Raw genomic sequence first — 123,159 nt, 5'->3', positions numbered from 1 at the left:
ATCATGGATGTGGAGCCTACTTATAGTGAGATCTTCTCTCAAACCAAAGTCAGCGCAGTACATTAAAACAGCGTGAAGAGTGAATCCTCCCAACTGAGAAATCAAAGGGGAAGGTTGGTGCTGGGCTATGGTTTAGTGGTAGTGTACCTGTATGGGCAAGGCCCTGTGTTCTATCCCCATCTGAAAGATTGTATGTGTGAATACATGTGTGTGTATGCATGTAGAGGACAGAGGTTGATGTCTGGTGCCTTTTTTGATTCCTCTCCCCATTTATTTATTTATTTATTTAATTTATTTATTTTTGTGGAGCTGAGGATTGAACCCAGGGCCTTGCGCTTGCTGGGCAATCACTCTACCACTGAGCTAAATCCCCAACCCCTCCCCCCTATTTTTTGAGACAGTTTCTTGCTAAAGCTGGAGCTCATTGATTCATCTAGGCTTTTTGGCTGGTGAGCTCAAGAGATCCACCTGTACACACACACACACACACACACACACACACACACACACACACACCCCTCAAGAGATCCACCTGTACGTACACACACACACACACACACACACACACACACACACACACACACACACACCCCGTGGCTAGGATCACAAATGTGTACTGTCATGCCCAGCTTTTACATGAGTGTTGTGGATCCTCATACTTGTGTAGCAGGCATTTCCCTAGGCCCTGTAAATCTTCATATTCTTACTATTTATTTATTTTGGGGGTGGGCGTTTCGAGATAGGGTTTCTCTGTGCAACTTTGCACCTTTTCTGGAATTCGCTTTGGAGACCAGGCTGGCCTGGAACTCACAGAGATCCGCCTGCCTCTGCATCCCGAGTGCTGGGATTAAACGCGTGCACCACCACCGCCTGGCCTTTATTTCTTTTGTAATTGAAAGGTTTTGATAGAGACTGAGGAAATCTAGATAGTGCCCTGCTGTGCAGTGTGCATGGAGGATGTGTCCCTTCAGAGCCTTGGGGTGCTCCAAGGTACAGGTCTTCCTGTGCTATCTATGTAAATGAAAAGGGGTTAAGTGTGTGAGGCCCTGAGCTCAGGTCTGGGAAGACACAGGGCTGATGTCCAGCCTCAGGCAGCACCTTCCACAGTGGTCACACGTATCTTCTCTTTGGCATTAGGTACAGAAAAGCCCTGTGTTCCGGAGGGACGGCGCAGACATCCACTCCGACCTCTTCATTTCAATAGCTCAAGCTATTCTTGGGGGTACAGCCAAAGCCCAGGGTTTATATGAGACAATCAATGTGACGGTAAGAGGTCATAAGGACAGCTGTCTTTGCACCCTGGTACCTTGTCGATCTTTTTCTTTTTCTGTCTCCTCCTTCCTCCCTCCCTTCCTCCCTTCCTTTTCTTGCGACTGATGCTTTTTATGTGTCCTCAGCTGACCTTGAACTTGTTATCCAGTTGCCTCAGCCTTCCATGTGCTATGATTACATGCATGTGCCACCATGCCCAGTTAATTTTTTCTAAAATGGGAAAGAAATACCTGAGTGTCCAGCCTGTCAGGGATTCTGAGAGTAGAAGAGACATTGGAGCCTGTGACACTAAGAGCTTCAGGCTGTTCCTTGAGTCGTGATCACAACTCCAGGCCTTTCTCTTTACTGTTGGCAACGGCTCTTGGTCTCCTCTTCCACTGGTCAGGGTCCCAGGAATTGAGGGCCTGGGTTACACACTGCGGTAGGTGCTCTTAGTTCGTGGTCTGTCTTGGGGAGCAGGTGTCTTAGGGGCTGTGTCTTAATCTGTTGAGCACCAACTGATTTGCTTATTTTCATGTGCACTGGTGTTTTGCCTGCATGTATGTGTGTGTGAGGATGTCAGAACCCCTGGAACTGGAGTTAGACAGTTGTGAGCTGCCATGTGGGTGCTGGGAATTGAACTTGGGTCCTTTGGAAAAGCATCCAGTGTTCTTAACCACTGAGCCATCTCTCCAGCCCCCAGACCATCTCTAGTTTTAATTGTAGCTATAGTGGACAGCCCCCTGTACCCACCCTTATACCACTGTATTTACCTCAGGGCCTTCTCCAGCCTCTGGGTTTGGAGACTTTGGGCCTGTCTTGGGCCTTGGCAGTGGTCACTGGGCAGACACTCGCCTGGAGACAGTCTGCTTCGCCAGGGTCCTTGCTGTCCAGCCCCTGGGAGTACTGGAGCAAGCTTAATCTCACACCTGCTTTCACGTTTGTGCTCCTAAGTCTTTGCTTCACTCCTCACATCTGTTTCATGGACTCAGCTCTCTCACAGCTGTGTGGCTAGCTCATTCTGCACACCGGTGCAAATCCTTTTTTTGAAGACGTTTTCCTCTGTGTAGTTTTTTATTTTTGGACAGTGGGAACCAGGGAACATCAGCGTATTCCTTTCTCAATAGATCCCTTCTGGGATTCAGACAGACCAGAGGATTCGCTTGTCTGGAAAAGGCATTCCCCGGATTAATAGCTATGGCTATGGCGACCACTACATTCATATCAAGATCAGAGTTCCAAAGTAAGTGTTCACTGAGACTATGGCCAAGACCGCCAGACCCCGTCCACACAGATGCAGCGAACAGGTTCCCTTTGAGCCATTTACATATCAGGCCCAGCATGTAGCAGTTCAGCTGCCCTTTGAGCTCTTGGCTTGGGCAGGTTTTTTTTCTTCCTTGAGTCAGTTTTGTTCAGCCTGTGTTTCCCGTCTGAGCAATGGCCATAGCAGGCTGGCTTCATTGAGTTGTGGAAGTATAAAAGGGAATGAGAACATAGATGCTAAACTACTGATGTGTTCTGGGCAGAATGCTGTGGCACCCAGCATGGGTGTGCCCTACTCCTCTGCCTGCTGCTCACAGGCACCCATAGAGCATGGATACCCCATCCCCACCCTGTAAGTATCTAGTATAACAGTAATGACGATTGAAACTACTCAGAGTTTTAGAGAGAAGCTCTGACATGTGACCCTTGGTCCCTCATCACTAGCTTGATGTGTACCCTGCCTGGCTCAGAAACTTAGCTGCATTGTGTCCTTTCAAGAGCTGCCTGGAGCAAGTGCTTGGCCACTAACTGTTCTTTCTTGGTCCACAGGAGACTAACCAGTAGGCAGCAGAACCTGATCCTGAGCTATGCCGAGGATGAGACTGATGTGGAGGGGACAGTGAATGGTGTCACCCACACAAGCACTGGTAAGGGGTCTGGGAGTAATGTGGTGACATAAGGGACCTCTGAGTCTCTGAAGGATTGACAGATAGTTTGGAACCTTGAGTTTTCATAGGTCCCCACAGGGTCATGGGAAGAGGTGTCCTGTGGGAGTGTGACCATATCCCGTGGAAGTGCCCCTCTTTCACGGCATGCATGTGCTTAGCCAGCACAGGATCGCCCCTGCCCAGCAGCTCTGAGACTGCCCAGCAGCTCTGTCTCAGAGCTGCTGTTCTGAGTTCTAGGCTTGGTTCTGCCATTTGCCTTGTGACTTTGGGCACTTCCCTCCAAGAGTTCTTTGTAACAGCTTAAGAAGGAGATCAATGGGACAGATCTGTGCCTTCCTGACCTCGAACATTTTTACCAGGATTCCAAAGTAAACAATGGTAACAACAATGTAAAAATCCTGTCAGGACAAAGGATAGCTTTGATTGAATGAACAAATTTGTTACCCAAACGTATCAAATGTTATGCTCTGTGAACACAAGTGGTGTGATGTCTAGGCTGGAACTTTGCTGTGGCCCCATTAGCTGTATTTCAGGTGAGACCTCTGTTGACTCGGACAGGTCAGGACGTGCTGTGCCCAGGCTGCACTGGTTTCTACCTCATTGCATCATTTTGTTTTTCTGGGAACCTGGTTGGAGTTCTCGATCTGGAATGGCCTTAGATTGGGGCATGGTAATTCACAGTGGGTGTGCAGAGCCGGGCAGCTTTTCCAGCAGAGTAGAGGAAGGATGAGTCCTTAGAAGTAGATGTCAGTGGAGGTGGAGCTCCCACGGCCTTCCTGTCTATAGCCAACCAAATACCAAATGCATTTATTTTAATGGTTGGATACATAATACATATACTTTGCCAGGCAGTGGTGGCGCATGCCTTTAATCCCAGCCCTCGGGAGGCAGAGCCAGGCGGATCTCTGTGAGTCCGAATCCAGCCTGGTCTACAGAGCGAGAACCAGGACAGGCACCAAAACTACACAGAGAAACCCTGTCTTGAAAAAAACAAACAAAGCAAATATATATATATTACCCTTTGTTCTTATTCATGTTTATTTGTTTGAGATGGTCTTGGCCGTTAACTTGAGATCCTATTGCTTAGCCTTCTGAGAGCTGGGATTAAGGCTTATGCCACCATACCAGCTCATTTGTTTTATCTTTAAACTAAGTAGAAAGTGGGACAGTTGTTCCATAGAACTCTCATTGTGTACCTGTAACTTCTTCCTCACATACCCCCAAGATTTCATAATGTGTGAGATTTGTTCTGCACACAACGGTTTTCTTCTTCTGCCCACCAGGGAGCTAATGTTCTACAGGGCTGGGCTCAGGCTGGGCATTAGCATTTTCCCCATGATCAAGTATTGAGACTATTTTTCTTATATTAATCTGTTGTCATTTTTTTCAAAATTGTATCCCACTGGGAATTTGACTCCCAGCTATGGCTTTGTAAATATGACAAAGTGCTTGCTTGCCTAGCATGCCTGAGGCCTCCTTGGCTTTGATCTTCAGGATCACATGAGCTAGGTGTGGGAGCACAGGCCTGTAACCCCAGCATTTGGGAGGTGCAAGCAGAAGGACCAACGTTCCTGAGTGTCCTTGGCTACATCGAGAGTTAGACACTAGCTTGAGACACATAAAACCACCCCACACTAACAAAACAATAGGAAGAGGCTCCAGATTATGCAGTGGGTAAACGTCCTCGCCTCCATGTAGCATGAATCTTAGAAGGGTCTTATTAATAAAAGCAAATCCGGAGCCAGGTACTGGGTGAACGCTGGAAGATCAGAGAAGCAGAACAAGCCATAGCTACCTCACCTCTCCAGTTCCTCAGCTGATCCTGTTTCCTCAGACCTGAATGGGTCTCAGCTGAACTGCTGCTCAAAAGCCTAAAAAAGCTTAACCAGGCTAGTTCCTGGTCTTCATGCCTTATATACCTTTCTGCTTTCTGCCATCGTTCCCTGGGATTAAAGGCGTGAGTCACCATGCTTGGCTGTATCCTTGAACACACAGAGATCCAGGTAGATTTCTGCCTCTGGAATGCTAGGATTAAAGGCATGAGTGCCACCATTTTCTAGCCTCTGTATCTAGTGGCTGTTCTGTTCTCTGACCCCAGATAAGTTTATTAGGGTGCACAATATTTTGGGGAACACAATACCACCACACTTCCAAGCCTGATGACCTGAGCTTAACCCTGGAATCCACTTAGTGGAAGGAGAAGACCAATCCCACCATGTTGTCCTGACCTCCACATGTACACTGTTGAGCTGGGCATTATTCCACATACCTGCAATCCCTACACTCAGGAGGCAGAGGCCAGAGAATCACCATAAATGTAATGCCAGCCTGGTTTATATAGTGAGTTCCAAGCAATCCCGGGTTACATAGTGAGACTGTGACTCAACACCCCACACCAGAACAGAGGAACATAACAACGCAGTACTGGCTTTGAGTGCTGTTACCTGGGTTTGAATAAGCTGCTCCTGAGGCTATGAAGAAAGTCACTCTTAGAATCCACTTGGAGAAGTACTGCAGTGCGGATAATCCAATAGTCAACTTTTTCTAGAACTAAAATCTCTCTTATTTCTGACATTTAGCAAAATTGTAGGGTTTGTTTGTTGTTTGCTTTTGATTTGGGCTTTTATTTGGCTGGTTGTTTTCAGTTTGGTTTTGTCTATAAGATGGCCTTGCTATGTTGCTGAGACTGGTGTGGAATTGAAGACCCTCTGCCTGAGGCTCATGAGTGGTGGGCACTGGAGTTGTCCTAGAGCGGTTTGCATCCCCGAGCTTCCCTCCTGCCGTATTTCCAGCTGGTGGCATGACGGAGCACTGAGTGCTGCTGTTCTTTAACCTGGAACAGATTGCCTTGGGGCAGTGACCTTCCTGCTTAATCTGAAGCATAGGGGGTCTGTCCCAGGTTTATGTAAAGCACGTTTAGAGCCAGGTGTGTGACACAAACCTATAATCCCAGCTCTCAGGAGGGAGGCTAAGGCAGGAGAATTGGGCATTCAAGGACACCTTGCCTTGAAGTAGCAACAGCAGCCTTGGAAACCAAGGGCTCACATTTGTGTCCCGGTACCTAGGACACACATCCTGCCTCCTCCATCCCAGCTAGTCCTCAGAAATCAGGCTCTGAGAGAAAATGCTGTATTTGTGCAGCACTCAGAACTGGTCACCAGCATGTGATTCAGAATTTCAAAGTCTTTGTGCTGGGAGTTCCTGGGGAGAGTAGGGGTGAATATGATCAAGATACATTATTTTCATGCATGAAATAATAAATTAAGCCTGTGCAGTACTTGGGAGGCAGAGGTAGGAGAATCTTTGAGGCCAAACTTGTCTATAGAGCCAAGGCTACACAAGAAACCCTGTCTCAAAAAACAAAAGAAGAGGAGCAGAAATGGGGGAGACATGGCCCCCCAAATAATCACACTGCAGAAAAGTCCACACGATGGCCACATAATGGCAGCTGTACCCTGGAGTTCCCCTTCCAGAGAACACACACTGCGGGGTGGGATTACATACGGCTAGCAGGGAGTGCAGGGGGTGAAGGAGGGTCCCCAATCTGGCCTTCAAGATTATCAGAAGGATGTTATCAATTTTGAGAGTTCCTTGCATGTAGTCCTAGCCACTAGGACGACAGTGGTTGTTATGTTAGAGGGCAGTGTTACCTCACTCTACCCTTGTTCCCAGATCTGTGCCTCTGAGCTTTGGATACCTCCTCTGATGAGCCTCCATTGACTCAGACCTGATAGCTCTTGGAAGCTGAGACTATTTATTTTATTTTTATTTTCTTGAAATAAGGCTTTACTATATAGCCTTGGCCAGCCTGGAACTCACTGTATCAGCAAGGCTAGCCTCAAATCCAAAGAGATCTGCCTGTCTGCCTCTCAGATGTGGGGATTAAAAGTTATACCATGCTGGGCGGTGGTGGCACACGCCTTTAATCCCAGCACTCGAGAGGCAGAGCCAGGCAGATCTCTGTGAGTTCAGGCCAGCATGGGCTACCAAGTGAGTTCCAGGAAAGGCACAAAGCTACACAAAGAAACCCTGTCTCCAAAACAAAACAAAACAAAACAAAAAAGTTATACCACCACACCAGCCTCTTTTAATTGGTTGTATTCTGTATAAGGGATATATATCAGCAACATTAAAAACATGCTCTGTAAGACTGTTAAGATGGCTCAGCAGGTAAGCCTGCTTGTTCCTAACCCTGACAACCAGAGTTTGTTCCCTGGAGCCCACTTGGTGGAAGGACAGAACTGACCCCCACAAGCTGTCCTCTGACCTCCACGTGTACTGGTCCATGCACCTGTATATGTACTTCCACACACAAAGTAAATGTAAATATTACCAGGCATGGTGGCCTATGCCTGGAGTAATGGAACAGAAGGACCAATAGTTGAAAGCCAGTCTGGGCTAGAGTGAGTCCAAGGTCAGCTTGAGCTATGAGACCTTGTCACAAATAAAGGAAAGCCAAAACAAACAAAATGGTGTTATAGGTGTATAATTTAACTCACAGCAAAGGTTTTTCATCTTTCAAGGTTGGCAAGTTTCTTGTGACGAGGTAGGTAGTAACCTCAGTCTTGGCTCTAAACACCACCCATGCAGCTGTGCATTATCTGCAGCAGTCCGGGTTAGATGCCAGAGTAAAATACACCTCACTGGTATTGTGAGAGACAAGTTGAAGTGTACAGCAGAGGATCCGGTGTAAGAGTGGCTCCCTTGGGTTTGGGGATTTAGCTCAGTGGTAGAGTGCTTGCCTAGCAAGCGCAAGGCCCTGGGTTTGATCCTCAGCTCCACACACACACACACACACACACACACAAAAAAAAAAAAAAAAAAAAAAAAGAGTGGCCCCTCATTGGTTGTCTTGGGCATGTTAATGTGTACAATAGGCAGCAGAAATATGCAGTGGGTTCAGAAACTGGATATTTTCTTGAGGTTTATTGATTATCTTGTAGCCAGTAGTTAAGTGGTTAAGAGTCTGGCTGGGTTTGAGCTTAGTTCCACTTCCTGCTGGCTGGCTTTGGGATTCTAGGTGGACCTGACAATATTGCTTCTGTGTACATGCAGCTGTGATATGTACACATTAAGTATGCTAAGATGATGAACCACTGTGTATAAACTGTGTGGCTTAGCCTCAAGACGTCTGGCATTTAGCGTTGCCTTTCTTGTTAGTGTTCAGGTTACAGACAGTCTCTCTTCCTCTTTTTTCTCATTTCCCTTTTGTGGGTCTCTAACTCCAAGGAGAGTTGTGATGTCCTGAGGCTCTGAGTGTCCCATTTGCTTTACTCTAACACCTGAGAGTGTCCCTGTGTTCCTGGAGTGGCCCTTGGCTGCCATTTGAGTGACAGCCCCTGGGCAGCTAGGCATGGGCAGGTGGGCTGGTGCTTGCTACATGGCGGTGTGTGATCTTGACCTTGGTTCTTTCTGCTGTTTGTGCCCAGGTGGCAGAGCCATGGATAGCTGCGCAGGAAGCAAGGATAGGCGAGAGGCTGGGGAGGACAATGAGGGGTTCCTTTCCAGACTTAAGAAAATGTTTACTTCCTGATACCCTGCTGAGGTAGGAAAACCTGTGAGCTTTCCTCCCTGTTTCCCTCTGTGAACTAATCTCTCTTCTGGTCACTTTAACCAACACTGGACCCACCCTACCGCACCCCAGAAGTTGGGAGAGGTGCCAACCAAAGGTGTAGTATATGTGGCATCCTCTCTTTCCTTGGAGCAGAGCATGTAGTACTTAGCCTTTTCATTCGAATTTGATTTAGATTCCTTCCTAGATGGGTTGAATTTGGGGCTAACTTACAGCCCACCTTATGTCATTTTCCAGGGGCTCTGTCCCTCAGTGGTGGGACCAGCTTGCCCACAGTTCAGAAGGCAAATTGTGGCGGAGCCAAGCCTAGAACTCAGATGTCCTCCACCTCCCACCTGCTTTTTAGCAGCCTGTTGTACCGAGGCAGCACGGTGCTGTGCAAGTCTGGGGCTGCTGAGGAGTAGTGCTTCTTTTCTGTCCCTAGAGACACACTGTTGTTTATGGTCACCCCAGGTCCTGGGGCTCGTGACCCTCGAAGCACAAGCCATTCTCCTGGGGTTAACAGAGCCTCTCCCACAGGGCTGTGTTCTTCTGAGAGGTGGAGTCTAACTGTTTGTCTCCTTGCCTCAGGAAAACGATCAGCTGGAAACTAGATGAGAAGCAGCAACCCCTCTCCATGGCCAGGGCGTCTGACACAGGAGGACCCCAGAACAGCAGCACAGAGTCCTGCCTACACAGCCCTCTGAACCACCCAGCAACAGCAAAACCCTGTGAGGACACCTCTCCGTAGAAGGTCATGGTGACAGCCCCTAGGTAGTGATGTGTGGCCTTCAGGCTGGTGAGATATCCTGTCCACTGGTAGGTGACATGCTTCTGGTTTAGGCAGGGCACAATACTTGGACTCTTCTTGCAGCACTAAAAATAATCTGGAATCGCATGTAATAGAGAGCTTAAAAAAATTAAAGGCCGTGCTTACAGCTTAAAATGAAGCCTTAAGCTGCACAGCATTGTGAAGTGATTAATTCCCTCTCAACAAACCTCGTGGAGGTTCTGAAATATGTCCTTCCCAACAGGGGCGGCACACCCCACAGTGCCATCCTCCCTCACAGGCTCTGCAGAGGATCTGCCACTCCCCTTAGAGTTGGTTTGCTTTTGTTTTATTGAAGGTACCAGGCAGCTGGAGAGTGGGTGCTAGGGCCCTGGGAGGCACAGTTGTGCAACCCAGTCCCTCTATCCACTTCACCTCAGATGGCAGCTTGCCTGACGCTGATTAGATTGTTCTAGTTTGGTGTGGGGGCCATTTCCTGCCCTGTTGGACCAAAGTTACCATGGTCATGTGGGACAGCCTTAAGCCTCTGGAGATCCCACCTTTGCCAGCCAGGGCTTGGTTCTCCCCTCTTCCACTGCTGACATTTGATTTCCAGTGTATTTAAATTACTCAATGGTAAGAATCATTGTCTTTTCCTGTGTAAATGTTGAGGGGAAGCACACCATGCAGAGCAGCGTCACTTCTAGCCTCTGCTGGTAGCATGTTGCAGTTCCGTGTATTCCAAAGTCTTGGAGCTAGTGTAAGACAGGCTAATAAAGAACACTTTCTCTGTAGTTTCTTTCTTTTCCTTTATAATTTACAAAAGTAAAGCATTTCTTAGTGTCTGATTTAAGAATGTAAAGTGATTCTGTATCAATGTAAATAAGATGATCTACTACAAAAGATATTTAAAACCAAAACTGTGGTCATTTCTTCTTTGAGAGCTCAAACTAGCCTCTACAGGTGCCCAGCAGAGGCGGGAGCAGAAGTCAGCCAGCAGCGCCTGCTAGTTCAGAGTCCTCTTGATGCCAGCAAGCAGGGCCTAGTGCCCTGACAGTAGCTCCCTACTCCCTTTCCAGAACAGGCCTGCCATGAGACAGTTCCTCTGTGAGCAAACTCTTGAACCTGGTAGATTACCAAGCCTGGCTGAGAAATGTGCATGTGCTCACTGTGTCCTTCGATGATTTTTCTATTTTTCAGTTTTTGTTTTGCTGTGTAGTCCAAGCAGGAACTTGATACAGAGTTTCTCTGTAGTTTTGGAGCCTCTCCTGGAACTTGCTTTGTAGACCAGGCTGGCCTCGAACTCACAGAGCTCTACCTGCCTCTGCCGAGTGCTGGGATTACAGGCATGCGCCACTACCACCTGGCTTTTCATAGTTTATTTACTTATTTATTTTGGGAACTCTTTTTTTTTTAAAGGTGGTACCTGTTATTGAACCCAGGACCTCAGGCATACTAGGCAAGTGTTCTACTGAGCTATTCCCTTAGCTGCATTTCCCTATATTACATTAAAAAAAAAAAAAAACATGTGTATGAGAGTTTTGTCCACACATATCTATGCACCACTTGTGTGCAGTACCCACAGAGACCAGAAAAGGGTATTGTGTCTTCTAACTGAAATGACAAGGAGTTGGTTGTTAGCTACTATATGGGTGCTAGGAAACAAAATCAGGTCCTCTACGAGAGCAGCAGATGCTCCTAACTGATGAGCCATCTTATCAATCCCCCATATTAAACTTTCTGAACCTGGCAGGATGACTCTGGGTAAAAGTGCTTGCCAACAAGCCTGATGAACTGAATTCAATCCCTGGGACCCATATGTGGAAGTAGAGGCCCAATTCCCGCAGGTTGGTTTTTGCTTATTGCTGTCTGGGTATGGGGGTAGATGCCTTTAATCCAGATCTGTGAACTTGAGGCTAGCCAGGTCTACTTAGCAAATCCAGACCAGCTAGGGTTACACACCAAAACTCTGTCTTAAAAAACAAACAAACAAACAAAAAACTATCTATCTATCTATCTATATATATATATATATATATATATACATATATATATATATAGTTTTGCTTATTGTACTTTAACTAGTCCAGGCTTCCAGCAGAGCCTTAATGGCTTTTGAGATAAGCAGAGAGAGGTATGGAAGGATTCACTGGGCTGGACTGGGCAGGGAAGAGATGGGGGGAAAGCTGATGAGTAAAAAAGACTTAAGAGTAACATTCTGTTAATTGAATACCTGCCAATATTTTTTGCAATAAAATGTTTATTGGCTGTCTGCTCTGAGTATGCAGTGTGGGTCAGGTACCACACTAAATACTGGGATGCAACAGTAGTGGGGCTAGATAGTGTTCTCAGGAAGGTTTCTTTCTGAAGTCAGCCAGGTCTCAGAGGCTAGAAAGGGACTTGGAAGAGGTAGGTGGGTCTTTTGGCTAGGGCATCATTATGAACTTGTTGAGGACTCTTAAGTGGATAAAAGGTGGTTAGGTGGCATCTGTAGAATGAAGTCTCATCTCTAGGCCTTGGTGGGCTTATTTCTACACATAGCTCTGGAGGCATTTGTTTTTAGACTTTGTAGCCTCTGAGCTGGAATTGGGGTATAAGATAGTCTACTTGAAAATGCTAGAGCATCATTTGGGAGATGGAGGCAGAAAGCCAGCCTTAGCAACATAGTGAGTTTAAGGCCACAGGCTACATGAGACCATGGAGGACTGGTTGTCCCCTCTGGGTCCTCAGCACTTTGCCTCCTGAGATTATAGGTTTCCTGTGCTGTTCGTGGCCAAACAGAATACAGTCCAAGGTCTGCAGTTGTATGCAGAGGGTAACTTGATGTCAGGTACCCAGGGTAGAGGAAGAGCCTATGCCTCGAGACATTTAGCAATGGCAAGAGATGTGAAAATGAAGAGTTGGACATTATTGCCTCATTTTGGTGAAATAGTTTGTAACACAAAGTGTTTTGTGCACAGTACAGATAATTTGTGACACACAGGACAACCTGGGGTTGGGGATTTAGCTTAGTGGTAGAGCGCTTGCCTAGCAAGCGCAAGGCCCTGGGTTCAGTCCTTAGCAAAGAAGAGAAGAGAAGAGAAGGACAGGGAAAAGGAAAAGAAAAGAGCAAACAACCTAAAGAGCACTGTGTGTGGCCCTCCATTCAGCTTCCTTTGGAACTCGGGGTGTTCCCACTGTGCTCTGCAGTGGAGGCTACCATTCAACCAAACTGAAGGGCACGTGGAAGTTAGTAGGACTCTGCCTTGGTGTGGCAGACAAAAGTGCTTACTTAAAGTGCTGGGCACTATTTTGCACAAGTGGGTTGACCATGTCTTCACAACAGCCCAGGAGGTGGGAACCAGGTAAGTAAACACCAGGTGTGGGGCACCCTGATCCTGACACTCTGAGGAGCTGGCCGGTACTCCGTGTCTACACTGGACCTTGATTCTGGGAGGCTTTCCCAGGCTTAGGTGGAGCATCATGGAGCAGCACATGGAGACAACCTGTGGGTCTCTTGACCCCATGGGCTCAGAAGTCCACTCTTGTTACTGTCTTCTCCCTTCTACTCTGCTGAGAAGGCCCCTGCCCTTCTCCACAGACCTCAGCATAGGTGTTTCCTCATGAGGCCAGTCCTGTCCTGATTGATTGGTCTCCTTAAACTCTTCGTTCTTTGGTGCTGGGGATGAAGCCCCGGGCCTTTTGCACACTCATGCTCTACCTCTTCATCTCACTTGGACCCCACCCTTGGGCTCCTCAGCCGCCTGCTGCTTATTTCCATCTGTTCTTAGCAGCTTGAGGTCTGTAACAGTTTTGCTTCCCTCCCTCCCTCTCTCTCTTTCTTTCTTTGTGTGGCCTTCCCACTAAATAAGTTCTTCATCAGGGTGGTGGCACACACCTTTAGTCCCAGCACTGAGGAGGCAGAGGCAAGTGGATCTCTCAGCTTAAGGCTAACCTGGTCTACAGAGCAAGTTCCAGGATAGCCAGGGCTACACAGAGAAAGTGTCTCAAAACTTGCCTCAAGGCAGACAGTATAACTTGTCTGTTTACCCCATATTTTAAGGTGTGGCACAGTTAGTTGTCAAGGACGTGCCTCAGTCAAGAGTCCGGTAGAATGCATGATGGGATCGCTGCTCCTTTTCCTGCTCGGAGTCTGATGTCAGGGAAGGACAGTAAAAAGACAGTGTGCAGTGGTTAGACAAACCCATACACTGGTGGAAATTCACTTGCCATGAAATCTCAGCAGGTGTTTGGGCTTTCTGATCCTTTGTTGCCCCCTGTGAAGGGCTTAGAGGTAAGCTGACCCATACTGTTGGTCTTAGCCACAAGCAACATCACCTCATCTCCAGTGGTCCACAGCTCTGCCACATTTCGTTTGTTCTTTCTGTATGGATGTGTTGTATGCATGTGTACATGTCACACAGGTACAGGTGAATGTGCCTGTGTGAGCATGAAGACTAGAAACTGATGTTAGATACTCTTCTTTCATCATTCCCCGCCCAATTTTGTGAGGCAGGCCTGGCACTCACTGGTTAAGACTAGTGGGCCAGTGAGCTGCAGAAACGTTCCTGTGATTATAGGTCCACACCTGCCTGTTCGTATAAGTGGGTGCCAGGAATCCGAACTCGGGACCTCAGGCTTGCACAGGCTTGCCTCTCCCTAGCTCCATTTCTTTTTCCAGCCCCCTTTGAAGGTTATTTCCAGCTGGCCAGAGTTCTGGTGAAGAGAGGAAAAAGACAAGGGTCCAGGACTTCTACATCAGTCTTCTGTCCTCATTCAGAACGAATGCATGGGTGGCCTCAGAGCCTCTGGCCCTGCCTACCTGGTGTCAAAGGCCACTGGTGGCTGGCTGAGACTCTGCTTTACCTGATCCCCTGTGGACTGTGTGTGCACACTGCTCAGAGTTCTTCTTGGGGCTGAGGGTGTTAGCAAATGAGCCCTTGTGCCTACTTGGTGCCGCCTACCTGCACTTCCATGCTATCAAGGCCCATTTCCATGCAGCTGCCGCTCCAACTCATTTCCCACAAACAAGAGGCCTTTTCTTTTGGGAAACTATCTGTGAGAACAATGGTTTTATTTGGGGGGAAAAAAAACTCCAAAACCACAAAACTGTACACAAGAAAGGATGGCTGTACCTCTTAATCCTCAGCTGAGGGCTTCAAGATCACAGCTGTGCAAAGTCCCCTCTGTGCTGCACTAACCACTGGTCCAGTGTTTGGGCCTTGGGGTTGAGTTGCAGGGTTAGATCAATGTTCCGGTCAGGTTTCAGGGCATAGAAACGGAACATGTTGGCCAAGTCTCGGGCCCCTGGGAAGCCAAGCTTCTCGTATTCCTCAGGAGTTGTCTGGAAACAGAAAGCCCACATGCCTATTTCCTCCACAGCCCTGGTGATGCCAGGTAGGCTTGGCTTCCTCCCGAGTCCTGGGAAGCCAGGGAATAGCTGTGTTGGTCCTGTGGTCACTAACTCAGGTCCTCACTATGAGGCCACGCGAACACTACCAACCAGAAAGTCAGAAGTATGGAAACCGTGGCTTCTCACAGGCTACTGACACCAATCAGTTTAAAGGCTGTTCTTTCAAAGTCGTGAGATGAAAGCCTTCAGTGCCTTTCAGAGCTGAAATCTGCTACATCATGTCCTTGTTCAAAAGCCAAAACGATTCCTTTTTCTTTCAAACCGGTCTGAACTCTTGAGCTTCTTAGGTCCCCCACAACCCTGGCTTAGCCCCACCTCTTTTTAAAGCCACATGGCCACTTAGTGCCCTTTCTATTTATCCGCCCCACCTCACCACCCTAGGTGGGTTTCTCTGTGTAGCCCTGGCTGTCCTGGAACTCAGTCTGTAGACCAGACTGGCCTCGAACTCACAGAGATCCACCTGCCTGTCTCGAAACAAACAAACAATAATAATAACCTAATAATAAGAGTTAGGGACATCTTGCAAGATCTGGGGCTTCACAGCACTGGGGAGGGAGGAACCCACCTTTGCATGGTGTACAGTCTTGCCAATGTGTCTGGTCAGCAGGGCAGCATACTCTGCTGCAGTGTGCCTGCAGGTGCTGAGTCCAATGTTCTGCCCTACATACTCTCCTGGCTTCTTCAGCAAGCTGAGCACCACGGGGCCCAGGTCACTCACCGCCATTCCATCCATGGGGACATCACCCATGGGCAAGTCTGTGGTGAGAACAGATAAGTGTGCTAGCAGGGACAGAGTTCCTCAGGGGAGGAGATTGGCAGCTGGTTTCCCAGCAGCCAGTCCTCTGGACATCTCAGTATTGGTTTGTCTTCATGTAGCAGTACTCAAGTTCTACAAACTCTTAAGTCTGTACCAGTGGTCTGTCGTTCCCTGGACAGATAGGACTCCTAAACCCTGTGCCTGTATCCTCACATGAAGGCGAGTGGTAGTCAGAGGGCAAAGAATGGCCAGCAGGCAGCAGCCCCTCCAGTTTGGCCTCCAGCAGGCAGCAGCCCCTCCAGCTTTGGCCTCTAGAACCTCCTGCTCTAATCCGCTGACCGACTGGAAGGACACAAGTTGGCTGAAGTTCCTTCCAAGCTGATCAGGCATCCAGTTTGTTTACAGACTGGCTGGAAGACACTATCTACATCTTCCACTTCCTGTTCTGAAAGCAGTATAACCTTGGCTGGTTTTCTTATTACTCCAAGGGATCATTGTGTTAAACCCATGTCACAGAATTTAAGTCGAGGCCTACCTAAGTTAGATGACTCTCCTAGTCTCAAGCCTAATGTCAGGGAGCCTGGGCTTAGACCCAAAGTGATCTGGTAACCACCCCACATTCTGCCAAGCCTGTGACCTCATAAGCTGCGAACTGTATTTCACTGTGTAGGGTAGGGCACACTCACCCAGCAAGTAACTCTCTCCATCTGCAGCTTTCTGGGGCAGGAAATAGGAAAGGAGGTTCTCAAAATAGCAAGGCAGCCGCACACTGGTCATGGGAACACCGATGTCTCGGAAATACTCCTCCACCTCCCCTTTGCCATCAAAGTGGCCTGCTGCCAACCTTCCCTCTGTCAGCTTGCTGATGTTCTCCAGGCCACTGTAGACGACATAATGGAGGCCCAGGCGTTTGGCTAGATCTGCTAGAAGCTTACCCTGGGAAGCAGGAAGGAGAGACCACAAGGGTAAGAGAAAGGCTGTGTGTGTCCCTGACCTTCCTCCCCTATCTGTGATGCTAAAAGCCAGACCACCTACCAAGCCCTCTGCTCTGGAATAATGCTCACATACAGCACTACACTAAGCTTTCAAACTCCAGGGTCACTTTTAAAATCACGGGTTTTCTTAAGTATACCTCACTGTGCACACTAGGGGAAAGTGAGGTCAGAGGTGAAGTCAGGAAGATCAGGAGTTCAAGGCCAACTTCAGCTACATGAGGCCCCATCTTAAAAAAAGGGGGGGGGGTGGTTGGGGATTTAGCTCAGTGGTAGAGTGCTTGCCTAGCAAGCGCAAGGCCCTGGGTTCAATCTTCAGCTCAAAAAAACAAAAAAACAAACCAAAAAAACCAAACACTTAAAAAGGGAGCAAGCCTGCCTTGGGAAGGGGTGCCTAGAAACCTTTTTGATGTGCATGCCCCATCTTTGCTGACCACAGAACTTAGCTGACTTGACTGGTGAGCTCAGAGTCATCTTTGGAGATGCTACAGCTTGATGGCTAAGCACAAAGGCTGCTGTGGGCTGCAGGAATATATCATAAGAATTCAGTTGGGCGGTGGTGGTGCATGCCTTTAATCCCAGCACTCGGAGGCAGAGCCAGGCGGATCTCTGAGTTTGAGGCCAGCCTAGGCTACCAAGTGAGTTCAAGGAAAAGGCGCAAAGCTACACAGAGAAACCCTGTCTCGAAAAAAAACCAAAAAAAAAAAAATTCAGCTGGTTATGGCAAAGTCACTACCTGGAGGGATCAAGGAATTCCTCCAGAGGAAGCCAAATTCCAAGGAGCTTTTGGTGTTATTTGGCTTGTTATATATCACCATTCTGTTATGAAAATCATGTGTGCCTTCATAGTTTTCCCAATTGACTTTTCCCTAAGAAGGGTTAACAGTGTGGACTGATCACTCTCTGGACATACACATTCAAGGTATCTGGAGAACAACAGCCTCAGGAAAGGCTTTCTCTGGAATCAGAACTCTCCCTTGGCTACTTTCAAGGACTAGCAGTAATAATAGTCCACATGAAAGTCTCCTGATTTAAGGTAAATTCCACAAGGAGACACCGCCTAGGTCAGGTGGATGTTAAGTAATAGCTTTACACAATTTAGCTCAGACCCTCCTTTCTTACAGCCTTACTAACTTTATAGACTTCTAACTCCTTACCTAACCACTTCTAGGAATATTTAGATAACCTTCTGTGCTGACAGCTATGCTCAGCCAGAACCCCAGTTCAAGCCTCCCTGTAATTACCGTCATTGGCAGCATCCGGCCAGGTCCATCCCCAGATGGAGGAAAGTACCTTAGCAGAGATCCCTCTGTACTCTCTAAGAACAGACTTAAGCATCCAGGCTACCTGTTAGAGAAGGCCTGGCGGATGTGCCAATTAAGCTTAACTTCCTCCTTTCCCAAACCTTACCTCTACTTCCAGATCTCCCTTTAACTATCACCAGAGGCATCTACCTGTACACAGGTTGCCTGCGACTGAGCACACTTTCCCCGACACAGCAGATAAATGGCAGATAGCTTGGACAGATAGGAGCCACAGGAAAAAGAAGACAGTTTTATTTTCTCCCATTGACCTAGCAACTTAAAGAGTCTTAACATTTCCTACCACGTTTAAGACTATAGTTGAGCACATAAGATTCCCTCTTCTTAGATATTACCTGAATTTAGCCTTTAGTTAATTCATTTCCCCATTGGTCACTTCTCTTTGGGGTTGCAAATGATAATTAACAGTTATTGCCTCTTATCACCCCTCTGTTTGACCCTGGAAGCCTGGCTTTATATACCAGGACTTCCAGGGCATGAGAGACAGAAGAGAAAAGAGAATGGAAGAACTAGACGGTAAGAACTGGAGAGGAACAAACTGAGATGGGGAAGAACTAGATTGAAGGGCTAGAAGAGAGAACTAGAGGATGAGATGAAAGATGAGTCAGATGGGGAAGTACTAGCTGGGTAAGAACAAGCTGAAAAGGCCCTAGGTGAGGCAGAGTTAAGACGAGAGAATTAAGATAGAACTTAGACGGAGCAGTAGATAAGTATAGAGAGAAACCAGGCAAGAAAGGAGCTAGGCACGAGAACAGAACTGAAGCTGTGTGTATAGGATGATGTGCAAGAGGAATTAAAACAAGTGGACTATGAAGCTCGGTGTGCTGAGATTCTATTTCCCGAAAATAGTCCTCTCTCCTCAGCCCCTGGGATGTATAATATTAAGGCTGGTCCCTGTAATATTATACAGGAAAAGGCCACTCAGGTCTACTGGGCTGTGTGACCCAGGACAAGTGGTCCAACCGTTGTGACCCCACTGGTTAATAAACAATGATCCATGCCATTAAAGTTGGGGATATGTAATCGCAGCACCCCAAAAGATCTACTCATACCTTACCCCTGCAAGCGTTTAAATATGACTTGATTTGGGGACAGGGTCTTTGTAGATAGTGTTAACAGTCTTGAGATTTGATTATCCTAGATTAATCACATTAATCCTAAAATCCAAAATAAATATCCTCCTAAGAGAAGAGAGCTATGGGGCTGGAGAGATGGCTCATTGGTTTAAAGCACTGGCTGCTCTTCCAGAGAACCCAGGTTCATTTCCCAGCACCGACAAGGCCGCTTACAAATGTCTGTAACTCCAGCTCCAGGGGAATCTGATGCCCTCTCCTGGTCTCTGTGGACACTGCATGCAAGAGGTGCACAGACATATGCAGACAAGACACCTGTGGTGGTTTGAATGGGAACAGTCCCTGTAGGCTTGAGTACTTGATCCCACTGGTGGGACTGTTTGGGAAGAATTAGGAGGTATGACTTTGTTGGAGGTGTGTCACTGGGGTTGGGATTTGAGGTTTTAAAAGCCCATACCATTCCCAGGTGGCTCTCTTTGAGCCTCAAACCCATGGATCAAGATACTCCTCCACTGCCATGCTTCCTGCCATGATGATCATGGTCTCAAAACCTCTGGAACCATGAGCCCTAATAAATACAAGTTGCCTTGGTCATAGTGTCCCTTCACAGCAATAGAAAAGTAACAGACAATGCCATAAACATAAAATTTTTAAAAATTAATAATAGTAATGATGATGATGATGATGATGATGATGAGGAGGAGGAGGAGGAGGAGGAGGAGGAGAAGAAGAAGAAGAAGAAGAAGAAGAAGAAGAAGAAGAAGAAGAAGAAGAAGCAGAAGAAGCCGCTGCCGCTGCTGCCTCCAGGCATGGTGGCATATGCCTATAATCCTAACATTCAAGGTTACAAGCTCCAGGTGCACTTGTGCTACATAGCAAGACCTTGTGTCTCATCCTTCCCTGCCAAAATAAAACCCACAAGAACCCAGGAGAATATGGAGGCATGTATTGGTGTGATACATAAGCTTAGGCACACCTAGAGCCACAGAAGCTAGAAGAGCTGAGGAAGCACGCTTCCTGGAGTGTTAGAAGGGACTGTGACCTTGCTGGCAACTGTTGTAGGCTATCATTTTAAGGTGTGTTACTTTTGTTTACGTTGCATTTGTTTAACTCTGCCTGTCTAAAACACCTGATGGCCTAATAAAGAGCTGAATGGCCAATAGCAAGGCAGGAGAAAGGACAGGTGGGGCTGGCAGGCAGGGAGAATATGTAGAAGGAGAACTCTGGGAGGAGGAAAAAAGAGATGGAGGAGTGAAGAGAGAGTGAAAGAAGTAGCCAGAGAAGGAGAGGACTCCAGGGGCCAGCCACCCAGCCACCCAGCCACCCACAGGGTAAGAGTAAGATTTACCAGAAGTAAGAGAACGGGAAGAGCCCAGAAGCATAAGGTAGATAGGATAAGTTAAGAAAAGCTGTCAAGACTGTTTTTAAACCATAAGCTACCTAAGATACCAGTGTCAACTGAAGACCCAGCAGGGCATTCTGTGAGTTGCCTGAGTACAAGCTCCTTCCCAAATCAGCCCATAAAATCAATGGAATTCCAGCCAGATTGGCACTTTTTGGAATTCTGCCAGTTCTGCCATTCATTTAGGAGAGTACAGGATGAGGATGAGAGGTAGTTCTGAAGGCAGTGGTGATATATGCTGGTGGTACCAAGGTGGGCACAAGGCACAGTCTAACAGAGTCCTCAGAGGCTCGGATTCTCTGCCAGCTGAGTTCAGTCATCATGATCAAATCAGAGAGACTGATGGGCAACACAGAGAGTTCAGACAGACCCAGGCACACAGAAATGTGTGTATGATTTCAAGTGCAAGGGTTGGGGGAGATGGATTATTTAATAAATAGTTCTTTGAGATAACTAGCTATCTGTTAGTTAGAACTCTACCTCAGTTTCCCAAAAACTAGGTCTAGAGGGAAAAAACAATTCAAGAAATACACACAAACACACACACACATACACACACACACACACATATTCTGAGACAGGGCCTCACTGTGTAGCTCTGGCTGTCCTGGAATTCACTATGTAGACCAAGCTGGCTTCAAAGTCACAGAGACCCCCTCCTCCTTTTGCCCCCCCCCAATGTTGGGGCTAAAGGCGTGTACAACCATACCTGGCCAGAAAATATATTTTTATACCTGATGTAGGACATAACATGAAACCTTAACACATGATAGGAAGACTAAAAAAAATGGGTTTTGCCACAAAAAAAAAAAAAAGGAAAGCATGTTGTAGGAACCAGGTTAAAATACAACTGTGCAACTGCAAGCCCAGCGCCACTTAGATATCTGTGGCAACAGTTAACTCTGCAGCTCACACACAAATGAGCCTGTATGATAATGAGTATTCAGAGACCGGTAATGCCTGGGGGGCGGTTGCCAACCTAAGACACAACACCTGTGTGGCCTGGACAGGTGTCTCCGTGACGGGTAAGGTGACCTGCTGACATCCCACGCAACCTAAGTCAGAAGCTCTTTTTTTTTTTAGTAAAAGGGGGGACCTATAGGTCCCTGGCCCCCGTTTTGGGTAACTGTTGCCTTGCTTGCTGACCTTGACCTTTATAGCCTCCCTATGCTGATTCCCTGTGAGAGAGATTCCACCCTCCTGAATGCTTAAGGGAAGTTCCTTGTCTGTGTATCCTGCATATTGGGCATTAACAGCTTAGATGCAAGATTGTAAAACATCAGGAGCAGGTGGGGTGGAGTGGGGATTTAGCTTAGTGGTAGAGCGCTTGCCTAGCAAGCACAAGGCCCAGGGTTCGATCCTCGGCTTAAAAAAAAAAAAAAAATCCATCAGAAGCGAACTTCTGCCAACCGGGGTTCTCCCATTGTGTTGTAAGCCTGTATTTAAGACCTCCTCCCTCCTTCAATAAATGATGTTCGACATTCCAAAAAGAAAAAGAAGAGGGGGTCAAGATCATGATGGGGAAACCCACAGAGACAGCTGACCGGTGCTAGTTGGAGCTCACTGACTCTGGACTGACAGCTCGGGAACCTGCATGGGACCAAAATAGGCCTGCTGAATGTGGGTGACAGTTGTATGGCTTGATCTGTTTGTGGGGTCCCTGGCAGCAGGACCAGGACTTATCCCAGGTGCATGAACTGGCTTTTTGGAACCTATTCCCTGTGGTGGGATACCTTGCTCAGCCTTGATACAATGGGGAGGGACTAGGCTCTCCTTCAACTTGGTATGCCAGACTTTGTTGACTACCATGGGAGGCCTTACCCACTCTGAGGAGTGGATGGGGGTTGAATGGGAGGGAGGTGAGGAGGGAGGTAAGGAGGCTGGAGAAGGGGAGGGAAGGGGAACTGGGGTTGGTATGTAAAATGAAAAAATTTTTAATAAATAAATATATTTAATAAAAAAATACAACTGTGCAGGTAGGTGTTTGCAGTAAGTACCCCTGCGAGAGAAAAGCTTGCTTTGGCTCCTCAGAGGATGCCACTAGGACCTGCCCAGCAGTCACCCAAAGATCCACTAGTGACAGGGCTGAGTTCTTGTAGCCCTCCAGAGTCCATGCCGCCAGTCTCAGGCCACGTGGATCCCAGTCATGTCCTGCTGAAAGAAACAAGATGATGAGTGGGAAGTGCTTAGCACAGAGCCTGGGCTGTGGACAAGTGTAGGCGGAAGCCTGTCCCGACCGCCGAAACACGGTAGGAAAGAATATGAAGCCACTGTTGCAGCAAGTGTTATTTGCTGGTATATGCTTTGTAGTCAAATGATAGGGGAGGCTCTGTGAACCCCTAGGAAATTAGCAGAATAAAGGATATTCTTTGAAGGTCTTAAAAAAAAAAAGAAAGAGAAAAAGAAAAAGAAAAGCTGGCAAGAAAAAAGCCAAGCTAAGGCTGCACAGTCATAATTAAGAATAAGCCTCGGGGTTGGGGATTTAGCGGGTTGGGGATTTAGCTCAGTGGGTAGAGCACTGGCTTAGCAAGCGCAAGGCCCCTCAAAAAAGACCAATGACCAAGCAATAACAGGCAACTTAATCTGGATGTCCAACTTTTAGAACTGTGAGATGCTTTCTATAGCTTTGGACTAGAGTATAGTTACTGTGGTCCCGGGGGGCTCACAAGGGTTTCCTAGGACTAAGGAGACAAATTGTTCCAACCAGACCTTTGTCCTATGAGCTGTAGGATGCAGTGGTTTACCCTGCAAGGGTTCAAGAGCTAGGCGAGGGTGTCCTCCATCTGTGTCTGAAGAGCAATAAGAAAAGAGCAAGGCCTGACGTGCTCAGCCCACCCTGGCAAGTCAGAGCTGCCTTCTGGGTCAGCTGGGGGCCACAGGCCTCATCTCCTCACACCTTACCTGCCTGACTTCACGGTCCTGGCTGCACTTCTCCCAGTAGTTGGTCACAATGAAGGTGGCATGAGCTCCGGTCAGTGCCAGCTCCATGCTAGCCTCGTCATCCTGATCTCCTTGCACAACTTCAGCGCCCTGCAGCATCAGCTCTTTGGCTGCTCTCTGCTCAGGATTCCTTGTTACCACTCGAACCCTGAATGTCCCATCTTCCAGCAATGTGCGTGCCACTGAGCCACCTTGGGCCCCTGTGAAGAGTCAAATAGATCTCGAGGGTCACACCTGCCAGAGTTAGAGAGAGTAGAGCCCAGAAGGGATTGCTCCACCAGGGCAAAAAATGTCCAGAAACACATCAGTGTTCTTAAACTACTTTTAGGTTTTCTAGATTTTGGGGGAGGTTGCTACACGGAATCTCACTGGGTAGCCCAGGCTGATCTGGAACTCAGATGTAGACCAGGCGAACCCTGAACTCACAGAGATCCCCCTGCCTCTGCCTCCCAAGTGCTAGGATTAAAGAAATACACTACCACATTCAGCTTCCTTACTAGGTTTTTCTTTTTAGAGACTTGGAATGTTTTTTCTTCTGACCTCATTCTCCAGAACGTTGGGAATATAGGCATGAGCCACCACAGCATGCTGTTTAATTTTATTTTTAAGATGTGTTTTATGTGTCTGAGTGTTTGCATGTATACATGTGTAGCACACATGTGTCTGGTGTCCATGGCAGCCAGAAAAGGACATTAGATCCCCTAAAATCAGAGTTACAGACAGTTGTGAGCGGACCGACATGAGTGGTAGGAACTGAAGTTAGGTCTTCTGTAAGCAGTTCTTTGCCTTTTAAAATGTTTAATTCAGGGGCTGATGGTGTAGTTCAATAGTAGTATGTTTTCCTAGAATGCATGAGACCCTAGGCTCAATCCCGAGGACCATACATACACATACAAAATAACAAAGGGATAAAATATATAATAAAATGCTTTTTAATAGAATCACTGAATTGTGTAACCATTTTTACTCCCTTCTACCATGCTGTGTCCTCACTCCCAAAGAGGCCTCATCTTCATTTCCCGTCCACTAACATCAACTGTTAATTTACTTGGGATTTGCCCTTTGTTGACTTTCATGCAAATGGAATCATGTTTGTGGCCTTTGGTGACTGGCTTCTGTCAGTTCAAGATCAACCTACATCTTTGTTTTTTTCCCATATTTATACAGTGTGTGCATGTTTGCACATGCATATTGCTAGTTTTGGTGGCAAGCACTCTTCCCTACATCTCTAGCTAGCAGCATATGTGTGTCCTTTATAATATTTTTTTATAAATAAGTTTTATTTGTTTTTAGCTGGGCAGCGGTGGTGCACGCCTTTAATCCCAGCACTCAGGAGGCAGAGCCAGGCAGATGTCTGTGAGTTCCAGGCCAGCCTGGTCTACAGAGATCCAGGACAGGCACCAAAACTACAGAGAAACCCTGTCTCAAAAAACAAAAAAAAATGAAAAACTAAAATAAAAACCAAACCAAGAGCAAATGCACTCAACCCTGAGCTGCCTCTCCAGCTTCCATTTATTTACTTATTCATTTTATTATTTTTTCCCCAAGACAGGGTTTCTCTGTGTAACAGCCCTGGCTGTCCTTGAACTTGCTTTGTGGACCAGGCTGGCCTTGAACTCAGAGATCCACCTGCTTCTGCCTCCTGAGTGCTGGGATTAAAGGCCTGCACCCCCACAGCCTGGCATCCCAGCCTCCTTTTATAACATTTTCTAAACAGGCACTGGCCAGTCTACCTGTTGTCTCAGCTAGTCCAGGAGCTGAGGAGGGAGGGCAGCTGGGACCTCAGGAGTTTAAAGCCAGCCTGCTTGGATGACACAATCCACCTTAAAAGAGGGAAATTGGGCCAGGTGTGGTGGCATAAGCCTTTAATCCCAGCACTCAGAAAGCAGGAGTAGATGGATCTCTGAGTTCAAAGCCGGTTTGGTATACACAGTGAGTTCCTGGCCAGCCAGACCTACAAAGTAAGACTGTGCCTCAAAACACCAAAACCAAAACCAAAACTTTTTTTTAACTGTATCACAGGGGTGGGTGGGCACAAATCAGAGGTAGAGTGTCTGACTTGTGTGAAGTCTTGGCTTCCATCTCCTGCACCACAAGCATAGTTGACCATAGGACCACTGAGGAGGGCGAGGAAGCAGGACCAGAAGTCCCCAGGCCGTGAACCATTGACTGGCTTGGTGGGTAAAAGGGGTTGGAGGCCAAGCCTAGCACCTGAGCTCCACCTCTGGGACCCAAATGGTGGAAAGAGAGAACCAATTTTTCTGAAAGTTGTACTTTCAACCTCCAAACGTGCCCAGTGGCAATGTGTACACCCACAACACAAAATTCAAAGTGTTTTTAACAAGTTCAAGGCCACCTGGACTACACAGTGAGACTTCTCTTGAATAAAGATATAACCAGGTGGTGGTAGCACAAAGCTTTAATCCCAGCACTCAAGAAGCAGAGGCAGGCGGATCTCTGTCAGCTTGAGGCCAGCCTGGCCTACAGAGCGAGTTCCAGGACAGCCAGGGGCAACAAGGCATCTTTCCAATCTTCTCAGCACCATTTCCATTTGATTTTGAGAAGGCCCTGGCTGGGTAACCCTGGCTGACTCGGAAGTCAAGAGATCCACCTGCTTTCTGCTCCCAAAGGATGAGATTAGCCTTAAATCTTTACATGTTTACACAGTAAGACCCTTCTCAAAATAAAATAAATAATGGGGCTGGAAAGGTGGCTTTGCAGTTAAGGCTGCTCATACAGAGGACCAAGGTATGATTCCCAGCACTCACATGTGGCTGACAATCATAACTCTAATTCCAGGGGATCCAGCATCCATGTCTAATCCAACAGGCATACATGCTTGAAAAACACCACTTAAAATAAATAGATGAAGAATCCCACTACCAACATGATTCAGCAGTTCAGCATATAATTCAGAGGTATCGCCCTTGCCCAGGATTTGGGAAGTCCTAGGAATCATTAACCCAGGAAGTTTTGTTTTGTTTTGTTTTGTTTTTTTCCGAGACAGGGTTTCTCTGTGTAGCTTTGCGCCTTTCCTGGAACTCTATTTGGAGACCAGGCTGGCCTCGAACTCACAAAGATCTGCCTGGTTATATATCTGAAAGTTCCTTGTCTGTGTATCCTGAATATTGGGCGTTAACACCTTAGACACCAGATTGTAAAACATGGGTAGTAAACTTCTGCCCTCTGGAGTTCTCCCATTGTGCTGTAAGCCGGTATTTAAGACCTCCTCCCTCCTTCAATAAACGACATTCGACATTCAAAAATAAAATAATAAAAAATTAATTTAAAAAAAGAATATATCTGAAAGGAAAACAGGTAGAGAGGGTGGGGAAGTGTATGGAAGCAAAGTAAAAAGCTGATGTTTGAAAATGTGACCAATATTTACATATACTCTGGTTCAATACCAAGAAAATTTGTTAATTGGGGGAGGGAGAGGAAGAACATTTAATTTTGGAATTCTGTGCAAATACACGTTCCAGCACACATGCATACACAAACACATAGAAGTTGCTCTGTAGACCATCTGGCCTTGAACTCTCAGAAAGCCACGTGCCTCTCTGACTTCTTAGGCCTCGGATTAAAGGTGTGTGAGCCACCACGCCCGCATACATACATACATACATACACACACACACACACACACACACACACACACACACACACACATTCAAGACCAATTTGCACTCTGGTTTTGCCGCCCTGCCCACCCATAAGTGTGAGAACCACAGCCACTCTTCCTGCAAGATCTTCCTGCAAATGAGGGGCGGGAGGCCCTGGCTCGGCCGACCTTACCAGGCCTGACTCGCTCACCTGTGGCTCCAAAAACCACCACCAGTTTCTTATCGGCCATGGGGCCCCGGAGGTCCGGAGTCGCAGAGTTGGCGAAGGGCAGGATCTCTGCCTGGAGCCGTCTGGTTCCTGAATGCGTTCTGAGATCCGGTCTGGCAATACCCAGTGCCCCGGGTCTCCGCTTCCAGGCCAGATCACAACTCGGGTGACAAAGGCTGGGAGGGGGAGTTGGGGAAGTGTGGGGTTTGGCGGGACCCGCCGGCCTGCCGCAGAGTCCACTAAAGGGGGGAGGTCGCTCCTGTGCAAGCCGCCAGCCCCCACTGCAGCCTCCAGGCTACCTTGCAGAGCCCCTCCGGGTGCACCGTGCTTGGGGTCAGCCGGTTGCCAGGCTTCCGAGCCCCTGCGGTCCTGGTCCTGACCCTGCTTCTGCTCACTCAATCTGCCCTCCCCTCCCCGTTCAGGGATGGTTCCTCCCTCCAAGCTGCAGCTTCTTCTGGCTTTAAGCGTTTGGACGAGCGCACCGCCCTAAGTGTGCAGGACCGTTTTGTCCTGAGCACACTGGGCACGTGACTGGGGTTGGGGCTGGGGTGGGAGGCGGAGTCTCTGCTGGACAGAATACCTGTCTCAGCCTCCAGAGTGCTGGAATTAGAGGTATGGATTACCATGCTTGGTTAGTTATATATACACATTATGTTAAACATTGATCTAAACTCATAAAATGTTCTTAGCATCACCACCACCATCATCATCATTATTGATGAGGTCCCACGTCGAACTCGATAGGTAGACAACGCTCTGCCTCACCTGCCTGATGCCACACCTGGCTTGGTTACTATTTTAATAAATACATGAACATCTATCAGCACATATTGGCTGTCATCTCGCGATTAAGTGTCCGTGTCTCTAAACCTTCTTTAGTAAGCCTGACTTACTCTTGCGGGAACTGCAAGTTATTCATTCATTCATTCATTCATTCATTCATTCATGTTTTTTTGTTTCGTTTTCTTGAGATAGGGTTTCTCTGTGTGTAGCCCTGGCTGTCCTGAACGCTCTCTGTAGACCAGGCTGGCCTCGAACTCACAGAGCTACATTCACACACACCCTTACTTTTTTGTTGTTCTCTTCCTGTTCCTGTTGATGACCTCCCTTTCCAGCCAGTCTTTCTTCTGTTTTCATATTTGCTGTTTTTTGTCTTTTATTCCATTTTAAACATTTTAAAAACTATTTAAATTTTATTAAAATCATTAGATTTTAAACATTTAAAAATATTTAAAATATTTTATTCTATTTTACACTTTGTGTGTATGTGTTGGTGCATGTGCATGCAGGTATCTGTGAAGAAGAGAAGAGGGTGTTTGGTCTCCTGGAATTGGAGTTGCATGTGGTTGTGAGATGCCCGATGTGGGTGCTGGGGACTGAACTGGGATCCTCTGGAAGAGCAGCAAGTACTCTTAACTACTGAAACATCTCTCTAGTGATTTTTTTCTTAAATGATTTTTTTTTTCAAGGCAGGGTTTCTCCACATAACAGTCCTGGCTGTCCTGGAACTCACTATGTAGACCAGGCTGGTCCCAAACTCACTTGCCTCTGCCTCCTGGGTTCTGGGATTAAAGGCATGCGCCACCACTGTAGCTTCTTAATGATTTTTTAAGAAAATCATTTTCTTTCTTAATGATTTCATTGGGGTTGCTTACAGGAGGCCCATGTGTGAGAGGGGATGAATAGGAGCATGGGCATCCATTCATGAATTTATTTTATATTGCCATCTCTGCCACCCCATTATGCTTCTGTGCCAATGAGACAAGACAAAGGGAGTCCATGTCTTTCTCGGGTACTGAGCAGGTGTTGGACATTTGTAGCGCATTGTAAACATCTGTTAAAATCTCTATTAAATGTTAATGATAGTTTCTTGAGGTTCTTTTTGTAAGCACGCCTTCTGGTTCATTTTCCATCGGATGAGCAGAGCCTTTGGGGGATGGGGCAATCAATTCCCTCATTAGCAGCTGTTGGAATTTCTTCCGCCTTATGTAAAAGAACTGTCATTCACACAGCCAGCTGGACTGGATTATGCCAGCACCAGCCAGCTGGAACACCCCACAGACACCTGGAGAAAACTGACAATTGTAACTATTGCATTAGCTCCTGAAGACACAGCTTTGGTAGGTAAGGCTGTTGCAAAATCTGTTTATACCAACGTGTTGCTTATCAAGAAGCCTCAGTGAACTCGGCATCTTGCAACTATTTCCATCTAGGAAAGAGAGGGAACACGTCTCCTGTGACCTAGTAAACAGATGACCGTGACTGACGCTAAGAGACTGGCTGTGATTGGTCCAAAACAAATAGCTGAGGTTTGTCCATAGCAAGTGTCTATGACTGGTCATTGGTCTGAGCACCCTCTTCAGGCTGCTTAGGTCACATAGAGGGCTGGCCATGGGTACTGTAGGTCCACCCAGTAGTTTCTCATCTGGAGGGTTTGGTTTGGTGTCGTTTTTTGTTCTTTTCTCTTTTTAGTAGAGTTGGCAGACTCAAGACAGAGGAAACAACATCGGACAGTGATGGCACACACCTTTAGTCCCAGCAGTCAGAAGGTGGTCACGTGTTCTGTGTGCTGTAGGTTGGCCAAAGAGAGAAGTCATTCTACAATGATTTTGTTTGTTTGTTTTTGTTTTCTCTTTTTTTATTTTTATGTTTTTATTTTTTATTTTTATTTATTTACTTATTTTTTGGAACTGAGGATTGAGCCCCAGGCCTTGTTCTTGCTAGGCAAGCACTCTACCACTGAGCTAAATCCCCAACCCCTATTTTTATTTTTTAATTAATTAATTTATTTATTTTTCTATTATCAGCTTGATACAGTATAAATTCTTATCTCAATAGTGAAATGTTCAACTGTGGCTTCCTCAGTAATTGAGTAAAACCAAAATTTATTAGAAGCCACAGTCATCCTAGGGTCCCCCATGCTATATATATATGTGTGTGTGTATATGTATATATGTATATATATATATATCCTCCATGGTTCTATGGGTTACAGTCTGATTATTCTTTGCTTTATATCTAGAATCCACTTATGAGTGAGTACATACCACATTCTTCTGGGTTTGGGTTACCTCACTCAGGATGGTATTTTCTAGTTCCATCCATTTGTCTGCAATTTTCATGCTGTCATTGTTTTTCTCTGCTGAGTAGTACTCCATTGTTTATATGTACCACATTTTCTTAGGCCATTCTTCAGTTGACCGGCATCTAGGTTGTTTTCAGGTTCTGGCTATTACGAATAATGCTGCTATGAACATAGTTGAGCATGTATCTTTGTGGTATGGTTGAGCATTCCTTGGGTATATGCCCCAAAGTGGTATGGCCGGGTCTTGAGGTAGATCAATTCCCAATTTTCTGAGAAACCGCCATACTGATTTCCTCAGTGGTTGTACAAGTTTGCATTCCCACCAACAGTGGCGGAGTGTTCCCTTGTTCCGCATCCTCTCCAACATAGACTGTCATTATTGTTTTTGATCATAGCCATTCTGACAGGTGTAAGGTGGTATCTCAGAGTCGTTTTGATTTGCATTTCTTTGATGACTAAGGATATTGAGCATTTCTTTAAATGTCTTTCAGCCATTTGTGATTCTTCTTTTGAGCTTTCTCTGTTTAGTTTGTTAGCCCCCCCTTTTTTTTTAAATGTGGAGCTGAGGATCGAACTCAGGGCCTTGTACTTGCTAGGCAAGCGCTCCCCACTGAGCTAAATCCCCAACCCCTCTTTAGCCCATTTTAAATTGGATTGTTCAGTATTTTGATGTCTAGTTTCTTCAGTTCTTTATATACTTTGGAGATCAGTCCTCTGTCAGATGTGGGGTTGGTGAAGGTATTTTCCCATTCTTTAGGCTGTCTTTTTGTCTTATTGACCATGTCTTTTGCCTTGCAAAAGCTTCTCAGTTTGAAGAGGTCCTATTTATTTTGGTTTTTTGAGACAGGGTTTCTCTGTAGCTTTGGAGCCTGTCCTGGACTAGCTCTGTAGACCAGGCTGGCCTTGAACTCACAGAGATCCACCTGCCTCTGCCTCCCGAGTGCTAGGATTACAGGCGTGTGCCACCACCGCCCGGCAAGAGGTCCCATTTATTAATTGTTGCTCTCAGTATCTGTGCTACTGGTGTTATATTTAGGAAGTGATCTCGGGTGCCAATGTGTTCAAGAGTACTTCCTATTTTCTCTTCTATCAAGTTCAGTGTAACTGGATCTATGTTGAGGTCTTTGATCCACTTGGACTTGAGTTTTGGGCACGGTGACAGATATGGATCTATCTGTAATCTGTTACATATTGACATCCAGTTATGCCAGCACCATTTGTTGAAGATACTTCCTTTTTTCCATCTACAATGAATTTTTTAGTGTGGCAGCAGGGAGGTCCAGCCTCTGATGGACTGAACCTTGAACAGCTGTACAAAGGCATATTTATTGATTGTTTCACAAAGTTGTCTTTTGGGTAAACAAGTTCCTCATACCAAAGTCCCTGATCTAATCTCTATGTTTTTCTGAAGGAAGGCATCACTCCCTGCTACATTAGTCCTTGTTGTGTTTGCAGTGCCGAATAATCCCAGAGCTTCAGGTGGCCAGCAGTGTCCTGTGACCAAAGTCATGCAAAGACTGTAAGGCTGCTTCAGAAAAACAACTGTAGAAATCACAGAAAACAATCGCTAATTTCCACCCCAAGATTTATTTAAGGGACTTATGGAAAACAACTGTTCTAATGATTACCCTGTCTACAGCGACTCTGTTAGATTCCTACAAGAGCAGGCAGAGACAGGCAGATCTCTGTGAATTCAAGGCCAGCCCAGTCTACAAAGAGAGCTTCAGGACAGCCAGGGTTATACATAGAAACCCTGTCTTGAAAAACAAACAAACAAACAAACAAACAAACAAAAGATGGAGGAACCAGCAGAGACATCAGTGAAGATGGTGGGTGACTCAAGAGACATCTGAGTGGTCAGCAGGAGCACCAGTAAATGGGTCCAGGCAGCCAGCTATTCGACAACAAACAGTCGGGGAGCAGCCAGCACAGGCAGAAGGGCAGTGCATGTCAAAAGACAGCAAGAAAGAGCAAAGAGCTGAGACTGCAGGCCCTGGTCACAGGGATGTCAAGTCTTCAGGCTCTTAGGGTCTGTAATCAGCCTTGCCTCTTAGCTCCAGTCACTGCCATCTTTCTGCTAGGCCACAAAGAAAAGCGTTCCTCCTCTGGCCAAGGTGGACATAGTTGTAGGGTCACCTCAAGTTCATTGAGATTTCTGAAAACAAAACGTCCAATACAAACTGATGAAACAGACTTGGATGATGCTGTGCCTTCCAGAACCCAGGTGATCATCTGTGGTCATCAATTAGCTTTCTCGGGGTGTCTGTAGTGTGTTCCAGATGACTGATACTGGCATAAGGACAGCCATTTGATTGACAGCCCTTTTCTTCAAAGTAGCTAGGCAGTAAGAAAGAGTCTAAGGCAGCTGTAGGTTGGGAAGTCATGTTGGACCATCCTGAACATCTTTGCTTACTTTCAGAAACACAAATGTCAGGAATGCTTTCTGTTATCAAGGACTGGGGCTCAAGGGTTAAGAGCAGTGGTTGCTCTTTCAGAGGTCCTGAGTTCAATTCCCAGCAATTATATGGTGGTTCACAGCCATCTATAATAGGATCTGATGCTCTCTTCTGGCATGCAGGTGTACATGCAGAGCACTCATACATAAAATATAAATAAATATGATTTAAAAAACATCAAAAAACATAAAGGACTTACTAAGAGCAACAGTGATTTTTAACAGATGTTGACTTGCTTCCCCAGAGTCCAACACCTGCCTACTGCCCCAAGAAGAGATGGGTTTCTCTCATTTGTCTTGCTTCCAACTGGTACCCATTAAATGCCCTAATGATCACCCCCACTCCCCAACAGAACACCCAGGACCTTAAACTCATTATGATAATAGCACACCCATTGGTGCCAGGACAGATCCAGGAATGAATAAATTAGGGGTAAAAAGAAGTGGTACCCTGATTATTGGAAACTTTCTCCATAAAAAGCTCTGATAATGTAGCACAGTGGTAGAGTTTTTGTTTAGCATGCTGGAGATCCTGAGTTCAATCCCTAGTAGTGCATCCTCTCCCCATAATAAAATTACAGAAAAGAAAGCTCTGAGGTGTGCTTGTATACACCACCCCTTGTAACTCGGTCCTAAAATCTAACACCCTAGTCCTGCTCAGGGAGAAGTTACCATCATACTCTCTGGTCATCAAATAAACTGGCTGCTCCAGAACTGCTTGGTTATTTGTGAATGGTATTGAGTAGAAAAAGATCCTGCAAAATTGGTTAACAATTCTAGCGTTGGGGCTGGAGAGATGGCTCAGCGGTTATGTGCACTGCCTGCTCTTCCAGAGGTCCTGAGTTAAATCCCCAGCAACCACATGGTGGCTCACAGCCATCTGTAATGAGATCTGGTGCTCTCTTTTGGCCTTCAGGCATATATACAGGCAGAACACAGTATACATAATAAATAAATCTTTAAAAATCCCAAACAATTGTAGTGTGGAAATCTTCCTAGCCTGTGGGTGCACTGTACACCTGAACATGGAGAGGTAGAAAGAGAATATCAGGGGGTTGGGTAGACACAACTCAGTGAGAGAGCTTGTTCAGAACTGGAATTTTTTTTTTTTTTTTTTTTTTTTTTTTTGAGACAGGGTTTCTCTGTGTAGCTTTGTGCCTTTCCTGGAACTCACTTGGTAGCCCAGGCTGGCCTCGAACTCACAACTCACAGAGATCCCCCTGCCTTTGCCTCCCGAGTGCTGGGATTACAGGCGTGTTCCAGGACAGCCTCCAAAGCTACAGAGAAACCCTGTCTCAAAAAAAAAAAAAAAAAAAAAAAAAAGAAAAAGGAAAGAACAAGAAAAAAAAAGAGGTTTAAAGCAAGAAAACTATGCCACTGTAAAACATTCGTTCTCTTTTTTTTCTTTCTCTCTGTTTCTTGGAGTTCTGTTTGGTTGTTTTTTGTTTGTTTGTTCTGCGGTGTTAGAATCCAATAATCCTTTCCCAAGAAGTTACATCCCCCAATCTGTTTTTTGTTTGTTTTTTACAAAGTCTCACACTGTATCTCAGACTGTCCTTAAACTCAGGGCAATCCTCCTGCCTGAGTACCCCTCTCCCCCACGCCGAGTGCTGGGATTCCAGGCTGGAGCCACCAGTGTCAACCAACAAACACTTGGCTTTTGTTGACTCTCCGGAACGTAGACTACAATCACTGCACGGGCGTGGAAAGCAGTATCAGCTTAGCCACGTGCCTCCCGCAAGCCGCTGGGAGCTTGGGGGCGTGGCCTGTCCGTCCCCGCCCCTCGCTGCGTGCGCACGCCGCGCCGTGCTCGCGCTGGCCCGCTCGGCTACCGCGGCGCCGAGGGAGTCACTGACGCGGAGACTGAGGGATCTGCGGTGCGGCTGAGGGTGAGTGGCCCGCGCCGGTCCCGGCCTTCCCCGCCCGGGTCCTCGCTTGGCGGAAGCCTCCCTCCAGAGCTCTGCTCGGCTGGCCTGCCCTGACTCGGCCGCCTGCCTGAGGGGACATCCGGCCGGAGGGCGGCCGGAAGCGGGCTGAGGCCAGGGAGCGGGAGACCGGGGGCACCGGGGGACCGGGGGTCGCGGAGCCGACACCGAGCGGGCACCGAGCGTCAGCTGAGCCCGAAACCGCAGACCCAAGCGTCCTCGGTGTCCGTGCGGCACAGCCCCGCCCTGCGTCCCCTTTGCTCCTGACGAGGTGACTCCGGGGTCGAAGTTAGGCAGCTCAGCTCCGGAGCCCACCTGAGCCCCCGAGGAGTCCCGGGCGTGACGGCCTTCTTGGTCCGCCCTCCAGTGACTCCCCTCGGTGGGAAGTCACCTTAGACTCACTGTGGGGACTTCATGAGTGACCTCGGGTGCAGCCCAGCCGTCGATGCAGCCAGTTGGTCTGGACCGGGGAGGTCACCTGTCACCTCCAGAGCACAGGGCTCTGGGTGACTTAACTACGTGTGAAGACCGCCAGCACCGCCCTACACAGTGTTTGCACAAGGGCTGTCTGTGTCGTGCCGTTTAAATTGGTTCTGAAGGACCGGTTGTTGTGGCCGGTGGCTCTTCATCCTTTTCTGTGTTCCCTTGCTTGGCGCCACAAACTCAGCAGAGGGAGTGGGACCCAGAGACTGCTTGCTCTTGAACCCTTTCTCAACCCTTCTGTTTTCCTACCTTTAAAATGAGATCATTTCGAGACTCGGGGGGTAAATCGACTAACATCCCACAGGCAAGGTATGGCACGGATGATCTTAAATCTACTGGCCTGCCTGGACGTCCTGCGCTCTTTCAGAAATGGATTGGAGATTAGAAACAGTTATGTGTTCAAGTGGTCATCCTGGCCTTAAGCAGTCCCGTCATGTAGAAGGAAATAACCCTACTAATGGTTTTGTGTTTTTCTATTTTTGGTGTGGTGCTGTTTATAATAATTATTATAAACATTATCATATAGTGTATAATAATTATTCATAAAAATATTTATGAGCACATATTTTATCACTGAAGCCTCAGCCCTACCCAGTGTTTTGTATTTTGAGAAATGGCTTCTTGCTATGTATGTGCTGGCTGAATTTGAGATCCTTCTGCCTCTGTCTCCTAAGTGCCCTGGCCTAAACCATCTTTTTTTTCCCCTTCGGGACAGGGTCTATCAAAATTATTTAGCCCTGACTGTCCTCCAACTGGTTGTGTAGACAGGCTTCTGCTCACAGAGATCCTACTGCCTCTGACTGACTGCCCAGTGCTGTGATTAAAGGCATGTACCATCATGCTGGAGCTAACTGTATGTTTTGATTACAGCATTTGTTAATGCTTTTAATTTCTTCTAGGAGTGAAAAGTGTTTATTCAGAACATTTTCCAGAAACATTACAAGATGTAATCTTTGTTTGCTAGGAGTTCCCAGTTCAGTAGGACATTTATCAGTTCACTTGATAAGATTGGTAAACACTGTCTAATACAATGCCTCAGCCAGAACACTGATTAGGGTCTAAGAATCTGTGAGCCTTGACAAGTTGCATGCTCATTGGATGACCTATTACTGCTGGGGACATGTAGAGGAAATCCTGTGATTCCTCCATAGTTAGACTTGAGTTCCTTTTTTTTCTTTGCCCAGGGCGGTCAATTGAGATGCTGTTGAGTCACCAGAGTCAGGAAGATGAGTACTGTAGAAATGACAAGGCCATTGAGCTGCAGAAGGTCAAATGTTAACTTCCTTTAACTTACACATATCTGTTGAAACTTGCAGACTCATAGGTAGTTGGGCCTGCCTCAATTTGTAAAAATTTCCTTAAACAGCTGACTCTTTGTCTACAGAGCAGCTGGGCTTTGCATCAGGATTGCACCAAAAACTGGAATATCACCCTTCCAGAAGGCAGGTCTTTTAGAAACTGGAATTGTAAAATTCAGAGTAAAATTTGTAATTTAGCCTGTCACTTATTAGGAAAACAAATTAAACCCCCAAATGTTTCTCTTTATATCTTACTATCCATAGTTAAGTAAAAAGTTACTTAAACGGGGGCGGTGGTGGCACACGCCTTTAATCCCAGCACTTGGGAGGCAGAGCCCGGTGGATCTCTGTGAGTTCCAGGGCAGCCTGGTCTACAAAGTGTGTTCCAGGAAAGGTGCAAAGCTACACAGAGAAACCCTGTCTCGAAAAAGCCAAAAAAAAAAAAAAAAAAAGAAAGAAAAAGAAAAAAAAAGGAAAAGGAAAAGTTACTTAAATGTATTCTTTTTTTGGGGAATTGGGGAGCAACCAGTGGGAATTTTGAGGCTGGTACAAAATATGTTGCTGTAATCCCAGCATTTGGAAGAGTCCAAGGTCATCCTTGGCTACCTAGTGGGTTTCAGACTAGTCTGAGCTATTTCAGGGCTTATCTAAAAGAAAGCAGAAAAAAATGGCAAAAATAGGATAAAGGTTTTAAAGTTTTTGTTATAATCTGAATAATTTCTCATTTTTATAGGTGGATATCATATTACCAATTCTTATTTTTAAGTTATTGCTGATTTTATGTGCGTTGATGTTTTGCCTGCATGTATGTCTGGGTTAGGGTTTCAGATCCCCTGGAACTGGAGTTACAGATAGTTGTGAGGTGCCATGTGGGTTCTGGGAATTGAGCCCATGTCCTCTGGAAGAGCAGTCAGTGCCTCTCTGAGCCTCTCTCCTGCCTCCTTATTATCAATTCTTGAAAATAGAGAGATTTTCTTACTTGTTAAACAATTTACACATGTGCATGAGGGTTTATGTGCTTTTTGGCTTGTGGGAGTTGATTCTCCTGTGAGTTCTAGCAGTCAAGCTTAGGTGGTTAAGCTTGCACTTTTACCAAATAAGCCATCTTGCTGCCTGAAAAACAAGTTTTGGTTTTTTAAAAAGATTTATTTATTTATTTAATGTATATGAGTGTTCTATCTACATGTATGTGCTTATGCCAGAAGAGGGCATCAGATCCCACTAGAGATGGTTGTGAGCCACCATGTGGGCGCTGGGAATTGAACTCAAGACCTCTGGAAGAGCAGTCAGTGCTCTTAACTGCTGAGCCATCTCTCTAGCCCCTGAAAGAGATTTTTTTTAATTGGTTGTTTTGTTCGTCTAATTTTAAAAATTGAGAGGAAGGAGGGAGGAGAGGGATAGTTGTGGAGGTCAGAGGACACCATGTGGGAATTGGTTCTCTCTCTACCACCATGGTGGGTGGTCCCAGAGATCAAACTGAGGTTGTCAGACTTGGTGGCAAATACCTTTACCTACTGCACTCTCACTGGCTCTGGTTTGCTTTCTTTTGAGACAAGGATCTCTGTAGCTCAGCCTGGACTTGAGGTGGAGAGCCTCCTGCTTCAGCCTTTGGGTGCTGGGATTCCAGGTGTTTGCCATAATACCCAGTTAAAACATGTGCTACCTTTTTACTCTTAAAAAAAAGTTAGATTACTTTTAATTTATGAATATTTTGCCTGAATGCAAGTATGTGCACCACATAGGTGCCTAGCATTTTCTTTTTTTTTTATTAAATATGTTTATTTATTAAATTTTTTTTCCATTTTACATACCAACCCCAGTTCCCCCTCCCTCCCTTTCTCCTGCCTTCTCACCTCCCTCCCACTCTGCCTCCATCCACTCCTTAGAGTGGGTAAGGCCTCCCATGGTAATCAACAAAGTCTGGCATACCAAGTTGAAGGAGAACCTAGCCCCTCCCCATTGTATCAAGGCTGAGCAAGGTATCCCACCACAGGGAATGGGTTCCAAAAAGCCAGTTCATGCATCTGGGATAAGTCCTGGTCCTGCTACCAGGGACTCCACAAACAGATCGAGCCACATAGCTGTCACCCACATTCAGTGGGCCTAGTTCAGTCCCATGCAGGTTCCCGAGCTGTCAGTCTAGAGTCAGTGAGCTCCACCTAGTACTGGTCAGCTGTCTCTGTGGGTTTCCCCATCATGATCTTGACCCCCTCTTTTTTATTTTAATGTCAAATGTCATTTATTGAAGGAGGGAGGAAGTCTTAAATACAGGCTTACAGCACAAAGGGGGAACCCCGGAGGGCAGAAGTTCGCTTCTGAGTTGGTTGTTTTTTTTTTGAGCTGAGGATCCAACCCCAGGCCTTGCGCTCCACCATTGAATTAACCCCCCCATCTAAGCAGTTAACGCCCAATATGTTGGATTCACAGACAAGGAGCTTCCTTAAGCATTCAGGAGGGTGGAATCTCTCTCACAGGGAATCAGCATAGGGAGGACATCTGGTCAAGGTCAGCAAGCAAGGCAACAGTTACCCAAAACGGGGGCCAGGGACCTACAGGTCCCCCACTTTTACTAAAAAATGAGCTTCTGACTTAGTTTGCGTGGTCAGCAGGTCACCTTACCCGTCATGGAGACACCTGTCCAGGCCACACAGGTGCTGTGTCTTAGGTTGGCAACCGCCCCCCCCCCACCCCCACCCCCGGCATTACCGGTCTCTAAATACTCATTATCATACAGGCTCATTTGTGTGAGAGCTGCAGAGTTAACTGTTGCCAAAGATCTCTAAGTGTGCCTAGCATTTTCAAGAGGAATGTGATTCTTGATTAGTCCTCTGGAATAAAGCACAAGCTGAGTAGAGAAGGGAATGAACTGGAAGGTTTATGGAGGTAAGTTAATGGGCTACACGAGCAAAGTAACAGCAGAAGAGGAACGAAAAGGATGGCTGTTGGGTATTGATTGTTGTTGGTTTGTGTGCAAGAAGCCAGCCAAGCAGATGCTACCTTCTTTCTGCCTAGGGGGAGAATTAATTTTTGTCACAGGAATGGATTTGTTTCCCTCCCAAGAGTATTGGGAGCCTAATTATTGATATAGTTCTTAGTAACTTGAAAAGGGCAGTTAGGGAAGAACAGCGCAATGAGACTGCTGCCTTGCCCCTAGCTTGTCTGAATACTCCCAGCTTCTGCTTTTCTTCTTGAGATTTCTTTAGTCTAGGACACTGGTTGTACTGTAGTTCATATTCACTCCCACATTTACCTGAGATGCCAAAGTAGTTTTTTCTATCTTTGCTTTTTAAGACAGATAGGTACTATGTAGGTTCAGACTCATTTTGAATTCATGTTGACGCTCCTTCTGAGCATTTTGCATGTGGGGGTTACAGCATGTGTCCAATGATGGACTTATTAATACTTTTTATCTACCATATGATTTTAGTTAATTTAGTTGACTGGCTTGTCTCTTAAGTAGCTATTATCATTTTTTTTTTTTTTTTTTTTTTTTTTGCTAGTCATGGAGATCCATAAATCTAAATAAACATACAGATGAACTGAAGGAATGGTGGGCAGCATACTTGAAATCAGAACTGTTCTGGCAAATCTAGAATTTGTTTTTGATACTGTTGTCTGTGGTTGCTAGCATGTGTTGAGTGTTACACTCTGTTGTGTTATCTTTTTACTTTTCCTGTCACCCTGATTTGAAAGCTATTTGAAATCCAGAACAAGATCTTAGTCCTCTTTTCTAGTTACAGAACCCAGAACGTGATATTTGTTGACAGTATAGAATGTCGTCACTTGCCCAAATAGCATGATTCCCTTTATAAATCCTTCATTTGCTGGTTTCTCTAGCAAAACTGATGTGTCCTGCTAGTCTATAGCTATAGCCCCTCTTAAATTTTATTTTTTTTTAATTTTTAAAATTAAATTTTTTTATGTAGAATCTTGTTATATAGCTCTGGCTGATATTGTATATAATCCAGGGTGGTCTCAAACTTGCAGCAGTCCTACTTTAGCCTTTCAAATGCTGGCATTACAGGTGTGTTCCCTTCCCCATGTGCACCTTATTATCATTATTTTATTTTGACATAGCTTCTCACTAAATTATTGAGACTGGCTTTGAACTTCCTGTATAGCTCAGGTAGGCCTTGAACTTTCCTTACCACTGCCTCCTGAGTAGCTGGGATTACAGGCCTATCCCACCAGGCTTAATGTTCACACCCCCTTTTCTTTTTCCTTTCTCTTTTTTTTTTTTTTTTTTTTTTTTTTTGAGATAGGATTTCTCTATGTAGCTCTGGCTGTCCTGGAACTCGCTCTGTAGACCAGGCTGGCCTCAAACTCACAGAGATTCACCTACCTCCGCCTCTCTCAGGTGCTGGAGTTGAAGGCATGGGCTACCACGGCTGGATGGTCTTTTCTTTTTATTCCTTATGATTGTAGGGGTTGAATCCAGGGCCTTATGTATGTTAGGTAAGCACTCACTGCTGAGCTACATTCCCTGCCTTCTCTGCTTTTACGGTTGGAAGGCCAGGGTTGAGCCAGTCTTGTCTTTGCCTAATAGCAAGTATTCCATTAGTAAGCAAAGTACCTGAAAATCCCTCCATTCTTCTGTTATACACTTAGATATTTATTATCTTCACTAAAATTCTGAAACGTTATATTTTTCCTTGCTCTGATGACTTTCTGGTTTTTTTCTTTGTTTTGTTTTTTTGAGACAGGGTTTTTCTGTGTAGCACTGGCTGTCCTGGAACTCACTCTGTAGACCAGGCTGGCCTCAGATCCACCTGCCTCTGACTTTCAAGTGCTGGAATTTAAAGGCATGCACCACCGTGCCAGCTGTTTTAAATTTGTTTTTGTTTTTAATGTGGTTGAGTGTTTAGCCTGCATGAATATATGTGCATGCCTAGAGGCCAGAAGAGGGCTTCAGTTCTCCTGGAACTGGAGTTACAGATGGTTGTGAATTATCATGTGGGCACTGGGAATCAAACCTGGATCCTCTGGAACATCCAGTGCTCTTAACTACTGAGTCATTTCTTCATCCCCTTATATTGACCTATTTAAAGGTTATAATGATTGTTTAAAAGGATGTACATTGGACTGAGGAAGGGATGCCAGGTAAGTCTGATTTTTGATCCCTAGCGTGTATGTGAAAAGCTGGTATAAGGGTTGGAGAGATGGATCAGAAGCTAAGAGAACCTACTGCTCCCCAGCACACATATAATGGGTGGCTCACAGCTCCCTGTAACTTCAGCTCTACAGGATCTGATGCCCTCTTTTGGCCTCCACAGATACCTGCATGCTTGTATGCATACACACAGATATACAGACACACATCTTTTTTTTCTGAGTTTTATTTAATTTTATTTTATGTGCACTGGTATTTTGTCTACATTCATGTCAGTGTGAGCGTGCTGGATCCCCTGGAACTGGAATTACAGACAGTTGTGAGCTGCTATGTGGGTGCTGGGAATTGAACCCCAGTCCTCTGGGAGTAGCCAGTGCTCTTAATTAACTGCTGAGCCATCTCTCTAGCCCTGCGCCCCCCACCGCCACATATCTTTATTTGTTTTTTAATTAATTAATTAATCAGCTTGATATGGTATAAGTTCTTATCCTAATAGTGAAATGTTTGAATGAGGCTTGCCTAGTGATTGAGTAAAACCAAAACTTATTATAAGCCGCAGTCATCCTAGGGTCCCCCGCTGCTATATATATATAGCCTCCCTGGTTCTGTGGGTTGCAGTCTGATTGTTCTTTGCTTTATATCTAGAATCCACTTATGAGTGAGTACATACCATGTTTGTCCTTCTGGGTCTGGGTTACCTCACTCAGGATGATATTTTCTAGTTCCATCCATTTGTCCCCCCACACCACATATCTTAAAAAACAAAGCTCACATGGCAGCACAAATCTACAATCCCAGTGCTGGAATGGTGGAGGTAGGCAGATTGCTGGAGTTTGCTGACCAGCCAGCCAGTCTAGCCAAATCCCTGAGTTCCAGGCTGAGTGAGAGACCCTGTCTCAAAAAAAAAAAAAAATTGAGGTGGAGAAGCAGTTGAGGAAGACACCTTACACTAACCTCTGGCCTACACATGTCCATACACTTATACATACACCTACATGCACATATAAACACAAAAGAATGTGGGTGAACAACTAGATGAATGAAATGCATAGATAGCATGTAGGCAGTGACTTTGAGTGCCCATGTGAAAGGGTAAACAGTGCTAGTTGGTCGACTGAAAAGTCACGGGCTATGGCTACCAGAGTTGGAATGGGCTTTATTAGAAAGAAGAGGGGGTAGGAGGGAGGAGCCAGGCCTGGCAGAGGAAACAGAGCAGGAACAGAGAGAGGAAACACAGGAAGAGAAGCACAGAGAGGAGTGTGGGGGTCTGTAGCTGGCTTTTTAAGGTGGTACGTAGTCGCCAGCTGATGACATAGGGCGCCAGACAAGACCCGGAGCTGCACATGTACAGAATCCTAACACCATGTCCTCTCTGAAATTTCAGCTTCCCTTCTACCCTCCAGACAGGGTTTCTTTGTGTAACTCTGGTTGTCCTGGAACTTACTCTGTACACCAGGCTGGCCTTGAACTCAGATCCACCTGCTTCTGCCTTCTGAGTGCTGGGATTAAAATAAAGGTCAGCAGCAGCAGCAGCAGCAGCAGCAGCAGCAGCAGCAGCACCACCACCACCACCACCACCACCACCACCCAGCTACAGTTTACTCTTTCTAGTAGCTAATCTGCCCAGTCTCTTTGAATTTTTTTGTATACATGATTGATACCAGCTTTACTTCATCTTTTTTCTTCAGAGAGGTCTGGGATTAGGACTGAAGTGTCCACTTTAATCCAGTGATTATTTTCACTAGAAAGTTCTGAAGTTATCCAGGAAGGAGCACAGGTAGAGGCACTGCCTTGGAATAAAAGGTACTCCTCCTATCTGGGAAACTCCAAGGGATTTAGGAGCCCTGTGACAAACTGGTCAAAACCAAAGTATCAGAACCATGGTAGGGTTTTTTGTTTGTTTTTTGTTTTGTTTTGTTTTGTTTTCCGTTGGTTGGTTTGGTTTTGGTTTTGGTTTTGGTTATTTTGGAAAGGGATCCTCTTGGAGCCAAGAAACTCACATGCCACTGCTGATGATCAGGGCCACAGAACAGATTCAGGAGTTGAACTGCCACCCTGAGCCATAGAATTTGAGCTTTTAAGCATGAAAGCTACAAACATCTGTGCCAAGTTACTGTTACAGTTTCCACAAATCAGGATTCAAAGATTGCCCTATGTATTCCATCATTGTCAACCAACACAGAATGCAAGCTTTTCAGTCCAACCAATTAGATTAATTTGTTCTTTTTGTTGTTAGGAACAGCCATAATGTGAACTAAATATGCATAACAGACTATGCCTATTGTTTAAGGAGGAGGTGGGTCAGCTATTGGAAGTGCCCCAGCTCTCTGAGGGCTTGGGAACGTGAACTTTGTTTCACCCTACAGATAAAATGGAGTCTGGAGTCAAAATGGCAATATTTAGGCCAGGGGGCCTTCATCTGATTCTCAGCACACTGAAAAATGGCAGATGATTATTTTTGGCAGTTGGCCTTCAGAAATGAACAATTGTGTCCTTCTACCTGTTAGACATTCACTCTACCAAACTGAACTATATTCACACTCAGACTTTTGTTTTTGCTTTTCAGCAAATTATGGCCATTGACTTTTATTCCTTTGTGCTAATACTTAATGTCTTGACATAGTATTCTAAAATGTGAATTTGTGCTGGGCGGTGGTGGTGGTGGTGCACACCTTTAATCCTAGCACTCAGGAGGCAGGGCCAGATGGATCTCTGTGAGTTCGAGGCTAGCCTGGTCTACAGAGCAAGGTCCAGGCCAGGCACCAAAACTACACAGGGAAATCCTGTCTTGGGGGGGAAAAAGCAAAATGTGAATTTGTTATACAGTTGTATTGGTTTTACCTTCTTGTGGTTGGCTCCATTCTTGAAGGAACAAATGAGAAAAGACCCTGCTGCTGTGAAGTCCAAACTCAGGACAGTTGAGAGGACAAAAGGATTTGAATCTGTCTGTCTCCCCACCCTCTCACCAGGGACTAAACATGAGTCTTTATTGGTCACAGTTACTTGAGAGGGATGAGGTGGGAGGGGTGGATGGCACCCATACCAGGCTGGCCGTGCTGCACATGATGGAGAACTCCCTCAGGTAGTGGCCAATCATCTCTGGTTTGATTTCCACCTGGTTGAAGATCTTGCTGTTACACATGCCCTCCATGCTGCCTACCATTTCAAAGAGGATGATCCTGTCTCTCAGGGGTATTGTTAACCCTGTGGGTCTTTAACACCCATGGGCTTCTCCATGGGTGACACTACCTCCTTGGCTTTTTTCAGGTGCTTGAGTACTAAGTGCTGCCTCTGCAAGCTACTGTTCAGGTGTTAGGTGCTGCCCCTTTTGGGCTCTGCACAAGTTCATCAGCTGCTCACAGGACATGTCCAGCAGTTGGTCTAGGTCCATGCCTTGGTAGATGCACTTGTGAAAGGTCTGCTTTTTCTTCTGCTTCACTTCAGCCATCTTGGCAACTGATTGGAAAAGGTTGTATTTTTAAACTGATCTAGACAAGAGGGGTGTCTGATGGAGGCTGAGAAGCATTTGTTAACATGATTGTTAAAAATTTGCTCCTGGTGGCTGGAGAGTTGGCCCAATGGTTAAGAACAAGAAATGTTCTTGGAGAAAGAAGACCTAGGTTCAATTCCCAGTACTCATATGGTGGCTCACAACCATTTATAATTCTATTTCCAGATCTGATCCCCACTTCTGACCACTGAGGTCACCCGGTATGCACAAGGTATATAAATACATGCAAACAAAATATTCAATACACTTTAAATAAACAAATCTAAGCCTGGGCTACAGAGTAAGTTCTTGGACAGCCAAGGCTGCCCACAGAGAATCCCCCCCCCCCCAATTTTTTATTTTACTGTTTGGTTTTTGAGACAGGGTCTCTCTGCATAGCCCTGGCTGTCCTGGAACTTGTTCTGTATAGATCAGGCTGGCCTTGAACTCAGAGATTCACCTGCTTCTGCTAGGATGAAAAGTGTGCCTCGGAAATACAGCTGAATTTTTTTTTTTAACTTTGTCTCTACCTTTGTCTCTGTCTTTAACTCTCCTGGAGACACTCATGGGGAACACTTTTTCTTTTTTTATTCCTATAGTGTCACTGCCTTTAATCCTAGTGCTTGGAAGGTAAGGGGAGTCGGATCTGAGTTCAAGGCCAGCCTATTTTACATAGTGAGTTCCAGGACAACCAGAGTTACAAAGTCAAAGAACAAAAGGTGGTTTTTGTTGTTGTTTTTATTTTCCTGTATTAGTCCATATCTTGTGTATGTGTGAGTGTGTTTGCATGTCCATGTGGAGACCAGAGGTCAACTTCAGGTATCTTCTCTAGGTTACTTTTTCTCTTGTGTTTTGTTAGTCTCACTGAACCAGGGCTTGCAGTTGGGGCTCTGCTGTCTTTCGTTAATGAGCCTGGTCTCATTATACAGTCCCTCCTCTGTATTTCTCCTCCCTAGCACTGGGGTTGCAGGTATATGCCACCACGTCCAGCTTTCATGTGGGTCCTGGGGAATCGTAGGTCTTCATGCGTACACAGCAAGTGTAATTTACTCACGGAGCCATCTCTCTAACTCCACTAGGCAAACATTCTACTACTGTAGATTGTATTCCCAGCCTGTTTGTTTGTTTGTTTGTTTGTCTTTAAAAGGTGAAGTGGGGGTGTAACTTGCTGGCAGAGTGCTTGCCTATTGTGCCCTGAGGCTATGGGTTTGGTCTCTAGCACTTCCAAAACAAAACAAACCTAGAGGGACTTATGTTCTCAGACTTTCAAGGACCTTAACACAGAATTCAAAGATCAAGGGTGCTAACTGTGTCCTTATCTGTGGAAAGTGAGGGAGCCTATTTAAACCATGTAACCCAGTATTTTTCCTTTGGGTAGTGAGCAGAAAGCCTGATACCCTCAGGCCAGTCTTATCCCTACTACCCCTTGATAGACATTTCTACTATTAAAATGTGACTAAAAAATGTTTACTCCAAAACAAAACAAATTTTAAAAAATGCTTACTTTCATAGGGCATGGTGTTGTATGCCTATAATTCCATCAGTTGGGTGGCTGAAGCAAGAGGTTAGTAAATTCTAGGACAGTCTGGATTACATAGTGATATTGTGTCATAAACTAACAAGCTTACTCTCTAGCTACCTATTTTCTTTATTTCTGTAATGAGATTTTATTTATTTTTATGTATGTGGTTTGTGTACATATATGCGATATCTGTGCAGGTGCCCACAGAGGCCAGAAAAGTGTTTAATTCACTGGAGCTGGATGGAGTTCCAGGCCTTATGTGAGTGCTAGGAAACTTTCTTGGGTCCTCTGGAAGAGCAGCAAGCACTCTTAACTGCTGAGCCATCTCTTTAGCCTCTCTGGGATTCATCTGGTTATTCATTCATTGTCCTCTGTCATCAGCTCTTTAAGCATGCCTCAATTTTGAGAATAGGTCTTAATTCTGGAAGTCATTTATTTAACAAACTCTGGATTAGGTGTATGCATCATAACATATGCAGGAGAAACTTGTAGTAAGATTGATGTTATAAAGGACTAACTAATAAACTTGCTTAGGAAATATTAAATTACACAAATAATTTAGCTAAAGGAGCATTACCTCCTGGAAGATAAGTAGTGTACTGACCTGGTTTGTTAGAAACTATTAGAAAATTTTGTACCATAATTGAAGCTTAGGGTTACTGACTTAAACCAGCCATTAGACCCACCCTCATATCAAAGAACATGTTCAGGGAAAGCTCAAGGGGGCCAGCACAGGGCCACAACCATCATCAAGGCCTGGTCTGCCATTAAGTCTCCTAAGCTCTTATCAGGAAAAATATAATTCTGCCAACTGGGCAAGAAAGAACAATGCTGGCATACTTTTTATCTTCCTGCCCCCCTCCCCTCTTTTTTCTGATACTGATATACTTAAATAATTTTGAGCCGGGCGGTGGTGGCGCATGCCTGTAATCCCAGCACTCGGGAGGCAGAGCCAGGCGGATCTCTGTGAGTTCCTGGCCAGCCTGGGCTACAGAGTGAGTTCCAGTACAGCCTCCAAAGCTACGGAGAAACCCTGTCTCGAAAAAAAACCAAATAAATAATAATAATAATAATAATAATAATAATTTTGTCAATATCAAGATATAACTCTGGTAGTGTCTTTGCTGTGTCAATCTCCCATCTGTACAAGTGGCCAGACTTGCAGTCTCCTGTGTGTTTAAATTGTTCAGAGTGTGACCTGGGGCTAGGACTGGGAGATTTAAGGGTGACAGTGTATGTGGGATGTATAAGCCTAAGGTGTATATAAATTAGTAAAGTCTTCTATCCGACACTGGCTCCTTCCTCTTTTGACATCAACAAAGCCAGGCTCTTGTTATTAAAGAGCTTTTCCTTTATTAATCTCTAAGTATGCAGAGTGATTTCTCAGGAGACAGAAAAAATGAGTTGTAATCTAAAAAATGTACAAGCACTTACAAAATGTCTTATTTAGCCTTACACTGACTAGAGAAACTTTGAACCTGCCTTCTTTCTGCCTTCACTTTTTGATTAGCTAGCATTACATACCTGAACCACCATTATGTCACTTTTATATGTTCAGTTTTTTTTTTTCTGGTTTTTCGAGACAGGGTTTCTCTATGTAGCTTTGTGCCTTTCCTGGAACTCACTTGGTAGCCCAGGCTGGCCTCGAACTCACAGAGATCTGCCTGGCTCTGCTTCCCAAATGCTGGGATTAAAGGCGTGCACCACTACCGCCTGGCTGGCACACAGATTCTTGTAACTAGATCTTCTGTTTCAATTGCTATGGTAACTAGCGCTATAGAGATGTAAAGACCCTATTGTGACCTCTAGTGTAGGAATGCCCCCAGAGTCTCTTACTTGATTGTCTACCAAGGCCTGATAGGTCTAGCTGCTTCTCCCCAGGCACCAAGTGTTGGGGTGTGCCACCTCCCCCTTTGGGACCACCTTGGGTTGCCCTCTTAAAGCAGGCTTTACCAAGCAACAATCATCTTGGATTGCATAATCTAAATGAGCCAAGGTAAGCTCTTTTGGTTTTTCGAGACAGGGTTTCCCTGTAGCTTTGGAGCCTGTCCTGGACTAGCTCTGTAGACTAGGCTGGCCTCAAACTCACAGAGATCCATCTGCCTCTGCCTCCCGAGTGCTGGGATTATAGGCGTGCGCCACCACCACCCAGCTAAAGTAAGCTTTTGAGGGACAGGAAGTAGCAGCTCTCAATCTTTGTGTGTATATATGTGCGTATGTGTATGTTGGAGGCCAGAGGTCAACATTGAGTATTTTGCTTATTTCTCCACCTTAGTTATATTTTGTTTTTATTTTCCTTTGGTTTTTTTTGAAACAGGGTCAGGGTTTCTGTGTAGCCCTGGCTGTCATGGAACTCACTCTGTAGACCAGGCTGGCCTCAGACTCACAGTTCTGCCTGTCTCTGCCTCAGGGGATTAAAGGTGTCCTTCACCACCGTCTGTTCCTACCTTAGTTTTTGAAACAGATTTTTTTTTTTTATTTTTATTTTTTTTTGAGACAGGGTTTCTCTGTGTAGCTTTGTGCCTTCACTGGATCTCACTTGGTAGCCCAGGCTGGCCTCGAACTCACAAAGATCCGCCTGCTGAATGCTGGGATTAAAGGCGTGCGCCACCACCGCTGGCTTGAAACATATTCTGACTAAACTTGTTGCTCATTGATGTGGCGAGGCTGGCTGGTCAGTGAGCTCCAGGGATCTGCCTTTCTCCCCATTCTCTTAGAATTGAGGATACAGAGTTCCATTGTTTTTATGTGAGTCATGTGGATCTGAATGGAGTTGGTTTGTTTGTTTGCTTGTTTTTAATTGATTTTTACCCACTGAACTGTCTGTCTCCTGAGCTCCCAGCTCTTTAAATGGAAGTTTAAGCATTTATATCTCTGAAATCATGGGGTCATATTTTCATCCTCAAGCAACAAGCTGTGTAATACCTTCACGGTTATTATACATACCCTCAGTTTCTGTATAGCCTGTAGTTCATGGTAATACCACACTAACTCTCACATGCATGAACCAGTGAAAATTAGTTGGGGACACAGGAAGAATCTCTTCCATTCTGAATGACTCGATAGTCCTCTCTCTTTCTGTCTCTGTCATTACATTAGACTAAGGAGGCAACACCAGGCCTCCGGGAGTGTTTGTTTCATTTTAGTTTTCTTTCTTCCTTTTTTTAATGATTTATTTATTTTTATGTGCATTGGTATTTTGCATTTCTGACTGTGTGAGGATGCCAGGTCCCTTGGAGCTGGAATTAGAGACAGTTGTGAGCTGTTACCAGGGTACTGGGAATTGAACCGGGCCCTCTTAACTTGTTGGTGAACCATCTCTCCAGCCCCCTGCTTTAATTTTATAGTTAGTGGAACATTGCTCAAAAGTGACTTAGACTGAGTAGTAGTGGCGCATACCTTTAATCACAGTGATGCTCAGGAGGCAGAGGTAGTTCTGTGAGTTCAAGGCCAGCCTAGTCTACAAAGCCAGTTCCTGGACAAACAAGGCTATTATACAAAGAAACACTGTCTTTGGGGGGGTGGGGGAGACACCAAAACTTTGTGCTGCTCTTCTAGGGTACATTGCAGCTCATAACTGTCTAATTCCAGTTCCAGGGGACCTGATACCCTCAACACCAATGCATATAAAATAAAATTAAAAAAAAAATTCTATGTGGAAAAGTGACTTAGACTGACGAGTATTCAGATCTGTCATACTTGTGACCTGCTGCTCTGTCCTCTACTTTTTGCCCTGCAGGAATAGTTAGCTCCTAAAGCTTTTTGGTCTTACTAGAGAGGAAAGTACCTGGGAGCTGGGTTTGCAGAATAATTCGGGGTTGTCTTAATTGCTGACTCTTTCCCTCTACCCCCAAATGTGATTCTCGGTTGTTGTTTTTTTAATTTCTTTTTTTTCTTTAAGATTTATTGATTGATTATGTATACAGTGTTCTGCCTACATGTATGCCTGCAGTCCAGAAGAGGGCACTAGATCTTATTATTACAGATGGTTGTGAGCCTCCATGTGGTTGCTGGGAATTGAACTCAGAACCTTTGGAAGAGCAGCCAGTGCTCTTAACCACTGAGCCATCTCTCCAGCCCCCCCCCTTTTTTTTTAAATTTCATACACAACACACACACACACACACACAGTATTTTGCTCCTATAATTTACAGTTCTTGATTTTGGAGAAGCTGAAGCTGCTATAAAAGTTACAGTCGCCGGACGGTGGTGGTGCACGCCTTTAATCCCAGTACTCGAGAGGCAGAGCCAGGTGGATCTCTATGAGTTCAAGGCCAGCCTGGGCTACCAAGTGAGTCCCAGGAAAGGTGCAAAGCTACACAGAAATCCTGTCTCGAAAAACCAAAAAAAAAAAAAGTGATAGTTATTGTGACTATCCACAGGGTACATAGTTTTAAGCTTGCTAAAAATTGTCAGATCTTTTTTCTTTTCTCTTTCTTTTTGGTTTTTCTAGATGGGGTTTCTTGGTGTAGCCCTGGCTGTCCTGGAACTCACTCTGTAGACCAAGGTGGCCTCCAACTAGCAGAGATTTGCTTGCCTCTGCCTCCCAAGTGCTGAGACTAAAGATATATGCCACTACCTGCCCAGCATTTTATTTATTTTTTTAAAATCAGAGTTTTTTCTTAATGGTTATCTAGGGCTGACTCCACCCATCCTCAGCATTTCTTCCTTCCTTCCTTCCTTCCTTCCTTCCTTCCTTCCTTCCTTCCTTCCTTCCTTCCTTCCTTTTTTCTTTTCGAACAGGGTTTTTCCATGTAGTTTTGGTGCCTGTCTTGGATCTCGCTCTGTAGAACAGGCTGGCTTCGAACTCACAGCTATGCAAGGATGTGTGTTTCATAAATCAGACTCAAGTTTTTGTCTTTGTCACTGGAGTCCTTATTTTTCCAGGATTTTCTGTCTGGTCTTGCTCTTTATCAAGGGGTTGATAGTCAGTGAACTGTAGGATTGAACTTCCACAAATCAAAATGAAGAAAGCATGACATTTATGTATCAGATTTCCTGAGGAGTGAACAGCAGTGTCAGAGTTCAGAGACTTTGGGCCATTTATTCTAGAAACTCAAACTGTTTACTTAGATAACGTGGTTTCCTTAGAGTGTTGAGAGGCTCCTGTTATCAAATGTCTTGTTGGGTTAGAGTTGATCTTGCTTTCTGTTGTCCCCAGCATCCAACACAGCTAAGCTGAGCTGAGCCAGCATTGAGGAGAACCTATAGTGTAGGCTTTCTTTCCTGCCTTGGTCACATGTCTTACCTTGAAAAGAACAGATTATTGCCATTTTCCTCACACTGCTGCAGAAGGGCTGAGTTTTTGTGTCCAGAATCTTCTGAATTGGCTGGATTTCTCATGCTTCCTTCCTGCTTGTTTTACAATCACCCAGCTTCTCTTTCTTAGTTTCTGTGTTGTTTGGGGCAGGGTCTTATGTATCTCAGGCTGGCCTTGAACTCATTTGTATCCAGGGATGACTCCTGATCCTCCCATCTTCATTTCTCAAGTGCTGTCTTGTGCTGTCGTACCCAGTTTACTAAACCCAGCTGGGGATTGAACCCCAGAGCTTTCCCAGGTGTTCATTCTTACCAACTTTCTCAATAAGAGAGAAGCATTTGAGGCAGCATTGCATTTCATACAACATTTTCATGTATGGTATCTCATTTTAGTTCTCACAGCATATTTGAGAAGGTAAAGCAGATTTTGTTTACCTGTTTAATAGAAGAGGAAACACAGTTTCAGGAAATTATGACTCACACACTGCCAAGAACTAATTAGTATGGAGACCTTATCTCTCAACCCCAAATATTTTTATCCCTAAAGATCAGGCCCCATATTTGGAGTCAAGCTGCCCCTTCCACTCTTGAAGATAAGCTGGGTTTCTAGTAATAATTAACTGTAGCTAGGAGTCCAGAAGTAGTTTCAGCATACTGGCAAATCCACTCAGCATGTCCTCCCAATACCAGGTGGTGGCTTATCTAGAAAATAGGTCACTCTGTACATGCATTTGCTAATTGGATGTAAAACTGGCCCTTGATATTTAGTTAATTTAAAAAAAAATTCTTTTAATTACTTGAGGAGTTTTGGGGGTATGCTTTGTGTGGGTGAATGTAGGCTTGTTTGGAGGCGAGATGGCACCCACCACTGTGATTCTAGGAATTGAACTTAGGTTTTCAGGCTCATGCTCAAGCATTTTTACCCTGAGCCATCTTACAAATTTATTCTTATAAAAATGCTAAATTTTACTCTCCCCACCTCCCCTGGCAGTTTTGTATTGTTTTGAGCTAGGGTCTTGTATGTAGCTCAGGCTAGCCTTGGCCTTTGTAGCCATCCTGTCTCCACTCCTCGAGTGCTGTGATAACAGGCATGCACAGGCATGAATGCTAGATTTTAAATGGTTCCTCCAGGAACTGGGTTTATTATGTTGATGTTTCTTGGTTGTCCTGGCATGTTCTGATAAGCTCATCCAGAGGTGCCTAATACTGTTTCCATTTCCAAAGGTTTCTATTGTCATCATGTTGTATACAGTAAGCATACATAATTATTTGTCAGTTAAACTTGGAAGGTAAAGAGAACAGAGAACTAGATCTGAAGATAAAAATCAGAACTCATAGTGGTTAATTTAGTGTCATGGCACCCAGTTATACACCCAACTCACAACTTTCATTTAGCTTATATACCCAGTGCATTCTGTTTGTCCATTGTAATAGTTATAACTCAGATTGGAGGCTCCATAGGCTACTGTGCTGTGATATTGGACCCTGATAAACATGAGTCTGGGGGAATCTTTCCTGATCTGCCCTATAGGAAGCTTCTGGTTTAACTGGGGTCAGTCACATATAGGATAGCATGGTACCATTTCTATATAGGAGTGAAGTCTTGAGCCATAGACAGCTTCTAGGAAGCAGGCAGGGGACTCACAGTGATGATGAGAAAGAACCTTGGTGCCCAGCGGAAATCCATTCAAAGAGGGACTCATGATCAAGTCTTGGTAAAGAACACTAGGAGCAGCCACTTAACCTCCCTATGCATATGGGATAATAACAGTGACTCACATTGTGGGCATAAACTCACTGTTGCTGAGTGTCACTGCCCAGTGAGTCAGGCTTGCAGCATTGTTCTAATGCCAGGGAGCAGGTCATCCTGCCATCCCTTTTCTGTTAATTGAGCTCAGCAACCTGCTCCTTTCCTTCAGTGCAGAATGAATACCAGACGTCTTTATTATTCTTTAGATCATCAGATGGGAAATGACCATAATAGAGTCCTTAGGTTACATTTCTGCCTGGTAGCAGTGCTCTGAATTACCTGGCCTTGTGAAATTTGCTGGAGTCAGTCCCCATGAAGGAGAGTTTCTTTGAATAACATCTGTTATTTCAGAGAGTCCTAATGCTTTCACAGTGCTTTACCAGGAGCAGCAGATTTGAGGTAGATGTTCTAGATCTGCTGTGTGGGTACCTCTTGCTGGATGTCTCTAATAGGAACTTGCTGCTTCACTCAAATTAGGTATTAGAATGAGAACCAGTAGCTGATTGGGAAAACAGCTGGCAGTACGGGAATAATGGAGCAGCAGCAGGTTTGTTTGTTTGTTTGTTTAAGGGAGGTGGAATGAGCTGGGGCACAGATGACCTTTCTGCTGCAACTTGTGGTAGCAGAAGGGCCAAGGACTGATTTCCTGTTGACTAGTTCAGAGCAGATCTTAGCTAGCTTGCTTATACCAACCAATTTCTATCTCTGGGTTTCCTTTTTACCCTTCCCTTTTCTGCATTTCTCTCCTTCCCTTTTCCCTCTTTCTTTCCAGTAGGACAATGCTACTTTACATAAAAGAAGCAGCCAGTTGGCTAATTTGTCCAACAAAAACTATGAATGGAGTTTTCCAAATTCCTTCCCTGTCATTGTTAATGTACTTATATGATGTAATCCCTGTTGTGCAAGCCACACCCCTGACCCTGTACAGTGCTATGCTGTTTATATATAATTGTAGTCAGTGGTTTGGGTTGATTTTTGTTTGTTTGTTTATTTACTTACTCACTTTTTCCATTTATTCATTCATTCACTCATTTTATTTATTTATTTATTTATTTATTTATTTATTTATTTATTTATTTATTTATTTATTTATTAATCAAGACAGGGTTTCTCTGTGTAGCTCTGACTGTCCTGGAACTCTTTCTGTAGACCAGGCTGGTCTCAAACTCACAGAGATCTGCCTGCCTCTACCTCCCGTTGGATTTTTTTTTTTTTTTCTTTCTAGATGTAGACTATTGTGTGCATGATCACAGTTTGTCAGCTTGTCAGGGAGGTGCTAGCATTCCATTGTTTACCATCCTTTAAGTAGCTCAAGCCTTGGCTGTAAGGCTGTATGATTTATTTTCTTACTTTGTAGTATGACTATTTATTATTATGGTACAAATTGCTATGAGCATCTTTTTAAAATTTTTATTTTTATTTTATGTGCACTCATGTTTTCCCATGGGTGTCTGATCCTATGGAACTGAAATTACAGACAGCTGTGAGCCACTGTGTGGGTGCTGGGAATTGAACCCGGGTCCTCTGGAAGAGCAGTCAGTACTCTTAACCACTGAGCCACCTCTCCAGCCACCCCCACCCCCCATGAGCAATATTGAGGAGTATATCCTAGAGTGTACAGGTCAGCAGAAGATTTAGAATTGTAGCTTTTCAGAGATTGAAGATAATTGTTTCCACTGGGACAACTTAGCCTCTTAGTGTCACCTTCATGGCCACTCCCTTGAGGAATGGTGACTAGGCAACAAGAATGGACACAGGTTGTCTCCCCTGGCAGTAGTCTATGTTGGTTGAATGTGGTAACTGAGCTTTCCTGGGAAGATAGCTTTTAGACATCTTGAGGACTCAGTATTCTTCAAAGGGAAATAAGTAAATTGTACTTGGAGTTTAGATAACTATTGAAGTGATAGCAGGCTATTAGTATTATTTCATTGTTTAGAAAAATACATATTGGGGCTGGAGAGATGGCTCAGAGGTTAACACTGGCTGTTCTTCCATAGGTCCTGAGTTCATTTCCCAGCACCTATATGGTGGCTCACAACTATCTGTAATGAGATCTGGCTCCCTCTTCTGGCCTGCAGGGATACATGCAAACAGAACACTGTATACATAATAAATAAATAAATCTTTAAAAAATATTATAAAAAAAAAAACCCTTATTGTAAACTGGGTGGTGGTGGCATATCTAACCCTGAGCTACACCCCTCCTCAAGGGCTGTTCTTACACCTAATTGTCTTGATTGTAGAAAATGCTCAGTAAAGAAGTACTAATTGGGGTAGAAAATTAAATTTTCTTGTTCCTTGGCTCAGCTTGTCCAGCTATGGCTCCAGAGTTGGAATTCTGTCATTATGAGTGCCTTGATTAGTTGGTGATGTTTTGTCACTCTGTTCATCTAGAAAGTTCCCCCTTTGTGTACTGCTAGAGTAGAAGTCTCCAGAGATGATGAAATTGCCGTATTATGGGATTGTATTTCCCTTGCTGACGAAAGTTCAGCCTTGAAGTAGGCAATGGGAGTTGATCAGCTAGCTCTTATTTCATGCAGCCCAGCAGAGTACAGAATAGACTGGAGACATTTTGCTAGGTGACTCCCTTTACGGTGTCTCTGTTGGGCACAGCCTGGCTTAACTAAACTCCAGCCAACACTCTGCTCCTGCTCCTCTCACCTGGTAGCCCACAGGTAGGACTGTGTGGTCAAGTGGGAAGACTTGCATTGCTTAATAAGCTGAGAGTTCCTGAAGCTTTTTTAAAACGTAGCTTTCTTTTATGTCTTTAGTAGCCTTTTTATTTTATTAAACGTAGCTTTCTTTTATGTCTTTAGTAGTTTTTTATTTGTGTATAATTTCAAACATGCAGGGAAAGAACCCAACAAGTCTAGTCCAAGGAACTTTTGTAGCCTGGTGATGGTGGCACACACCTTTAAAACCAGTACTTGGGAGGCAGAGGCAGGCAGATCTCTGTGAGTTTGAGGTCAGTCTACTCTACAGAGTGAGTTCTAGGACAGCCAAAGATGTTACACAGAGAAACCTTGTCTGGAAAAAAACAAAAATAAAATAAAATAAAATAACTTTTGCACACCCTTTACCCAGGCTGTCAGCATTTTGGTTCATTTGCTCTCTTCACATGGATGCACACCTACATACATTCTTAGGTAGTGCTAAGAGTAGTTGCAGACAGCATGCCATTTACTTCTGAATGGCAGAGTGTATTGCCTAAGAACAAATTCAGCATCATTATAATTCTGTTCCCTAACCCATTGTCCATCTTCAGATCTGTCCACATTCTGAAATGGTCCCAGTAATGGCAGAGCTTTGTTTCGAAAAACAATCTTGAGATGCAGGGGTTTCTCCTCAGTTGTTTGCTTAAGCCAAAAGGCATTATTCAGTCACCAATTTCTTGTGTCTCTACAGGACCAGAGTGAGGGCAGCTTACGAACTATTTACTCAGCAACAATGACTTCAGAAGTGGAGACCTCGGAGGGGGTAGATGAGTCAGAGAAAAAGAACTCTGTGGCCCCAGAGAAGGAAAACCATACCAAGTGAGTGATAGCAACTGGCTGTTTTCTCATCGGGAGGGTCCAGCACCTGTCCTGCCGCCTGCCTGCATCCTTGGTTCAGTCTGCTGGTAGTTCTTGGGCATGCTCATCAGCCCTGAGCTGTGTAGACCCTGGGATGTTTGGTTGGGACTGCAGGGCCCTGTCCAGCCTGGGCTGTTCCATTCTTTGGTTTTCTCTGTTCTGTTACCCAAGGAGACAGGCCAGATGCTGAGTCAGGGTTTCGTGATAGTTATTTTTCTCTTCTTAAAAACCAAGTGTGGTGCCAAGCATGGTGGTGCTACACCTTGGATCCCAGCAGAAACAGGCAGATTTCTGAGTTGCTCTGTAGACTTGCTCTGGCAGGCCTGCAAGTTCCGGTACAGCTAGGACTACATAGACAGACCCTGTCTCAAAAACAAACAAAAAGAACAAACCACCAAACCTAAGTGGTTTTTCACTTGGGCTAATGAGGAATAATGAGAGGCAAAGCTGGTTCCTTTTACAATGTCATCTCCCTACCAAATGTGGAATCTGAACTCTGGTCTAGGGCAGGCCTTTACCTGCTAATCTCTCTAGGACTCAAATTACTGGGCCCTCCCTGCATTTTTCCTAGCCTCTCATTAGAGTCCTCTCATTGGCTAAGTTATTTCTTGTATCTTTTAAAAAAAGATTTATTTATTTATTATACATACAGTGTTCTACCTGCATGTACACCTACATGCCAGAAGAGGGCACCAGATCTCATTACAGGTGGTTGTGAGCCACCATGTGGGTGCTGGGAATTGAACTCAGAACCTTTGGAAGAGCAGCCAGTACTCTTAACCACTAAGCCATCTCTCCAGCCCCCAATTTCTTTCTTTCTTTCTTTCGTTCTTTCTTTCGTTCTTTCTTTCGTTCTTTCCTTCCTTCCTTCCTTCCTTCCTTCCTTCTTTCTTTCTTTCTTTTTTTTTTTTTTTAAACCAGAGCCGAGGACTGAACCCAGGGCCTTATGCTTGCTAGGCAAGTGCTCTACCACTGAGCTAAATCCCCAACCCTACCCCCTATTTCTTATATATTAAAATAATTGCTAATAAACCAAGTGTCAAGATGTGGGTGATACAAATCTCCTAAAAACAAATTGCAGAGGCTAGACCACAAGAGGACCAACATTTTCTCATTTTAACAGATGGACTGTGGGGCTGGAGAGATGGCTCAGAGGTTAAGAGCACCGACTGCTCTTCCAGAGGTCCTGAGTTTAATTCCCAACACCCGCATGGTGGCTCACAACCATCTGTAATGAGATCTGGCACCCTCTTCTGTGTACATAATAAATAAATCTTTAAAAAAAAACCAAAAACCAGATGGACTCTGTAGATACACAAGAGTTCTTCCTAGGTTCCATTGTCCTTAGGATCATACTTTTCTACCTTGTCCATTTATTAGTGTAACTTTAGCCTGTGTGATTCTGTTAATTACAAAACTGGGAGGCAGAGGCAGGAGGATCTCTTGTTCAAGTTCTACAGACCGAGTTAAAAGAAAAGAGAAGGAGGAAGAATACAAAACCAAGACCTTGGTCCTTGTCTCTCAGCTGTCTCATCTTCCCACGCCTGGGCCCATCCACATACCATCCTGAGGAATTGGTCCCTCATTGGGAGGAAGGCAGCCTTGTGGGCTGGATTAAGTTTTGTTTCTTCGGCCACCAGGTGGCCACAGAAACCAAAACTTCATTTTAGTGTTTAGTAACATGTATACTCATGGATCCAGACAGTCTTGGGGAGACCATAGTAATCTTTATGCCCTGAGGTTTTTGTGGCAGGTTGTCGCATCTGCTTGCCCTGTGCTCACTGACAAGGCTCACCTGTTCATGCTGGACTGGTGTCTGAGCAGCTCCAGCTTCTAGTCTGTTTCTGGTGTCTAAACTGACTTTTGACCTTTAGTGCTTTCTGAAGAACTGGAAAGGGGCTACTATCTCACACACAAATCATCTCTACAGAATGGCGGACCTCTCTGAGCTCCTGAAGGAAGGGACCAAGGAAGCACATGACCGGGCAGAAAATACTCAGTTTGTCAAAGACTTCTTGAAAGGAAACATTAAGAAGGAGCTATTTAAGGTTTGTGTCCTCAATCAGATGGGGTTAGATTCTAAACTTTAATAAGGTGGGGTGGCCTTACTTGCCTGAGGAAGTTGCCCTATAACCACTAAGGGAAAAACTGCTGGGTCTTTTTCTTGGAGACAGTCTGGCTACATAGTCCAAATGGGCTCTAATCCTTAGCTTCCTGAATACTGGGGATGAAAGGTATGTGCTTCCATGCCCAGCTATGTATTTTTTTCCCCTGGTGTTAAGCCATGGCTGCCCTAGCCTAAATGAACTAACAAAAATATGTTTGCAAATATTTACTGTCTTTAAGAAGTTACAGAAGCTTCCTAGGTGTGTCAAGTAGTTCCCTTATATAAAAAGGGGGTCACGGTTGTTGGGTCTTTGGAACTGGACAAAGTGGTTTTTGTCTTGAGTTACTCTTAAAACATGGTGGGTTCTAAAAAATAAAAAACTAAAAAACCATAGCCAGGAAGTAGTGGTGGCGCACACCTTTTTTTTTTTAATATTTTTTTAAACTTTATTTTATTTTTTATTTTTTTGGTTTTTCGAGACAGGGTTTCTCTGTAGCTTTGAAGGCTATCCTGGAACTCGCTTTGTAGCCCAGGCTGGCCTCAAACTCACAGAGATCCACCTGCCTCTGCCTCCCGAGTGCTGGGATTACAGGCGTGCGCCACCACCACCTGGCTAAACTTTATTTTATCTGCATTGGTGTGAAGGTGTCAAATCCCCTGGATCTAGGATTACAGACAGTTGTGAGCTGCCATGTGGGTGCTGAGAATTGAACCCAGGTCCTCTGGAAGAGCAGCCAGTGCTCTTAACTGCTGAGCCATCTCTCCACCCCCGTTGGCGCACACCTTTAATCCTAGCACTAGGGTGGTAGAAGCAGGCTATGAGTTTGAGGCTAGCCTGGTCTACAGAGTGAATTCTAGGACAGCCAGGGCTACATGGAGAAACCCTGTCTTGAAAAACCAAAACAAAACATAGTGGGTTCTAGAGCTGCTGGCTTGGTTTATAAACCTCTCCCACAATCTCCCGTCACCCTCACAGCTGGCCACTACCGCACTTTATTTCACATACTCAGCCCTTGAGGAGGAAATGGACCGTAACAAAGACCACCCAGCCTTCGCCCCCTTGTATTTCCCCATGGAGCTACATCGGAAGGAAGCACTGATCAAGGACATGGAGTATTTCTTTGGTGAAAACTGGGAAGAGCAGGTGAAGTGCTCCGAGGCTGCCCAGAAGTATGTAGATCGGATCCACTATGTAGGTCAGAATGAGCCGGAGCTGCTGGTGGCCCATGCTTATACTCGTTACATGGGGGACCTTTCAGGAGGCCAGGTGCTGAAGAAGGTGGCCCAGCGGGCACTTAAACTCCCCAGCACTGGAGAAGGGACCCAGTTCTACCTGTTTGAGCATGTGGACAATGCCCAGCAATTTAAGCAGTTCTACCGAGCCAGAATGAATGCCCTGGACTTGAATTTGAAGACCAAAGAGAAGATCGTGGCGGAGGCCAACAAAGCCTTTGAATATAATATGCAGGTACTGGGCACTGACCATGGAGCCTGCTCTATGAGGTTATAACCATGGATGCATGAGCTTGATCTTTTAGCAGTAGAATCAAAGCCAGAGCTTTCTTGAGAGCCATTGGTAGCATGACATGAGCTCCTACATGTCCTAGAGAAAGGTGAGGGAACCAGTTAGTCATCAGAGAGCATGGCGACAGTGTAGCTCTCAGATGGAGGCCTGGTTTGAGGCCTCTGGCTAGTGATGGAAAGGGCAAAGCTCTAGCATTTGAAAGGCCTGAAAATAGAGCTATCTCCTTCTCTCATATAGAATGCTAGGATTGGTGAATGAGCAATTTCCTCATTTTGTAGCAAAGATAGGAAAAGTATTTAGCATGAAGCTAGATTCATTGGGAAGCCTTAGGTAGGGCTGATGATGCAGAAGCCATTTCTGACCCCAGAAACCCATGTCAGCCCTTAGTGTCAGAACAGCAGTGGGCACTCATGTGGAGTTGTTAGCAGCAGTCACCTGAACTCCCACTAAGAGGTGTAGGGTAGTGCTTGCTTTTCTGGCGTGATGTTCTGATGTATCAGTATCTGGGCTCTAGCTTCTCTACGGGTGGTGAGTAGGGGGTAAATTCTGAGTCTGCCTAGTTCCCCTGGCTCAGTTGACTTCTGCTCTTCAGATATTCAGTGAACTGGACCAGGCTGGCTCTATGCTGGTAAGAGAAACCGTGGAGGACGGGTTCTCCATGCATGATGGGAAGGGAGATGTACGAAAGTGTCCCTATTATGCTGCTCAGCCAGACAAAGGTAAGTTGTGGGTCCTGAGCTAACATTTCTTGAGCAGGTGTGTCATTGCTGTCCACTGATGCCATGTTTCCTATTGTGCTGCATGCAGGTACCCTGGAAGGCAGCAACTGCCCCTTCCGGACAGCCATGGCTGTGCTGAGGAAGCCTAGCCTCCAGCTCATTCTAGCTGCCAGTGTGGCCCTGGCTGCTGGACTCTTTGCCTGGTACTACATGTGAAGGACCTGTCATGTTATTTGCATCCTACCCCAAGTGACCTGTTCCATCCCTATCTCCACCTCTGACTAAACTACACCTCAGGTGACTTTTTTAATGCTGGGTTTGAGAAAACAAGCAACCAATAAAGGCAGACACTAGAGCCTCTGCGTAACAGCTTCTTCTCTGCCAGCCAGGTGCACACCAGGCACAGGCTGTCACTCTATTAACAGCCAGTACTCCACTGCAAGTCAGCCTTAGACCTCTGATCTGGCAGTGCTCCAGGATTTTTGCCACTTTGGAGGCCTGGGTACATTCTCTTCTTTAATAGTGCTTGGAGTAGTCATTGCCTTGCTTCGAGTGGGCTGCCCATACACTCAGACTTTGTAGGAAAGGGTTATGCCAACTGATGTTCAATTTTCTAGGACTCAGGGAGTCTTTTGGGGTGGAAACTATGCTTTCCTGTCTCCCAAACCCCGAGCTTATCCTGCTCATCCAGGATTTCCTAAGAAGTCTGTTAGCCTGGGTGATGGGTATACCTGCTGCTACAGCACTCTAAATACAGACACCTCACACTTCCTCCTCCCTGGCACAGGGTAGGTGAGACTACCTCCTGGTCCCCAGAAGTCTACAGGGAAGTAGAGTCCCTCAGAAAAGTGGCATGTTGCATACATCCCTTGCCTGCCTCCCAACACTCCTGGCTAATTCCTAGTACCATATTTTTCCATGTATTCATGCTAAAACATAAAGGTTGTCCTTAATGTCTACTTAAACCTGTGGTTTTTTTTTTGTTGTTTTTGTTTTTAGAAATACTTTTTGAGATTTCTTACTTTAAAAGCACATACTTATATTTAAACAATTCATGGTCTAAAATAGAAATGTGATGTTAAATATTTTTATTAGTAGGAATCTATTCCTGTAAAAGTCTTGTGTGGAAAAAAAAAATGGTAAAACAGAAGGGAAACTCTTGAAAGGTGAGCTCACCACCTTCACAGTTGAGATGGTTCGTTTTCCCAAGGACAACTCAGCCTGAGTGCCAGACAGACTTCGGTGTTTATCTTCAGACTATGAGGTCTCAGTCCAGTAGTGCTGGTGCTGTCATGTTTAAGGACCAGAGAGCAACACCTTCAGGTTAGAAGGTCACTAAGCTAGAACAGGGCTCCAGTTCTCAGGCTCTGCAGCCTGGACACCTAATCATGTAAATGGTGGAAACCAATGCTGAAACCAAAACCTCCCTGGCCCAGAACAGCTGGGTGCCCCTAGGGCAAATCTATATATAATTCTGGTTTGGTGTAATTGGGCTCTTAAACATGAGTTGTTTCCTAGGCCCAATCTCTTGCCTGCCAGTAGACTACCTGTATGTAGTCCCACCCTGTCCCTCAGAAAAGAAAGAAACCAGGCAAGACAGCAGAGGCCCAGGGCAGGGGAGTGAAAGGGCCGATTTAATGAAACTACAAACTGGGACCAGGCCACAGTTCAGTGACAGGAGGCCATGCAGCGGTAGTGTGAGACCAGAGAGGGACAGCAGCAGGACACAGCGTCCACGTGGGCATCTTCACAGACCACTCAGGAAATAGACAAGTTTGGGTTTACACCCTGGGCAAGACTCATGTCTAGGACACCCCCACCACTTGTGATGTCTTCCTGGTCCCCAGCCCAGTGCCACAGTTGTCCCTACTTAAGTGCCCCAATATGGAACCAAGTCAACTATGGCAAAAAGACTGGCACTGACACCAGAGACCAATGAACCTACAAGGAGGCCCTTCTGATCGGCCCTGTCAGTAGCCACCAGGCAGAGGTTGTACCCAAACACAGCACAGACATCAAAGTCAACAGGACAGGCTCATGGGCATTCATTCATTCTTTCTGGCCCCAGAAGATATAGGAGTTCACAGAGGTGTGGCCAGAAAGGAGATCTGCACATTGACTGATTCAAAGTAAACTAGGTAAGAACAAGGGCAAGTTCTTAGCTACCAGGGCTTTAACTAGCCCAGTGTCATCTTTGCCTTATACTAGGGAGAGCTCTTGGGTAGCTCCTGGACAATGGTAGAAGTCCTGGGTTTCCATACCTGAGAGTTCTGATGCCCAGAGCTGACAGTCATTATTTCTTTCTTAATCCACCTTTGGCACCCCAGACAGCATACTCCACATAAACCCAGGCCTTAAGACCCTGTCTTGTTTGGATCCACTTAACTCTAGATGATGCCCTGACCTCATTCCAGCAGGTCAGAAGCAACTGTGGTTCCAGGCACAACCCTCACTGTGGGCCCTAGTCTGGGACCTATTAATGCTCTGGGTGCTTTTGGTCCCAGGAAGAGTAGGGACCAGGCCTGGACCTTATGCAGAAAGGAGGAATGAGGACTCCAGTAAGAGACCCTCTCCAGCTTATCTTCTGAATTACAAATATCCAAGCAACACACAAGGTCAGTGCCGCCCCATACCACCCACTGGCTCTTGGCCTTAAATCCAACAGAATTTTTTGCTGGAAGAGTTGGATGCTCAGGGAAGGGCAAGGTGAGGACAAGATTTCCAGGGGACAGTGGCAGAACTTCCAACTGTAAGTGGAGGCTGAGGGGTAGTGACCACTGAGCATGGGGAGCAAAGCACATGGGACCAGACTGATAGATGGGGGAGTCCAAGTCTAGCTCCGTTAGCACAAGCGCTTGTATGTGTAGATGTAGGCTTTGCAGCTGGGACACGTGTGTGTCACATCCTTGAAGTCATTGATGAGGCAGGGGATCAAGCAGCAGCCCAGATCACATCTGAATTGAAAACAGAGATAGGCTGAGGCCTGAAGACAAGGTCAGGCAGCATACAGAGCCCAGTAGTACCACCACTGTCAGCACCCCATACCTACCCCATGAAGCAGCAGAAGAAACCCAGTACAAAGTTCATCAGGCCAATCTCATAGGAGATCTTGGTGGTGATTGCCTGCTGGCAGTGGGGACACACTGTTTGCACAGGTGCACCTTCAAAGATCTCTCCCTGTAGCACTGTCACCGTGGTGGCTGCCCCTGATGGGACCAAGACTGTGGCTGTGTGGCCCCCAGGGCCAGGATAGGGCCCTGGTGGGTAGGGTCCTGGTGGATAATAGCCCATAGGTGGGTGAGGGCCTGGAGGAGGGTAGAAACCTGGAACAACACACAGAGAGGTCACTAGCTGGCTGAGAGAACATAAAACACATGATGCCAAGACTGTTCTTCCATGCCTGCAAGGGTGAGGGCTTCAGCAACAAGAGGGAATGGATCATACTCTCCTGTATACAAAGTTTTTGCATGTCAATGTCTAATATACCAAAGACCACCCAACTCAACCCCAGAAACTAGAGGAACCACAGACTTTGGGCCTGAAGCTACTTGTGAGCAAAGGCCCAGGCCTCCATTGGGGGCTTAGTTCCCTGACAGAGAAAAGCCCCACCACACCACAGCATGAACCACTGTAACCTTCTCTCGGTGGGTGACAAGCTCCTCCGCTGCCACCATTTTCATTTCATATGGCATGACTGATGCCTACCCACAGTGAATTTGGGGTGGCAGCTGCCTCTGCTTCCTTCAAGTCTCTTCCCAACTCACCTGTAGGCATGTAGGCTCCATCTGCATTCATGTGAGGGGGTACAAAGCCAGGCTGAGGCATTGGATGACCCGGTGGCTCATAAGGAGGGGGAGCAATGTCAGCTGAGGGCAGTGGCATGCCTGGTGGCGGCTGCATCACCGCTGGGGAGGTACGGCCTGGACAGAGAGGGGCAGAAAGGCGGCGGCTAAGCTAGTCTCTACACACAGGCTGGGCACAGGATGACCCTGAAGCAGGATTAGTTAACTGTGAAAAGCCTCAACCACACTTGGAATGGAGAGGGAGTGGCAACAGGTACCCCAGAAGGCTGAGGTCAGGGAAGACCCTCAAAACAAGAGCTAATGACATAATCCCATCTGGGGACTTTACCCAGCTCTCTACCAAGGGCAATTTGAGATCCTTACCTGGAGTAGGTGGGGCTCCACTTTTTTCCTCTAGTAATGGGGCTGTAGGGCCTCCAGGATAAGGAGGGGGTGGCTCGTTAGACATCTTTGCTGCTGATATTCCTGGACCTGGGGGGAAAATAAATTCAGCTCCCTGTTCTACGGAGGGCCAACACACTAGGTTGTGACCATCTTCAGATGACCACCAAGCCTAAGCACCTAAGTGTTTTCTCTGGCTCCTCTCAGGGATTCTCTGGTTCAAGCTCAGGTACCTGAGTTCTACCACCTTTTACTTTCCTCAAAAGGAAATCTAAGTGTGTGGAAGATCAGGGTTGGTGGCTAGGTTCAGTGACCTTGGGAGTATCAGTGACCACTGGGCTCCCTCTGACACTTGGGATCTCTATTTCTGCCAGGGACAACCCACCTTTATACTTTTCACCTACAATTCTTTGGAAGCTGGAGGGTAAGGATAGAACTCTAAGGACAGGTCCCAGCAAACTTCTCTGGGAACCTGACCCCTACCTCTATCCAGGAAAGCTTGGCACCCAGTCTTCCAACTCTTAACTGAACCACAGAGGACTGGACTTGTACCACGGGCTGCTGTAGTAGGGTTTGGAAAGGGCTCTGGATTTCTTACCTCAGATTCTTGGTGCACAGAGAAGGAAAGCAGGTGGAGTAATTCAGCTACTGGCTGAGACAGGGATCCAGGAGGCTATTTCAGAGAAAGAGAAAGCAACATCTTTAACCATAGGCTTCCAGGTGAGCTACTCACCATGCTTACTCACAGCTTTAATCACTCCACTCCCTACCCTTTTTTCTCCCCCAAGTGGCACAACTGCTGGATCCTCTGGGTGCCCACCATTCTCAATCCCCAGATCCAATTCCCATGCTTGAAGGAATGCAAAGGAGTCAGCTGTGGGATGGTGTCTGGCTCTGACTTATCCCCTTCTGTTTTGCTTGGAAGGTATGAAAAGTTAAGAGTCAGGCAAGAGAAACACTGTTTTATCTCATCAAATGTCCTGAGTACTTGCTGCAAGGCACTGGTGGAGAAGCAGATGCCCTTACAGTATGTCCAAGTACATAGACAGAGGTACCAAGTTTGCTAAGGGTGAGAGATCCTGGAGCTCATGATTCTTTTTGTCCCTAACTCTTCAACTTCATGTTTTATCCCTTTGAAACAGTCTCACTGTGTAGTTCAGTCTGGCCTCCAACTCTCCATCCTACTGCCAAATGCTGCTATTACAGGCGTGCACCAGGACACCTGGCTTTCTAAATTGAACAAACCGGTATCAGGGGCAGAGAGGTCAGATTCAAGCTTTGGGTTCAATTTTAGTGTTGACAAGTTTGAGAAACTCTACTTGTGACCAATGAAGCCTAACACTTCCATGCCTTCTGCAGGAAGTTACTCAGGCAACCTGAGCATAGGGCTCTTTGCCTGCACCACACTGCAGCTTCAGCCCACCTTTCCACAGGCAGACCCATGGCTGAGCTTCCATCTATTACTCCGATCTATTACTCCGGGTTATCTACAGGGCCACTCTTCTGAAAAGCCACCTCACATCTGTCCCAACCTACAGATAATGAAATGCCATGAGCCCTCCTCCCGATCCTGGGTCTTCCGCTTCCTCCTCCACCCCGCCTTGTGGGCGTGACCATTACCGAAGCCTCAGTGGGAGTTGGAACTTCCAGGCCAATGCTGGGATGGCTACCCACTACAAAACTGCTTTACTCCTGCCTCCCATCCCAGGCCATATGGGATGTGACTCAGCTCCAAGGAGAAACATTTACAGGCACACCACACACAACCTAATCTCTAGTACATCCCATGGGGGAGGGAGTCCTGCTGAGGGGTTGAAAGTGTTCTACAGTTATATCACAGTGGTAATTAGCTATATAGCTCGGTCAAATTATCAAAAGCACCAAACATAATTAGTAGTGGGAAATTATTCTTACAAATAAATTGTTAGGCAATTTCATGTATATAAATGTCACAGATTATAGAAACTAAGATGGCTGTGACAACACAGAATCCTACAGGACCCTTGTACATGCAATCCAACTTTCACCAAAACATTGTTATGTAACACATGGCTGTACTCTGAAAGAACACAATTCCAAAACAGGCCCCTGAATGTCAGTATTGTCTGGTATAATGGCTAATTTTGTCAACCTGGCACACCTGGGAAACAACCTTAAAGACCTAACTCTGTAAAAGTGGCCTATGGGTATGTCTGTGGGGCATTTTCTTGCTTGCTAATTGATGGAGTGCCCAGTCCACTGAAGGCAGTATTAACCCTAGGCAGGTGGACCTGGGCTATGTAAGAAAAGTAGGGGATTGGGGATTTAGCTCAGTGGTAGAGCACTTGCCTAGCAAGCGCAAGGCCCAGGCCTTGGCAAAAACAAAACACATACACACACACACAAAGAAAAAAAAACAACAAAAAGCCAAACCAAAAAAAAAAAAACAACCAAAAAAAACCCCTAAACATACAAGCCAGGTGGTGGTGGTGCACGCCTCTAATCCCAGCACTCGGGAGGTGGAGGCAGGCGGATCTCTGTGAGTTCGAGGCCAGCCTGGTCTACAGAGCTAGTCCAGGACAGGCTCCAAAGCTAGAGAAACCCTGTCTCAAAAAACCAAAAAAAAAAAGAAAAAAAGAAAAAAGAAAGAAAGAAAGAAAAGTAGCTGAGTCTGCCAGCAAGCCAGTAGCCTTTTCTTTAGGTTTCTCCTTGAATTCCTGTCCTGGTTTCCCTTGGTGGTGATAGACTGTGACCTGGAAGCTCTAGCTAAAACAAACCCCTTCCTCTCCACGTTGCTTTTGGTAATGGTGTTTTATCACAACAAATAAAGCAAACTAAGACACCTGGGATGGAAAGGGAGAGAGGTGGGGACTGGACTCCTCTGGGTATGCTAAGTACAGTTGTTCTTCTCTGGGTCTCTTGCTTCTGGAGAGGAGTTCCAAGCACAAGGCCTCAGGGCCCTGAGAACTGCCCCAGGCATTCTATTTGGCTCTCACCCATTCATTCTACAGTGCAGTTGATCTAAGGCCAAGGCAGAGCCTGGCAGCCTGCCACTGATAAAGGGCCCCTTGGAGGGGAGTGACAGCAGGGTGCATGTCTCCTAGCCACAGCCAATGGCTGTAGGGTCTTAAAAGTAAACTTAATTCTCTGGTTGAAGCAGTCCTACACACTGCAACTGAGGGTAACCAGCATACTCCCATGGTCTTTTCTGTTCCCCAGAGTGCCAGGCAGTAGGCATACTACCAAATCCCAGTGCAGCAAAGCTCAGGAGAGAGGAAAGGGGAATTTTGAATCTTGAGACATGGGGCAAGCAGCCTGGCCAGCTCTGTGCACAAGCTCTCACGGGACTGAAGATGAGTACTGAGGGGATGAGGCAAAGGTGACAGAGAGGACAGGCTTAGAGGGATTTTCTGACATGACTTTTTCCAGGTCTACAAACACTGGTTCTCCAAACTTTGTTCTGTGGACTTATTTTTTATCCTTCTTGTGGACTTCTTTACACCTGATTATTGAGCACTTCAAATAGACTTATATATAGACTTATCAATACCATATTAGAAATCTCTCTTAAATACTTAAAAATAAAAAATGAAGAATTAAAAAATAGATCATGGCTAAGGATATAGCTCAGTGGGAGAGCAACTTCCTTGCATATGCAAGGTCCTAGGTTCAGTCCCCAACACCAGAAATATTTAAATGTCATGAAACTATCAAGCTCACAGTGGCAGATTAAGTTTTCAAAACTCCAATTAATACTTACCAATAGATCACCAATAGATTTTAACAGTGGCAAATCAATTACAGATTTAGGTGGGAATGATGGTGCTCATCATTGGGAGGTTGAGGTAGGAAGACTGCCATAAGCTTGAAGCCAAACTGAGCTATAGAGTGAGACAGTGCCTCACAAGTCCAAACCAGGGGCTGGAGAGATGGCTCAGCAACTAAGAACACTTGTTGCTCCTACAGAGGACCCAAATTCAGTTCTCAGCATGCACATGGAAGCTCACAACCACCCAGTTCTAGGGAATCCAACGCTCTCTTATAACCTCCACAGGCACCAAGGCACATACATGTCTCTGTCTCTGTCTCTCTCACACACAGGCTCAATACTGTACTCACATACTAAGAAAAAAGGTGTGCTTGCTTTGGCAGCACATATACTAAAATTCAAATGATATAGTGATAGCAGGATGACATGTAAATTTAAGACACTGCTGTAGGGTTTTTTCCCTAGTTACCGTTAGGTTGTTTATTAGTTAATTTAGTTTAATAACCATTTTCTCATGATAAGGCTTTGTGTAAAGCTAATGGAAAAGGTTTAACCATACTCATTTTGGTAAGTTCTTGTTGCTATTAATTTTTTTAAAACTTTTAGTGTTTATGTGCACATACCATGGCATGTGTGTGGAGGGCCGAGGACAACTCTGGAGTCAGCTGTCTCAATCCACCTTTCTGTGGTGGTCATCAGGTTTGTGTGGTAAGCATCTTTACCCACAGAGCCATCTCATTGGTAACCATTGACTTTTGACTAATAAAAACTTATCTTTAGCCAGGCAGTGATGGCGCACACCTTTAATCCCAGCACTTGGGAGGAAGAGGCAGGGGCAGATGGATCTCTGTGAGTTTGGTATGAGTTTGAGACCAGCCTGGTCTACAAAGCAAGTTCCAGGGTAGCCAAGGCTACACAGAGAAATGCTGTCTGGAAAAAACCATAAATAAATTAATAAATGAATGAATAAATAAATAAAAATAAATAGTAAGAATAGAGTTTTTGCTACCTTTCCTTATGGGGCACTGGCCTGTATGTGCATGCTGTGTGTAGTGGTAAAGGCTTGTGCAGGTCAGTGCCCCTACCTTGATCAACTCGGGCTCCAGTGCTTTCTTCCAATCTGATTCTGAGCCACCCATACAAATGCCAATACAATGCAGAGTCAAGGAAACTAATATTGTCTTTGCTCTACTAATAAGGTAGTCTGACCTCCAGCTGAGACCTCAGGAAACCCTCCTCCAGGCTGCAGAAGACACCACTGTAGTGGAGAGACCCCACTAGACTGAAAGCAATACTAAATGTCTAAAGGCAGGGTCAATTTTCCACTGTCAAAGAGACCTTAGAGTCTTAGGTATCTCCAGGGAGAGCAGAGCCTGTTATTGTTCAACCTGGACTGCACCTCAGGGAGGCAACTGCTGCTGTACAGGCTTTTTAGATTAAGCAAGCAGTTGGGACATGGGCTCTATATCAACCTTACAAAATCCAGCTTTCCATTTCTGGCTTTGACATCAAAGCCTTGGTTTACTCATTTGCCTTCTCTCAGAATGGAAGAAAGGTTACCAGAGAAGGTCCAAAATGTCCTCTGCTGGAGGGTAGGAGTTGGCCCACAAGAACATTGAATAAAAAGAAACTGTTACTTTATTACTCACCAGGGACTAATGCTTCTATACTGGACTGATCTGATCCCTGATCATGCTACATGTGACCACCTGCAACAACTTTATTCTGAGACATTCTAGCAAGACCCAGACTGATCACTCCAGCCCTGTGGCATCCATTGCCAAAACAGCAGAGGTCACAACCTCTGAGAAGTCCTCTAGATTGCTCTCCTGTTGGGACTGTATTTTAAGACAAGTAGGGACTTGCCTGGAGCTCTCCAAGTCAGCAACACCCCTGAGAAAGCATTCTACCTCAGATCCAGTGGCATGTAAGTGGGGTGCAGCTGCTGCAGAACTGCATTCTCAGGAACAGCTGACGACCACTGCTGCAGAGGTTGTCTCGTGAGAGCCCTGGATTAAGACACCTGCTGACCTCAGACAGCTCCTCTCTCTCTTAGAGCAGGTTTCAAGCATCTGGCCAGTGGCAGGGCATTCTGCCTCACCCAGTCTCCCACTTGCTGAGCACAAGCCATCTACTAGGTAGAAGGCCATGCAATGTGATGGGTCATTACAACCAACGGGCATGAGGACCCTTATTGTAGTGGATCAGACTGGCCTCTAGGCAGTAGAGTTAGCTGTTCTACCTTTCCCATACCCCAAGGACAGGTTTTAGCATAAGCCGATGTGGGGCCATGTGAGGTGAGATCCAGATGGCTGGTGCTCTCTGGGAACAACCAGCCACCTGGGCTGGTATAAACAGTTAAGTCACTACTCATCCCAACAACTACTCAGTGGTCCCATTAAAAACAAAACAGAACAAAACAAACAGAAGAATCAGTGTTCTGGGGTTAAAGCCCAGGAGGAAGACTTGGAGGAGACAGAGTCCAGTAAAGCAAAGTCCAACAGGCAAGAAGAAGAAGACAGTGACTGGGAGGCTGTTATTGGAGAGGACAGCAGCCTTGAGGCTTGCAGGAAGGACCCAGCTAGTGACTGCTTCTAAGCTCCAGACCTCAGATCCCAGACCTGCTCATGCTGAGATCCTCAAAACCACTCAACCTTGCACTTAGAAGGCACTAGCAGGGTGAGATGTACATAGCTCTGTGGTAGAACACTTGCTTATCCATGGGGCCCTGGATTCAAGTTCTTGTATGAAAAGAAAAAAACTTAGAGGACAGGAGGAGTGACATAGGACAGCAGGAATAACATAGTGAGATCCTGTCTCAAAAACACAAACAAACAACAAACACACAAACAAAAAAGAAACAAAAGCCCAACCCAATTAGCAATGGAAAGACAGTCACCTTCCTTTCTTGACCATCAATGACATACTAAGAGCTCAGGTCTTTCTGGCACTCTAGCATCGTGAAAATCATTGAGGCCCTATACAAATTCCTTAATCTCTGACTTCTTTTGAAAAATGATGTTCTTGTGAGGCAGAACTTAAACTCCAAATGCTGGGTCAGAGCAGGCTTTATGGAAGTAACAGGTAGTAGTTATATCAGAAGATGCTTTTCACTGAACTACTGTGCAAAGAAACATCACCATTCCTAATGAAATCAAGGCTATGATTATGTTACATTGAAAATAACAGTGACGGGTTGGGGATTTAGCTCAGTGGTAGAGCGCTCGCCTAGCAAGCGCAAGGCCCTGGGTTCGATCCCCAGCTCAAAAAAAAGAAAGAAAGAAAAGAACAGCGACAGATTGGGAAGAATGACAGCTTCAGGAAGTAGGTGCCTCAGACACTAGCTGCACCAAAGTCATCCTTCCTGTGTTTTTCCTTCTGTTATGAAATCAGTGGATTAATTAAAACACTCCAGCCCTAATTACAGTTCCTATGACCATCTGACTAAGCTCTGGCCAAGGCTGGCTTTAGTGCCTGGGCCAAAGGAAGGCACTGGGAGAAGTCAGCTTGCCTAAACCAGGCACCCTTTTCTCCTTCCTGCTGGCTGGGCCATAGGACATTGTATAGTAGTCATGGAGCAATAGAAGCCAGTACTAAGGATAGCCATGGAGATTCCAACCACCTCTAACTCTTCCACATAATAGAACTAAATCTGTTTTAGTCAATTATTGGTAAATCAACTTCCAATTATTAGAAAAAACTTTTCCAATTATGGGAGGGAAAAGCCAGCATTACAAATAAATGTTACTTGGTCTGAAAGGCATACAATTTTTTTTCCCAGGTGATGAACTATCAAAACACTCCCATTAAGTTTCCAATTAAATGGCTTTCTCCATGCATGTCACACAATATAGTCTGTTAGGCTAGGAAATTGGGGCAAATCCTTTCATTGTTTAAAAACAGTCCCCATCCCTGTCTCCTGACTGCACATAGCTATGGAAAAGTCATCATCTATGCTGGACCAAACCTTTCCGTATGACTGCTTTAAGGTCACTATGCACAGCTCTGTAAATAAGCCTAATAGATTCAGTGGTTACCCAGAATAAACTCTGACAGAGTCATACCTTGGTTTGTTGTTGAGACCACAAGAGGGGACAGACATTATCTGTCTCCTAAGGAAAAGAATTTTAGCAACAGAGGCCATCAATCATGGCCTCTACATAGAGATCCTCTCTCTCTCAAAAAAAAAAAAAAAAAAAAAGGGGGCTCCGGGCAGTGGTGGCACTCTTTTAACCCACACTCAGGAGGCAGAGGCAGGTGAATCTGTGAGTCTGAGGCCAGCCTGGTCTACAGAGTGAGTTCTAGGACAGGCTCCAAAGCTACACAGAGAAACCTTGTCTCGAAAAAAGGGGGGGAGGAGGGCACCAAAACAACCCCCCCCCCAATTGAGCAGGATGTGGTGGCACGTGTCTTTAATCCCAGCACTCAAGAGGCAGAGGCAGGCGAATTTCTGTGAGTTTGAAGCCAGCCTGGTCTACAGAGTGAGTTCCAGGATAGCCGAGGATTGTTGGGGGATATTCAATCACATTGTGCATCCCAAGTTTGCATTTGTGTTAATTAGATAAAATTACTTTGGGTCAGGAGGCTGAGTTAGCAGTCAGCTGACAGAAAGTAATCATGGGGCATCAGAGAGCATCTGGGAGAGAAAGACACAGGAAGTAGCAGGGATGGGTCTGGAGTGGCACAGCCTTTTCTGGTTTGGCAGGGTGAAGCACAGGTTTTTCAGAGATGCCAGCAAAGAGAGAGGGTTAGCTATTTGCTACTCAGACTCTCTGAGCTCACAGGTTTTCACTCCAGCCTTTGAGTCTCGATTCTTATTTATAATTAGGATAGTTAAAGCTACCTTTAGCAGCAACGACAGGGCCAGTGCCTGTGGGAACAGAATTCCCGCCAGCCTGAGGCCTGAGCAGGCCACTGCCAGAAAAGCAGGCCAGTAACTGTAGAGTCTCAATTGCTGGCTGAAATAGCATTCGATTATGGAGCAACCACTGCCAAAGTTGAAACGACAAAGAAGTCCTGTCTCAAAAAACAAAAACTGAAAAAAAAAAAAAAGAACCTGTTAAATCTGTTATTCTGAATCCAGAAGGGTGCCAGACTATGATCGGGTTCTCCATGGCATGCAAGGGAAACAGGCTTCTGAGAACTCTCCCTCTCAGATGTCACAAGCATCTTTTACCGGGTCTCTCGAGGTCTGGTATTGTGACTCCCATCTCTCTCCTGGGCTTTGGCAAACTGTCAAGTAGACTAGGGCTTGCACGGAGAGCCAGCAAGTGACTTGATGGAAGAGGGCAGGTAAGCAAATCCCTAAGGGACACATGATACACTAGAGAGTGATGAGGTTACTGGGTCTGCCCGAGGCAGGCAATGGTTGGTTCTGAGCCAAGAACATTGCCCAGGCTCCCCCATGGTCCTGAGCCCTTGCTTGTTCTGAGCTGTTTCAGTGCTCAGGAGCTTGTTTCCATATATTCTGCTGCTGGTATAGAACAGGATGAAAGTGCACGTAAGACAGAAAATGAAGAGCAAAGGAAGGAAAAAGAGCTACAGCTTCAGGCACAACTAGAGATAAACAAGTTGTCAGCACCTGTTCCAAGGCAGACCATGATGACTGAAAGCTAATTTTAGAAACACCACAAGCCTAAAGACCCATCACTTAAGCCACTAAAACGGAACTCTGGGGAAGAAAATCCTGACATCTGCCTGCACTGAACTGACACAAATGGACAGCCTCTGGGTTATTTTACCCAGATGTCTAAATGAGATTAAAACTGCTATTCTGACCTAGGAAAACACATAAGAAACTGATAAGCAGCTAAACCGTGTAGTCATGAGAGTCATAGTCAACAGGTAGAAGGTTTTTTTGTTGTTGTCTCTAAGATTTTTTCTATGTGTGTGTTTGTGTGTCAGTGCATGCCATGTGTGTCTGGGTACCTGCAGAGGTGGGCATCAGATCCCCTGAAAGAGGAGTTATAGATGGTTGTGAGCCACTGGGAACTAAACAAGCTCTGGGTTCTCTTCTTTCACATAGCTTACTCAGAGTTACCACATTTGCTATGTGCTCCCTCTCCTTTCTCTTACAACTATGAGGTGACCTCATCTTTAAGATACTAGATCTCTCATGCAATAGGTCACTCCTATTATTTTAGAGAAAGGTCTGCTTGGGGGAAGATGATAAGCTGCAGAGACGTGTCACTGCTGATGTTGACTTTACAAATGTCACAGCAATTGGAAAGAGGAAAGAAAATAACACAAAACACAGCAGACCCTGATGAGACCTCAACAATTTTTTTTTGTTGTTATTTTTTCAAGACAGGGTTTCTCTGTGTAGTTTTAGTGCCTGTCCTGGATCTCGCTCTGTAGACCAGGCTGGCCTGGAGCTCAGAGATCCGCCTGGCTCTGCCTCCCGAGTGCTGGGATTAAGGCGTATGCCACCACCACCCGGCCTCTCAACAACTCTTTAATTGTTGCTGTCAACTGCTTTTTCAAGAGTAATTTAAAAGCAACAAACCCGTGTTTTGGAATACACCTTTAAAACCAGCACTAGGGATTAAACTCTGTGAGTTAGAGGCCAGCCTAGTCTACTTTTCCAGGCCAGCCAGGGCTATACAGTAAGATGCTACTCCCTCCCTCCCCCAAAGGCTGGAAGGAGTGACCTCCAAACCTGAATATACCAAGTCTAGGGTCACAGTGGAATCTTTATTAATAGCCTGCCCTTTGGATCTTTACACAGATGTTAGCAAATATAACCAGGAAGAATAGGGATCAAAGTGCTATAGGAGTGGAAAGCAACTAGTATTTTATAAGCATTATATAACATAGTATATAAAGGTTGAACCAAATTCCTATTGAAGTTGACATGGGACCCTAGGATATTCACTCACATCAGGAGGCATGGGAGAACTCTGGATTTTCCCCTTTGGGAAAATGGAAATGTATGAAATATGTGGAGATGTCACTGTCAGATTTCCTTCTGACTCAGATATCTCACCTTTCTGGCTAGAAAAGCATCAGAAGTAACTAAGTCTGAAGTCCTAGCTAACATCTGGGTGTCAAGCACTTCCTAAGCATCCAAAGGCAGGAGCCATGAACTAGTGGACACTACAGCAGGAAAGAAACAGCAACAGATGGGGAGTGGGCTGAGCAGTGACAGGGCGATTCCGCTACTCAGATGTGCTAGAGCAGAGACAGGACGCAGCTGTCCTAACAAAAACCCAACACACCTGCAGCAGCATTCGCAGCCCTCTCTTGTCATACTCTCCAAAATGTTCAAAGTACATTGGTCACCCAGTATGGTGGTACAAAGGTACAATCTCAGTATTTGGAAGGTGTAGGCAGGCGATCAGAAGTTCAAAGCCAGTTTCAGCTACATAGAATATTTGAGGACAGCCTGGGCTGTATAAAACCCTGCCTCAAAAACAAGTAATGGGCTGGAGAGATGGGCAAGAGCACTGACTACTCTTCCAGAGGACCTAGGTTCAAGTCCCAGCACCTACATGGCAGCTCACAACTGTCTGTAACTCCAGTATCCAACACAGACATACATGCAGGCAAAACACCAATGCACATAAAGTTTCAAAACAATAACACAACAGGACTTTAAAGGGCAGTTTGACCTAATAAGGTCTTTGCTATACCAGCTGACTTTAAAACTAATTTAATGGTTGTGCACCTGAGAATTCAACTCTCCATTTGCTATTTTTTCGAGGAAAGAGTGAACACACCATGGCCCTGTGCCTTCAGAGCTGATAGTTCATAGAAGACAAGACAACTCAAATTCAGGCAGTACTGAGTATCTGCTATGTTTGAGGCACTTTCCTAGACCACCAAGGTGGGAGATATTTATCTTAACAGACTGGGAAAGGGAGCTATAAACAGACAAATAAACACAGTGGTTCAGTGAACATGAAACATTTCAGCACAGGCAATGTGAATGACATGCAGTGTGGGGAAAAGGTCCAGGCAAGAAGTTAGATGCAAAGGCCTGCTGAGCAGACTGGAGAGAGGGGATCCTAGGGAGCTCCCGAAATGAGAGCAGGGAAACAGGAGAGCACTGGGCTAAGATCTCTTTTACATTGAATAATCTAGGAAATGGGGTGGGGGGTACTTAGGTTGTCCCAGTCTCCCTTTGCACTGTGTGGTGTACATGATCAAACAGGTGGCTGCTAGAGGGGAGAACGTTACAGCACTTGGGTACCTCTGGCAGTGCTAAGTACAGTTCCTTTTTGGCCAGTTTGAAGCAAAAGAAACAGACCCTAGTGTGGCTCATCTCTAGGCCAAGCAGGCCATGCATATGTGGAAGCCCAGCTTGACCACAACCAGAGGTCAAAAACTAAGGCCCAAGCTTAGGGGACACAGAACACCTGGGAAATCTGAGAGCCAAGAAGTGATCATGTGGTCTTCTTCCCTCAACAGGGCAGGGCTCTTCAGGTCTGAACATGGGTCAGTTTTATTCAGTGAATCCATCATTAGCCCAGTTTCCTTTTCTAAGTGACTACTTACTCAAGAGTCAAGATCCTCCGTTCCTTAATTCAGACAATTCACTGCACCCCTGACAGTGATAATTCAGTCTCAGTACTCAGGTACCCCTATAGATCCACCTGGGGACCTGGGGCACCCTTCAGAAGAATTTACAGAATGGGTAAGACCATTGGGTGACTCTAACCACCAGGAGAGGTCTGTGGGTTGGGGCCCTGCAGGATGGCAGACAGGGCGTTCCAAGACCCAAGGCACTAGTCACTCCCAGCAGAGGTGCAAACACTATGCCTCAGACCCCAGACTAGTACTTGGGGACAGTCTCTTCACAGCTCACAGCTCAGCTCATACTCCTGGGCAGGAGTTCCCCATCCAGAAGGCCTTATTTCTGTATGCCACACCCAGTCACTAGATGGCTCAAACATTTTTTTTTTCTCAAAATTACAATTTATTTATATATATATGTGAAGGCTCATGTATGCCTGTGGAAGTCAGAGGCCAACGTAAGACAGTCGGTTCATTCTTTCTGCTATGTGTGTCCGGGGATTAAACTCTAAAGTCAAATGCCTTTACCTGCTGAGCATCTTGTCAACAGCCAACTTTTTTTTTTTTTTAAAGATCTATTTATTATATATACAGTGTTCTGTCTGCACATATCCCTGCATGCCAGAAGAGGGCACCAGATCTCATTACAGATGGTTGTGAGCCACCATGTGGTTGCTGGGAATTGAACTCAGGACTTCTGGAAGAGCAGTCAGTGCTCTTAACCTCTGAGCCATCTCTCCAGCCCTCGCCAACTTTTAAAAACTTTTATTTTGTAGGGCTGTGCCTGCATGTATGTCTGTGCACTGCATTCATGGAGTACCTAAGGAGGCAAGAAGACAGTATAAGATCCCATGGAACTAGTCACCATAGGTGCTGGGAACTGAACCCAGGTTCAATTAAGAAGTGCTCTTAATTGCAAAGTCATTTCTCCAGCCATGAAAATTTGAAACATTTCCTTTAACCCTTAACCAGTACTTCTAATTCTCTGGTAAAACAAACAAACACAACAAAACCCTCTATCTCATCTAATGACCACAGTTTGAGAGAAAAAGTCCAGGTTCAGCCCTATGTCCCAAACCTACTCTCCAGCTCTCTCCTGTACCTTGTACTTCTCTGAACCATTTGTACACACCTGCTGAATAAATGAGTCCATGAGGTTTGGGATTAACCTCAGTGGACATCCTATGCTATTCCTAACCCAAATGCCCACCACCCCCTGCTCCGGAGCCACAGTACAGCTGAGGTAGACTTCAGTCTTCTTCTGAAAGTGCCTTTATTTTTGGTCAAAGTTAAAACAGGAAAGAGCAGGGTGGTGATGGTGCACATCTTTAATTCCAGCATTCAGGAGGCAGAGGCAGGTGGATTTCTGGGAGTCCAAGGCCAGCCTGGTCTACAGAGTGAGTTCCAGGACAGCCAAAGCTACACTAGAGAAACCTGTCTCAAAAAACAAACAAACAAACAAACAAACCAAGCAAAACAACCCAAAATAAAAACAGGAAAAAATGCCACGTCTTAAATCATGATCAGCTCCAAAGAAGATCGGTCACAGTGGAGCCAGCACAGCTACCGCTTCTGTTGGTCCTCTTTCCCTTTAACCCGTTAGTTCAGGATGTGAAAGCCTGCTTTGTCACTGTGTGGAAACTCTTGATGCTTCCTCTACCACAAGAGCTAAGCCTAGGCTACCTCCTAGGCCAGTGGTTCTCAACCTTCCCAATGCTTCAACCCTTTAATGTAGTTCCTCATGTTGAAGTGCCCCCAACTATAAAATTTTTTTGTTGCTACTTCAAGTGTAATTTTGCTACTGTTATAAATTGTAATGTAAATATTTGTGTTTTCTAATAGTCTTAAGTGATCCCTGTGAAAGGGTTGTTCAACCTCCCCAAAGGGTCTCGATCTATAGGTTGAAAACCACTATTCTAGACAGAGAATCAGCCGAGGCACAACAGTAAATGCACAACAGACACTGCATTGAAATCTCACCCCATTCCTCCAACCTGTAAGGCTGTTGTACTTAATGCATTGAACCATAACTACTCATCAAAGAGTAAGAGTTAGAATTTGCCAGGCAGTGGTGGTGCATGCCTTTAATCCCAGCACTCTGGAGGCAGAGCCAGGCGGATCTCTGTGAGTTCAAGGCCAGCCTGGTCTACAGAGCAAGCTCTAGGACAGGCACCAAAACTACACAGAGAAACCCTGTCTGGGTAAAACCAAAAACAAACAAAAAGTTAGAGTTCTTCTCAAACAATACTCAAATAGCCTTTACACCTTATTACCTACTTCTGCTGTGTTTCTTCTAGAAGGGAAATCCCAGACAAAGCATGCAACTGGATCTGAGTTCAGACTAAACTAACATTTATTGAGTATGTGGCTTATCAGGCACATTCAGTTTTAGCTGAATCCCTCTGACACCTTGTAGTTAAGAACTGTTGAACTGAATCACCCAATGGACAGAGCAATCAAGGACTTTCAGCACTTACACATCTGAAGCATGGTGATGAGCAATGTTTTCTATAAAGAAAATGTACTACAACTGCTTTCAAAGGAAGAATAAATGTATTTTTGTAAGCCAACACCCCCTGCCCATCTCCTGGACTCAAGCAATCAATTCTTCCACCTCAGCCTTTACAGTAGCTGAGAATCCAGGGGTGCACAACCAGGCTGTTTGTTAAGACTTCTTTATGTTATGCAGCTCCGTGTTCTCTCTCTTGTCTATCATGAAGGAATCCTAATCTTTTCAGCACTTAGGAAAGACACAGATTTTCATCTAGTCTGGGTGGTGTTCTTTGCCTAAAGGCAACATATGAGGTCCTGAGAAGGGAAAAGGTTTTTCCTAGCGTTCCAGAGTCACAAAGAGGGACCTTCAGTGTGGTCTGCCATCTCCAAGTCTAGGAAATACTTGTCCCAGAACCCATTATCACCACCAGAGTTCTGAGGAACCAGGTAGGCCCAGGGGGCCACAGGCTTAGGTGGGTGGATAGTTCTGGAAGGGTAGGGGGCTCTAAGGAAGGGCTGAGGCCTGGCTTGCTCTCCTCTCTGCAGTGGTATACTACTATAGTGCCTCCTCTACAAGACACAGTGTTTGGGAAAATCCTGGGAGGAGATGGAACCTTTTGTGGGCTCCAAGAAATGGGCCCACTTCTGTTTTATATAATCTACTTCTAAGTTCTCTTACAGGACAAGAAACCTCCCATCAAAGCTGCCATCCTCCTCACCCCAGTGAAGACCTACTCCTCTGTAGAACTCCCTACATTCTGACTTTACTAGAACACCCTTCACAGTACCATAAATGACAAGCCTTTTACTGCCATCTCTCCCAAAGTGTGTGCTCTTTACGTTTTTGCCTTTGGGGTAGTGTTTCTGAAAGCAGGCAACTTTCACAGAGCTTGTTTCCTCTCCCTTACAAATGAACAGGGTGTAACAGTCTAGTGCTCCTAGCTATAGAACAAGCACAAAGACCTGTAGGACTGAAAGCTATTGCCGTAATTCATCAGTACCATGAGGGTACCGGTTGTGTCCCTCGACCCTGTTCTAGAGCTTCGAAAACACCCACCACACCAGCAGGTTCAAACTGGGCAAGCTTGTAACATACAAAACGAGCCAAGAGAACAAGGCTAAGGGCTGAACAAACAGACAGCTCATTTTAATTATTGCCAGCATAATCTGCTGAGACAACCAGGCCTCTGGGACACATTCCATTTTCTTTCTCTCAAAACAGTTTTGTTCCCTCATTTCTGATTCTAGAAGCATGATCAGCTGTTTTTAAGTCTTCTAAGAGTCTATGTAAAGGTCTCTCCTGGTTCTAAAACCACATCCTATGAGAAACCCTCCGGATCTTCAGGGCTGGGAGGCGGACTTGACTTTTAAATAGCCAAGGTTGAAAAAAATCAATAAGCAACAAGATTTCGAAGACTAGTTAATAATATGCAAGCTTAACTACTAGGAATGGAAATATACTGTTATCTGCAGTGTACTTTGGCATGCATGAAAATAAGAGACTGCTGGATGGGTACACAATAAAGGACGATAATAATTGTACATGGGTGTGCACTGTAGAAGTCAACATTTTCTGTAAGAGTTGAATTTTCCTAATTAAACGTCGGGGGAGAGGAGGTCTTCGAGACAGTGAATGACTGAAAATATCTTTCTTCTTATGAACAGAGGGCAAGAAGAGCAGACATGCCCGTCCCTTCCCACCCAAGTCAGGTCAGCCCCAGTGGAAGAAGCAAAGTACCGGGGAGAGCAGTCCTATTTGCTCAAACAATGTCCCGTTTGGAGTATGCTGCAAAACTGACGTAAAGGCTACGGAACGCCCTCCCCCCAGAGCCCTTGATCCTTACTCCCCAGACACAGGTTCTCTGTACCAAGTGTGCATGAGAATTTCTGGAGGGCTTACTAAATGCAGATTTTGGGGCCTCACTCCTTAACTACTCAATCAGATCCTAGGAGATGGGGAAAGTCCAGGTCTTTCTGATGCAGAGGATCCTACGCTGTTCGCTCCATCTTCCTTCACACCTGTTGAGAGCCCCAGGGGACCCACCTCCTCCAAGGTACTGGATGGCTTGGGGCTTCGCCAGCCCACTGCCTTCCTAACGTTCTGCCGGAGCGCCTCGTAGAGCCACGTCCAGACCTGCAAACGGGCGGGGGAGGGAGACCGAGACGGGCTCCTCCGGGGCCGCCAAGGTCAACCGCGGGTTTCTGAGGTGGCTTGGCGCGGGGACCCTCCCCGACTGACAGCCGTTCCTCTACCCTCCATATCCCGAGGAGAAATGGCACACACGCCTTCCTTACAGAAACGTAGAAAGGCGTGATAAGAGATCACCGGAGTGGGCGGCCCCCTCTGGCAGATCACCGGGTCTGCAGGCCCTGTCGCTCGAGGCCCTGAAAAGCAGTCCCTCGCAGCCCAGCAGCTGCAGCCACGCCGAAATCAACTGTCTCCCTGATTCTGCGTCTCACAGGGAATGGCCTCCACCACGCTACCTCAGCCCGGTTTACCTCGGAATCCAGGAACCCGAGGACCGAAGGACACAGAGACCCGCGCAGGTCCGGCCGGGTGCTCCGAGGAGCCCCTCTACCAGCGGACTCGGAGCGCACACCGCCCCCGCACCCAGAGGACCCTGGAACTTGTAGTCCTGCTGCGCAACCACAGCATTCCCTGAGGCGGGGGGGCCTACTGCTCCCGGCACCCACCGCGCGGCGGAGGGGCGAGGGCGGGGCTAGGTCACGCGGGCCGAGGGTTTGGTAGCCCAGCCCCCGCCTCGGTGTGCGGGAGGGGTCCCACCGGAAGCCGCCGCCAAGTCTCGGAGGCGACTCACCGTCTGTGGAGCCCCTCACCGCGCAGCTGCAGGAGCGGAGGAGCTGAAGCTATCGCACCCGGTTAAGAGGAAACAGCTAGGCTCTGGACAAAGGCCCAAGCTGCTGGCCTCGCAGCGAAGGGCGGAGCTTACCGCTCACGTGACGAGCTTGGGTGACGTCATGGGGGCGCGCTGCGGGCGTGAGACAAGCACGTGGGAGTAGTACCCTAGGACTGTGGGCTGCGGGAAAGAACCAGGCCAGCGAGAGTGAGCCGGGCGGTGCCTGCGCCCCGTCCCTCCGCCAGGCCAGCGGAGAACCACACGCGTCCCTGCCCTCACGCGGCTTCCATCCTGACAAACGATATACAGAAGAACCGCAAAATGCCCAGAGCGATGAAACGCCCCGACAGAATTATGGAGTGCTGCCTCTGGGCAGGGAAGTTAGGAAAGGAGATTGGGGGCGAGGTGTGGAGAGGAAGGAACTGGCTTTAGGTGAGCAAGAACCGAAAGACACCTTGGCCAACAAGGTGAGGACTCTGGAAGGTCACCAAGTCCATTGGAGGAGTTTGGATTTATTACACACGAAAACTAAAACCTTCCAGGAGCCTTCCTCTTTCTCCTTTTGTGTTTGTGGCTGTACTGGTCACTGGTGGAGGTCAAGGACAACTTTGAAGAGTCAGTCTCCTTCCAACATGTGGGTTTTGTCTGTCCAACAGGCTTGGCAGACGGACACCCATGAGCCATCTCACCAGCCCTTTTGTATGTTTGAAACGGGCTCTCCCTCTGAAGCCGTGGGTAGCCTTGCACTCACTTTTTAGTTCAGGATAGCCTGACTCATGACTGCCCTACCTCAGGCTGCCAAGAGCTGGGATTACAGGCAGGGAGCCATCGCGTGATGAGGAGTTCTAAGCACTAGAATTATAATTGATCATTATTCACAGATTTTGTATTCAAATTTCACCTGTAACATGTATTTCTATTATAGAATCAATCCTTGTGCCTTCTCACTTGTTCATGGACATATGGATCCTGTGCAATTTTTTTTAAAGATTTATTTATTATGTATACAGTATTCTGCCTGCATGTGTCTTCAGGCCAGAAGAGGGCGCCAGATCTCATTCTAGATGGTTGTGAACCACCATGTGGTTGCTGGGAATTGAACTCAGGACCTCTCTGGAAGAGCAGTCAGTGCTCTCAACCACTGAGTCATCTCTCCAGCCCCTCATGTGCATTTTACTTAACATCTTAGCTGATGTTAAGTAAAAGCAGCCTGTTACAAATATATTTTATTGGGTGTATAGCATTAGTGGTTTTGCTATTAAAGGTGTCGTAAGGGTAGGGCTGAATTGCTGTCAAGTGTTTCTAAGTAAAGAAAAAGGACTTTCTGTCCTCTGTGTAGTAAAGCATCAGTGTCACATTAAGGAAAACATAAAACCACTCCCCCTTGGAGTCCAAGAGCAAGTGCAGGCTATCCTCTGCTTCAAGCTTCCTCTGGTATGAGTCTGAATCTGTGCCTGCCTGAAGGCTGCCTTGTGGAGATGTGTTAGATGAGTTTGCTTTAAGTTTAATTAAACAGAACCAATAATATATGTTAAATAAGGTGTAACAAACACTCTGCCAGGAGGTGGGGGCGCACGCCTTTAATCCCAGCACTCGGGAGGCAGAGCCAGGCGGATCTCTGGGAGTTCAAGGCCAGCCTAGTCTACAGAGTGAGTTCCAGGAAAGGTGCAAAGATACACAGAGAAACCCTGTCTCGAAAAACCAAAAAAAAAAAAAAAAAAAAAAAAAAGAATTTTGTTGTTGTTGATTTTTGGGTTTTTTTGTTTTGTTTTTTTGCCAGAACTGAGGACCAAACCCAGGGCCTTGTGCTTGCTAGGCAAGCGCTCTACCACTGAGCTAAATCCCCAACCCCTATATAGTTCTCTTATAGAGGACCCAAGTTCAAGTCTCAGCACCTACAGCAGGTGGCTTACAACTGCTGTAACTCCAGCTCCAGAGGATCTTTCACCGCTGGCCTCCACCAGTCCCTGTACTCACAAGTACATTCCCTACACACAATTAAAAATAATAAAAATAGCCTTGGGGTTGGTGGACACACCTTTAATCCCAGCACTTGGGAGGCAGAGCCAGGCAGATCTCTGAGTTCAAGGTCAGCCTGAGCTACAGAGTGCATTCCAGGACAGCAAGGACTAAACACAGAAACCCTGTCTTGAAAAAACAAAAGCAAACAAAAAAAAATTAAATAAATAAAATAATAAAAATAACAGCTTAATGGGATGGATTACTGGGTAAAAATACTTCCTATGAAACTTGTCGACCTGAGTTCAAACCTCAGGACCCACATGTTGGAGAGAAATGACTACCCAGTTGTTCTCTGACTTCCACAGGAGGACCATGGCATTTCTGCCTTCACACAAAAGCAAGTAATTTTTTGTTTGTTTTGTTTGTATTTCGAGACAGGATTTCTCTGTGTAGTTTTGGTGCCTGTCCTGGAACTCACTCTGTAGACCATGCTGGCCTCAAACTCACAGATCCGCCTGGCTCTGCCTCCTGAGTGCTGGGATTAAAGGCATGAGCAACCACCGCCCAGTCAAAAGCAAATAATTTAAAATTTAAGAAAATAATACAAATCTTTTTTTTCAATTTGCCATGCCTTAATAAGCTGGGCACATCACCCAGGCGTTGGTGGCACATGCCTCTAATTTAAGCACTTGGAAGGCAGAGACAGGTGGACCTCTGCGTTCAAGGTTAGCCTGGTCTACAGAGTGAATTCCAAGACAGACAGAGCTACACAGAGAAACCCTGTCTCAAACAATCCAAAAAAATTGGGTGTAATGGTGCATGCTTGTGGTCCCAGCAGATGGGAGAATTCCCACAGAGCTACACCTGGCTCCAGAGTGTTAGCACCAAGCTTTAATCTACCTTTTGTGATTGCTACCTCCTGTCTCCTTACCTTCTGTTTGAAGTCTTATCTGAGAGTTTTCCTTGTTTAAGAACAACTCAGAACACTGGTATTATTTATTGAGAATTTGCATTTGGCATTGTCCCTTTTGGGGGCCTTAGATAAGCAGCTTTGATTACAACTGACTTGCTAAAGGTGTGAATTGTATAACAATAAAAAAGAGCCCTTTGCTAAACTAGAGTGGACCAGTTCTGAGTGAGGAGTCCCGCCTACAGCTGAGAATGGCCAAAAAAACTTCCTCAGTTGTTTCAGTCTCTTGATTCCATGTAAACCTACACCCATACCCAATATACAACACCCAGCACTAGAGAGGCTGAGGCAGGAATATCTTTTTTTTTTTTCCCCTTTTTTTTTTTTTTTTTTAAAGATTTATTGGGTTTATAGTGTTCTGTCTGCATGTGTCTCTTCAAGCCAGAAGAGGGCACCAGATCTCATTAGAGATGGTTGTGAGCCACCACGTGGTTGCTGGGGATTGAACTCAGGACATCTGGAAGAGTATCCAGTGCTCTTAATCTCTGAGCCATCTCTGCAGCCCAGGTCAGCATTATCTTAATTCTAGGCCAGCCTAAGCTACATAGCCATATCCTATCCCCAGAAACCTAGGGCTAGGGATGGAGCTCAGTGGTAGAACACTTGCGTATTATGCATAGGCCCCAGGGTTCATTCCTAGCACCACACACAATTTTTTTTAATTGAAAGAATTAAGAGCATAAAAAGAGACTTTTGTTTGTTTTGAGACAGGGTTTGATAAAAATTAATCTTGATAATACCATATACTGTTTCAAGTATACTGGGTTAAATTATTTCAACATTTATTCAATATAAAAAATATCCGTGAAACATTGTACTTTTCTTCACAGTGTCTTTGAAATCTATACCCTATTTTATTCTTACAACATACCTAAATTTAGACCAGCTACATTTCAAGAGCTACTGTATGTGGTTTGTGGCCAGTGTAGTGGATAGCACTGATCTAGAACATTTATTCATTTACTCATTCAACCTAGCAAAGGTATTATAGCACTAGAAATACACAAAATGGAGTGAGGCCAGTCTCTGTTCTCAACATACATGCAGTCCAGCTGGGAAGACTGGGATGGTAGCTTATTTTGAAAGTGACAATGTACTTTGAAAAAGCTAGGTGTGCATATAATCCCAGAACTCAGGAGGCTGATGCAGGATTGCCATGAGTGTGAGAACTGTCTGTGCCACATAGCAAAACCCTGTTTTAAAAAAACGGAGATGCTGGGCAGTTGTGATGCATGCTTCCCAGCACCCGGGAGGCAGAGGCGGGCAGATCTTTGTGGGTTCAAGGCCAACATGGTCTACAAAGTGGGTTCCAGGACATCCAGAGCTATACAGAGAAACTCTCAGAAAACCACACCACACCCACACACACACACACACACAAAGGAATAAATAAGATTTTGAAGTGCCTATGTTTCTTAAGGCAAATGTTCCTTAAAGGATTAGTCACAGTGGGCATGGTGGTCATTCTAGTATATTCTAGGCCAGCTAGCATTACATAGTGAGACCCTGCCTCAAACAAAAAGATTAATCATAAACTCAAGAACCCTGCAGTTTCACTGCCAGGAATATTCCACAAAGAACTGAGAACAAAGATCCACAAAAAAACATGTGCACAAATATTCATGGCATGAATGTTGACATAGAAAGTAAACTGACAGGTTCTGACCAAAGTGTGGTCAGTCTTCCCTGGGTCCTCTTCCCTGCTGGCTCTTGACTCTTGAATAACTGCAGCCTTTTTATTCATTCATTCATTCATTCATCTCATTTTTAGGGGGGTGTTTTTGCTTTGTTTTGCTTTTTGACTGAAGGCATGCATCTTGCCTTCAGCAAGAATCTTACTAGGTAGGTTTCCCCTGTGCACGCATGTACACACACACACATACACACACACACACACACACACACACACAGAGAGAGAGGTTATAAATCCTTGCTTTTCCTTGTTGTAATCAGAGCTGAACCTATTTCATTGTTTCCCTGTTGCAATAGTTCCTGAATAAAATCTATTTTTCAGGCAACTGCTGCTGTGTTTTCTTTAACACAGTACAAATGATAAAGATATAAACAAATGGGGGCTGGAGATGGCTCAACGGCTAAGAGCACTAGCTGCTCTTCCAGAGGTCCTAAGTTCAATTCCCAGTGCCCACATGGTGGTTCACAACCATCTGTAATGAGATCTGGTGCCCTCTTCTGGCATGCATACATACATGCAGACAGAACACTGTATACATAATAAGTAAATAAATCTTAAAAAAAAAAAAAAACAAAAAAACAAAAAACCAAAGAAAAAGGCAACACCAGAACCGCCAAAATCATGAGGCAAAATAAGCATTTATGGGCTAGCCACACTGTGGAATATTATTCAGCCCTAAAAAGAAGTGAAGTCAGATACAGGCTGCAACACTGATAAAAGCTTAAAGTGCTGTGCTCAGTGAAAGAAGTCATTTACATCAGTGTCTATGTTATGGCCCAGAGGCCAAGTGGTGATTTTTAAAGACTTATTTTTATGTGTATGAGTGTTTTCCCTGTGTGTACATCTGTGTGCCATATGCATGTAGTTCCTGTAGAAGCCAGTAAAATGCATCGGATCCTCCAGAGCTGGAGTAACAGTTGTGAGCCACCATGTGGGTGCTGGGAACCAAACCCAGATCCTCTGTAAGAGCAGTGTGAGTTCTTGTTGTGGCAGACCTGACATATTGTTTGGGGGAGGGTTGTGGAAGAATGTTGGAACTTGGGGCTAGAAAAGCCGTTGAGTGCTCAAAGCTTGCTGAGCTATTCTGAGAACTTAGGAAACTAGAGGATAGTGCTGACAGCTATGCAGATGAGGGAAGCCTGGCTTGTGAAGTTTCTTGTCTTTCTTAATTTCTTTCTTCCTTCCTTCCTTCCTTCCTTCCTTCCTTCCTTCCTTCCTTCCTTTTTTTTAAGATTGATTGATTGATTATGGATAGTGTTCTGTCTGCATGTATTCCTGCAGGCCAGAAGAGGGCACCAGATCTCATTACAGATGGTTGTGAGCCACGCTGTGGTTGCTGGGAATTGAACTTAGGACCTCTGGAAGAGCAGCCTGTGCTCTTAACCTCTGAGCCATCTCTCCAGCTGTTGTGAAGTCTCAAAGGGAAGCAGATTCTATTGGTCCATTTGATTTGGGGTTTTGTTGTTTTTTGAGGAGCTGCCTTTTTTAAGACAGGGTTTCTCTGTGTAGCCCTGGCTGTCCTGTAACTCCATGTGTAGAGCAGGCTGGCCTTGAACTCACAGAGATCTGCCTGCCCCTGCCTCCCAGTGCTGGGATTAAAGGCAGGTGCCATTATGCCAACTCTATTCCTATCTCTTACCTCCACAGTGCTAGAATTACAGGCTTGTGCTACCACACCCAGCTATTAATTGATTTTTCTCGGGTATTTTGTCACAACAACAGAAATCTGACTAACAATATCCAGAAAAGACAAATTTACAGAGTGAATGATTAGTGGTTTGCTCAGGTTGGACAAGTACAAGGGAAATGGAGGAGGACTGGTACATGCTGACAGATGTAGGTTTCCTGTGTGGTCCAGACTGGTCTGGAACACCTTAGGTAGCCCTGGGTTGCTTCAAATGTGCCACCATCCCCCATCAGTTTACCAAATGACGGGATTACAGGAATGTCCTGGGCCTGCCTAAAGTGATTTTTTTTTTCCAGTGTCGGAGATTGAACCCAGGGCTTTACATACGCTAAGCAAACAAACACTGAGCTACACCTTCAACCTGAGTTTTCTTTTTATGGAGATAAAAATAATGCTCTAAATTTGTGAAGATGGTTACACATATTTGCAAATACACTCAAAGCTATTGAATTGTACATTTTAAATGGGTGAATTATATGGTTTGTAATTATGTTGTACTACAGTTGCCATCCAAAAGAATTTACAAAGAATTTAGATATGTAACAAAATAACAAGAAGGCTAGGCTCTCTCAACATCCCATACAAAGGTCAGGTGATGGTACTGGATTGCATTATTTGCTCTGGAATCTTCATTGGCTGTGTCTGAGATCAGGAGCCTACAACTGTTCCAGGAGGTATCATGTTCACCCAGGCAACAAAACCATTTCCTGAGGAATATCAGAACCCAGTTACTTCATCAGAATCTAGTTCCTTCACCTCATTGGCTCCTCCTAGCCTCATGTACACTACAGAGCTAGCCACCTTTTATTTTTCGTTGAGATTTTAGCAACACTGGAGCAGCAGGAGCCCAGCACACCTTCAGTGGCAGGTGCCTGTGGATGGTGGAGGAGGCTGAGGGTGGGAGCCGCCCAGGCCTTTGGAATTTGCCCCACGTTGGGCACCAGATATTGGTGAAATTATTAAGGCCAATCCATGTAGTTAAAAGGGAGGTTTATTTTGTGGGGTAGCTTACAAATGAAGGGATAGGTAGGTTGCAGGGTCTGGGAAAGGGATGGCGCAGTCCAGCTGTGTTCTCTGGAGAACTCTGCTCAGTCACCTCCAGGGTCCTGGAACCCCGAGAAGCCTCTCCTCTCGTCCTGGGTCTTCAGCTTCCTCCCCCAGCCCCGCCTTGTGGGCGTGACCATTACGGAAGCTTCAATGGGGGTTGGAACTTCCAGGCCAAGGCTGGAATGGCTACCCACTACACTCTGTCTCCTGTCTTTGTCTCTTAGTCTCTGCCCTCTGTCCCTCTGGGGCAAATAAATCTCCTTTGTGCCGAGAACTTGGTCTTTGGATGTCTTATACCAATACTGGTCCTTTCACATCCTGAACATCTAAGATATAAAAAAGTGGGGGGGTGTGGAAAGTGGAGAAAGCCCTGAGTAAATGCGTGGATATGGACACAGCCATAGCAAGATGCAGAGGGATGGCAAAGTCTTCTCTTCTAGTCCATGTGTGTAGGAAATAGTCATCACTGCTTTCTCTTGTAGGGTATTTATGGCCTAAAGATGTTCCACTACTGAGACTGCCTCTCTGAAGATTAGCTCAGCTGCTTCATTGTTTCATCTGTGCAGCATAAACCCACTTCCTTGTTTATCTCTATGTGATCACCCCCACCTCTTTGTCCAGTTGTGCGCAGTAACCCCACCTCTCTGTTCAGCTCTCTAATAAACACCCTGAGCCTCCAGAGTGCTACAGTCTCTCTATCCTGGAGACCAGAACATCTGATCCCAGAATTTCTGTGTGTCTGCATTTGTCTTTTTTCATTACCTGGCTGCCCCTATTTCAAATCCATCCCTGGATCTGTGTAAGGATGCAGCACACCAAGACTGTTAAAATTAAAATACCACCAGACACAGAAATAGTTCAGATGCTGAGAAATCCAAAGAACAGACAGAGCCATGATGTCTATGTTCCTAGCCTGGCTTTGAATGACCACAATTACTGAATTCCCCTCAAGTGCCTGCCTTGAGGAGATTTCTACCAGGGTCCAGAACAGAAGCTACAAGTGGCTAGGATTCTAATCTGAGGGATATTCAATGAACCTAAGCACACTGAGCTCTTTAGTCCACTCACTTTATTCTTCTAAGTCAATTCTAACCACACAGCTTCTTTTCTGTTCTCACACTTAGCTCCTCTCGGTCCCTCCTGCTCTCGGTCCCTTCTGCTGTTCTCTCATGTCCATCTAGTTCTAGTTCTTTCCATCTCTGTCTTCATCTTTGTTCTTTTAAATCCATTCCCCTAGTGCTCTCCGAGAACCAGTATAGGTACCCACACAGTAATTCTTTGGCAAAGCAATGTGAGGCTTGAAGTTTTCAGGGTCGCAGAAAGAGGTGATAAGGATCACATATAGCCCACCACTACTCTTCTGCTCCTGGGTGGAAGCTTTGATCTCCACAGTAGCCCCACAGTTCCCAAGAACCTTTAAAAAGCCATCTAGTGACTGCATGCATGTGTGTGGATGCCCACGTGCCACAGCATTCATGTGCTGCTCAGTGGACAAACCGTGAGAGTTCCTTTCTCTCCCCATACCATGTGGTTGTCAGGCTGCACAGCACGTGCCTTTACCCACTGAGCCATCTTCCTAGCTCTTCCCAAGTATCTGTGTTCAGTCGCTTGCTCTAGGTACGGAAACAGCCCAAAGGCAGGAATGTCAGGGCTTAGAAGCTACACAGCCAGTTAGTTCTCAATGCAGTGGCACAAAGGACATGGTGAGATCCCTTCTTGCCTGTCTTTGTATGTTAGATCCTTCTAGAACAGAATTAAAATTAGACGTGATGATCTGTGTGCAGTCCTACACACTCAGGCACCGAGTTGTTGGGGAAAGTTGAGGCAGGAGGGTTAGGAGTTCAAGGAGGCCAGTCTGTGCTGCATAATGAGACCTTGTCACAGTCAATCAATCAGTTATTCAACCTGAGTTATACTGTATTTGAAGTTTTATACTGTCTTATTAAATAAGAAACACAGAGCCAAATACAGAGTTAAAAGCCCAAGAGGTCAGAACATTAACGAAGAGCCAAGACTACCTTATCTTACCACTCACTGCCGTCCTTCCCCTCAGAGAGAGACCTTCTTCCTGTGTCTTGTATTTTATTGCTTTCCTGTTCTACCTTCTCATTGGCTCTAAGCCCAGCCACATGACTTCCTCATCACTGCCTGTCTATACAGACCTCCTGGTCTCTACGGTTGGTACTGGGATTAAAGACTCAAGGGTCACCACTGTTTAGCTGTGTCTTTGACCACACAGAGACTCTGCCTGCCATGTGATCGGATTAAGGGCGTGTGCTACCACCACCTGACTTCTATTCCTGGCTCATAATGACCTCTGATCTCCAGGCAAACTTTATTATAACATATGAATAAAATCACATTTCAGCACAATTAAAATATCACCACATCATACACTGAGACTCCATGAAGCAGAGTGCACTGTGGGCCTGAGGCTGCCTCTCAGTGGCAGAGTCCTCACCTAGCAGATGCAAGCACATGGCCTGTCTCCAGGAGAGAGGCACAGAGGAAGGAGGTCTTGCCAGCTTGGTAGGTTTTCATCAACTGCAATCACTAGAGCAGTCAGCACTGAGTTGGTGCACAGAACATGCCTGCCACACTGCTGCCTGTGGCCTTGTCCAGTCATTGGCCCCAACAGAAGCTAGAATAGGTTCACTTCACTTGTTGTTTTTCCCCAAGTAAGTTAGAAAGATTGGGATAGACCTCTGAAGCAGAGCACTTGCCAAGTAAGGCCCTGGCTTGCGTTCCTGTCAGTCGGAGCTGGAGGGCACCTACAGTAGATAGATTTTATAATGCTGCGGCCTGAGTAGACTGAAGAGTGTTTGGAGTGCAGCTGTGTTCCCTGGAATAGACTGAACAGTCAGGAGGCACTTTTCCGTCCTGCATTGCATTCTCTGTCTTCTCTCGCCACCCAACAAATGAGTTGATGCTTCCTTGGCTTGAAAACCTGCAACAGAATCATACGCTCATTTTGAGAAACACAACTAATATCACTGAATACTGTGTACTGGGTACCAAGCCAAGCACTTGCAAATTTAACATCATTCATTTCAACAGAGAGCCTAGAAATGTTTGCCTCTGGCTCTCAAGTACACACAGAGAGAGGATGTAGGGGGTTAAAGAACACGTTCAGAGCCAGTGCTGTTTAGCATTCATGTCTTAGGATTCTAGTCTGGGATAGACCTCACCACCTAGGCTACTCTCCAGGACTGTGTGTGAATAAACACACAGGAGCTGGAGGGAGTGTTGTTGAACCCAAACTAATTTTTTGCAGAATTCTGTTTACACCCTGCACAGGACAGAGGAGTTGAACCAGCAATCTTGTGGCACCCACACTGTGGCATCTGTCATTTGGTGGTTATAAATACTCAGAGGTTTTGTTTGTTTTTGTAGTGTTGATGATCCAGCTCAGGGTCTTACACATGTTAGATAAGCACCTTGCCACTGAAATTTACATCACCAGCCATTGGTGTTTTGAGAAGGTCTAAATGTATAACTCAGACTGGTCTTGAATATACTCTGTGATGAGCCTGGCCTCCAGCTTGCAACGTTCTGTCTGTGCTTTCCAAGTCCTGGGATTCTAAGTGTGTGCCGCCACGCTTGGCTTTCTCTGCATTTGTCCTTAGAAAAAGGTATCTTTGCTGAAATACTTTTGTCTGGAGAATGTCCCTGGCCAAATTTATGTTAATAAAAAATAAACACAGTTGGGGACAGTTATCCAATTACCCCAAATGTATAGGGAAAGTTGTGCTCAAGATTGAGATGCAATCGTGAGGTTACATGTACACTAACATGGAAATGTATGGTGAATGGGGAGAATCATAGCTGTTATTGCACAAGAAGTTTACAACAAGACACAGCCAGTTCATTCAAAAGGCAGTAATTCCATAACACCTTGCATGATGGTTTCCTCTAACAGAACCCTTAGTTCTGATAGGTTGACCTTCTGAACTCTAGTTGTCACTGCTGTATACTCCCATGGACTTTAGCTACCAGCGGCTCTCAATACACAATGTGTTTAAACACCTCCTAATATTAGTATGGCCCCAGGCATACCTACCACACTGGATTACAAACTAGTTCCAATCCCCATTGTCTTCCCTTGCCCAGTTGGAGAACACTCCCTTAAACTTCTGTTGTAACACATGACTTAGACCACAGAGACATATTCCTAAATTAACAAACTTAGTCCTCTCCACCATGATCACTTGGAACCACCTGTTATTGGTGAAACTATTAAGGCCACTCCACGTAGTTAAAAGGGAGGTTTATTTTGTGGGGTAACTTACAAATGAAGGGATAGGTTGTAGGGTCTGGCAAAGGTATGGCTCAGTCCGGCGGTGTTCTCTGGAGAACTCTGCTCGGTCTACCTCCAGCATCCAGGGTCCTGGAACCAAGAGAGACCTCTCCTCTCGATCCTGGGTCTTCCACTTCCTCCTCCAGCCCCACCTTGTGGGTGTGACCATGACCGAAGCCTCAATGGGGGTTGGAACTTCCAGGCCAATGCTGAAATGGCTACCCACTACAACCTGTAGCTGGACAAATTGGTGTGAACTGTCTCTTTTCATCCTCTATAATGCAAGATGGCCAAAAATCCAATGCTGATGACGTTGGATGTGTAAGATTGACATAACTCATTAGTCACATGTACTCACAGCCCATGTGAGAACATGCAGATGCACTAGGTTGCAAATGGAACCAGAAGGCATGTGGGAAGCAGGCTTTGTGGTGACTCAGGTGTAATGTACCTCCAGCTTCCCACAAAAAAAATACGGTATGTTGTTAAGGAAGAGAACCTCAAAGATGAGATAGGCAAGTTTGATCATAGCTAGCCAAAGAGAAACCTTTCACCCCGGTGAGCCATTTCTGTCAAGAGAAGTCAAGGGCCATGTGTGACCCAAATGTCATGGCAGTACTTGATTTTTGTATCCCACAGCATAGTTGGAACCTTAGAGGCATTCATTAGAGTGTGTGATGGTGAGGCTTGGGAAATAGCTTAGAGACATATACACACTCAAGAAATAAAATTTTAAAAAAGGGCAGATATAAGCCAGGCGGTGGTGGCTCATGTCTTTAATCCCAGCACTTGGGAGGCAGAGGCAGGCGGATCTCTGTGAGTTTGAGGCCAGCCTGGGCTACAGAGTGAGATCCAGGAAAAAGGCACAAAGCTACACAGAGAAACCCTGTCTCAGAAAACCAAAAAAAAAAAAAAAAAAAAAAAAAAAAAAGGCAGATGTGTCCATTTATGTCCAGGAGCTGGGCTACAATTCCTCTCCCCTGCTTTTGGACTCCTATGTTTTCCATACCTAGGTTCTCAGGAAGCCTTTGACCTTTGACCTTGGACTTGATCCAAGGAACCATAGGCTTCCTTGGTTATGAAGACTTTGGGACTTGGCCTAAGTCACACTGCCAGCATTCTCGGGTCTCCAGCTTACAGACAGTTTGTCATGGGACTTCAGTCTCCCATAACCACAAGAGGCAATGCTCATAACTCCCGTCATGTGTCTCTACCGTTACACCCTGTTGTTCTCTCTAGAATCCCAACTAAATAGAAATCTAGAAGGACGCAGAGGGATGGCAAAGTCTTCTCTTCTAGTCCATGTGTGTAGGAAATAGCCATCACAGCTTTCTCTTGCAGGGTATTTATGGCCTGAAGATGCTCTGCTACTGAGACTGCCTCTCATTGTTTCATCTGTACAGCATAAACCCACCTCCTTGTTTATCTCTATGTGATCGCCGCCCCCTCTTTGTCCAGTTGTGCACAGTAAGCCCACCTCTCTGTTCAGCATCTTTTTCTTTCTTTTTCAAGACAGTGTTTCTCTGTATCTGTGTAGCCCTGGCATTCCTGAAACTTACTCTGTAGACCAGGCTGGCCTCAAACTCAGAGATCCTACTGCCTCTGCCTCCTGAGTGCTGGAACTAAAAGTGCACACTACCAGGTTGGGGATTTAGCTCAGTGGTAGAGTGCTTGCCTAGCAAGCGCAAGGCCCTGGGTTCGATCCTCAGCTCAAAAAAAAAAAAAAAAAAAAGTGCACGCTACCACATCTGGCAATGTTACATGTGCCTAGGATCCCAACACTCAAGAGGCATGATCACCTGGGTTACTGGGACATACAACACTTGGACATAACATGACCTCACCTTCTTGCCTTCTCTCTCCAGGAATAAGTGCCTGAGTGGTACTGTTAGGGTGGGGCGGAGGTGTCTTTGGCCACATCCAGAAACCTGCTTCATTCTTCAGGCTCTTTTCTCATCCTCTTTTCTTAAAACCCGGGCCTTTATGACTCCATGAAAACTGTATTCTGTACTGATTCCAGAGACTTCCAAGGAGTGAGCTGCCTCTCCATTACCTCCCTGTGTGCCACTTAGAGTCATAAGCCTTATATAATCAGAGGGCTTGAATGAAAGGCTGCCATTCACTCCTGAAGCATTCGTCAAATATTAATTGAACACCTCTGTGTGAGGCTCACCTATGAACACCCACCCCACACTGAGCTCTCGTAAGCATGCTTGCTCGGCCACGTTCTCTGGTGTCCTAGCAACCAGAGACTCTGATCTGAGCTCTGACAAGGACAGAGGCCATTCCTTGCTGACCGTTATGACTTGCCACCCTGAGCCTCTTGGGACCTGTCTGTGCAGCAGTTCAGATCATTGAAAGCCACCACTTGTTCCTAAGAACACCCAGAAACCTTGCCACATCAACCCATCCCTAGGCAGGATGAGCTTCTCGGTCACGTTTGGCGAGCTGGCCAACATAGCCATCCCACAGTGTGGGGTGGTAAACTTCAAGGCCCTTCATCTCCTGATCCAGGGCATCCTGGATCACATCCAAATTGGTGGGCTCAAGAAAGTCCTTTCAGGGGAAGAAGATTTCCTTCAGACCTCACAGGTGGTGCTCATGCCCAGGGAAGGAGAAGCCCAGCCCATTGTCAACCCCATGAAGAGGCTCAGCAACGTCTTTGACAACGTGGTAGAGCGCCTCAGCAAGTTAGAGGGTCAGGTGTCTGTGATGAAGGTCATGCCCTCTACTACACAGCTGCTGGAAGCCAGCGAAGGGGTCAAGCGGCCCGCTGAGGATTTGTGGAATATCATCAAGCTCCTGAAGAGAGTGGAAGGCAATGAGGAAGCCTTGGCGAAGGTAAACTCTGTCCTGGAGAAGCGCTCTAGACCCAAACTCTCCTCCCAGACATCTTGTCCCCTCCATCTCTTCCTTAGTGGTGGGACAGATCCACTTATGGAGTGAGAATAGGGGAAAGCTTGGAGTCAGTCAAAAGCCAAGATCCTTAGTCGCATACCGAGGCAAGAAGCCACACAACAGACAACATAATACAGTATTCCACTGTTGTGAAATATCCAGCATAGGCAAATGCACATACCCAGAAGGCTGATGGGCAGTTTCCAGGAGCCACAGGGCATGGTAACTTGGTGGATATGGGGTTGCATTTTAGAGTGATGGAGATGTTTGAAACGCCATCAGAGTAATGGATGTTGAACTTTTTCCATGGAGTCAGTACCACTGAATTGTTTGTTTATTTTTTATTTTTTGTTTTTTTCGAGACAGGGTTTCTCTGTAGTGAATTGTTGATTGAAATTAACTGATTTGGATTGTGGAGATGGCTCAAGGGATAGAATGTTTGCTATATAAACATGAGGATGAGTCAGATCCCCTGAAGCAGGTAAAAGACAGAGCAGTCTGTTGCTATAATGCCAGTTCTTTTTTTAAATTCTCTCTCTCCCTCCTTCTCTATCTTTGTCTGTCTCTCTCGGGTGCATGCCTGTGTGTGTGTGTGTGTGTGTGTGTGTGTGTGAGAGAGAGAGAGAGAGAGAGAGAGAGAGACTGACTGGGTGTTTATTTGTATACACATGTCTGAAGGTGTTAGATTCCCCTAGAGCTGGAATTACAGCTGGTTGAGAACCATCCAACATGAGTGCTGGGAACTGAACTTAGGACCTCTGTAATAACAGTCAAAGCTCTTAGTTGCTGAGACATCTTTCTAGACCCAATTCCAATTCAATCACAGTGAGATGGGAGTTAGAGACAGGGAAATTCTCAGAAATCAAGAGCCAGCTATCCTGTCATACAGAGCAGCGGTGAGACTCTGCTCAAACTGGGAGGTAGAAGAGGTGACACCCAAGGCTGACCTTTGACCACTGTATGTATAACACGTGTGTACCTACATGTACACAACACCATATAAAACACACAAAGTTCGTTCATTTTGTTTTTAGTTTTTTTGGTTTTTTGAGGCAGGCTTTCTCTGTGTGACATTCCTGGCTGTCTTGAAACTCCTCTGAAGACCAGGCTGGCCTCAAACTCGCAGAGATCTGCCTGCTTCTGCCTCCGGAGTGCTGGGGTTAAAAGTGTGTGCCAGCTGGGCAAGGATGATGTTTGTGAGGACCAGGTGCAAGGCTCCAGGTCAGGACTGGGAGTGAAGCCATACTGCGCACTGGGTCTGGGAACACCTCTGTCCACACACCACCAGTTTGTGAGCCCCGATGGGTAGCAAAACCCAGTGCCAGCGAGAAGTGAGGAATTGTCACCAATATGAGATGAGTTAGATGTAGGAAGGACTCTTTCACCTCCAATGTGCGCAGAGTTGTTAGAGTTACACCAGTTACCCAGCAAGTCTGATGAGAGCCCAGACTGGACATCGACCGCAGAGGGGCTGCTGGGGTTGACCTAGGTACTGTGGGAGGGAAATCTTCAACACGGGTGTTTGCAGAGATGATTAAGGAAATATGCCCTACCATCTCAATATCCTGTCCCCTGACTTCCGGGGGCTTCACGCCAGCCCCATTTCTTTATTCTCCCTTCCCCTGTGCCCCCTGTCCCTGTGTACCACGTGAACTTTACACTTCGCCTCTGGTGTGCCTAGAAGCTCTGCTGTAACTTATGAGGCATGTGCTTATTCTAGTTTTCAGATGAAAAAGAGGAGGCACAGGTTATCTGAGCATATGAGGTCATTACAGGTCAAAACAGAGAAGCCAGCAAAAATCTGGCAGAGAGAGCAGGCAGACAGCATGGGTCTGTGCAATATTGCAGCCTTTTGTGCTAGTGGGAAAGGGTGGGGCTTGATAACTCTGGATGGATGTTTCCTCATCCCAGGATTGTAGTTGGAATTCACACAAACTGGGGCTAAAGATATAGTTCAGTTGATAGAGTACCTGTCTAGCACGCATGAGGCCTGGGTTCTAACCCAGCACCCCATAAACCAGGTATGGAGGCAGCATCCTTGAGTGGTGTAGGAAGAGGATCTGGGGTTCAAGGTCATTCTTGATAAACATAGTTCAGGGTCAGTCTGGGACACGTGAGTGCCCATCTTAAAAAACAAAAAGATTTCTCACTAACTATAAATCATACATGCGGCTAGGCAGTGATGGCGCATGCCTTTAATCCCAGCACTTGGGAGGCAGAGCCAGATGGATCTCTGTGAGTTCAAGGCCAGCCTGGGCTACCAAGAGAGTTCCAGGAAAGGTGCAAAGCTACACAGGGAAACCCTGCCTCAAAAAACCAAAATAAATAAATAAATCATACATGCCAGATTCTAGGTGCCCTGCATATGCTTACCATCATTATTATCATCCAGAGATTTAGCCTGAACAGGAAAACTGGTGGATACAATCTCAGTGAGTTAGGAAGTCTTGGGACCCTGTGGGAACACAGGGACCTGGGTCTGTGGAGTGCTGGTCGGAGCAGGAGCCCTATCCGGCCAACACAGCCAGATGGAAGCAAGACAGGATGGTGTGTCAATCATCCTGCTGAAGGGAGGGGGGTGAAAAGATAAGCTGTGAGAGTCCATTTCTATAAAGTGTCTAGAAGAGGCAAGTCCAGACAGCTGGAGAGTAGATCTGTGGTTTCTAGGAAGAGGCGTGAAGAGCGATTGCTAACAGAGAAAGGATTTTCTTTCTGAGGAATAAAATGTCCTCAAACTATGCAAAAGGATAGAAAAGATATATGTGTGCTGCAGGGACAGAACAGAGCAAGGTGTGCCTGGGGCCAGCCCCAGCCTTGTGAGGCTTCAAGACAGCACTGCTGGAGACAAGGCTGTCCCCGATAGCCTGGCCTATGGCGGGACTAGTGGACACAGGTGTTGGAAGTGCTAGCCACAGACTGCCTCCATGGTCTTTGGCCTTAGTGAATAAAGGCTTCTAGAATTCTCAAGTGCCTGAGCAGATCACCTATCCAGCTCTGGAGAGGTCTCGTGGACAGGTTCAGACCTGGCACTGAAACCCACAGAGGACTGTTTGTCCTGAAAAGGAATGTCCCAGCACTTAGAGCAGGTTGCCTAGTCCCAGCCTGATTGAAGTTGCCCAGGGTTACCACAATGACCCATTGAAAGAGGTTGCCATGGTAGCTGGTGCAGGAACAGTGAAAGCCGCTTAGCTTAGCTAAGTGTGTACATGCACCAGGCAGTGAGGACGGCAGGCCAGATATCACAGATGCTGAGGGTTACCTCCATTGAATCCTTCCATACCCTCTCTTGTCGCTCTAGGCTGGTTAGCTTCCAAACTTGCTTCCCTGTGAGCTCAGTTCCATCTCAGTCTAGTCTGTGGCCTGAGTGCTTCGGACAGAGGAAGACCTTGGCCCTCCCCTAAGGTTCCTGTTCTCCTAGATCCAGGGCACAGCTGGGTCCCTGAACAGAGCCCTACTCTATCCTGCGGCCTTCACTTACAAGGCAGCCCAAAGATTTGTCCATCTTTCCAGATACCTTTTTTTTGGGGGGGAGGGTGCTTATTGTTGTTTTTGAGATGGTGTCTCATTCGGCCAAGGCTGCCTCAGACTTACTATGTAGTGGAGGAAGATCTTGACCTCCTGATCCCCCTGCCTCCCGGTGCTGGGATTTCAGGTGTGGCTCTACCTGGCCCTTCGCTGTGTTTGTGGAGGGAAGCCATTCCTGCTCCAGGTGTTTGGTCCCTGAGTGGCTCAAAGGGAGGCAGGAGAGAGGAATCAGCAATAGACAGCAGGTCCTACATATCATACACAGGCCTTTCCGAAGAACGCTTTCCCACCACAGTAGATGAGGACTTGGAAACCCGCCTAAATATCTCATTCTCATTTCAGCAGTTAGTAGTGATTCCTTGGCTTTTCACGACAGGGTCTCTCTGTGTGTCCTAGCCGTCCTGGAACTCTTTCCGTTGACCAGGCTGGCCTCAAACTCCAGAGATCGGACCTGCCTCTGCCTCCTGAGTGCTGGGATTAAAGGCGTGTACCACCACCTCCAGGCTAGCAGTAACAATATGATAGAGTATGTTGTGATGTTTCTAAAATAAAAAAGTTAGAAACAATTCCTGGGTATGGTGGTGCATGCCTTTGACCCTAACCCTTGGGAGGCAGAGGCAGGTGGATCTCTGCGAGTTCAAGGCCAGCCTGGTCTATATAGAGAGCAGGTTCCAGGACAGCCAGAGCTAAATAGTGAGACCCTGTCATCAAAACAAAACAAAACAAAAATAATGGGCTGGAGAGATGGCTCAGAGGTTAAAGAACACTGACTGCTCTTTCAGAGGTCCTGAGTTCAATTCCCAGCACCCATATGGTGGCTCACAAACATCTGTAATGAGATCTGATGCCCTCTTCTAAATAAATAAATCTAAAATAATAATAATAATAATAATAATAATAATAATAATAATAATGCCAGCGCGGGGCGGTGGTGGCAGCACTCGGGAGGCAGAGGCAGGTGGATCTCCGTGAGTTCAAGGCCAGCCTGGTCTACAGAGCAAGATCCAGGAAAGGAGCAAAGCTACACAGAGAAACCCTGTCTCAAAAAACAAAACAAAACAAACAAACAATAATAATAATGCTGGAATTTTACTACTTTGTTAAGATATTCCACATGACTGGAGAATTCATGTATTGAACTGTAGTTCGGCTATGAGTGGGGGTGGGGCTAAAAGGGTTTTTTTGTATTCCATCTTCTAGAAAGGCATCTGCATACATGCTATGAAGAGCTTAGCGCACATACAGTCACTGGCTGGCTTGTCCTAAGTTAGCTCTGGTCTAGGTGGTGCTGGAAAACGCAGGGTTGACACTAGCAGGACAAGGACAGACTCAGTTTCCAGAAAATGAGAGTTCACGAACGGTGACAGCGGAGACACAAGCATCACATGACCTAAGCAGAGGGGCAGGACAACACGGCCTTTGTCCCCCTCCGTGGCCTGCTGACTAGAGCCAGGTGAGAGGCAGCTACTCTAGGACGCTAAATCACTGTTTTCTCAGATCACCTGCTCTCCAAACAAAGCACAACTCCCAGATTCAATCCTTGTCTCTGCTCATCGGCATTTGTGGTGACAGGGAATGCAAGCTCCAGTGTTCCAACATTGATTTGCTGTAGTGCATTCACAGAAGTGTGTGACTCTTGCAATCTAATTTTAGGACATTATCAAGAGCCCCAAGAGAAATTCCTTAATGATTAGCAGTCACTCCCCACTGCTAACCCCCTTTGACTTCCAGCATTTCATTTTATCACAAGGTTTCACAAGTTAACCTCTATGCCAAATAATTTACCAGTACCTTGTTATTTTATGGCCAAGTAATATTGTGTTTCTATGCATATGCTACATTTGATTTATCAGCTGATGGACATTTGGGTTTGTATCATTTCAGGCTAGTATGGCTAGTGCTGTTATGAACATTGATGTACAAATTTCTGTAGGTTCTTTAAAAAGAGTTATTTTTAGCTGGGTGTGGTGGTACATACCTCTAATCCCAACACTCAGCTTCAGAGGCAGGCATATCTCCATGAGTTGAGGCCAGCCTGGTCTACATATTGAGTTCCAGGACAGCTAGGGCCACATAGAAAGACTCTATCTCCAAAAATATTTATTTTTATTTTTGTTTGTAATTATGTTGTATGTATTTGTGTCTGTGTATGAGTATGTGCAAGTGAGTACATTTGCCCTTGGAGGCCAGAAGAGGGCGTTAGAGCCTCTGGAGTTACTTGGGTGCTGGGAACTGCACTCAGTTCCTCTAGAAAGTATCAAGTTGTTGTTTTGTTTTGTTTTGTTTTGTTTTGTTTTGTTTTGTTTTGTTTTGTTTTGTTGTTGTTGTCATATGGGAGATAGAAGCCAGGGCACTGTGCTCTGAACCTGAGCTGTGATCCCAGCACCACATTACTGTGCCTCTAAAAGCCAGTCAGTCAGTCAATAGGTAGTTTTAAAGTAAAATAAGTAAATATGGAACTCTAGTCCCATCTCCCCTGCTTCTGGTCCTCCAAGGGCTCCCACGTGGGGGCCGCTGTGCTTGTGCTGTTTCTCTCAAGATCCCATGTCTAATATCTACACACACACACACACACACACACGCACGCACGCACGCACGCACGCACGCACGCACGCGCGCACACACACACACACACACACACACACTGGTTTGTGGGTACATCCATCTTAAGCCTTCCTAGAACCAAGAGGATCCCTTAGATGGCTGTCACCAAGAGCTTCTGATCTGATTTATTCCTGTCACACCTGATTCCAGGGTTTGGCCCTTTTCTCCCTGTGCAGTTTATGAAGACTCTGCAGGACTTGCTCACTGACCTTCATGCACTCAAGAACACTGTTGAAACCCTCCAGAAGGACGTGGACCTGATGAAGTATATATTTGGAAAGGTAGCCCTCTCTCTCGATGCTTATCCTTTGTTGGCATGCTGGATAGACCTCTAGGGACTAGGGCAGTAAGGAAAATTCTAGAAGGCCTGTTCTTAGAGAATATGACAATAAAGGGAAGAGAAGGGTTTAACCTCCCTAGTCATTTGTCCTGTCCCCCTGAACTTTCTGTGGTCCCCCTACATTCCTCACTCTCCTTCCTTAAGCATGAGTTATCAGTAACAGAGACCCAGTTCATCTTGACTCAGGATAAATAATATAATTTATTGTTTTACTTTCTAAATTGTTTCACACATGTTTTGTTTTTTTATTTTATATGTATGGGTGTTTTGCCTGCCTGCATGTCTGTGCACTGTGTGAGTGTCTGGTGCCTGCAGAGGCCAGAAGAAGGTGTCAGATCCCCTAAACCTGGAGATACAGATGGTTGTGAGCTGCTACGTATGTGCTGGGAGGTTTAGAGTTGTCTCCAAGAGTTGGCAACCCCAGAATTCAGTGTCACCAGCTCTCTCCTCATTGGAAGCACTAACCACTCTAAAAAGCAGGAAAAACCGAGCACAGATGCACAAACTCTTTCTGTAACTCCAAGTCATCAGCCTGAACACAGCCTAGGCAACCATGGAACGGCACAGAATCTCTGGAGCCAGAGGCAGCAGCCTCCAGACCACAGCTGATAAAATCCGAGCTGGAGTCAGGAGCCAGGTGTTCACCTCCAGGCCAGCAAAGCAGCCGAGACTGAGTCATTTTACCCCAAACAGTGTGGTTTAATGTGGCATTTGAGTGTCAGGATGATCTGGGGCAGGGGCAGGAAGCAGGACCTTGAAATGGTAGCGTCTGTAACCAAACACCATGACCAAAAAGCAAGCTGGCAAGGAAAGGGTTTATTATTTATTAGGCTTACATTTCAGCATTGCTGTTCATCACTGAAGGAAGTAAGGACAAGAGCTCAAACAAGGCAGGATCTTGGAGGCAGGAGCTGATGCCATGGAGGGGTGCTATTTACTGAACCAGAAGCCCAGGGATGGCACCACCTACCATGGGCTGGGCCCTCCCCATTGATCACTAAAGGAGAAAAAGGTCTTAGTGGGATCTGAAAGAGGCATTTCCTCAGCTGAGGCTTCTCCCTCTGATGACTCCAGCTGTGTCAAGCTGACACACAAAAGCAGTCAGTACAACTAGAAAGGCCACCTTGGGACAAGTCTGTCTGAGAAACAACTCCTTCTCCGCCCAGCTCTTGCAGTTTGTTTATTTTCATCTGCTCTGTAACAGGTCTCTAACAGCCCAGCCTGGCCTCAGCCCGATGGGCAGTAGAGAATGACTCAGGTATTCTAGCATTCCTGCTCCATAGCACAGAGCTAGGCTTACAGGCATGCACAAGCCTCCTGGTTTTATGCAGCACTGGGGATAAACCTTGGGTCTCATATATGCTTGGCAAGTACTTTATCAACTGAGCTACATTGCCAACTCTCCTTATGAAGATTCTTTTTTGTTTGTTTGTTTCTTCTTTGTTTCTTTCTTTGTTTCTTTGTTTCTCTCTCCCTCCCTCCCTCCCTTCTTTCCTTCTTTCCTTCCTTCCTTCCTTTCTTTCTTTTTTTTTTTGGGGGGGGGGTCAAGACAGGGTTTCTCTGTGTAGATTTGGAGCCTCTCCTGGAACTCACTCTGTAGACCAGGCTGGCCTTGAACTCACAGAGATCCACCTGCCTCTGCCTCCCAAGTGCTGGGATTAAAGGCCTGTGCCATCACTGCCCGGCTAAGATTAAAAAAAAAAAAAAAAAAAAAAAAAAGATTTATTTATTATGTATATAGTGTTCTGCCTGTAGGCCAGAAGAGGGCATCAGATCTCACTACAGATGGTTGTGAGCCACCATGTGATTGCTGGGAATAGAATTCAGGACCTCTGCAAGAACAGCCAGTGCTCTTAACCTCTGAGCCATCTCTCCAGCCTCCAGCTAAGATTTTTTAATGTTCTACCCATTCAATGTTCTGAAAAGCTCAGAGACTGTTGAAGCCTGGCACTTCCCAAACTTTTTTCTTTAATCTATGGAACTCTTTTTCTTTCTTGGAAAATTCCATTCTTCCATTCCAAACTCAGTCACCTAATATGTTGAGAAGCAGCCAGGCTGGGACCAGAACCTGTACCCCAGCCTCAGATTAGGCCTCCTGGACAGGTAAACCCAGAAAGCATGGAGCTTGTTTGTGAAGACTTGAAAATACAGAACCGGAAGTTGGGTGCCCTGCAGCGGGAAGTGGTGAGATCCTGGGATTCTGGTCTCTTGCCCTGGGCAGTGGGAGCTGGAATGGGTGTGAAGAACAGCATCATCTGGAAAGGGTTTCAGTGATCAAGAACAAGTAGTCATACCTATGCTATCAAAACCCACCCTCAGCCCTACCCTGGCTCACACTCATTCTCCATCCCTCTGCACAGGTCACCCTCCAGGAGAGGCTTCGCTCTGTCCCCGAGTCTGAGGACATGGTGCTCTGGAGTGGCCTCCATGAGGCCATGTTCACTCAGGTGAGTACAGGAGAAGGAGGAGTGGGATAAAGGTATCATGAGACCAGACAGTCAACTCAGCCCCCTCCCCTGCAGGCACCTTCTAAGACGGAACTGGATATATCCAACACATGGCAGAGCATGTCTTCTCTTCCAGAGACTGTCTTGGGGCAGTCTGAGGATGTTGGCCACCCCACCCAGAGTGCCATCCCTTTTCAGACAGTCGTGCATTTTGAAGCTGCAAGAGCCCTTGAGGAGGAGCAGCTTGCTCAGGCCCTTGAGTTTAGAGGCCCTCAGGGGCCAGAGCAGGCTCAGGCCTCCATGTCTCAGTTTGTCATTGGGTCTGCATTTGGGCCTGGGAATGTACCAGGGCCTAGTGGGAGGCCTGGTTTCATCCAAGCCCCTTGGTCTAGACCTGGACTGGCTGCCCCAGGTGCATGGCCCTTACCACCAAGAGGCTGGCCTGAGGCTAACGCTTGGCCTATGGGTACCTTCCATCCTAGCCTAGGTCCATTTGGCCCTCAAGGCCAGATGTATAGGGCTCCTTTCCCAGCCATGGAAATTGGATCATCATGGCCTCAGCCACTGTCACAACACCAAGGTTCTAAAGCAGGGACCCACCGGCTTTCAGATCTTGAAGAAATTGAATATCAATATGAGTACATTGAGGAGTCTCAGGAAGAGATCCCTAAGGATGGGACTTCCCAGGATGGGATTCCCATGGAAAAGGCTTCCCAGGAGGAGATTCCCAAGGAAGAGGCTCCCCAGGATAGGATTCCCAAGGAAGAGGCTCCCCAGGAGGAGATTCCCAAGGAAGAGGCTCCCCAGGATGGGATTCCCAAGGAACAGGCTCCCCAGGTTGGGATTCCCAAGGAAGAGGCTCCCCAGGAGGTGATTCCCAAGGAAGGGGCTCCCCAGGATGGGATTCCCAAGAAAGGAGCTTCCCAGGATGGGATTCCCAAGGATAAGATGCCTAAGCACAGAGTCCCCAAGGATAGAGTTCCCAAGCACAGAGCCTCCAAAGATGTGGCTCCCCTAGACAGAGCTCCCAAGGACGTGGTCCACAAAGATAGGGTCGGGAAGGACAAGACCCCAGCAGCACATCCCAAGGACTCATTAAATCTGAAGAAACTAAGGTCTGCTGTTGCCGTAGCTGTAGCAACAGCTGCAGCATATGCAGCTGCAGCAAACACAGCTGCCCAGGCAGCCAAAGTTGCTGCCAAGGCAGTCAAAGATGTTCCTGCAACCAAAATGGCTTCTTTAGCCTCAACCATGGCATCAGCAGGGCCTTTAGGGGTCTTTGCAGAATCCCTGGGTGGAGGACTTAGCCGTGGGGCCACCAGCTTCATTCCCTTCAGTGATGATGAGCTGGAAGACTTACCTGAAGATTTCACACCAGCCATTCAACCCACCAGAACCAAATCAGTCCTGTCCCAGGCCTTGATGACTGCCATGCAGGCTGTGAGTCCTGAAGAGAAGAAGAGGGCTGTCCAGTACTCCATGAGCCATATAGCCCAGATTCCTCTCAGGCATGACTCCCTGAAAGAAGAGGTTGCCTATCTGACAACCAACCTGAACCAGCGCTTAAATTACCTAGGTAGGCCTGGCCAACCATGGGGAGGGCAGCAGAGGCTCAGGTCCTCCCTGGAGTCTGGCTCATTAGGCTTCCTCAATGAGGTCTGCATTCAAACATTAACCACCCATTCCTTTGGCCTAAGCACTAGCCTCTTAATAATCTATTCTTTTTATCTTGAACTTTTGACCCCCTGCCTCCATTTGCTGAGCACTATAATTACAAGTATACAGCACCACACTTAGCTTTTCTTCTTTTTCTTCCTTCCTTCCTTCCTTCCTTCCTTCCTTCCTTCCTTCCTCCCTTCCTTCTTTTCTTTCTTTTAAAGACATAGCTCTGGCTGTCCTGGAACTCATTATGTAGACCAGGCTGGCCTCGAACTCACAGAGATCTGCCTGCCTCTGTTTCCTAAGTGCTGGAATTCAAGGTGTGCACCACCATGCTTGGTTCATATGTTCTTTTGTGAAGTTTTTAAAAAACTGTATCAGAACATCTACCATCCTCTTCAAGTCACCCCCGGTTCACTTTGTGTCTTTGGGACATGTCGCAAGCGTGGGTGCTCACCCCCAGGTTCACTTTGTGTCTTTGGGACATGTCGCAAGCGTGGGTGCTCGCCCCCAGGTTCACTTTGTGTCTTTGGGACATGTCGCAAGCGTGGGTGCTCGCCCATCATGCGCTCATCACCCCTGACAGTCACTCCCTCTTTTCACTTTCAGCTAACATGGGAAGCTCTGGAAAGCTTGGTAACGTAGTGAATGTCCTGGAGGAAAAGATTTTTAACCTCCAGAAAGCCAGGCTACAGGTTAGTGCCCTGGTGAGAGAGGAGCTTTGAGAAGATGGTGGTTTGGCTTGAGCTAGGGACCAGCCTCTTGACTACCACCCTCCCAATCAAGCTGTGTGGAAGTGAGTGGGGTGGTACATCAGCTGTGCCCATGCAGAGTCCATGGGCAGGTGGCTCTGTTGTCCTTGTCGTGTGTGCAGACCTGGCATCTCTTCTTGGTCTTGGGGCCCTTTCCATTTTGGCAACGTCAGAAACAGAGGCCTTAGATGTCATTGTCTCTCCCATTTAGGAAGAAGAACTTGAGAGAGTTTGGGGCCACCAGATAGACAAAATGAAGAGTAACTACGTGGTGCTGGACAGGATAGTGGAAAAGCTCCAGATTCGCATGGATGACTTCAAGGTCCGGAGGTCTGAGGACCAAGAGGGAGGCACAGGAGAATTCCCCTTGGGACCATGAGACCCTCCCCAAAGGAGGAATAAAAGACCCTTTATAGAAGGGTCCACTAAATGAAGGGAAACAGATGACATTTTATTCTGCATAAATTACACTTCAATTAGCCAGGCGGTGGTGGCACATGCATTTAATCCCAGCACTAGGGTGGCAGAGGCAGGCAGATCTCTGTGAGTTTGAGGACAGCCTGGTGTACAGAGTGAGTTCCAGGACAGCCAGGGCTACACAGGGAAACCCTGTCTCAAGAAACTAACTAACTAAATAAGTAAAATAAAATAAAAAAGTAAATCCCAGGGGCTGGAGAGATGGTTCGGAAGTTAAGAGCACTGGCTGCTTTTGCAGAGGACCTGGGTTTTGTTCCCAATCCCCATGTGGCAGCTTAAAATGATCTGTAATTCCAGTTCCAGGGCATTCAAGGCCCTCTTCTGGATTCCATGAGCACCAGGCATATATGTGGTGCCCATACAAATATACATTAAAACATCATACACATAAATCTTTTTTAAAATCCCTCACACATAAAGGGTTTCTCTGTATAACAGCTGTGTCTGTCCTGGAACCTGCTCTGGAGACCAGGCTGGCCTTGAACTCACAGAGCTCCTCCTGCCTCTGCCTCCCAAGTGCTAGGATTAAAGATGTGCACCACCATTGCCTGGCTTGGGAGGTATTTATTAGGTGGAGACAGGCCAGCTCTAATAGGGGATTTCATGAAATTATATGATAGGAATTAAGGGATTCCCTCTAATTCTTGAGCACAATGTATGGCCTGCTGCTGTCAGAGTACACTGGGACCCCACTGTAGATTAGATGAGGTGGACTGGCCTGAAACATCTCGGAAACTGCATGGCCAGCACCAGTTTGTGCTTCCTTGGGATGGCCTCTTGTGACATCACCTCCAAGGGTTAGTTTGTCCCTAGTCTCATGTGGCTTCTCTTCTGTCCCAGTTGCCTGAGAGCATGACCTCTAACCCAATCACCTGCTTCTTACCCAGCTGGCTCCAGTTCCCTTGCTAGCATATGGCAAAGTTGGAGGCACAAAGCAGATGTTACCCTCAAGTCCACAATAAAGGTTGTCTATGCTCTGTTCTCAGACCCTCAAGGATGAAATCCAAAGGCTGGATCTGATTAAAGCAGATAAAACCACATTGGATCAGGAGCTGAAAGAAGTGAGTAGGCAGAGGGTCCCCTGCCCGCCACTCCCTGTCAATCCTGTGCCTTCCATTTGCCAATCAGGATCAGATTTATCCAGGCAAAGGCAGCATTCCCTGCCTCTACTCATTTAGGAATTCTGGGAGGCCTCAGAAGTTACCTACCCACTCCTCTTTCCCATGACTGGAGATTAATGACACTATTTATTATTTAAAACATCAGAGCTGGGTGGTGAGGGCACACACCTTTAATCCCAGCATTCAGCACTCTGGGAGGCAGAAGCAGGTGGATCTTTGGAGAGAGTTCCAGGACAGCCAGGGCTACCTAGTGAGATCCTGTCTCAAAAAACAAAATAAGACAAAAAATTAGGCATCAGGCTGGTGAATGAATGTAGCTCAGTTGGTCAAGGGCCTTCCTGGCATGCAAAAACCCCTTGTTTCAATCCCCAGCACTGCATGAACTATGCACAATGGCATGAACTCATAAGCCCAAAACTGGAAGCAGAAGAATCAGAAATTCAAGGTTATCCTTGACTAAGGGATACAAGGCTAGCCTGGATCCCATGGTATATATGAAACTCTGTCTTTAAAAATATAAACATAAAATAAAAGTCACATATCAACTTCCTGTTTGGCTCAGATCCCACAGCTGTGTCTGAGCCAGTGTAGACACCGCCACTGAACTTAAGCCAAGGCTACACATTCATGGCCTTCAACTAGAAAAACTGACCACAGGGATCAGGGGTCTCCCACCCCAGCAATCTTGCTGCCCTGAACCCCCTCTGCCTAGAAAGCTGACAGGGATGCTTTAGCAAGCAAGGCAAACCGGACGGACCTGGAGTTGGTGGCGATGGAGCTGAACGAGATGGTCCAGAGCATGCTCTTGAAAATCTCCACCCACGAGAGTGACTGGAAGAAGTCGCTGAAACACCTCAGGAAGGACCTGAACACTAAGGTAAGCCTGTGTTAGGGAGCAATTGCTGCATAACACATTGCCCTAGGGCTTAGCAGCTCCAAAGAGCACATGCTGATGGTTTTGAAGAGCAAGAACTTGGAAGCAGCTTACCGGGTGGTTCAGGACCTGTGACTCTCAAGTCAGAGCAAATGTGTTGTTCCTACGATATCATCTGAATGAACCATATGAAGCCACTTCAAAGATTGTTCCCAAATGTGACTGTTGGCAAATTGCTTCAATGTCTCATATACTGACTCCTCCTTAGGGCAACTTAAGGGGCCTCATCACATGGCAGCCACTTCCCCTACACACACACACACACACACACACACACACACACACACACACACACACCAAGTGACCCAAGACAATAAGAAGAATGTGCAGTGTTTTTTGCTACTCAGCTATGGAAGCCACTCCCATCATCCCATCATTTTCCGTATCTTCCTGTTGGTTATACCAGTTGGCCCTATTCGGCGCACGAGGGCCGACTCCAGTGCCAGGAGTCCCAGCCAGCTCTGGAGTCACGCTGGAGGTTTAACTCTTGGGGTGGTACAAGCAAACTAACAGGCTGGGGTGGAGGTGGCCTTCTGCAGAAAGGACCATGCCTGCCATTTGTTCATACGTCACTCAGTGACTACCTCGGAGTGCCACACCTGGGGAGTGTAGACAGGGAGTCCTGGGCCTGCCTCCTCTTGCACAGTTTCACTGAGACTCAGCAGTGACAATGCTCTTTTAACTGTGGTGGCCAGTTTAGAATCAGGTGCTCTAGGTTTGAGTCTTACACAGGCTTCAGATTTCCCATCTGTAAGCTGGAGATTTATTCATTCAGCATTTACGCTCCTTGCTGGGTAAGCAGTGAGCCAAGCAGATGGGGACACTGTCTTTGTGGAGACAGTTCCTCAAAGAAAGGACACAAGTCAATGCAAAGCCACAATCCCATCGTAGTCCACAGAGCAGCTGGCCTGTGTATCTCTTGCTCCAGTGAAGCTGAATCTAAAGCTGAGTAACAAGTGACCCACGTAGGAATTTGCATATAACTCACTGTACTCAGGGATGAGGGTGGTGTGGTACACAGCTGGTATCCCAGCACTCAGGAGGTTCACAAGTTCAAGTTCAGCTTGGGATACAGTGAGTCTGGAGGTCAGCCAAAATAATATAGAAAGACCCTGTCTTATAGGGAAAAGGAAAAGGGTCCCAGAATAAACAAGTTCTAAGGACAAAAAGTAGGTTATTGGTTGCCAGGGGCTGGGTATTTGGGAGGAAATGGGGTAAATGGAAATGGGGTTTTCTTGGAGAGTGATGCAGATGTTCTAAAATAACTATGAAGCCAGGTATGGAGGTGTAAAGCTGCAATTTCAGCCCTTCCAATGCCAAGGCAGGAGATGGTGGCTTCCAGGCCAGACTCAGCTACATAGTGAGGTACTGACTCAAAAAGAAATAATAAATTGCCAAGAGGTGGTGGTATCCACCTTAATCCCAGCACTCGGGAGGCAAAGGCAGACAGATCTCCGAGTTAGAGGCCAGCCTGATCTACAGAGCAAGTTTAAGGATGGCCAGAGCTACACAGAGAAACCCTGTCTTGAAAAACAAAAATAAAAAGTAAGCAAACAAATAAATAAATAAATTTGCCAGGTATGGTGGTGCATGCCTTGAATCCCACTACTTGGGAGACAGAGGCAGATAGGTCTGTCTGTGAGTTCAAGTTCCAGGACAGCCAGAGCTCTGTAGAGAGACCCTGTCTCAAAAGAAATTTAGAAAAAATAAATAAATAAATAAATTTGATTGTGATGGTTACACAACTTTATGAGTATGCTAAAGCAATTGTCCACTTTATATGCAAACCCTCCATAAATATTTTTCAGATGTGTGAAAGACAGAGTATAGGGTTCACTGGAGAAATATTTTTCCAGCCTCTAGCCCTGCAATGAGCAGCAGGTTTGGAGGCAGGAGTTGGTAGCATTTCTTGCAAAGCTACTGGGAATCTGACTTTGCAGACCCCCAATGCCAACAGCACCCATAAAGGTATGAGCTGTTTTTCCCTTTCCTGGATCTCTAGCTGCTTTCTCTTGTTCTTTGTGTGACTCTACAGGTGTTGGGATCAGCTAACTGACAGGCCTTCTCTCTTTCTTCTAATCGGCAGCTAGTTCACAGTGATCTGAACAGCTTGAAGAGGGACATAGAAGAGGTCTGGAAAGTAGTTCGGAAGCTTCTGATAGAAGGCCTGCGATTCGACCCAGACAGTGCTGCAGGCTTTAAGAAGTGAGGATGCCGATACTGATACTGTTGCCAACAGAGAGACGCCCAGAGTTCTAGAGCTTGGCCGGGGACGGGGGCAGGGAGAGCGGGATGCAGCAGAGAGCTTCCAGGCTTCTCTTCAAATGAAGAAACTGAGGCTCAGAGAGGGAAGGGAAACCAGGCTGGGCCTACACAATTGGCAGGCCTATCTGATGGCAGAGAGGCTTGCAGTCAGGTTCCGGATATCTTCCTCCTCTAAGGGTGGCTTCGCAATCCTGGGCCTGCATGGGGTGGGAAACCACAGCGCTCTGTCCCGGGGCCTCGGGCATTGACAGAGGAGCTCGGGGGACCTTAAGTTCACCCCACCCTCAGCCCCGGGACCTGCTAACCTCTGACTACTGACCTTCTTGTCCTCCAGGAAACTGTTCGAGCGCGTGAAGTGCATCTCCTGTGAGCGGCCTGTAGAGATGATGACCGGCCCGTGAGTAACCGCCGCCAGAGGGCGCTCTCCGGGCTTGCGGGGTCCAGCACGACTTTCCTACAGCCGTCACCTATACACACCATGACTCTGCTCTGCAGACCTCAAGCACATACAGCTGTTCCATATGCAAACGCACACAACTACCTATGAACTCATCCTCCCACACCATTCTATAGCCACCGTCGCCGTCCCGCCTCAGTGGTTCCCTAGACAGGGGAGTCAGTCTTCTCTCTCACCTTTTCCACTCCTAGTCAGTGTTTTGTACCAGAGACTGAGTCAGAGCCACAAAAAAGAAAAAGGACAGAGGGATCACTGAAGTAACGTAGGAATTTGTTATTTCTGAGTTCACTAATCTTTTGGAGACAGAGTCTTGGTGTGCGGTCCAAGCTGGCCTCAGAACTTGCAGACCTCCCGTATCACGCTGCCATCATTGAGATCTCGGGGCACATCTTTAATCCCACCTCCTTGCTCTTAATTTGACACCATTGTAAAGGGTGTGATTCATTGGCCTGAACCACTACAATTGTTGCCTCTAGTCAATTCCAGCGCACTGCTCCGTCCTCCAAAGGCATCCCCAGTCCCATTAAGAGTCACTTCTCATTGCCACCTCCTGTAGCCCAGGAAGCCATTGTCTTTCCCAGCTGTTTCCTGTAAACGGGACTGTACACTATGTGGCCTTTGGTGTCTGCCTTCCTTACTGAGCTTAATGAGATTCCTCCACGTTGTAGCAGAAATCAGTGCTCCGCTCCTTTGTTACAGCTGAATAATATTCCACTGTATGGGCAGAAATCCTTTTCGGCATTTGGGATGCCTCTTTCAGCTGTTGTTACTAGTGCTGCTGTGAACATTGGTGTGTATTTATTTGAGTAGCAATTTCCCATTGTTTGGGGAACAAACCTTAGGAGAGAAAATCTGCTGATCTCTGCAGAGCTAGGCCAGCCTTGAGACCCACAAAGCTGTCACAGCCCCCAAACCAGCAAGGAGCTGTAGGGCTTCCCCAGGATTTTCCTTTCAAATCACAGGATGGCATTGCGGTTTTATTGACAGTAGTAAAAAGACTGGAAACAGCTGGGGCTGAGGACAGTCACAGCAGATAGAGACAGTTCTACAGACTGCGCTGTAGAACGCTGATCCAGTGGGACATCCCTGGTGAGGAACCAGTCTCCACACAAACTGTGCAGTCCTGGGTGGAAAGCTCCATCTGTGCACACGTGCTAAGGACTAATGTGACCAAGAATCTGGGTATTAAATCTTGTCTGAATTTTGTTAGCCACTTGTAGCCACTGGCTACTATGCTGGAGAGCATGGCTGTGGAAGAATATTAATGATTAGAAAAAAATGATATGTGAAATCAAGCAGATGTGTGAGATTTTCCCATTTTCCTTAAAGAAATTACATAAACATGGACAAAAATTTGAAAGGCTATGAATGTCAAAGTCTGTCCGTGTTACTGTGCTTGTTTCTTTGTGCCTTTCTGTACTTTATACAATGGAAATCAGTATGTTTCACTGAACATCTCCTTGAAGCTTACCATCAGTACAGTAAAAAACACTTCTGCATGTGTGTGACCGCCGCACAGATGGAGAGGTAGAGCGTGCCCAGTTCCCTGGAAGGCTGTTCTGGATTTATTTTTATTTCCTTATGGAGGCAAAATACACAGGATGTAACCGTAGCCATTTGAAGGGAGTTCCCACATGGTGTGTCCACGATGTGCAGCCTCCTTGTGTGCGGGGGTCTTCTGCCACGCCCTTTGCCACGCCCCTTCCAAGCAGTGTCTCCCTCCTTGTGCCCACAGCTCCTGGCAGACCTCTGTCTGTTACAAATCTCTAGGATTTCCCTCCTTTGGTTTTTGGACTACTATTTATTTTTTATTAATGAAGAAAGCGTGTGTGTGTGTGTGTGTGTGTGTGTGTGTGTGTGTGTGTATGTGTGTGTGTGTGTGTGTTCCAAGGTAGTCTTAACCTTGAACAAGTATGTACTAATAGTACAGGCTGACTTTGAACTTGCTACCCTACTGCCTCAGTCTGCCAAGTGTTGGGATTATAAGGGTTGACCACTACCTCTGGCTTGGTTTTCACTTTATATTCTGAACAGCGTTTGTATCTTTCCCCCAACTGTCAGCTGCAAGCTCTGTAGGTGGACTTTGGGCTGCAGTGTTTCAGAGGGTGAAAATTCCTACACTTCCTCTCTCCAGGCCTGGGAGCCTGGAGCCCTCTGCTGGCCATGTGCATCTCCCACAGCCCTGGTCTCTTCCTCCACAGACACCTGATCACCATCCGCAACACCCGTGGGCTGTCACAAATGAGGCCAGCCAGTGCCAACAGCTTCGAGTATCTGCAGAGGCAGCTGATGAGGTAAGGGCCATCCCACCCCATCCTCTGGGAGACCCAAGACCACAGAGGCTTTCCTTCAATGCAAGAGCCAAAGAGGGCCTGGGATGCCCATCTGGGAGGTTGGGGGTGTCTGTTAAATGCACAGAGGACAATGGAGGATAGGAACCAACATTTGCATTGACATCTACTGTGGGCCTAAACTTTGGTGGGTCTTGTAGCAGAGGCGTATTATGCTAGCTACTCAGGAGACCAAGGCAAAAGGATCTCAAGGTCTTCCTAGGCTACAGAATAAATAAATAAACAAGCAAACAAACAGAACAAAAGGGCTGGGGCTATAGCTCAGTGACAGTGTTTGTCTAGTGTGCACAAGGCCCTGGGTTCAGTCTCCAGCACTGCTGAATGAATGGGGGGGTGTGTGGAAATGGGAGGACTTCTAGGGGGGCTTCTCGCTAAGTCTTATAATCCCTGGAATCTAATATTAACATGCTTGTTTCCTGATGGGTGAGTAATTGAGGATCCTCTGGGAGCCCTTGCTGGGTCATATGGCTTCCTGTGGAAGTGTATTCCGTTATCATTCCACTTCACAGTTGAAGAGACTTAAGACTATGTGACCTGTCCAAGACCTCAGCTAGTGAGTGGCTGGGGAGTTTACCTGCCATCATTTTTCTCCCTCAACCTAGCCTGCTACCTGGACCTCACCTCTATTTTTCTCATTCTTGGGTTCCAGGGGTCCTTCCAGGGCCCAGCCTGTGAGCCAGGGGTGGGACAAGGGTGGAGAGAATGTTCAGCTAAGCATTAATAATTGCCAGGGGATGGATGAGTGACCTGTGCTGGCTCCCTAAACTCCTATGGCTGATGACTGGAGCCCAGGGCAAGAGCATGTACTTGGCAAGGCCAGACCAGGACCAATGTGTGGTTGGTCCAGAGAAGGGAGGAAGGGTCATTTCCTCCTAGAATTGCCCACGCCTCTGTTTGCTAACCACACTTCCGGCCTGCCTGCTGTGCCACCCACCTTCTTTGACACTGTCCAGGCTGGCCTTGGGCTGGGCTCCTCTGGGAGGGTTCTCCATGTGGCTGCTGACCTTCTGCCCTGTCCAGGGAACAGCAGCAGCAGCTGCATTTCCGGGACTTTGGAGTCCAGGAAAAGGGTCTGGACTCCCAGAAGGACTGGGGTGATGGACCCCGAAATGAGACTACCTTCAAGCACAAGTCACATGACCTGTCAACACTCTACCCTTATGGTGACCCTGTAATCATGGACTATGACACTGTGAGTCTGGCTGTGCCCTCCCACAGAGACTGGACAGCAGCATACCCAGCCCCAGGTGTGGGATGAGGCCCTGAGCTGAGGGTACCTTGAGGCCATGCCCTGGCTGTGCCTGGCTCTGGGCATCTGTGGGCATCAAGGCAAAGGGGTGGCAGTGGAGACTCTGACTTGGGACCTGGGCCATCCCACAGGCCGAGGTGGACATCCTGGGAGTGGATGGGGTCCTGTACAAAGGCCGAATGAACAGCCAGTTTGGGACTCGGACTGGGGAGAAGGACCTGACAGGTGAGGAGCATCAGTGTTTCCTGGGATTCCTTCCCTGAGGTCTAGTTCTGCTGGCCAGGGAGATGCAGGTGGACTCGGCTGGTGCTGCCTCTGTCCAAGGAGCCCTCACAGTCACTTCCAAGAGTGAGGTCCCGACTGTGCCCCGGTTGCCTCACCAGGAAATAGTGAGCCGCAAATGTGGTGAATGCCCCCCCCCCCCCCCCGGGCTGCTGGCTGGTGGAAGGATGGGTATAACCTTGTAAGCATGGAACAGAAGGCAAGAATGCACAGTGATAAACAGATAAACAACCAACCCCAAGGAGCCAGCCATGGTGGCACACACCTTTTGTTTTTTGTTTGTTTGTTTGTTTGTTTGTTTTATTTGTTTTCCAAGACAGGGTTTCTTTGTGTAGCCCTGACTGTTCTGGAACTCACTTTGGAGACCAGGCTGACCTCATAGGTGGGTCTCTGAGTTCAAGGCCAGCCTGGTCTACAGATCAAGCTCCGGGACAGCCAGAACTATACAATCAAAACAAAACAAACAAAAAAATCCCAACCGACCTGAGGCACTAAAGGTGGAACTCAGTGATAAAGTTCATAAATTCAAGGCCCTGGTTTCTTTCCCCAGTACTGGAGAACAAATGAATAGCTGAGCTAAAGAAAGGCCCAGCCACAGCAGCTGGACACTAGCGAAGGCTGGCCTAGGGAGGCTTGCTGGGGTGATGAGAGTTGTACCAGGCAAAGCTGGTCCATGGGGAGCAATTAGACAGCTCCTTGAACAGCTTTGAACAAGGAACAGGAGTTAGTCAGTGAATGGTGGACAGGGAGGAGTGTAGGCTGTGTGGAGGAATAGCAGGTTCAAAGGCCATGTGGTAGGTTGGGTAGAACTTGGGGAGTATGACTCTACCTGGAGCATAGAAACTGGGGTATGGGTAAAGAACCATGGACAGGGCTACACCCAGGAGGCCAAGGGTCATAGCAGCAAGAGACCCCAATCTTTGTGCAGTTTGATTCAGTTGCTGGGGTTATTCTGGTGTCTGGGACCCCAAGATTCTTGATTTCATCATTGGGTATATAATAAAATAATACAAAAATGGAGCTTCTCTGCATACCTGTTGGGATGTTTTCCTCTGGGAAGGATATGTCTAAAGCTTGCCCCTGCACAGGCCCCAAAGCATTCACATCAGGAGTGACAGAGGATCCCAGAATGTCTGTAGGAATTACATGGGCCATCCATGGACAAGAGCACTAAGCCTGACATGCAAAGAAAAGATGTGCTAGACAGAGGACACACCCCACAGCAGCTGCTGAAGCCAACCACCACACCCCAGGGCCCCAGAGCCACAGGACAGTTTCCCCAGATCTGAAGTCCTAAGGCACAGTATAGTCAGAGCTATACTCTCCTCAGGGCTGCCCAAAGTCTCTCCTGGTCCTTGCCAGCTCCTGTGGCAGTTGCAGCCTCTTGGCAGGGGACAGATCACTCCAGCTGCCACTGCCTCCTTCTCCTCCAGTTCATTTTCTTCTGACTTTCATGAGGACACTTATCACTGGACTTCAGGCTTAGTGTAATCTAGGGTCATCCATTTCAAGACCTGAAATTACACTCGCCAAGATCTTTTGCTCCAATAAGGACACATCTGTAAGTTCCACAAAATACACCTTTTAGGAGCCCACCATGAACTCCCTCACACTCTATTACCAAGAGAGCAGAACAGCATCTCCCAGGCCCTTTGCCCAGGCAGGAAGTGACTGTTCAGCAACCCCAGTGTGGATCTGATGGGAGGGACTGAGCTGGGCTTCAGGGGTCACTAAAGCAGGACAGCAGGGCTAATGTTTGATGAGCCCTCCAGACTGCTTGCCCAGAGCAACCACGAGAGGCATTTCACAAGCGCACAAGGAAGGTCCTCTTGGTGTGAAGCAGTCTCAGGAGAGGAGCCTGGACCAGTGGGGAGACCCTTAATCCCATCACCATCGCTGTAGACCTTCTTTTCTCTCAGTGGGTAGTATAGTCCCAAAAATCACATAATAAAGCAGAGCTTGAACTATGACAAGCTCAACAGCTTTACCTTGCTTGGACCTCACCAGAGTGGAAAGTCTGGCCTGATGTAGGAGCCAGAACTCTGGATGGGTCCCAGCTATTCAGATCTTTTCTCCTCAGCTGTGAAGGTTTCGTGTTCCCCAGCTCAAAACATAGGTGATCGTGTGCGCACCGGATCCTTACTTGCTCCAGGCTACCCCCGTGAGTACCTGACCCATCTGGGGTTCTGGCAGACCTCCAGCTTCTACTGGTCCTTCCTCTTCCCCCCACCTTTAGCCTAGGCCTCATACACTCATCTCTTCCACTCTTGCCTGCTCTGTCCATATCCTAGAAGCCATTTGCTCTCTGGCTGGGAAATAAGGCTGTGGGCCTCTAGCTGTTCTAGACTTCTGCACTACCCTTCGGGGGTATTTCTTGGCCAGTACCTGTTCCCAGAGTCCCCCTGGCTGCAGAGGTGGGACAAAAGAAGCCATTTACAGTCCTAAGTTTCTTGTCCAGGGATGCCAGGAGCCAGTCTGAGGACAGGGCCTTGAGCGTCCCAGGTTTATACATATCTCTGGACCTTAACATTCACAGAGCACTTCCTCCTGTCTGCCTCTTCCGGTTCTTGTCCTGGTTCAGCAGGGTGGTGCTGTTTGTCCTTTCCAAGACAAAGTAGCTGAGGCTCAGTCCAGACACCTGATCCCCAACTCCAAGTTCCCTGGCCTCCAGGTGCACTATTCTATTCTAGTGCCCAGTTTTAGAGTTACCATCTTAGTCACCCTTGAGGAAGCGCTCAGGACCAGGACCAGAGGAGGTGCAGTGGCCAGCCCTGCCATGGCTTACAATGCACCTCTAGGCTCTGGCTTCTGTTCCGATGGGGAGAACTCCATCAGGCCAGCAGCTTCCAGAAATGTTGAACACAGCACGGGTTTCTCCTGCTTCATCTCCAGCCTTGGGCCCCCGCAGCAACATCATCAACTCTGCCACCTCTCCACATTCTGCCGGAACAGTGGCTCAGCCGCCATCCCTGCCACCGGTGCCACAGCTACCGCCACTGATACCACTCTCAAAGGATCCGCAGGAGGCCCCTGGATCCGCCAGGCACTTGAAATAGCAGCAGCTGGAGTCCCTAGAGAGCACACAGGTTGCAGAGGAGCACACCAACCCACGAGACACAAGCCTGTGACCTAACTACCATGGGGTCCCCTTCACCCTAAAGAAGAGACCTGGGACTCTGGATCAGACCCAGTAAAGGGTACAGGGATCCTGGATATAGGGGGAAGGGTCTACATAGGGGGACCCATGTTGACTCAGTGTTTAACTATGTATCTAAAATATAAACCACACAATCCTTGGCCAACATTTTCATGAGTAACACAGCTTTTGAGTGAAGTTTTTCACAGAGCCAACTGAATTTCTTTTTTTTTTAATTTAAATTTATTTATTTAATTATGTATACAGTGTTCTGCCTGCATATATATCTTCAGGCTAGAAGAGGGCACCAGATCTCATTACAGATGTTTTTGAGTCAACATGTGATTGCTGGGAATTGAACTCAGGACCTCTGAAAGTACAGCCAGTGCTCTTAACCACTGAGCCATCTCTCTGGCTCCCCCCAACTGAATTTCTTAAGCAATTCCCCCAATAGCACAAAGTGGTCTTTTATCTATCTATCTATCTATCTATCTATCTATCTATCTATCTATCTATCTATCTATTTATTTTCGAGACAGGGTTTCTCTGTGTAGTTTTGGTGCCTGTTCTGGATCTTGCTCTATAGACCAGGCTGACCTAGAACTCACAGAGATGCTGGGATTAAAGACTTTCACCGCTGCCGGCCAGCCACAAAGTAGTTTTAAAACAACCCTTTGGGTTGGGGATTTAACTCAGTGGTAGAGCACTTGCCTAGCAAGCGCAAGGCCCTGGGTTTGATCCTCAGCTCAAAAACAAACAAATTAACAAACAAAAAACCCAATCCCTTTGGGTTGGCCGAGTGCTTGCCTAGCATGCACAACCCTGAGTTTGACCCCTTGGCACTGGAGGTGCTGGGACAGTGGCACACAGTGACAATGCCAGCACTTTAGTTGGAATGGACCAGGCCAAGGTCGCCCTCAGCTGCACAGTGAGTTCACCGCTAGCCTGGAACACATGAGACCCTGTGTCAAACACCAAAACAGAAATCCCTTTCCTTGGCATTCTGCTAAGATGTTTTCAGGATTGACTTCTGTCTCCTTGAGTCGTCTGTACTGGCCAATAGTTCCCCATGGGGAGCAAATTTCACCAGGCACTATTTTTATTTTTTGTGATCTTTTCTACCAGTGATCATTATCATGAACTGAATTGTTTTTAGTTGTGTGAGAGAGGGTGTAGTATAGTGTAAGCTCGTGGGGGCAGGGGGTTGCCCTTGTGCGTGTGCAGAGGCCAGAGGGAGATACTGAGTGTCCTGCTCTATCATGCTCCACCTAACTCCCTTGAACTGAACATGCAGCTGGACTGGTGGCCACCAAGTCAATGACCCTGTCTCTGCCCCTATCCTCCATTGCTGGAGTTGCAAGTATGTGTAAGACTCTACCCCGCTTTTTCCATGGGCTCTAGGGATTGAACGCAGGTCTTCATGCTTACAAAGCAAGCACTCTTACTTGTTGAGCTATCTCTTTGGCTTTAATTATTTTTGAGATAGGGTCTCATGTATCCTAGGCTGGCTTTGGATTCACTCTGTAGCTGAGGATGACCTTGACCTGATAATACAGTGTCTACCACCTTCGTGTTGAGATTACAGGCCTATGCTGCTATACCCACTTTCTGCAGTACTGGGAATCAAACCAAGGACTTTGGCATGATTGCATGTACTCTAGCAACTGAGCTACATCTCCAGCCCTTGAATTAATGAAC

General features: G+C 46.3%; 5 protein-coding genes and 1 pseudogene across 8 annotated transcripts in view; 3 read left to right on the top strand and 3 right to left on the bottom strand.

Moving 5' to 3' along the window:
* Positions 1-10,416, top strand: part of Dnaja3 (DnaJ heat shock protein family (Hsp40) member A3) — a 24,854-nt gene extending 14,438 nt beyond the window's left edge. The window contains exons 8-12 of one of the 2 annotated variants that reach the window (XM_036197706.1): positions 1,138-1,266; positions 2,379-2,494; positions 3,064-3,161; positions 8,612-8,727; positions 9,325-10,416. In XM_036197706.1, coding sequence (XP_036053599.1) covers positions 1,138-1,266; positions 2,379-2,494; positions 3,064-3,161; positions 8,612-8,715 — 447 coding nt within the window. In that variant the 3' untranslated portion in view covers positions 8,716-8,727; positions 9,325-10,416. The remainder of the gene's footprint in view (positions 1-1,137; positions 1,267-2,378; positions 2,495-3,063; positions 3,162-8,611; positions 8,728-9,324) is intronic. The other variant, XM_036197707.1, reaches the window with a different exon arrangement.
* A 4,115-nt stretch (positions 10,417-14,531) lies between these two features.
* On the bottom strand, positions 14,532-27,296 carry Nmral1 (NmrA like redox sensor 1). The gene is made up of 5 exons (XM_036198322.1): positions 27,194-27,296; positions 23,342-23,580; positions 16,338-16,587; positions 15,460-15,650; positions 14,532-14,825 (listed from the first exon to the last, which is right to left on the bottom strand). The coding sequence occupies exons 1-5, from the start codon at positions 27,231-27,233 to the stop codon at positions 14,646-14,648; spliced, it is 900 nt and encodes a 299-aa protein (XP_036054215.1). The 5' UTR covers positions 27,234-27,296; the 3' UTR covers positions 14,532-14,645.
* A 7,238-nt stretch (positions 27,297-34,534) lies between these two features.
* On the top strand, positions 34,535-62,476 carry Hmox2 (heme oxygenase 2). The gene is made up of 6 exons (XM_036195520.1): positions 34,535-34,640; positions 56,994-57,121; positions 59,091-59,208; positions 60,244-60,735; positions 61,385-61,511; positions 61,600-62,476. The coding sequence occupies exons 2-6, from the start codon at positions 57,036-57,038 to the stop codon at positions 61,725-61,727; spliced, it is 951 nt and encodes a 316-aa protein (XP_036051413.1). The 5' UTR covers positions 34,535-34,640; positions 56,994-57,035; the 3' UTR covers positions 61,728-62,476.
* On the bottom strand, positions 44,567-45,015 carry LOC118588886 (annotated as a pseudogene).
* Positions 62,477-62,584: 108 nt separating the features above from the next.
* Cdip1 (cell death inducing p53 target 1) lies at positions 62,585-83,387 on the bottom strand. 3 transcript variants are annotated; one of them, XM_036195517.1, is made up of 6 exons: positions 83,270-83,387; positions 66,294-66,368; positions 65,678-65,785; positions 65,276-65,431; positions 64,561-64,834; positions 62,585-64,465 (listed from the first exon to the last, which is right to left on the bottom strand). In XM_036195517.1, the coding sequence occupies exons 3-6, from the start codon at positions 65,760-65,762 to the stop codon at positions 64,354-64,356; spliced, it is 627 nt and encodes a 208-aa protein (XP_036051410.1). In that variant the 5' UTR covers positions 65,763-65,785; positions 66,294-66,368; positions 83,270-83,387; the 3' UTR covers positions 62,585-64,353. The 3 variants fall into 3 exon arrangements, with proteins under 3 accessions (XP_036051410.1, XP_036051409.1, XP_036051411.1); XM_036195516.1 differs by lacking the exon at positions 83,270-83,387 and adding an exon at positions 82,950-83,119; XM_036195518.1 differs by lacking the exon at positions 83,270-83,387 and adding an exon at positions 82,495-82,883.
* A 13,998-nt stretch (positions 83,388-97,385) lies between these two features.
* C8H16orf96 (chromosome 8 C16orf96 homolog) lies at positions 97,386-121,618 on the top strand. The gene is made up of 16 exons (XM_036194552.1): positions 97,386-97,805; positions 104,168-104,272; positions 106,435-106,515; positions 106,692-106,778; positions 106,854-108,354; positions 109,047-109,132; positions 109,401-109,511; positions 110,653-110,727; positions 111,500-111,664; positions 113,808-113,926; positions 114,321-114,383; positions 116,645-116,737; positions 117,815-117,986; positions 118,175-118,268; positions 120,406-120,486; positions 121,218-121,618. The coding sequence occupies exons 1-16, from the start codon at positions 97,386-97,388 to the stop codon at positions 121,379-121,381; spliced, it is 3,417 nt and encodes a 1,138-aa protein (XP_036050445.1). The 3' UTR covers positions 121,382-121,618.
* The last annotated feature ends 1,541 nt before the right edge of the window (positions 121,619-123,159 follow it).

This window comes from Onychomys torridus, chromosome 8 (genome assembly GCF_903995425.1).
Source record: "Onychomys torridus chromosome 8, mOncTor1.1, whole genome shotgun sequence".
Classification (NCBI taxonomy): Eukaryota; Metazoa; Chordata; class Mammalia; order Rodentia; family Cricetidae; genus Onychomys; species Onychomys torridus.
The sequence above is the reverse complement of the archived record's forward strand: the minus strand, read 5'-3'. Positions and strand labels throughout refer to the sequence as shown.

Excerpts from the sequence above, each read along its gene's own strand:
- Nmral1 (XM_036198322.1), bottom strand. The coding sequence starts at position 27,233 with ATGGCCGATAAGAAACTGGTGGTGGTTTTTGGAGCCACAG. Across the intron at positions 15,651-16,337 it reads TGGAGAGAGTTACTTGCTGG|ACTTGCCCATGGGTGATGTC; the intron begins GTGAGTGTGCCC and ends TTCTCACCACAG. Across the intron at positions 14,826-15,459 it reads AGACTGTACACCATGCAAAG|ACAACTCCTGAGGAATACGA; the intron begins GTGGGTTCCTCC and ends TTCTGTTTCCAG.
- Hmox2 (XM_036195520.1), top strand. The coding sequence starts at position 57,036 with ATGACTTCAGAAGTGGAGACCTCGGAGGGGGTAGATGAGTCAGAGAAA. Across the intron at positions 59,209-60,243 it reads TTAAGAAGGAGCTATTTAAG|CTGGCCACTACCGCACTTTA; the intron begins GTTTGTGTCCTC and ends TCACCCTCACAG. Across the intron at positions 60,736-61,384 it reads CCTTTGAATATAATATGCAG|ATATTCAGTGAACTGGACCA; the intron begins GTACTGGGCACT and ends TCTGCTCTTCAG.
- Cdip1 (XM_036195517.1), bottom strand. The coding sequence starts at position 65,762 with ATGTCTAACGAGCCACCCCCTCCTTATCCTGGAGGCCCTACAGCCCCA. Across the intron at positions 64,835-65,275 it reads TGGAGCCTACATGCCTACAG|GTTTCTACCCTCCTCCAGGC; the intron begins GTGAGTTGGGAA and ends GTGTTGTTCCAG. Across the intron at positions 64,466-64,560 it reads TTCTTCTGCTGCTTCATGGG|ATGTGATCTGGGCTGCTGCT; the intron begins GTAGGTATGGGG and ends TTTTCAATTCAG.
- C8H16orf96 (XM_036194552.1), top strand. The coding sequence starts at position 97,386 with ATGAGCTTCTCGGTCACGTTTGGCGAGCTGGCCAACATAGCCATCCCA. Across the intron at positions 104,273-106,434 it reads TGAAGTATATATTTGGAAAG|GTAAACCCAGAAAGCATGGA; the intron begins GTAGCCCTCTCT and ends CCTCCTGGACAG. Across the intron at positions 109,512-110,652 it reads TTCGCATGGATGACTTCAAG|ACCCTCAAGGATGAAATCCA; the intron begins GTCCGGAGGTCT and ends CTCTGTTCTCAG.